A 129,886-nucleotide genomic window follows, 5' to 3' on the forward strand; every position below is an offset into this window, starting at 1 on the left:
GGCCTCCTGTCCTCGTCCTCCCACTCCAAGGCAGTGCCCGCTGGCCCCTCCGAGTCCCACGCCACTGGGTAATTTATGGGCGAGCAGCTCACCGTCGTCGCTTTGTTTGCAGCTTGCCTCTAAATATAGCCCTGCTCCGGGGGATGCAGGAGAGCGCCCGCCCGACTGTCTGCCCGCGGCTCCGGCTGGCCAGAGAGGGGTCTGTCCTGTGAGGAGTGGGGCCGGCGGACAGAAGGGGCCATGCGGGGTTTCACGTGCTAAAAAGAAGTGCCCTTGTCCTCGGCCCCTGCTGCAGATGCCCTTGGGTCGGGTGTCGCCGGCTGTGACTTTGGCCGGGGCTAACACACCACACGTGGAGCCCAGCTTGGGCGCTGAAGTGCTGACGGGGCAGTATAATAAGTAGCGAGCAGAAATAAGAAGCTACTTATGTTTTAAACATAACATTAATTAATAAAGAAAAGGGTACGGTGTAGATACTAAAAGCCCTCAGACACCGAGGAGAAAAATCTCTTTCTCTTATAATTTAGAAGCTGCCAGAGCGTGGTTCCCCGGCCCCGAATGACAGCATCCCTATGTTGGATTTGGGGAGAAGACTGCTCTGCAGTCATGCAGAGACCAGCCCTGCCCCACTGCAGGAGGAGAGCTCTCAGAAAATAGATAGTGTAAGGATAAAAGGAAAAGGTCATTTTCAGACCACACCACTCCATCACATCAACGTTAATTCATGCTAGTCTGTTACTTTGGATGTAACTGAATGCCATGAAAAATGACTGAGATTCCCTGGCCCAACCTGGCAGTGCACTTCAGCAAAGCTATCTAATAGGTTTATTATAGTTTATTGAGCAGCCGTTAGCAAGGAGTAGATCAGAACAACTGCCCAGATGCTAAATGGCCTTAGGAGTGATGGCATTTTTGGAAGAATTATTGTGGCAGGATGGGTAACTCGGTGTCTAGGGCCCCATGCTACCTCCATCCCTGTCAGAAGAAATAATGGCCAAATTTCCTTCTGAGCCTCATGGCCCATTGGACTAATGCGTAGGGGCCAGTCTGTATGGCACATAGAGTACCTTCAGCTCCCCCTGTGTGGACAATCCCTTGCAGTTACTTTTTATGAGCAAGGCATTCTCAGCACCAGAAGCCACGCTCCCGCCTCTCCTGCTGCACCCCAAAGGAAACTCCCTCCTCCCCAGGTAGCTGCTGGGCACCAGCCCCTGTAGGGATATGCAAAGTTGTGTCCTGGCTCTCAGGAATGCCACAATTAGCACTCGTGGGGAGAGACTTGGAAAACATTTTGCTTTCCCTGAAGAATGACCTCTGTTTCCTGCAACAGAAAAAGTGACTTACAAATCTGTTTTGCAGAGCGACCACACTTTATTACCAGGCAGAGTTAATAGCAAGGTTATTTTACTATTAAAAAAAAAAAAAAAAAAAAAAAGTTAAGCATCAGATTGCAATGTTTGGAAACAAGGTTAAGGAAAGAGAAGACAGCAGAAGGCTCCATCAACATCTGCCTGCAAGCTTAACTCCATCCTGCCCGCCAAATCCAGCTTTCATCTATTCACCACACAAACTGGGGGTGGATTCTAGCAAACCCTCTCCCTGAGAGAGCGAGGTTTCAAGTACCTGCCCCTCCTTTCCTTACAGTCCATTATTTATGTTCCTATCATTTCAGGAGAGCTGTAGAGTGAAGGGTATCGCTGGGGATTTTACAGGTACTCATTTATTTTATGCTAATTTAGGGGCTCTCCTTACAGAGTGGTGTTGCTTTCAGCCACCCAGCATTTGTGAGACTACTCATGGAGTACTTTCAAGCTTACTTGAAAATAGACAGCTCTGATGAGAAGGGGCACTGTGCACTGCTGTTCTCCAGCCTTTGCTTCCATCCTTCTTCAAAGTCAGTCAGGTGAATGGCACTTAGAAGCTTCCATTGCATCATTTTCCACATTACTCAGTGTGCGAGTTCTTCAGCATCCTACAGCTGTCTTTCTGTTGGATTCGCTATTCCTCAGCAGAATTACTTGCAATGTGTTCTCTTACCTGATTTTGTGCACAAAGACCCCATACTTTTTTCTCATTACAGCCCCACCTCCCACCCCCCCATAATTTATGCACTACTGCTGACACCCACAACTCGAGTTACCCTACAGAGCTCCCACAGAGACTGCACAGGACATACTAATGATGCCTCTGGCTGACTCAGCCCCTGGCACAGGACCACTTTCCCCTCTTGTCAGGTTATAAGAAACAGAGATTTCCCTCACCTTGCAGTGATGGTCCCCTTCTGCGGCTGCCTCCACCGCTCTCTCTAGCATTGTCCCTCCTTTCCCTCCCCTCTCAGGTCCCATTTGTCTCCCAGCCTTTGTATAATTCACAGCCCACACACCACAGCTCCCAGACACCCCACATTGCATCCGATATATATATATCAGATATAAAGATGGCCCCTAACAATGTGCAATGCCACCGTGATATTCAATAGGACCACATAATGTTCAGCTTCAATGGGAGAGAGATGCACGTCGATTCACAGGGAGGAAACAATGTTGGCAAACACCGACCTGGATCATTCACCAGCTGAACACTTGTGTGATGGGAAATTGCTCCCTGCCTCTCCCAGCAGCAGGGATGCAGCGTGCATATGCTATGCAGGAGGCTTCCCCTCTGCCTCAAAAAATTTCCACTTGAAAAACTCCAAGATGTGCACTAGGACAAACTCAGAGGCCAGCAGCAGCATATACAGAGCTGTATAAAAATCCCAGGTAATGAACTGGCAGCACAAACTCAAATGAGATTTGTGCTCAGTGATGTTTCTAGGGAGTGCTGCTTCTGCTCTTTGCAGAACTAGGGGTGCCAGTGAGGGGTGTGACTGGAGTAGAAATTGTTTTGTGGGCTCAGTCTTTGTGAATTATTTTGGGGAAGAGAAGGAATCAAATATGATCATACTCTTTCCTTATATGAGTATAATAGTTAACGTCACTTGAATGATCTGTTGATAGCACAGGGCCTGATGACTTCTAGTGCAACTCCGTGGTAACAATTAAATTCAAGGCCTTCCAGCCCTCATGTTTGCAGCAAATGGCCTCTTTTCCCTCATTCCATTCCTTTTTTTAAAGTTTTTTTTCCTCTTGGTAAGCAGAGGAATCCCCTTTTCACCCTGTTTTAATTACAGGAGCCACGTGACCCTTCCTGGAACAGCTGCCATACAACCGAAATACTAGGCCAGCGGGCTCACAGAAAATATGTAAGTAGGTTACACAGGGGCGGGGGAGACCATTAAACACAGCAGGACCCACTTAACTGAGTACCTGTTAGAGGAGCAGAAAGTGGTGGAGGATGAATGATGGGGCGGCTCTCCTCCCTCCAGCAAACCCAGTGAGACTCAAGCCGGGTGGAGAGGGAGGCTGGGAGAGGAGCAGAGGGGTTTGATGTGTGTTGAGGCTGGTGCTGCTAATGATTGCTTCCCAAATAAATAAATCAGAGAGCTCAAATGTACCCCTGCAGCTATTGCTCTGGGCTGGCAGCTGGAGGGCTCGTGCAGCTAATGTGTTCTCCACTGCTGGTGGAAAGCCTTTGCTCTGCTCTGGGAGAGCGCACAGCAGCTCAACCCTGACCGCATCCCTTCTGCCCACAGAGGGATGCCAGGCCTGGCTGGCTCCCTCGGCCCTCAAAATGATGGGAGAGGACCCACACATGCTGCTCCTGCAGGAGTGTCCCCAGGGCAGAGGACAGCAGCAGCAAGGTAGGAACGATGCAGGAGTTTGGGATCTACTCTCCTTTGTGAAGGTTTCTAGGGTGTGCAGGCAGATTGAGTCTCTCCTCCCAAAATACGTTTAAATTCTAAGTTATTAAGGTGGTTTGACATGGCCCTAGATAAATTAAGGATTGCCTGATCTTTTGGAGAGAAGTCCCTCTAGCCACCTGGAGAACACCCCAGGCATTTGATTAGCCAGGGAGTTATTTCTTGCCTCAACCAGGGGTAAAAACTGCATTTGGTTATGGTGCAGTGTGAGGGTTTTTCATCAGCCCCTGTATTTATATAATCTTTCTACTGACAAATACACCCAAATCAAACATCTAAATAGGATTAAAGTAGGCAGCTTATTACTGGCTCTTGAGGAGGAGCAGGAATTATGGTAATCAGCCATAACAGTGAAGTTGGGGTGTCTGACCCCTACAACTTATCCTTGAAAAATACTGTACAAATAGCTTCTGAATCAGTAAAGAGTAATTTCATATTCACTGAATAATAGAGAAAAGCGCAAACGAAAATAGCCAGATCTGAATATCAATGTATTTTGGGTTCTTTCTTGGTGAGAGGAAGACGAGCATAATCACAAGTGAAATAAGTGCCAGGCCACATTTAACCCTCTCAGCAGTCCAGCAAGTGGAAACATAATTTGTTCAAGTCTTCCAAAAATAGAAAATCATCTTGCCACAGTAAACAATGCCTGCTGTTCAGTTTGGGGTCCACCTCCTCTATTGCAAGAGAAATATTCGGTGATGTTTCCTGCCCTTTGATGGGATTTAGCTGCAAATCCCTGTTAACCCTGTGTAGAAGCTGCCTACACTGCTCCTGATTTCCAGAGAGGAAAGTCGGACGATGCATACCCCACACCTGAGTCATGTCTGAATGTGATGGTCCTGCACAATGTTGTTCTGGAGAATGCAGTGCACAAGGGCATGGTAACAGGCATAATTTTTCCTCTCCATGTGGCTAATTTAAATTAATCCTATGAAGTTAGTGACTAAAAACAGTCCTTACCTCCTGATGGCTACCAGCAACCTGTTTGAAAAGGGTTGATGAGTCCCAGTGGTATTCTTGATGGGCAGTGTCTCCATCTTTTAAAATCATCCTTACAGACAGGTGATTACTTCCCTTATTGGCACTTTCACCTATGGAAATGAGAACTGAACAGGCTGGTTGATCATTTTGCACAGTAATTTACGTGTGTAGTCCAACATAGTTCATATTGAGGATCTATTCCTCTTTTATAACTGGGGCAAATTCCACCTCTAGAAGCTCTTCTTCCAAGAGAGGATGAATAATCTAAGCCATCACCTGTCTGGCACCATTCAGCTGCTATTTATTTCTGACATGTTCATGTCAGTAGAAGGCTTTCCAACCTCACAGAGATACTGGGAGATTTCATTTATACAATACTGTGAGATTGTCTGATCAAAGGCATACAAGTGGAAATCATTACTGTTATTTTCAGGCGTGTCTTTAATCATAGATTCTCCCTATTCATCGCAATCATTGCAATTGTAACTGAGAAGTAGGTTCCCTCACCACCTGGCCACTTGGTGCTGTTCTAATCTCTGACTCTTGCCTATACAGTGAGATTCCTCCTGCATCCCTCCTCCACCTCTCCGCAATGCAAATGTGTTCACTAAAATTTGCTACGATAGCTTCACCTTACACGGATTTGTTTCTGCAAACCAACATGATATTGAACTTTCTGCATCCTGAATCTCTCCCGCTAGGAAATGTGCAGGGACCATTCATGGTGCTTGACAACCTCGCTGAAATGACTGAATTACATTCCTATCAGCAGAAAATCTGAAATGAGTTACAGCTATTTATGAAAGGAAAGGGAGGAATTTGCACATCTTATTACAGAAAGGAATAAGCTTATTAATTCCTCGTCTTTTTGACAATTTACATCTCTTTTGTCTAATCACACACTGAATCCCAGTGCTGTGGAAGCCTCAGGCCAGAAAAATTGAGGTGTCTGCTTTCTGTTGTTTCTATGGGACTTGGGCTCCTAACATTGTGATAGAGCTGGCCTGTAGCATCTCCCCAAACCTATGCACATGAACATTTTTCCTCCTGTCTGTCTTTTACCTGTAAAGACTTTGGGAAGTGTGGTGGGAAGAAAGGTAGAACACCTCCAGAAAGGCCTATGTGATGGAGGACATCTAATCATCTAATCTACTCTGTAAGATTTCTTCTGAGGGTCCTAGATCCATTAGGGCCAAGGAAGTTCATCTTCTGCACTCCTGGGTTGTGTTTCAGAGGCTGGGTCTTTCATTGCCAGAAGGTTACAAGCTGGATGGAGTGGTTTTGCTCAGTAACTCAGGTCAATCCAGCTTGAAGATGGCAGTGGAAATCTGGTTTGGTTTTGACCATAGTGATCTGAGGTGCTGGAAATCATGAGAGTGCCAAAAAACTTTGGTATTAGAGACTTCCTCTAGTGACAGGAAACCTCATGCAGGCATTGACTCTGTTTTTGTGTGTTTGTCCCTTCTCTTAATCATCCTGTGTAGTAGCTGTTGCTACTTTTATAAAGGCTGAGGTGTTTCTCAAGTCCCATGCCAGGGAATAAACGTCTTGGAAGGACAGGAATGGGATGTGGAGCCTTCCCATCTTAAATCACTAATTCTAGTCTGGACCCAGGTCATCTGAAAGTTGTCATCACCTAGAATTTCAATCTGCTTATATTTGCCCTGCATGATTAAATATTCATGCCAGGATATTCTGCCATGCATGATGAGAATATGCAATGTAACCTCACTGGAAGGACTATGCTGCAGATGTACCAATGTGCTGCTGCGTGCTTAAATGAACTCTGCTTTTGTCAGTTCTCTAGCTTCACCTTGATGGACTTCAGTCTTGTCTTGGATCATCCCATTCCAGAGACTGATTTTTATTTTATTTTTTCATATACAGACACAGAAAACCGTCCTCATCTTGCACGTTGAAGCCAAGAGCACAACAGACTATGGCAAATGGCCTCCACACTCCTAGAGAGATGTGTGATCTATCTGAGCACCAAGAGATTCCTGGGCAGCAAGCCCTTTGCTACAGATCATAGTAGAGCAACAACTAGCTGATGGCTAATTTCCTTGGGGCTGGCAGCCTGGTGCTTTGAACAGCCTGAACTTCACTTAAAAAAAAATTATAGTGATTAAGTAAACACAGCTATAATGGAAATCTTTACTCTGCATATTACAAACCAAAATGGCCATGAAGGGAGCAATTATGAAATCTCAGGACTGTGGTGAGGGGAGGAATCATTTGAGCCATGCTGTTGTTTGTTTTTGTTCATCATTTATTTCCCCTGGGAAACTTGACTCTGAAGCAGTCTCTGCTGCATTGAAAGTTTCTTTACGTTGTCGTTAACCCAGTTTTCCATTCAGTCTTGAGCAAGATGGGAGGAAAGATAAGGGTTTTACATGAAGTCACAAGGCATGATAGGCTACCTTGGGGAAGGATTCCTAGATCCAGTTTCCAATTCCCATTACAAGCCCACAACACGAGTTGTGCATCGATTGCGCTCTCTCTCTGTTAGTCTTCAGCGACATGACTGATTTTACAAAGATTTGAGAGAGTGGTGAAGATAAGGCAGGAGTGGCAATGTTGAAGCTGCACTAATGGGAACTATAAATGGCTCAGAGGCAGTGGACTTCTTCCCTTTCTGGAGATATATGATTGTTCCTAGTGGGTCTCTGGGACTTGCTCGATTCAGGAAAATGATAGTGTAAAGCAGCACCAGGCTTTCAGCTTCAGCTGATTTTTGCTGATATTTGCTCAGGACCAGAGGGAAATTAGCTGGTAGACTGGCTCTTAGTAGAAAATTGGCTGAGAAATGGAGAACACAGTGGAGAAGCAGTTGGTGAATGATGGGATGAATGGTAATTCCCAGGTAGTCATAGCAAAAAGATTGATGCGGTCCAAAAACCTAATATACTTCCTAAATGTATATAATAATGCAAGTTCAGGAGCTGCTTGGAGGGCAGGAGCCAACTTGGAGGCCTTTTCCTTGACTGAACAGGCTTAACTAAAGAAAGAGGAACTAGCATTTCCTTGTGAGCCCTGCTAAAGCTACAGAGCTTGGTGCTAGAACTAAGTGGTGTGCAGACGTGACAGCAAAACAAAGCAACAGGCCAACAAGTCGTGATTGTTCAAGACCTTCAGATGAGGACAAACATTTCTGCTACTGGCTTAGCGTGTTTCAGGGGTGGAGAGCAACCCAGAGAGACTTGAAAGAAGGGAACAGAAATGTTAGCAGTTCCTATTACATGGCTATGAATTAGGTAAGGAAGAAAACTGTCCTGTTAACCACCAAAATGTTCCCCCAGCTCCATGGTGAGCCAGTCCCAGAGAGATGTGTGAAAGAGAGGGCAGATTTTCTCCTCCCCAGGTTGAAACACAGTCACTTTGGGTACAAGGTGTCAGAGCTGAGCTACTGGACGCCAAGGTGGTCTGAATCAACGTCAGAGCAGGCGGTGTATGGGGAAGAAGGGACCTAATTTGGAGGAAAAGGGACTGAGGGCTGAAGGAAGGAACTGAGTTTGGAGGGATAGGAATAACTATGGCAGGGATTTGACAATGGGCTGTTGCTATTGCCAGGGCAAACCAAGCCAATGCAGGGGACCCTCAGCACATCCACACAAAAGGAATTGTTATTCCTCCTGTTCCAGGGTGATTATCAAACACATACCCGCAGGTTGGTCTGAAACCACCTTCCTTGTTCATCCTCACTTCTTCCAGAAGCCAATTAAGTCCTTCCCAAAGAGATACTCCATGAAAGAGAGGCTTTTCTGAGACTGTTAGTGGTTGTCACCCCAGCGCTAATCATAATGAATCACGCTCGGGCTCCTGTTGTGCTCATATTTTCAAAGAGATATTGGTTCTTGATCCATTCATTAATATTAATTAGCAAGGAGTCACGTTTCATTTCCCATTTATGTGTCCAAGCTGCATCATCCTTGTGTACCCTGTGCTAAAGGACCAGATGCCATTTATGGCTGGCACAAAATAATTAGCTAATAGTTAAAGAATACGTATCTCAAGTTAGTTAAATATTTATGCCAGACTTTTTCCATTTTGGCTTCCAGCCCTCATCTGGGGGTTGCAATGCAATTTAGGGAGGATATGAGAAAGTTTTCACAGTTGTATGCAGCAAGCTTTAATTATACATTCTCCATATGGATGCAAATGTTTGATGTTATACAGATGTTGGCAACGAATTGACCACCAGGTACCAGAGTAGAAATAGCAGACTTCAGCAAGCATATCAAAATCTAATTCCCTTGTTGTCACTGGATGCTGCATAATGCATCACTCTTTTGCTTCTGATCCAGCCTCTTTTGCTCAGTCAGAGATCACTGCTGCGAAATATTTTTAGGCAAATTAATAAAAAAAAAAAAGTGGTCAGGGCTGGAGAGAGGGCACGTGTGGCTTGGGTGTACCTGGAAGTCACATCCTGCATCTTCCCTGGAGCTGATTTCTGGCAGCGGGAGAGGTGTCTGCCTTTATGAGTCCTCAGATTTTGCTTGTAACAGCCATGCAGGGGGCCCTAGATCATTTGCTTTACCTCCTGGGAGCCCTCTCATGCAGCCCTGTGCTGTACTGTGCAGGAGCTGGGGCTGTGAGCCTCCAGCACGCAGTACCATGAAGATGCTGCCAGGAGGAGCAAGGACGTCCAGTGCTCCTCTGAGCTGCACAGGAGCTGGGGCTCCCTGCCCTGTGCCAAGCAGGGGAGAGTATTTCCCCTCCTGATGCTCAGCATCACGTGGAGATGTGCCTGTGTGCGCAGCTCCCGGCACGCATCCTGCCCAAGGGGCACAAAAGGAAGATGGGGCAGGGGTGGTGGAGGGCTGTCAGCTGGATTTCTGCTCGAGGGTACGCACAGAATGTCTACTCTATTTAATACCTTATAGGTGAACTGTAATCCTTAAGGGGTCCTGCTAAAGGCTGACTTTTGCTGACCTTCCACTCCTGCCTGTGTCGAGAGGGTTTGCTTTCACCTGCTCAGAAGCTCAGAACACCCAAATTATCCACAACATCTTGAGCAGATAATTACACTGAGCCAATCAGTGTGATAACCTGAGTGCTTTCACCTTACTGTGCTCTTTGATAGTCCCTCATCCAGCCTCGTTGGGACACAGTTCTGCTGAGCCTTCATTTTCTGGAGCAGGTTTGGGCAGGGAAACAGTGGTGGTGGTGGGGAGAAGGGGTAGCGTTGGCTAATGCTTACGTTAGAAATAATACCAGGTGGAAAAGTGCTTGTGATCAGCTCTCACGGGAGTATCACACCCTCTAAGCAGGTAAGATGGGATGGCTGTCTTGTGAGCTGCATCTGGGGCATGGGAAGGAGCAGCGACCCACACCTTTCCTAGTTAACCTGCAAGCCTCACGCTCCTGCCTTCAAGCTTGCCCAGTTTCACAAGTAAGCAGAAATGGGCTTACTCACTTGGGAGATGAAAAAACTTCTAAGAAATATGTGGGTGCTCTAGTAGATAGTGTTATGCCTCACCAAACAGAGCCCTTCCCTTTGAGTCAGCCTGTGCTTTGGCGATCCAGCCTTTACAGGCAGATTTTTTTCTTTGGACTAAATTATGAAAACCGTGAAGGATTTCTCAAGGTTCCAGTTAAATTGCAGTTTTTGCCATTCCAATCTGCCGTTCCATCTCTGCAGGCAAAAACAACTGCATTTTCCCTGCCACCCCTTCTGTGCTGTGAAATAGCTGTCATGCTCTACCCCAGAGTTAGCTGCATTGTTGCGGGGGAAGAAATGTTTTTTCTGTCCATGCACGAAAGTGAATAGATAAATCTCTTGAGATGAAGAGGCAGTTATTTTGTCCTGAAGAGTGGGAAGTGGATGGAGGAAACAGAGAGAAGCCTACAGTGAGCTACAGCTCAAGAATCAGTGTAAGATATTTATTCCTTGCAGAGGCAAAGGAGAGCAGTCCCACCGTTTTTCTTCTCCTAGGTTGGGAGCACAGGAGTGACACTGGAGTAACACGGTTCTTCCCTCCTGAGAGATGGCTGTAATGACAGAGGTTTTAACTTATTGCATTTAATAAGGAGGGGAGAGACAATAAAGCAACAAAATGAAACTTCTGCCCACAACATAGCAGGAAGGGGAAAGAGGTTAAAGTCCAAGTGCCAAGTCTGAAAAGTGGAAATCAGGAGTGCACTGGTTACAAAGCACTTCTGCACGGGGCTGGCTCTGAACATGGAGGATGCTTTCTTTCTGTAGTTACCTATACTTAGTCCTGTTAAAGGTTTTGTTTGTTTGTTTTTTCCTTTTTTTTTTTTTTTTTTTTTTTTCTAAAGAGCTCTGCCCTCCATATTGCAATGCAGAACTGCTGGCACTAGGACGGATGACACTGAAGTAATCATGGGCTCAGGAGCTGAACACCCCACAGGGCTGAGTTCTTCAGGGCCTGGTTTGTGCACTTGAATATGTCCAAGAAAGGGTTTTTGTGCACTCAGCGGGGTTAGCCACACTGCCCATGGCCCAGGGGGCCTGGTTCTCACCTTGCTGGAGGTCTGTGCAAGTTTCTGCTTTCTGTGATCTGTGCTCAAGGGCAGAAGTGTTGGCTTGCAGCCCTGGGAGAATAATGGAAAGTTAGGAGGAGGTTTTCATGAGGGTTCGTGCTTTCCCTTCTCTTCTAGGAAGTGTCTTCTCCTTTCTTTGTTAAGCTGGAAAGAAGAAAGCATGGAGGGCCAAAGAAAAGGAGGTAATCGAGCAGCTCCGTAGGAAAAGTTCCTCAGTAAAGGAAAAATCCTTTCTCTGGTGAGAATAACACACAGTGCTCCAGTTACGGGGGGCACGGGTGAAGGGAGCTAGTGAGGATGCCAGAAAAAGAGTGCAGCAGGCGTCATTGCATGGTGGTGATCTACTTCTAAGTGATACCAGAAAAACCTATTAAATATATAACCTCAGCGCCCAGAAAAATGTGTTAAGAGGTTTATTCGTGTAGGAAAAGCTTCATCTTATAAATATAGATAAGGGCTTCTTTTTTTCCTCCTTCTTCTTTTGGATTTCCTATACAGAAAATGCATTTGGACTGTAATTTCCCTTCTGGGAAGCTCTACCTAGTTATGCTGCTTGCTGTCTGGCAGGACTGCTAGGTCTGTGCTGCAAATGGGATAGCTTGGCGTGATGAGTCCTTCTAAAGGCTGATCCCACTGTGCCCTGCTCCAAGCCCCATCCTGCAAAACCTTGTGTTTGTGCTGCCTTGTGAGAGGGCTGGTGGTTTCCCTAAGCAGTTTAGGACCATTGTGTGCTGAAGGTGAGGCACCGCTGCTGATCCTTTCAGGCCATACCTCCCGTGGGGCTGCTGCTGACCGACCTGTGAGGGAGGAGAAGATGCAGAAAATAGAGAGGTTGGTCCTGATTTTTTTTTTTTTTTTTCCTTCTCTCTCTCAGGACAGATGCTTTCTTTTCAGGCCCTGCAGGGCACTTTAGGTGGAAATGCTGCCATGGAGATTAAATAAACCTGCGGTCCTTCAGGTTACCACCTTCCTTGCTCAACAGCTGTCTTGTTCTGAGTGGCTAGAACAGGAGCTGTCTCCACTCCCCAGCCTCATCTACCAACAAAAGTCCAACCACTGTCTTTATGCTGATCACAAATCAGACTCATCTTCGCATCCATCCTCTTCAGTCCGTACTAAAACATAATTCTGTTTCTCTGTTGTTTCGTTACAGATGGCTGTCAGAAGCTCACACTCAGCAGTGCTAACACCAGCCTGTTCTTGCTCCCAGTCATCCCTGCCAGTGCCTCTCATGGTGTCTATCCCTGCACCACATCACTTGGCCTGCACTCAGGGCCACCGTGCACCTGGTCCTTCCACCCAGGCTGCATTGCTGTCTTCCTATCTGCACCATCTTGTCCTGTGTCACGCTGCTGATGTGCAGTCTTCCCTAGCCTTCCACACAGTCATCCAGATGCTAGACCATCTCATAACAGCCAGTACCCTATCCGTGGGCCTCAACAGGGAATTAATGCACTCTTCGTAATGATGCTGGGCTGGGTTATCCCGCTCTGCTTGGCTTTTTGGCTCCTCCTTTGCTTCTCCCTTGTTTGCCTTGTCTTTTCACACCCTCACAGCTCTTCAGCTGATCTTGTGCTGGCCTTTCCCAAACAGCTAAGAAGGCATGGAGGCCTGTGCTGACCTTCCCTTCCTAGTTCTTCACACAAACATTGCTGGTTTGTACTTGCACAACCATTCCTGCCAGTGAGGAGACTTCTGTGGACACCCACGGTACTCTGTTGTCATCCCTTTTCACATTTCTCCGAAGTTCTTGTCATGTGTGGCCACGAGTAAGTAAACAAAATAACTGCAAACGTAGACACTCCAGTGGCTTAATCACAGTGACTAACATTGCCTCGCGGCTTCTTTACGCTCCTCTACATGTATCTGCTGCTGCTCTCCTTACCACTCAGTAACTGTGAATCAGGGCACTTCCTCTTCCCTTCTCCACCCCACCTACATGGGGGCCCTGGTCCATGCTTGTTGCTCCTGGGGACTATGACAGCTTCCAAAACCACCCCACTGCCCAGCGACAGGGTGACTCACGCCCTGCTGGCATGGGTAGGCTCCCTACGATGAATGTGAAGGACCGTCCCATCTGTGTGAGTTGTGAAATAGCCCGGTTATGGCATGTTTGCGTTATAACACCGTTGTGTTTGACTGCTGAAGTGGAAATGGAGCTATCTTCTGATTGCATTGCAAAACTCCTGCCTTGCTCCTTCCCAGGCTCTGTTTCTGGTCTGTGACACGTTTGCAAATGTCCCATTTTGGTGTATTTCTTTCAGAGTGCTTTGAGTATTTTTTCCTGATTGCCTTGTGCCTCAGAAGTAAAATGATGATACCAGACCTGACCTCCGACGTGAGGTCTGTCGCTGCGCTCCTGCAGCCCGGTCCACGTGCTAGCGCAGTGACTGGCAGCTCCTCCGCTGTTGGCAGGGGCACTTGCCAAAAAGCTGTGAGATGCTCCAGTGAGCACTACTTCTTCCTGGTGGGGTTGAAACCAAGGCAAAGAGGGGGGTGCTAGTTAACTTTTTATCCTAAGACAAGTCTGCAGGAAAGACATTTGCTGTGGACAGCAAATCCACCTGGCAGTAGGCATCCTGTAGACCTATTGCCACTTCTCCCAGCTTCACTGGGACAGGTGGTGACAGTAAAGAGGGGGAGGGACATATTGCTGGCTCTTCAGAAAGGGCTCTTGGCTCCATTTGGTTCTGGGGGTGTAGGCTTGTTTTTTTACCCACAGGCCTGCCCGCTGAGGGAGAAGGATTGAACCACAAAGCTTTGTGACGCCGAGGTAAGCTGAGACCAAAACTAAAGCAGGGCTCCTCACCACCTGAGTCCAAAACCCATCACTGACCTGTGAGCCTACGTACCTCCTGTTTGATCTCCACAGCCACTACACCCAGAGCACATTGCTCAGGCCCATGTCCTGGTGGCCTGTGAAGGTCTTGAAGGAGGGTGACCCCACAACCTCTCTGGGCAGCCTGTGCCAGTGCTGTTACCTGCACGGTAAGGAGGTGCTTCTGATGTTCAGCTGGCTCCTCACGTGTTCCAGTTTGGAACTGGACCCAGAACTGCAGGCATGGCCTCACCAGTGCTGAGGGGAGGGGAAGCTTCACCTCCCTCCACCTGCTGGCAGTGCTGCTCCTAATGCAGCCAGGATGCCATTAGAGCCTCCCTGCAGCAAGGGCACGCTGCTGGCTCCTGTTCACCTCGGTGCCTGCCAGGACACCCAGGGCCTTTTCTTTTTAAAGAGAACAGTGGTGGAGGGGATGAAAGGGGAAGCAAGTCTTGAAATTTAACATTCAGGGTCCAGGCAGAAGGTGAGACTTCTGGGTTTTCATTCCTGCTGTCATGAATATTTTAGGTTTTAAATAGTGGTTCTTATATGTAAAGTGCAAAACAATCCTGTGAGTAAGGGAATGGTGTCCTGGACTTCTCCCTCCTAGATGATTCCCAAATCATTTGGTTATGACATAAAGGTGACCAACGCCCACAGCAAAATGCAAACAGAGTTGCTGCTATCTTCCAAAATCTGCTGTCAGGCCAATATTGAGAGAGGTATGAATTATGTATTGGCCTCAGTCACAGCAATGAAGGTGTGGACTCTGAAGTCTAATGATTACATACTTCATCCAGAGTAACAATCAAAGTGCTTATCATAGCTAACTGGATGAAAGAAATGTTTCAGGATAAATGACAGTAGCAGAGAGACTGCTTTTTTTTTTCTGTACAGTTGCCCAGGACCGTTTAGAAAGAATTCAGACACACCCAAAGAGTCCCACGGTGTTAGATCCAGCCAGGAAATTGATTTTCTTTCTTCAAAATGATTCTGTGGAAAAACGTGAAGTGCAACCAGGAGTTCAAAGTCTTGTGGGATGAGAGGCTAAAAGTCTGTTTGGCAAAGGTGATTTTTTTTTCTTTTTACTAATGAAAAATCCATTTTTTTCTTGTTGCTGCAGAAAAAAAGTTGATGATGGAAATGCCTATTTGCCCATTTCTCTGTGTTGCTTTTCTTCCCAGTGAAAACAAGAAAACAAAGAGGAACTGCTGCTCCCCCAGTTATCACGAGGCTTGAATCCAACCTTTTACTCACCTGTCTCATTGTGGCACACACGCAAATCACGGGGAAATCTGAATTAACCAGCAGAACATCACAAACCTGGGACTCCAGCTTGGCTTTAGGAGGTAGGATTAGAAAGCAGTTGGGTGGCCACCTTGCCTGCGGACTTCATCTTCAGCAAACGTCTTTTGCTCTGCAAATGTTCTAAGCCACTAGTGTCACATTTTTCCTCGCGGACAGATCATAACCTCAGGCAGAGCACAACTTCATACACGGGGACATTTAGGAAAAAATTGGCATACTCTTCCGTCAAGCAACAGTTAAAATCTGCAAAGGGATTAGCTGCCATACACTCTGGTGCTTGCTGACAGATGTCCTGAAAATCTGGAAACACGTTGATCTATCTTTGCATAGTTTTTTGGTTTTATTTTAATTTTTTTGCTTCCCCCTCTTTCTTTCCTCATCCCTCTGCCCAGGGTACAAACGGGAATTCCTTTCACCAGCAGCCTGGGAACTGCCTCAGTGCCATCCACGGAGCAGCGTGCTGGTCCCAGGGGGCAATCTCAGCTGCGCTAGACCCAGATATTCAGCCTGGCTGCAGCTGCCAGCTTTCCTGCGATGGCAGCACCGCTGCTTTCTACCAGGGCAGTTAGGGTTTTATCTCTGTTCCAACTGCAACCTCTCAGATCGTTTTAAAGGAGCTTAAATGTTGGCCATTAAATATAAATATCTTCTTTTTCCTCTGAGTGAAACCGGTATTCAAAACTTTGCAGTGTAAATAAGGGCTGGAGAAAATGTTTTCAGTAACGTTTCGGCTCAGCTAAATGGCTGTGGCCATTCGTCCCCTCCATGCCCCTGAGCTGTAGGTGTGTCTCCTCTCCCCTTCAGCAATGTGGCAGAGGAGGTTTGACTGGATCATGACATCCCCCATGCACATCTTCAGGCCAGAGGACCCTGATTTCTGTGGATTTGCTTGCATGGTTTTAGACAGATAACATAGGACATTGTTAAAAAGTGTTTGTTTGTTTGCTTTCCTCTGGATGGTTTGATTTCTGATTGCTCGATCTGCAGCTCTGAGGTGGCCTCTAAGAGGAGACAGATGTGTGTGCAGGCACAACCTTCTCGGAGTGATGCTCTTTTAAACCAGCCGTCTCTGCTCAGAGGCAGTCCCTCACAGCAGGTCAGTCCTGCAGCTGTAGTTTAACCTCCCCTTCCTCTCTTTCCCCATATCTGTTTTTTCTTCTGTGCAGGCAGGAGATCACTCCTCCTGACTTGAGGAGGAGTCGAGGAGTGGGGAGCCTCCTGCCTCACCAAAAACAAGTCTGGGGCCTGGCTTGAGCCCAGTCCCCTGAGTGCTGTGCCCTGTTGCCACTACCCATGAGGGCTGCTGCACACTGGGTGAGCAGAGCACGTGGAGTTCAGGGTGTGGATGTCCCTTTGCTTCCCTGGGGCAAAAGATACAACTCCCTGTCACAGCTGCTGCATTACGACAGCTCCTGGCAGTTCAGGAGAAATCCACCCTCATTTCCCCGTCCGCACAGCAGCCGCCCATCTCGCTAGGGCCGCAGACACCCGCTGCTGGTGCTAGAAGAGGCAGGGTGGGTGAGAGCACTGACTCTGCTCGCCCTGCCCAGGCGAGTGAAGGGGAAGCAGGCCCCAGCAGCCGGCCGGCAGTGCTGAGTAAGAAGAAAGCCGCTGGTGCGGGTAGCGGTCTAACGCTATGGGTCGCGGCCTAACGCCTGCATCAGCAGCAGTGCCCCCGGCTATCGCAGCACCCCGCTGCCAGCGAGCGAACACGTGGCGAGGCCTCAACGCCCGGCCGCTTCGGGGGAAGGCGCTCCTCAATGGCCCGATTGTGCTGGGAGCACGAGGCAGCCCGGGCCTGCCTTCCTGAGAGCTTCCTCGTGGCCACCATGTGCTTGAACGGCGCGTCTGTCAGACGACCATCTCGCCATCTCGTTCCTCCTCCCTCAGGCACAGGAACAAACCCAGGGACAGACGGACGGATGTCCCCAGGGATGGGGAGCCCCACCGGCAGCCTGGCTGAACCCGAGCGCTGACTCGGTTTCCCCGCTGACACAGGCTTGGGGAGGATGTTTTCCTCCAAAGTTGGGGAGCGTTTGCAAAGTCCTCTGAGGAGCAGCGCCCTGGCGAACGCTAAGCTATTTTTATTATTGGGGTCAGGCGGGAGAACAAGCACAAAGGTGATGAGGCTTTTGAAACACAGGTTCCCATTAATAGTCTTTAGCACACGCAGTTCTTGTTATAATCTAATTTGACTGGAATTGGATTAATCTTATAATGCTATAATGTCATTTCCATGGTCTTTTTATATTTTTATTGTTACTGTGCATTAATGCAATACTCTGCAAGAGCTCTTTGAAGAGGATGTGAATGTTTAGTGAATTTCCGATAACATTTTTGCAGGGCATTTCTGTGCTCCTGTTAGGCTCGTACGTTGTACAGTCACACGTACTGTAAAAAGTAAGAATGCACCCAAATTCACCTCAAATTGTCTTGCAACAGGCTGTGCCAGTGAAAGCAATGTATTCAGAGCCAGGAAAGCAGGGCTCTGCTCCCAGCTTTTCCCTGAACTGCTCTGGGAGCTCACCTGAATCGTGCTAGTGTTTCCAGCCTGAGATGGAAATAATTTGTCCAGAGAGGAACAGAGCAGGTCCCTGGTCTATATCCCTTGCCATCTAGAAAACCCTTCTGGTATCATCAAGCTTTAATGTTTCCTTTTCATTCAGTGTATCCTGAGCAAATGTTTTTTTTTCCCATCCTGTGCCTTGTATTTCTTAGTTCACTTTTTTTTTTCCCCTGTTGCTATTATTTATTTCCCTAGTTATACATTGTTTGAAGCATTACAGATCTTTATCTTGCATCCATTTAGAAATGCTGAAGGTTTTCTTCAAATTAGCCCCCCAGTGCTTGCTCTAAATACTCGTAGGCTTGTTCATGAGGCCTTATAATAGGAGACTGCACGCCAACAATACTAAGCAAGCTCAGTGATACCACACTGCGTGACGTTTCAGCCCCAAAATCACCTAAGAGAGAAGGCAAATAGACTGGTGTTTTCCATCAACTCTTATCATCACCTCTGTTCTTTTTCCAAGTCTCTCTTGAAGGCAGTCTAGATGTAATTAAAGCTTAAGGGCCAAAGCGTGAGCTTCATTTTCAGCGCAAAGACATGGCTAACCCTTTCTCTTCCACTCTTCCCCAGTCATGCTGCTCTCCGTTTCCTCTGTTCTCAGAGCATGACAAAGCTGCAAATTAAACCTCCCACTCTGAAAATGTCACAGCTTAACATTATTAGCCTGCAGAAACAGAATTTGCTGGGTCACTAGGTGCTAGCTACCACTGGATCTGCCACAGCCACCACACTGGGAAACGACTCCATATGGCAGTACTGACAGCTCCTGAGTCCTGCGTGTGCAGCTTCTGGGGACTTGGCCGGTCTTACCAGGAGGTTTGGGACTGCTTTGGCATGGAACAGGCGGGTTGGGTCCTTGCATTTGCAGCACCCAGGCCTGATCTGGGGTTCTGAGCATAGGCAGAAGGGTCTCCTGCACAGGGTCCATGCGGGATCAGAGTGCCAAGAGAGTACCTGCTGTGCTATTGCTGTCACTCTTGATATCTCTTTCTTACTTTTATGAGCAGCCGAGCAAACAGGGGCTTCACTCACAAGGATGTTCTAGCATCTGTGCCCTTGGGAAGGGCGCCCTTCATCTCCAGTTCACAAACAAGACCCCCAGTCAGTCCCTCGTGTTGCCGTGGTGAGCATTTCAGCGCTCCCTGGCTGCACTGACCGTGCTCTCCCAGCGCTGACGCCCGGCGGCAGCATCCCACCGCCGGCGGGGGCAGCCCTCCCGGAGCGCCGGCACCAGGGGGGGCGTTGGGGACCCTTCCCAGCTCGCAGCCCCCGAGGGCCCCCCTTTCCCTAAAAACAAAGAAACCCGCTTTACCCTTTATCAACCTCGGCTTCACCCCCGCCCCACACCGGGGCGGCTTAACCCTTCCCGCGTTCCTACCCCGACCCCGGGTGCCCCCTGCCCGCCCCTCGGGGGGCTGCCCCGGCTCGGGGGGGGGTCCCGCAGCCCTCGCCCACCGCCGGGGGGGAGCGGGGCGGGCCGGGGCGGGCCGGGGGAGGAGTTTGGCGGCGGGGAGGAAGCGCCGGGCACCCCGCGGCGGCGGCAGCGCCGGGCGGGCGGGCAGGTGAGGGCGGCCCCGCTGGTTTTTGGAAGTTTGCGGCCGCGGGGCTGTTCGTTTCACCCCCTCCTCTCCCGGTATTATTGTTATTATTTTTAGAGAGAGAGATTTTTTTTTTGAAGTGCTGCGCTACCGAGGCGATCTCCCCCCATCCTCCTGCCTCCTTCCCCGGGGAGAGGAGGGGAGAAAAAGAAGGAGGAGGAGGAGGAGGAGGAGAGGGGGGAGGCTCGGCGGCCGCCCCGCTGCGGGGGCGATGCCCCCGCCCGCCTTGGCGCCTCCCCGTGCCGGCCCCGCCGCCTTCCCTTTGTGCCGCCGGGCCCGGCCCGACGCCCGCCCCGGCAGCGGCGGGACCTAGAGGCACCCGGAGCCCCGCAGCCATGCCGACCCCGCCGCCGCACCTGGCCCCGCCGCTGCTGCTGCTCCTCTGCCTCGGTGAGTGCCGGCGGGACCCCCGGGGGTCCCCCCTTACCCCGCCCCAGGGCTGGGGACGCGGCTCCGGCGAGGCGGAGGGGGGGGGGGAGGGAGGGGGCGGCGGGGGGGGGGGGGGGGCGAGGGTTTCGCCTCCCCTGGCAGCACCAGGGGACGGCCGGAGCTGGGTGCCCCCTTTTGGGGCGAGGGGCAGGGCAGGGGGACACGGGGGGCAGCAGCATGGGGCGCAGGAGCCGAGCCCTCCTCCCGGCCCTGGTGGGGTAAGGGGGAGACCCTTGGAGAAGACAGACCCCGCGGTCTGAAACGCGGCTGGGCTGCTCTGTGCCGTCTCTCCAAACTCCTCCGGTAGTTCCGCCGTCCCTGCCTGCCCGCATCGGGTGCCCTGTGTCCTGTACATCTTGTGCCCGAAGCCCGTAAGCGCCGGGGTTTGTCCCATCCCGCGAGTGCCTGCCCGCCGCTCTGCGAAGTCCTTTGGGATCCCGCTGCTGGAGGAGAGCTGCCGTAGCGGTGCGAGGTCCCCTCCCGCAAATTTGGGAACGGCAGGACAGGAGACAATTAAAAGGCTGCTTTTTTTTTTTTTTTTTTTTTTTTTTTTTTTTTTTTTGCGGCAGCCTGCGAGCCTGGCTTAGCCCCGATGAGTCAATAGGAGCGGTTGTAGAAAATACAGCACAGCACCCTCGCGCTGTTGTTGCCTGTGTATATACGGAGCCACCTTGGAGTTGTTGTGTTTTGCCTTTTTGTTGGTGAGATTTTCTGCTCGCACTAATGCTGTGGAAGCAGTGGCGAGGCTGGCGGTCTTCCTGCCGTAGGAATTGTCACGTACCTGCTCTGCCGATTTGGAAACTACATCTTAAGTCACAGCCGTGCTCCCGTGTCTCTAATTTGCATTTGTGCACGCTTGCATGTGGTTTTTCATGCCGCCTGCCCTTCTTTAGGAAAGAGAAAGAGAGACAACTCTTTGAAATGGTTTTGGAGAGGGCTCAAACTTCCCCTAACCAGTAGCTTTCTCCTTCGGGTTCCCTGACAGAAACCATCTTACAGCTAAGTTTATCCAGGGAGCCTCTGCCTCGCTGCTACGGGCAGCCTGCCATAGCCCACAAGATGGGTGTAGATGAGCAGCGTTCGCTTGCTGCCTTGCCTTTGCACACTCAATCTCGCCGGCTGAGGAGCAATAACACCCTTCTTCTGGGTTAAGTGCTCCTAATATGGAGCGAGCAGCCCATCGCCCCGAAGCGCGCCCGGCCGATGCGGCCGCGTAGCAGCAGAGGGCATCGCCTTGCCGAAGGCTTCCCGAGGAGGTGCACGAGTGGGACCCGGGGGCCTGTGCTGGGCACCCTGCAGTGGTGCTGAGCTGCCTCTGTACGCTTTTCAGTGGTTTTAACAAGGCCAGGGATGCGTGACTCAAAGCCTTGAGTTGCACTGAAGTGGTTTTAGGTTGCTGTGTGTGTGAAGCTGAGACATCGTTGACTTACTGGGGGAGAGCCTTGCTTCGTAGCATAAATCTCGGGCTGTGTAGGAAAGCACCAGCTTTCCAAACAAGTACTGTTAATGCTAGAATGTAGGGATAAGATACTGTGGGCTGAGCGTACAGGAGAAGAAATACAACTCGATTTTTCCTTACCGTTTTGCAAACTCATCAGAATTACTGAAGGAGGAGTCGCGGTTATGCAAAGAGCCGGCGGATGATTTAATGCAATGTATCAAGCATTAACTAGCTAACGGAATCCAAGTAACTGGAAACCCGGGGTTTGAAAACCCACATCTGGCACGTGGGTGTAACATTTGTAGATCTGTGCTGTTTTTTCCCCCCTCTCGCTGCAGTGTTTGTTACAGGGTTCTTTAAACAAGTGGCACTTCATCACAGCAAGTACAAAATGGGAAAATAGAGCAAGTGCTGTAAATAATCCTCATGCAGCGAGGACACCATTAATACTTGTGCCAGCCAGCGCTAATCCTATGTGTAGTTGCAAGATTTACCTTCTTTTTTTTTTTTTGCGGGGATGCGAAGTCTGATACTACTCATATTTATGGTGTAATATATAGGAAACACAATAGGCTTCTGGGGAATGCTGAATTCATTCACGTTGGTGACTGGTTTATGAATAGTTCTGTCTTTTGAGTCTCCTGCAGTATCCAGAATGCCACCTGTGAATGCAATTTACAGCTCTTTGTGTTCAAACATTGCATATGTATATATGTACATAGACTCATTACCCTCTTCCTCTCTCTATTCATGCATAGTAATTGGTGATTTATTTGCGATTCCTGGAGGGGAGTACAGCCTGCGGAAGGTCTTGAAACTGCAGATCACTTGTAAATGGCATGTTGGAGTGAAATAATGATGCAGGGGTAACTCCCGGGGAGACGGGATGATCTTACCGGCCTGGCTGCCGGTGGAGCTCGCCTGGTGGGGAAAGGCTTCTGGCTGGGGAGCTGCTGAGCGCTGCCAAAGCGCTCTGCTATTGCTCCCTCCTGCTTCGCTGCTGCTGACGGAGAAAACGGCGGAGTGGGTGTTTGCACATGCAGGCTTTGGGGTTGTTTGTTTACCAAAGCTAGCGGCCCAGGAGCATCGCGGGCGCCTCATCTGCTCCGAGATGCATTGTTAGCATCGGTGGCCAAGATCGTGCTTGTTCCATCTGCGTCTGCCTGAAGTGCTCCGTTGTGAGCTTCCTCTTGCAAGCCCATTGCGCTGCTGTCACCCCGTGTTCGCTGCCCCTAGGTCCCCCGGGTGCGTGCTGCAGGACCCGGACCGTGTTTTTCTGGGGATGAGCCTTGGGATGTCACGCAGTCAGGCTGAGGCTGTGCGGCGGAGGCTGCCTCGCCATGCCCGCCCCAGCCGTCTCTGCTGGGCTGGCAGGCTCCGCTTGTGCACGTCCCCAAGTGTAATTCTTCCTGTCCCCAAATGGGATTCCTCGGGGGGGGAGGCTCCTTCCCTTCACTCTTGGCCAGGCTGCGTGTCATCCTGAGGCTCCAGCAAATCCTGTTTATTTACACAGGAGGTTTTGGTTTATGCGAATTGTTGTCTTCTAGTTGACCTTCCGTCAAGTTAGATTACTTTATTAAAGTGGTTTTTATTGCAAATCGAATGTGTACTTGGAACCAGACCCATTATGTAAAGTGAAGGCAGAATAAACAGACACACAGACTTTGCAGGGGAAGAGGTCGCATGGGGTTTGGGAAAGAGAGTGCTTCAGTGTTGGGAGACTTACCAAATTTTTAGGACCAGGAAAGTGACTTTTCTTTTTTTCTTTCTTTCTTCCATCCTTCCTCCTGTCTTAGTCTTCTTCTGTACCCCTACAAAGTCAATCACACTGCAGCTGTTGTCACAAAGGTTATACAGACTAGTATGAAGCCAGAGGTGTTTTCAGTGGTTTAACTCAGATGAATCAGAGTGCTATAAGCTGGAAGCATGCTCCTCACTGTGTGACAGATAGCAATCTTCAGACCCTGCCCAGGAACTTACTAGGCTGGGAAAACTGCCTGAAAGAAAGGGGAAAGCTTTTAAAGCACAAGTGAGTTTTCTTCTTGTTGCTAGGGTTCTTCTGCTTGTGATGCAACTTGTCTGCTTGTACCAAGGATGTTCAGGCCCTCCAGCCAGTGTCTGGAAAACTGCAGCATTATGATTTGCCTCTGGCTTTTGAGTTACTAAATACTCCTTAATGATAACCTGCTAAATTTGTCTCGACACCATTTTTGTATTGGCATCTATTTTCTATTCCCATGACATACTCCTAAGGAATGGTTCTCTGGTTAAATGTCTGGTGACATTCCGCATCTGTTTCCTATCAGCTATGCAGGGGCTCAAGTCGATGCCTCTCTAGACAATGTGGGGTTTGAGTAAATCGCAGGGCAAAGAAGTTGAGTCTGCAGCTGCCTGCCATGGGCCTAGGGCAGCTGCCCTGCGTTTATGTCATTGCTAGCTCTGACCTGTTGCTCACCCTGTCCCCATCAGTGTATTGAGAGCATGTTTCCAGTGATGCACGTTAGCAGGTTTTTTGTCGTTAGGAGTTTTTAGTAGAAAATGGCAAGGAGACAAGAGGAAATCTTGCCTTTCTAGCTGCTGCTAAAGTCGCATTTCAATAATCTGAGAGTAATTGAACACAAGTACAAAACCAAACCATCTCAGTGAAATGATGGGAAGCTTTCCTTGAAAAGGAAGAGGCTTTGCCACTCAGGACTTCTGTTTCTGCTGCACAGCGCTTGCACAAGTGCTTAAAAGCAGCACTGCTCCTGTGGCTCCGTCTTTCTGATTTCTATCTGTTGCTGGTGCCTGCTTGGTGTTTGCAGGTCCAGCTCCTGCTCTTGCTGGGTGGCAGGTCTGCAGGGAAGGAGAAGGCAGCTCTCAGTTCTGCGCAGGAGTGGGGAAAAGATGGGCAGTGGGAAAGCACTGGGAGGGGAAGTGAGGTGATGAACCCAGCTGCTTAGGTAGATGAGGGCAGGCTCTGGAGGCAGGATCTTGCTGAGTGCTGGGCCTTTAACCACACCCATAGCTTTCAAAGCCTGGAAGACTCCTGAGTGCAAGAGAACTCTATGTAGATAGGGAGGTCTGTCTTCACCCTCTTGTCCCAGAGCAGTACTTAACTCCGCCCTCAGCCAACTTCTCTCCTGCCAAGCTATTGCTTCCATTTGGGACTTGAAAGACTTCATAGCACTTCACCTCTCTTTCCTGCTCCTGGCAGCAGCTGGACTTTACTGGTCAGGAAGCACTGTGGCTGCTGCTCAGGAGATTCCTGTGCAGCTTCTGGTCACGAAGCTTGCCCCCTCAGGATAGCAGAAACTGGCCAGATCTGGAGTGTGTGTTGCAGAGCACCATGTGGGGCAGCTGTGCAACCATGAGCAACATCAGCATTACTCTAATGCCGCCTGTTCGGTCGGTTTGGCGCTCTGGGTTTTGTTTTTCTGGCCCTTGCAAAACAGCTTGTCAGGGGCTGACGTGGTTGGAGGTGATTTTGATGCATGGCTGTGGAAGCGCTGCCAAGTGGTGTATTCTGTGGTTTGTTTGGTTTTTGTTTTTGACTAGTTCAAAGGCGGAGATACACAGATAGCTTCGCTTCCCAGCAAATTCCTTCTCTTCTGGAGTCTTTGTGATTACAGGGGAGTAGCGGGGAGTGGGTGCTGCATCTGGCCCTTCTGGGGAGTGAGTTTGTTTGTTTCCTTGTTGGTTGGTTCAACCCCACCTGCGTCCCTGATCTCTCTGCCTACGGCACACTGTCACTTTTATGGGTTTTGGCCTTTGAATGGAGGCTGATAAGCTCATTAGAGGCAGCAGGAGCAGAGGTGAGGTAGACAACGTTGCTCTGTGGACTCTGTGGAGCTGCATGTCTGGTGTGTGCGTGTGTGAGGAGCTCAGCTTTGAGGAGGGTGCTGAGCGAAATGGGTGGTTTTTGAGGCCTGTAGAGAAATGGAGATTGCGATGTGTTGCTGAGACAGCTCTCTCCCCCCCACCCCTCAAAAAAAAAAGGGGCAAAAGGTTTTCTGTTTGCCTCTCAGGGAAAGAAGGGCCCTGATCTCTCATGAGCATGTGGGTATGGACATTTGGCTGCTTGGGTAAACTGAGGCCTTACTTCTTGAATAACTCCTGTTGCCTCCATTCAGCATCGTCACCAGTGACGCAGGAACCTGCCCAGGCCGCTCCAAATTTCTCTAAGGTGGAGCTGGACTATGAGTAAGAGCCACGGGAGAAGGCAGAAGGCTGTTGCCAGAAGTCATCCAGAAGCTCTTTACTTGAGAAAGCTGTGCTGCTGGAGTCTGGCACTTATTAACTCAAGTTACCCAGTACCTACGATCTTGCCAACGGGCTGTGGCTGGCTGCCAGCCCGAAATTACCAACCCGGGTGTCAGGCCTTGTTGGTTCTTTCTTGCGAGCTTGAAATAGGAGCTCCCAACAAGCCTGTGTGCCAGCCCTTCTCCTAGTCATGTTTCTTCGTATGGCTTTGTAAAGTGTTCGTGGTAATTATAGTACTTACTAATATTTATTCCCTTCTAAGCAATTATCTGAATGCGTTTATCTCCGGTGTGCTTTCAGAGTGCTCTGCCTCCTCTTGCCGTATCATTTCATCTCCCCGGCTCAGCGCGTGCTGCTCCCTCCCTTCTCCTCCTGTCAGGTCCTCAGCCCCCTCTGTCTCCTGAGCTTTTGCCTTGGCTGCTGCCAGCCTCCCTCCTCTGCTGTCTGATCCTGCTGCAAAGGAGGGACAGAGATCGCTGCTGAGCCACCCGCTCGGGTGATAAAGCTCTTTGTGATGAGGGCACGGGCACTGCGAGGCACCGGCCGGCGCCGTGCTGTGCCGCCGCCCGGCTTTCTGCTGGCTGCTTGTGGCCTGCAGACGCTGCCTGGAGGGTTTCACCCTTACGGTGCCGGGCTGCTTCTGATCTGTGATGCCTCCAGAGGAAAGGTGCTCTGCCTCTGTGCCCCACTCATTGAAATAGAGAGGGTGACTGAAAAGGTGTCCTGGGGGTTGTGGGGGGGAAAGCACAGTGTGAGGGCCAAGGCCTTGCTTGCTGCTGTTAACCAAGCAGGCCACCTTTCCCTTGCACGCATTGGGAGCATAGCGTGGAAGAGATTGTTATTCCCTGATGGGTTTTGCCTTCAGTATTAGGGGCAAAGGAAAATGGATGTTTACCCTGAGCTCTACACTCGCCTTGCACAGAGGGGACTGGTGTACCCCAGGTGTACCCTGCATCCGCACCAGCTGTCACCGCACTGTGGTTGATCTGTGGGTCACCAGCACGTGTAGAGCTGCTATGTCTAATCAGTCCCATGCCATGAGCTAGTCAGCATTTAAATCTAATCCAGAGTGCGTAGCTGTCAAATGCTTTAAGTCAACTAGCCCTCGCTCCTCTCTGCTGTGAGGCCAAGGGTTTGCTTTGGCTTGGGTGCTCTCAGGGAGCTTGGTAGGGGACCTTGCTGCGCTGTACTCACGCAAGAAGGACAGGGCTTTCAGGAGCAATTATTCAGATTTGTGCCTGTCTGAAAGCAGAGGTGTGGTGAGGGAGGTTGCTTTCCTCCTGGGGGAAGGTAATGTGCGGCCATGCCATCTGAGGCCACACTGAGCTATGACAGGCAAGGGCTGGGGGAGCCGTGCCTTGGAGAGGTGTGTGGCCTCTCAGAGGCCTGCCCGTACCATCCCGCGTCTCCTGGCTCTCATCTGGATGGAGAAAAACAGGTGGTCCAGGCTGTCCCTGTCGTTTGGATGGCTTGTTTTGAGGGAGGTCGTAGGGATGAGGGGGGTGAGTGTGAGGGAAGATTCACTGTGCCTCAAACACCTAATAGCTGCGCTAGCAGGCCCACTGGGATATGTCACTAAAAGCATCCTAATTATCTCGGTGTAATGGCTTGGAGCCTTGGAAACCCGCATGCTGGGAAGGACAGCCCAGGGTTTGGCGTGTGGCTGCTGGAGGAGGAGAGCTGGGTTCCCAGCAGGCTCTTCAGAGCACCAGGAGGTACTCGTCCATGAGAAGGGGCTGGAGGAGAGCGATGTACAGGGCTTTGCCATGACATGGGGACAACCTGGAAGACACAGCCCAGCACCAGCTACCCCTGTTACCTCAGAGGTGCTGAGTACGGGTGACTGTAGCTGTGTGGAGGCCAGCGAAGTCGCTGAAGAGATTTAATCTGAGGAAAGGGTAATTGGCTTTAGGGAAAGATCTGGGTGCTGGTGGAAGAGAGGGGCAGAGGAGCGCTGCCTGGGAGCTTGGATGCTGCAGGGCTGGGAGCACCCCAGCAGCAGGAGCTCTGCTGCTCATGCTTCCTCCAACCATGGCTGTTCCTCAGGTGGCAAAATCTCATCTCCTGCTCTGAGCACTGGCCCGGAAAAGAGCTAGATTGTTTCTTGACTCTAAGAATGCTGGAATTGAGAATTCTCTTAGGAAAAGTGTCTATCCGTCCTGGAAGCCATCAGCAGAGCCATGAAGGCCTACTGGATCTGCAGGGATGGTGAGGAAGGGGTAGAAGCGAAGCTGAGAGACAGCAGGACTCAAGTTTTTCTGATGGATGGTCTTATTTAAAATAAATGCATGTATGTGATTATAGAAGTGCTGTGTTAGGTGCTCTATAGTTAAAGGAGTGACGAGCACCAGTTTCTACATTGTTCTCAGTATGTGGATGTGAGTCTTGAGTGTGGGTAGGGTGCAGAGAGGCTTCTGGGGAAGTATGCTAGCATGTTAAACAGTGAAAGGCCAAAAATAAATTATCAAAAGAAAGAATTGAGAAATTAACAAACCTAAACGGATGTCTGCAGCTCTAAGAAAAGGGTGTCATATTTGAAAGTATATTTTTGAAAATCCATTTGCTTAGTCATCTTACAGATAACTTTGCTATTTTTACCTTCTTTGCTTTGATGACACTTCACTGTCTATATAATGTATTTAGCATCTGCATTCTCTTCTCCTTTACAGGCAAAATTATTTGCTAATTTTGAGTTGGCTTTGTACAATTGCTGTACCTCTTGGCTGTGAAATAAGTGAAAAAATGTTCCTAAAACTATTTTAAAGGAGCATCATTGGTATTATTTGTAGAATTATAGTACCATAGAATGGTTTGGGTAGGAAGGGACCTTAAAGACCATCTAATTCCATCCCTACTGCCATGGGCAACGATGCCTCCCATTAGACCAGGCTGCTCAAAGCCCCATCCAACCTGGCTTTAAACATTCCCAGGGATGGGGCATCCACAATTTCTCTGGGCAAACCCTTTATTTAACCCATCTCCTTTGTCTGCAATCAGATTTGAATAGAGTGTATATTTCCATGCCATGTTAAGTGTAATAAAAACAGTGCACTCGGCTCCCCCAACATAAAAATAGGGATGTTTGGGTTAAGCACAGTAATCTACCGGGGAATGAATGCAAGATCAAGGGCATTTGCAGATTTTTATTTCTGTCTTTTGCAGGGGCTGTGGCATTGCTAGCAGGTTGCTCACAAATGGTGGCTTAGATTACTGCTCTTGCAGGCAGCAACGTTTGCATCTTGCCATTCCTATTTGATCTGCAAGGAATGATGAGAGCTGTATACTTGAATTCAGATTTTCAGAGTAGCAGTCTGCAGTCATTAGGGCAGTGCTTAGACCCCAGAGGCTCGTTCTGTGTTTTCATCCTGTTTCAGTAACTGTGTCTCTTGTTATCTTGTTCCTGAATATTTTCACTTGTAAGAGAAGACTGTTTGTTGCAGCTGTTAAACCTCAAATGTCTTGAATTTCCCTTAGGGAAGAGGAGGAAGAGTTCCTGAGGTTTCTGCATAAGAAGACTGCAGAAACACCTACGTGTGTTATCCTAAGTATACAGCCGGGAGGTGTTATTGGTGCTGTCCTAAGCAACGGATGAATTCTGGCTAGTTCAGCCTGTGATTCCTCTCTCTCACTGCGTTGAAGAGGTTTAGGGAGGTAGTTGAAGTTTCTTTTTCTCTTTGGCATGTAGTAGCACTGGATGCCTCTGGTTGCTGTTGTCAGAGCAGTGCAGCTAGGAGGTGTCAAAGGAAATTATGGATGTTTGTTTGGTCTCCTGGCTGGATATAATAATGAGTGTTTTAGTGAAATGTGCATTGAATAAACATTGGGTAAATCTCCTAGGACAAGCGCTGCTGGTGTCTGGAACTGTGCTTGTCTCTTATGGCAGAATTTTAAGAAAAATAATCTGATAAGAAGAACTTTGTGCCATGCATTTGGTTTCCATTGATTCAGTGATTTGTAATGTTCCTTCTTATGTTTCCTCTTAAACCAACCAACTTTAGTAGAGGATTATATGGGTAAAAATTTTGCATGCCTATATGCTGTCCGTGTTGGTTCTTTCTCCCCCATCCATGGTGCCGGCAGTTGATTTGGGCTCAGGCATGACCCATTGCTGTACTAATGTGCTCGGGTCATCCTGCTGGCCTGATGGAGCCTGTCAGCCCAGCCTTTTGTGGCTGGGGGTGGTTTGGGTATCGTTTACACCGCTTTGCTAGGCAGAAGCATGGGAGCGGGTCCTTCCTCAGCAGAGGGGGTCAGCAGACCTGGAGCAGGTGGAAATCTCCATTCATGTGATCACTTCTTTGTGCAGTCACTGATATTTTTTAACTTCTTGCAGTCCTTTTTGCCTTTTCAGTGCTTCCCTTCATGCTTGGATGTGCTCAGTAGCACTGCATAACTGGTGGCGTTGTCTTTGCTGCACTGCACAGCTTTCTCCAGCTTCCCTCCTGCCTGCTCTGTTGGCTTCTGGTATTCCCCCAGATGGGAAGGAAGGAGCATTTTAATGGTATGTTAAAAGTGTATTAAAACAAACAAAAACACCATAAACCAAGCTCCCACCACTCCATCTCCATGGTAGCGGAGGCCTCTGTGGCACCTTCTCCCCACCTTTGTGCTGGTGTCCACCAGGTTCGTCAGTCCCTGACTGGTCTGGAGTGTGTGGCATTCTGGTGCCGTCGCTGTGTCTCATCAGCTGGTTTCACTGATTTGCTGTTAGGGCCCATAATCAGGGTAAAATCTCTGGGGTGTAGCTATTTACAGGAGGGAGAAAAAAAAAAAAAAAAAAAAAACACCCTTCCTGACTTGCATCAAACAAGAGTTTTATTCTCATTAATTGAATTCCTCTAGAGTCAGATAACTTGGGCATGTTGAAATCAGATAAATAAAAAGCCTCTCTCCCTGGTAGCTATGTAAGCCTTTCCTTAACTCCCTGATCAGAAGGGACCAGGCTCTGCTAAATACGTAGCTGAAGATCAAAACTTCCGCGTGCATCTGCTCTTCGGGGGTTCAGGCGGGAGGATGATCAGTGCTGCCTATCAGCAGAGGGAGGGTTTGCCTCTCCCCTCACCATTCCTTATCAGGAAAGATTTTGTGTTTGAAGTGACACATGCTCTTCAGTCACCCTGAGACATGTGTTCTGTGCCCAGAGAGTGGGGCTGTGCTCCCTTACAGACCTGCAGACGTGGGAAGGGGCAAGCCTGCTCTTGCTGCGCTGGGGTGTGCTGCCTTTGGAGCATCTCTTGGCCATGCTGGCCTCTCCTCACCACATGGGTGCCGAGAAGCATTGTGGCAGGAGGACCTCTGGACTTGTGCCCAAGCTGTGGTGTGGCTGAGCTGATGCTGTCACCCTGAAAAAATCTGGCTTGCAGCTTTTTCCAGACTCCATCCATCAAGTCAGGCTGCGGTGCCCGTGGTCACAAAGGGCATGCCCCTTTCTTCATTGTGTCTGTGCTGGCTCTTGGCCTGGTGCTGGGGCCCCTCTTGCACAGCAGGGGCTGTTGCTTAGTCTGGGGACCTTCCTCCCTGTGCCTTGGTCCCACATGCAGCAGTGGGGTACCTGGCTTCTCAGTGCTCCCCGTCTGCCAGCACGGCTTCTGCTTGTCTTGGTTTTCAGCCAACACTCTTTGGGGTCTTTCTGCTTTCCCCCTCCTGTGCCTGGACTTAGACATTTCCCCCCCTTTCTTTCGTTGGTATTTGTCCCATAGCTGTTCACAGCACCAAGGCAGTGGCATGTGCCCCCATCCTCAGGACACTTTCCGCCTTCTCTCCTGTGCACACCATCTGCTGCCTCTGCTGTCGCGCAGCGGCATGCTGCTGGCACGAGCCTCCTGAGTGCACCAACCTCCCCGTCACAGCGTTCCTCCTAAACGCTTTTACTTCTGCCTTACAGGGTGACACTAGCGGCGCTTCTCCTGGATAGCCCCTTTTTTCCACCTCCAGCTTGTTCCCCAAACCTTACCAACCTGTACAAAGAAGACTGGCACACGGATAAAAACCTGCCTTGTCCGTGGTGATTCTCCCTGTGCTTCCCCACCGCTACCACAAATGTAGATTTTCTAACCCTTTTGGTTTCCTTGAGGGTCTCAGCTTGTTTTCCCTTGTCTTCGCTGTTCACTGCTCATAGCTTCTCTCTCTCTCTCTCTTTCTCTGTCTCAATGCAAAGCTGCTTTATCCCCTCCTCCTCCAGCAGCTGCAAGCCCCAAGGGGTGCTCTGGCTGGAGCTGTACCTCCCAGCCCAGACCTCTGCTGGTTTACTCTGTCTCCACGACTTACTTTCCAAGGGTTTTCTTGATGCTCGCTGCTGCTGTATGTCTCGGTGGTGCTCCAGCACTGCCTTCCTTGACTCAGCAATGGCTCTTGTGGTAACCACTTCTGTTCTTTCTGGAGTTTCTTTCTGCACATCCTGTTGTCTTTGCCTCCTCCTGCCTCTGTAGTAGAGCCTTTTTTAGGTCCTCATGAGTATCCTCTACCCAGCTTCAGGACTTCTGTTTAAATTATTTTTGAAGGCTTTTAGGGGCTCTTTCTGTGGCTCTTTCCACCTCTTCCTGTAGTCCCTGCCTCAGGGTAATGTTGCCCATTAATAAAATTGGACTGGCCTGTCTCTGCTGATGTTACAAGTTTACACTTCCATTTAAGTCAAAATCTTGGCCTCTGCCTCCAGCACTTAAATGTGTGCGCGTGCCCACCCGAGTCTTTCTGCTCAAGCTGCAGCACTTCCTATCTGACTGAAATTTGTTCGGCTTTTTGTGCTTTCTGCTCATTCCCGTGAACTTAAATTAGTTCCTCCTCTCCTGCCTTGCCAGATGGAGAATGCTTGTCTTCCCTTTAAAAGCCCTTCCTCACCTCATTCCACTTTTGTCTTTTTCCAGTGCCGAAGCCTTGGCTCTCCCCTCTGCGTGGTTTGTGATTCCCTGCCTCTGGTTTGGTTTCCTCAGGCTGGTTTCTCAGAGAAACATGGTTTATCTGATCGTGCTGCCTCTGTCTGCCTCCCCTTCCCGGGTAACCTGGGAGCCCTTTGGCCAATTTCACGCAAATCTGACAGGAGCAGAGAGCTCGCAGATAAGCGAGTTCCTACAAGTTTTGTGAAGAGGAGGTAGCTGAGAGCGAGGGGGTGGTGGGGACTGCAGAGACCCTTTTCTTCGAGGGCTCTTGCTGTGTCTCCAAATTACTGCCAGCCACAGGAAAAGCTTCAGCTGAAGCTTCCAGTCAAATCATTAGCCGTGGAGACAGCCTCTCTCCTGATGGCGGAGGAAGCTAGGCTTCATTAAGTCCCTCGCTCTTAGGGCTGTTTGCTGAAAGTGGTGGCTCGGAGCCCTTCTATTTTCTCCCGTGTGCTCGGGAGCAGCTCGCGGCAAGCAGCTGCAGCACTGCTTCACCTGGTGCTTGGCCACGAGGCCTGCCAGAAACACACCGTGGTGGCCTCCAGCAGGCTGCCGGCATGGCCTTGTGTGGCTTCCTGCTCCCTGGAGGTGCTCCTCGGCAGCACGGCTGAGCTGGTCAAGTCCCCTGGCTGCTGATGAGATGCATTGTTGGCCCCCGTCCCTTAACCCCAAAGGAAAAAAAGTGTTCTTGCTGTCTTTCTCAGTGGGTTACTTTTTGCTTTTGGCTTGCTATGGGGATCAAGCACAGGGAGAGAGGAGTGCGTGTGCTGTTAACAAAGTAAAGTAGGAAAGTAAGATGGCTTTTTTCTATGGCAGCTGCATCCTGCATCAGGTTAACTGCATAGTGAAACCACATTTCTAGCTTGAACTTCTCAGGGTGAGTGTGTTTCAGCTGCTGTTTGCTCTGTAGAGGAGCTGGCACAGCCAGGTTGATCTGAGTAGGTGCTTGGTGCTGAGGTAAGGTAATGAAGAGCCCACAGCAGCAGTGAACGTAACCCCATCTGAGTGCCTGTCACACCGACTGAGGTTGGCAGGGACCTCTGGAGCACACCTGGTCCAACCCCCTGTTCAAGCAGGGCCACCCCACAGCACATTGCCCAGGCCCATGTCCTGGTGGCCTGTGAAGATCTCCAAGGAGGGAGACCCCACAGCCTCTCTGGGCAGCCTGTACCAGTGCTCAGCTACCCACATGGTAAGGAGGTGCTGCTGATGTTCAGCTGGCACCTCACGTGTTCCAGTTTGTGCCCAGTGCCTCTTGTCCTGGCACCACTCAAAGGAGCCTGGTGCCATCCTCATTGCCCTGTCCCTTCAGGTGTTTATCCACACTGACAAGATCCCCCTGAATCTCCTCCAGGCTGAGTGGTCCCAGCTCTCCCAGCCTCTCCTCACAGGAGAGGTGCTCCAGTCCCTTCACCATCGGTGTGGCCTGGTGACTCTCTCCAGTCCGTCCCTTTCTCTCCTGTGCCGGGAGGCCCAGAACTGGCCCCAGCACCCCAGGCGTGGCCTCACCAGTTCGGAGCAGAGGGGAAGCTTCACCTCCCTCCACCTGCTGGCAGCGCTGCTCCTAATGCAGCCAGGATGCCATTAGAGCCTCCCTGCAGCAAGGGCACGCTGCTGGCTCCTGTTCACCTCGGTGCCTGCCAGGACCCCTGGGGCCTCTTCTGCAGAGCTGCTTTCCAGCTGGGTGGCCCCCATAATGTGCTGGTGCCCGGGGTGGTTCCTCACAGGGAGGAGAATCCCATCTGACTCTCCTTCTTGTTCGGTGATAGTATCATGTTATGAATGGTTGTTGGGGGAAGGAGTGTGCCTTTCTCCCAGACGGGAAACAATAGTAACGTGAATACTTCTACTTTTTTTTCCCCTGATTTCCCAAATACCAGAAAGCACCTGTCCTCCCTTTTGAAATGGGAGCCTCGGTAATTTGGTGACAACTGCTGAAAGTCTCTGTAGCATGTCAAACTAATAAATTACAGTGTAAGGAGCTGAAGAGTTCTGACATCTTAATTAGCAATAAGAGGCAGTAGGTAGCTGAAGAATCTCCCCGGATCTGTATCTGTCTTTCAGGGATGGTCTCTAACCGAATCACGGAGATTTTGAGAGGCAGCATCTTGCCGACAGTGAGTGCGCCGGGAGGATCTGGGGGAAAATGGGAACTGCTGTTGTGCAGCCACGTTTTTGCATTCTTGTGATTCTTTATGGTGGGGTGGGAAAACCATTTTAAAGAAATGGATGCTTTTAGGCAGTACACTTGACGCTGGAGGTAACTTAATTTACTGTTTACCTGAAAGCTGTTTCTGCTGAAGAAGAGGTACATGGTGGCAGCTTTGCCTTGCAAATTGGATGTTCTCTCATGATAATGGCCATGGCTGAGGGGCACAAATGCTTCTTCAGTGTGCCAGGAGGAAACGGGAGAGATTGCTCATGGCTGCATTCATTTCTAGTTATTACACTTTATAACTTTTTGCTGTGCTGCTTCTACAGAACTATGTGCTCAAAAGGAGGTGGGGACCAGGTGCAGAGCCCATGCTGAAGGACACAGCTGAAGAAGGACACTGCAGGAGAAGGAAGTGTGCTTTGGAAGGTGGTGGGAGGAATGGAGGGGTGTGCAGCCATGCAGCTTGCCATTAGTGCTTCCAGACTTTGATATCTAAGAGATTACATCGCTCTTCTTAGACAACAAATGATTTGGGGATGAGCAACTGATAGATGGCTGTTTTTTTAGTGTGAAGAGGCTCCAGCCCTAGCCCAGAAGAAGCATGCAAGTGAAGGTCCTGGAGAGAGAGAGAGAGTCAGAGAACTGACCTCCTAGATGTCATCCTTACCAAAATAAGAGGAAACATGGAGTCAGAGCAAGAAGTGGGGAAAGAAGCCAAATTCCACAGAAAGATGGGCCAGAACCACTGGAGTTCCTCTTGGAAACCTCTTTTACCTCTTGGAGGTAAAAGGAGAGTGCTGCACTTGTGTGTGCTCCCTCCCTCCACTTACTTCAAATGAAAAGAGCAAGGAGCTTTCTTTTTCTTCAGGAAAAAGAAGTTCAAAGGAAGATAAGGAACCAAGCTCTTTGTGGATCAGAAGTATTTTGGGAGACTTCTTCATGAAAGAGAGGGAATTCTCTTAATGAAAGGCTGGGTAGTACATAACATTTCCTTTTGGCAAGGATATTGTGAAGGTGAGATTTGGGACTACACACTTTCTCTCCTGAGCGAGTATTTTAAACATTTGGGATGTTATGAGCTGAATTATAGCAATAATAGGGGCATTCTGTTGTTTAATATTGGGAAGGATTGCAGAGCGTGCAGGAAAATGAAAAAAGAAGTGATACTAAAACATTATTGACTGTGAAACAAAATGAGGTTTCTTATTGTCTGAGAGTGAATGATCACGCAGGGAACAGTGTTTGACAATCCCAGGACTGACCCCGGCTGTTGAACATGTAGGACCTGAAGACTAAGGAAGGATAATAAAAAGAAATTCAGAGGCTGCAGGGCATAATGAACTATGTCAGAAATTTCCTGCCTCGCTTTGTCGTTCTAACAATGTCATTTCTCCCTCCCCTCCGGATAGGTTGGGAACACAGGCCATCTAAGAGTTCAGCAGCCTGAGACGTGTGTTGATACTGCATAGCTTTGATATTGGCATGACAATGCTGAATCTATTAGAGGTCTGGGACCACTACAAGAGATGCCAGAGTAAATGGTGTGTCCTTACGTGTATTTTAAGAGCTAAAGGAACAGAAGAAAAACCACATGCAACAGTTGTGGGAGATTGCACTTTTTGTGTGGGTCTATACTAAATCTTACAGCGCGTACCTGTGGCTGTGGCTTCAAAGCTTAGGCTGGGAAGGCAGTAATGAAACCATCACTACTTTTCACTGGAAAATACAAAAGTAGGCAATACCTTGGATGTTCCAGCCAGGACTCTGGAAATGCGGCTGTGTCAGTGCAGTAGTGCTTAACCAGACCTGGAAGAAGTGGTAGTGATAAAAGTCAGCAGGGTGTGTGTTCAGTGTGCTGTTGGAAAGAAGAAGCTCCTAAGAATAAGACACAAGGAGCTGTGCAAGTTTTAAGTAATGCGTGGGCAAATCAACACTTCCTGCCTGCATATTCCCAATATAAATATAATCTGCCAGGGAGCTTCTGCTTGCGTATTTTTCCCATAATGATAAGGGTAGTGATGGAATGGTATATGAAGAACATGCTGATCCAAGAGCTGGGAAAGTCCTGTTCTGACCTTGGAGGAAGAGAAATGCTTGATTAAGTAGGTTCTATGCTTAGGGTAGAGCCCATCCTGCGAAACAAGCCTATAGAGCTGATTGAGCACTCTGCCGTCCTCCAGGGTTAGTCAAAACTGGAAGGAAACAAAATTCCTTTGGGTAACATGAGGATTTCAGATTACAAGGGACTATTCTCTGCAGCTTTGTGGGGAAAACAGTTAAACTATAGTAAGTAGTGGGTATGTTGCACAAGGATATTTTAGCCCCCAACACTTGCTTACCATTACAAATGCTAGCCAGCAGGACAAGTCGGCTCAGTCTTTCCCTCATACCTCACCATGTAATGTTATCATCCACCTTTTACATCAGGTACACCTTGATCCACCAACTTCCTCAAAGCCCATGTGAAGTAAGGAGGCTGAGCACCACGGGCTGTTGGGCTTGGGGACCGATACACAGAGTGGATGTCCTGCCATCCTCTGCCTTCTTGTTAAAATGGGGTGTCACCCTGTTCTCCTTATGCAGGCCTGTTTGGCTGGCTTCTGGATGTTTGGGTCCCCGTTTTGTCAAGTTGTAGTGGATTAAAGAATAGTTTCAGAATTTAGCATAGCCAAGTAGGTTTAAATCTACTTTCTGACGGGATGGTTGAGAACCACTGAACTGTAGAAGCCAGGAGATCGTGTCTTGTGCATTCCCCAGGACAGGCTCATCTCCACCTGTGGTATTCCTGAAGAAGTTAGATATCTGTTAGAAGAAGCCCTGTTGTGAGACACTTCATGGTTTCAGAGCAATCTCTCTGGTGCCTTGGTTTCCTTGGTGCTGGGAAGTTAGAAATATACCTAGCCCCAATGTCTGGAGTCTCTCCTCTTCAAGTCCAATTTTGTTTCCTGTCTTTTCCGTGTCCTATACTGTGAATTACTCCTTCTTCCTTCTAGCATTTGTAGAAGTTGCAAAGTTGTAGCAATAGAAATGATCTGTGGTTCAAGAATAAGCCATTCTAAGGCAGTGTTTAAAACTAGCGTATTTTAATGTGCCTAATTATAGACACAGAGAAAAAACAGAGGAATGTGACATTCATATAATATGAGGTTTGCTTTAAAAAAAAAAATCACAAGGGCAGATCACATTTAACACTGTGCAGCTGTAGAATACCAATGCTGTGCTGTGGAAAGTAAGGAAGTCATCTGTCAATATAAGGACCAGATCTGAGAAGAACCAAAGGATGAAAAATGGCTCTGATCTTGGCAAGGGGGTTGGATGTCTGACTGGCTGCATAATTATACCAGAGGTACAAGACCTCTTTCGCAGTCAGAACTTGGAAAGCTAGTCACAGGCCAGAGCAATCTATGGTGATTAAAAGAAATGTCACCTCTTTCATATTTATTGAAAGCATTTTTCTTAAAAGACGGTAAACATCTGCTGTGGAAGTGAGTGGATGTGAAACAGAGCAGCAAGCAGAGATGAGTGAAAGCAGTTGTGTTGGAAGAACAAAGCTTCGTTGGCTGCTCCTGTCTCGTTTGCCTGTGCTTTGATATTTCCCTGCTGATTGTGATATTTCCATACCAATTATTGTATAAATTGTTCCTGGCTGACCTCTCCACTTAGCCATCCTTAGTTGGCTCAGCAGTGGGAGGAATTTGAATGAGGAACGAATAGCTGCTCGGCTCGGTTCAGGAAGGACAGTCCGCGTGGTGGGATGGTGGCAGGAGTGGAGGAGGAGGGTACGGGATCAGGCACCCTTGGTAGCACAATTTAAACATCAAAGCAAGAGGGTGGAGGGTAGGGAAAGGGTTGTTCTGCAGGTGGCTCCAGCCAGCCTTTCAGTACAGTCAACCGTCTTGGCATGACAAGAAATACATCAAGCAAAATGCTGAATTTTCCCAGAATGAGGGTTCGCAGTAATAATGGTGTGTTGGGGGGGGGAGGGCAGAGGGGCTTACCACATGCTTTCTTCTGATAGCATTGTTTTTTCCATCTGGCAGCAGGTTGCGGCGCACAGAGATTGTCCCCGCTGTGACTCATTTATGCAAAAATTGAGCCTGAACCTAATTTTTATTTGTGCACGTTAAGAGGAGACTTCACAGAATAGCAGGTGCACGTTGCTAGAAGATGGCCTGGTTTTGGCGTCACCTGTAGTAGCGGGGTCTCCTGTAGAGACCACAACAGTCTTCATCCGATGTAAATTAAGATGCCCGCTTGGAGATGTGTTATCAGTGGCTGGACAACTGCGAGCTTGGAAGAGCCTTCTTGAAAAGAAACAGGGTTTTGTGAGTTTGGGTCTTGCAGGGTTTGGGTCAGGGTTTGTGAGAACAGCCAACGCATGGACTGCTGCAGCTTGAGGATGCTCCTGCCCACCCCACCGTTCCCATCATGTCCTGCCCAGGAGGTGCTGGTGTGGCCTCACCAGTGGTGCTGCCTGCCTTCTTCGTGGTGCAAGGCAATTGCACAGGAGGCGGGGGGGAAGTGACGAATTAAAACTACCATTAATAAAGTGATGTTTTTGAACAGTTTGAAAACACTGCTTGGTGTTTCCCTGCTGTTGGCATGGCACCCTTTCTCCTCTGGCATCGGAGCAGGACACGGGTACATCCACTGTGTTCTGCAGTGCTGGGATGGGGCTGGTGGTGCTGAGCACAGACAGAGGAGCTGTCTGCTGGCACCAGCCTCGAGCTGAGCCCTGTGTCCTGCAGCGAGGGTCAGCTGCTCCCCCCCCCAAGCAAGCCCCTAACCCGCAGGAGGCAGTGGTGTGTTTGGCGCTCGCACCTGCTCGTGGGTGCATGCCCAGAGCCTCTCTCAGGCTAGGAAGGAGACATTTTAGCATAACTGCTCTTTAGCACTTGTGTCTGAATTGTCTTCATTGCTGGGGACTTCCTGCCAGCTCCCATGGTCTAGTGCAGATGCTCATTTGTCATAGCCAAGCAGGGTTTGTGCTCGCTCCCCTTCCCTGCCCTCTGCATGGGCAGAGGTTCCTGCTGCGGTTCAGGGGGTGTCCGGGGGGAGCCAGTTCAGTTGGCTGTGCTTCTAGAGGAAAAGCTGAAGGAGCGCGTTACTTGCTCCTGTTGTCGTATAGCCGGTGCGGTCTGCAGACCAGGTGTGGCTGTACTGCTGACGGGCTCTCTTGCTGATGTATAGCTTGCGATGACACAGGTTGTGAAGGGGCACGAGGGCAGCTCTGCCAGGTCAGACTAAGGAGCCACCTAGCTCGGTATCACATCTCAAAAAGCGTCTGTAGGCCTTTTGCAGCTATGCAGTCGTACCTCATTTTGGGAGCCTGATGTGACCTACCCATGTAGAAGTCCTTTTTCAAGTACTTGCTCCATCCCTGTTTGAAGCTGTGCAGGCTTTCCACGTGCACAGCACACCTTGGTGAGGAGGTCCGCAGGTCAGCTGTGAGTTGCAAGAATGTCTCCTCTGGTATGAAGCTGGATCTGACTGATCTTGGTTGGCAGGCCTTGGTTTTTAAACAGGAAGACAGGGTAAATGGTCCCTTCTTGACCACTGTCTCCATGGCATCTGCAATTGTATGGACTTCTACCAGATCCTCTCAAAGGCATCTTTCTTTCCCAGACTAGAGTCTTTTCCTGCCCCATCATTTCTTATGTAGAAGCTGTTTCCCACCCTTTATCGTCCTCGTGGCTCTTTTTTGAAACCCTTCCTGTAAAACCTATAAATTGAACAAATGATAGCAGCAACAAAAGAAACCACAAATGCGCTCCGTGTGTTTGTGCAGGGGAGGGACAGTGAGAGGAGAAGGAGGAATCTTGTTGGAAATGCTTTTTGTCTAGTGACTGTAGTCTACGGCACAAAGTAATTCTTGAGGAGAGTTTCAGATTAGCATGCAGTTCAGTTATTGACAAATACTGCATTAGAGCCTCTGAGCAAAGGAAAACTGCTGTGAAGCTGCAGGAGTAGAAAAAGCCCCTCAAGCTATAGCATCCATTTGGTGTTCAGAGCTGTCAGCCCTCTACTTCTGGAAGATATGGAAAACATAAAGACTTTTTTTAAATTCTTCTCTAATGATTAGGGACCTCGGATAATACTCCTAAGAGCACGAGTTTCTCTTCTAGATTAAAAGTATGCTGGCAGTGACTATTGCTGTCTAAGATAGCTTGATGCAGCGTGGTGTGGTGCAGGCGTGGCCCACACTTTCAGCGACGGGGAGAGTGTTTGTGCAAGAGGTTCCTGGTCACGCGGTCCCTAATTTTTATTTATGTTGGTGTGTCGGTGCTGTGGTAGAGTTTCTGTGTGCATAGCCGCCTGCTCTCTCGTTGTACCCACTAATCCATTGTAGTAAGTCTTGGATCAGTGTTCTCAGATAGAGTTTTGCATGCCTGTTCTTCCAAAAGGGACCTGAAAGCCCACCTTCTTCCCAAAGAATAAACATTTGGCCTTTCCTAAAATGGGGCATCTTCAGGGTATTTCAGTCTGGGCACCCGACGCGACAAGTTGTCTGAAAAACCCGAGCTCTGAGCTCTTTGTGTCTCCACGTGGAGAAGTTAGCTCTTGCTGTAGTCAGTTGACATTACTGGGAGGGTGTTGGTTTTGAAAAGACAAAATAAGCGCTGAGTTACAGCGCTGCTGGGTGAAGTGCCTCGCTGACAGGGATGCTCAGCGCGCCTTTCTTGTCCGTGGGTTCAACAGAGAGGTGTTGAAGCTTCGGCCGTGAGTCGGCACATGAACATGGGTGACTCAGGCACTGTGCTTGTTCCCTGTCCTGCTGCTGAAGCTGTCCCTTTTCACCCGCCTTTCCAAAATGCTCAAGGTGAAACCTTTGAGCGGGCTGTGCTGGGAGCGGGCATCTCCTGGTGCCTCAGTCCCAGCCGCTCTGCTCGTAGCATCGCCTGGTGCCCCGTAGCCACGTGTCCCTGCCTGCCGCCTCCTCCTTGCCCCACGCACCTCCTTCCTCCACGTCGGGGAGTGGGAATGCCAGCAGAGCTGTGCAGAGCTGCCTGGCTGTTGTTTCACTTGTGCTTAGCTCAAAAGGCCCGGACAACAGCCCTCATCTGGAGGGGATGAGGATGAGGGAGCGCTTCCTCTGGAGCGCGCGGGATTTGCTGCCTTTTGGAAAAAAAGCAGATGCAAAAAAACATCATTTCTTATTAATTTTAAAGTAGCTCTTGGCTCGCTACCTCCTCCATATCAGCCCTCGCATTGTCAGTAAATTATATTGGATTTGCAATTAAAAGCCAGCTGTGCCAGTGAAGTACCAGCCAAATGCCAAACTTAACCGTCTCCTAGGCTTCCTAAGGGAGGTGCGGAGCACAAAACTCTTCCTTCAGTGGGCTCTTCTCTCGCTTCAAGAGGACAAGATAAGAGTTTAAAATGGGATCTCAGGCATATTATTTTTGCTAATCAAAACGCTTGCTCACTAAGAAATGCAATTTGATATTGTATGTGCCTGGATAGAGCAATTCCCAGAGCTCGAGAACTGCCAAACGTGCTTTACCATGCAAGAAGTTAACCCTTTGGGGAGAGACCTTCTAGTGCTGCACGTCTGTCTCAGGCTGACTGTTTTTCTCCTTCCCTTTCTCAGTTGCGTTCTCTATTTATTTGAGAAGTGCTTTTTCTTTCTGTGGTGTGTGCGTTTTCTAAGCATTGGAAAGCTCTCGTGCCCCTCTGTGCTGGAGCAGGGACTTGCAGCTCGGCCCGGGGAAGGGCATTGTAGATGTGCCGCACCATGACCCTCTGCAGATCCACCCGGTTCAACCCAGTGCTGAGCCTGTGCCTCTTGATCCGAGAGGCTGAACAGAAACTTGCTGCAAGTTGCAGCAAAACACTGGCTCTTTTGTCTCCCTTCCAGGCTGAAGCTCTCCTTCCAGGCAGGGCTTTTCCCACACCAGCTTCTTCTGTCCTTCAGTTTTGCAGGTTTCTAGAGCCAGGATGGGAAGCAGGATGCCTACCGCCTCTTACATCTCTCCCTTTCCTCAGATCCACCGAGTGGGGCGGGGAGGTGTGGTATTGTGTGCGGGTGTGAGAGGGAATGGAAGAGGAGGAATGTAAAAAGCGGGTTTCATCCAAACCTGGAGCAGCATGGCAGGTAGTAGGGTGACCGTCAGCTTCCCAAAAGCCACTGGCAATGGAAGGAGGAGGGCCACCTTTGTGCTGGCCGTGAGGCTGGTGGGATCCTACCTGTGTGCCTCGAGGTGCGGAGATCTGTGCTGTGGATCCCTGAGGTCATGATCTTGCCAGTGAGCTTTGGAAGGGCTGCTGCATGTTCCTGATAAAGCGTTTTTCAGTGGGATGGTTGGGGAACTCCACAAAGCATTTCTACGTAAAAACAACAGTAGTGCATTAAAAGCCCACAAAACAAGGTCATGCACTTGATAAGATATACCCAAATGAGTGTTGTTTTGGCAACTTTCAGCTCCTGCCGCTGCTTGTTTGCATGGTGGTGCAATTTTAATTGTTGCAGTGTACAGATACCCTGCTTGCAGCAAGGCTCCATGTGCATACAGAAATTGTATTACGAGCTGTCTTTGTGTGTGCAGTAAAGATCTTGTCCTTCCTGCTTTAAAAACAGTTCTTCACTTCAAAGGCTGTAGTGTTTGCTTTGTCCTTTGGCCTTTATGGGGAGAGAAGAGGCTGTCTGCACCGTGGATATTAGTCGTCTCTAGCAGTATCTATCCCCAGGATAAAGAGATTGTCTGAAGAGCAAACAGTGTGGGAGCATTTGCCTCTGCTGTTCATCTCCCTGTTTGTTTCAGATGTGCTAGCTTTCCCCGTCCGTCTCTTAAATCACGTTATTTCATAAAGAGTAAAAAAGAAACATAATTCGGACCAGCAGCAAGCTGAGCCCGAGTTAATAGTTTGAATTGCACTCCATCTGTTCAGCCGCACGGCCTGACGGACGTGCTGAACCCTTTTTTCACCATTTGCTTTAAGCTGGTAAGAACTGTCTCTCCTGGCTCCTATCCAAGGTGTCTGTCGAGAAAAACTTTGTCTGGACACCGATGTCCAGAGGGCGGGATGGAGCCAGTAATCCTCCCGATGCCTTTGCTTGCAAGTTGCTGGCTTTTGAAGGACAAAATTCTTCTCTGGACTTGAGCATTGTTGTCAAAAATTAGAGAGGGGAAAAAAAAAAAAAGCCCCGATGTGTGCACGCACAAACACAGGGAGGATGAAATTTGCAAACGTGATTATGCAGGACCTGCTTTAAATCGGCTTATTGCTGTTTTATGATGGCAAGCAAGCAGTCGCAGAAGCCAGGGTGATTGGCCTCACCATGTGCACATGCTGCTGGTAACTCAATAACCGATGAACACCCACCGTGGTCTCCAGACCTCCAGCCTTTGATGTAGCAACAAACAAGATAGATTGCTGTAATTTATCCTGCCCCTGGAGGGCTGTGCTGGTAATGTGCCATGAGCCCAAGGGCCAGCCATCCATAATCTGTGTAAAAATACAGCAGATTGCAGCCGCCCCGTCTTTGTTCGGAGCTGCAAGAGTTTGCCTGCGCACAGCGCACGATGCTGGGTCTCGATTTCCAGCAGCCAGGGGCGGTGAGCCTGAGAGTGTGATGTGCCCACTCCCTCCATTAGCTTTAATTGTTTTTGTTGTGTACTAAATATACTCCTCGCGAATAGACTTGGAAAGGCAGCGCTGGAAACGCGGTATTCCCCGCTACGCCTTCACAAGCGTGACTGAGAGGCTGGAGAAGGAAGGCACGCTGGGTTTCAGGGGAGAACAATGGGGTTTTGTACCAGCTGGAGGTCGTGCCGAGGGAGGAGGGGTGCTTGTGGCGTTGCTTCGCGTGGTCTGAAACCCAAGGAGGGTGAGAGCGGGGTAAAACTAACCGGGAGCTGTATGGCGGAGGGGCAGAGCGGCGCATGGGGGTGGCTGCTGGGGTGCGTGGCCCTGCTCGGGGCAGGGTCCCCCCTATGAAGCCCTCTCCTGTGGGCCCACCGTGCCAGCTTGGTGCCTTGCTGGCCAAACGCCGGCTCTGTGGTGGCCTGCTGGTGCCTGTCCCTTATGTATCTGGGGGGAGGCGTGTGGGCCACCTGCCCAGGCGTAATGCTGGTCTCTCTCCTCTTCTCTCTCCTCTCCTCCTGCAGGCCTGGTTTCGGCCCAGCGGCACGTGGCGGTGCAGGAGGGGCCCCTGTACCGCACGGAGGGGTCCCACGTCACGCTGTGGTGCAAGGTGAGCGGCTACCAGGGCCCGGCCGAGCAGAACTTCCAGTGGTCCATCTACCTGCCCTCGGCCCCCGAGCGCGAGGTGCAGATCGTCAGCACGGCCGACCCCTCCTTCCCCTACGCCATCTACACGCAGCGGGTGCACAGCCGGGAGATCTACGTGGAGCGGGTGCAGGGGGACGCCGTCCTGCTGCACATCAAGGAGCTGCAGGACCGGGACGCCGGCGAGTACGAGTGCCACACGCCCAACACCGACGAGAGGTACTTCGGGAGCTACAGCGCCAAGATGAACCTCGTGGGTAAGCTCTCCTGGTAGCGGCGTGGCCGAGGGCAGCGGCGTGTTTTACCCAGCCGGGGTGCAGCAGACCCCGTGGGTGAGGTAGGCCACGCAAGCTGTTGGAAAACGTATCAGTGAAGGAGAACGGGAGCAGAGAGCAGGCAGCATGGTGGTGTAAATTACAGGAAGTCATTGTACATGGGAGAATTCAGGACTTCTCTAACAAGGCATCTACAAAGCAGAGAAACCAGGCAGTGTAGCCAGGGGAGAGGAAGGCATAAAGCCATGGCTGAAAGCAGGAGGGGCGAGGGCTGATTGATGCAGAGAGAGAGGCTGCTCCAGATGGCACAGGAGAGAGCTTTGTGACAAAGGTGGCAAAATAGCAGGGCAGGGAAGAGAGGAGCGGGAATGAGCGGCGTATAAAGGGAGCAGCAGAGACCGTCGCGTTCGAGCTCTTTGATGGGGCTCTGCTGAACGAGTCCTGAAGCCAGCACACCAATCAAATTGAGCTGTCTGCAGATGAATGTGGGGGAGTTGGGTGGCTTTTTTGTGTGTGTGTGTGTGTTAGAAAAATCGAAAACAGGTTCTATAAGATCTGGAGTAATTCCATAGCACCTCTCTGACTAGCTTCTTTGACCTTTTCAAGCTGCAGCTTGCTTTTTGTGTCTCAAGATGGAATTGGATTTGAAGTCTCTATTTCAGCTAACAGCGGTCAAACAGCTTCCATCAGACTTCTTGGCTGAAGGACTCCTTGAGGAGTTGCACTGTAAGAGATGATGAATTCAAACACACAGACAGCAGGCTTGCTTTCTTTAGGAGACGTTCGCGAGTCTCCAGGTGTCCGCAGGCCGCCCATTTAGAAACCAGGTTGGCATTATCCAGACTGATCTGGGTGTTGCCGATGAAGACAACAGTGTTGACACAGGAAAATCCTTGTGAAAGGAGCTGAGGTGTGGGTTTAAATCCCAGTAGCCCTTCTTTGGGTTGTGCTGTTGTCTGCAGCTCAGCACCTTGCATGCCTTGGCTGCTTCCTTTCTGAGATGCCAGCAAAATCACTCTCCCACCTTGTGTCCCAAAGTAGAGAAGCCCCAGGGGATGGGGTTATTTTGGTGCCTGCCTTCCCACTTACTGTCAGCAAGCAGTTCCTTAAGTCAGGAGGCCAACGCCTAAATACTCTTTTACAGTAGTTAGGTGACTTGCTTTCGGTGTCTGCATTCGTGGTTCCCCGTTCAAATAAATCTGAGTCAGTGACAGCCCATGAGAGATGGCTGAGTGGTCTGGGAGCAGTTGGTCTGGCCCAAACAGGGCTGTCCCTCAGCCTGCAGAGCTTTTCGCCACCCAGGTGAGCAGGCACCTTGTCCATCCCAGTACCAGATGCCTGCCCACCGGTCAGCGCATCTCTGTGGGGCCAGGCAGAGCATACTCCAGCTGTTCCTGGTGGTTTGGCTCTCAGCTACAGGTCATGGGTTTTCGGGACGGCTTCACGGCTGCAGACAGTATTCAAGAAGAGCTACATGAGTACTAGATGAGAGTTATTGTTCTCATTTTCTCAGAAACAGAACCAAACTTTTTTTTTCTTTCATCCAGTTATGAATTTTTAATTGACTCATTAGATTGAGTGCCTCTTTTTTGGCAGCAGAAAAGCCTGGAGGGAGACAGGTTTGTTAGCATCTTTATTCTCTCCGTTTATGTGTGAAATGGATGGCTTTGGAGCAGTGTTGATTTTAGGCTTGCTGCTCTGGGAGCTTTGAGCTGCGGTGCCCTGTGGTTTGAGGGAAGATCTGAAGGAGGAGTTTTCCTTCTTTTCACCCAGGCAATACAGCCCTGTGGTGGGGGAGGTTTGTGGGGGCTGTATGGGGCACCGGTGCAGATTTACATGTGTGGCTGCTCTCAGCACCAGGATTGGTGCTTGCAGAGAGTGGCTGGGATGTGTCTCTGCTCTTCCCATCTGAGCAGCGACAAGGGCTCTGCAGTTGCTAAAAAATAAAATTAAAAAAAAATAGACTTGGTAGGTGGTTGAGTTTGAAAATATGCTTCTGCCCACTTTAAGAACAGCAAGCATGGCTGGTTGTCCCTCTCCCATTTTTGGTGTGTCCTCATGAGGTTCCTTTTTGTTCGCTGGGAATCTTGTCCGGAATCTAATGCTGCTCTGAGACCCTGATGTTCCTGACGGTCTGGAGTGAGAAGGGCTCCCCAGGCACTTTGTGGGACTCTAATCTGCACTGCTCTGAATTGAGGCATGCAGCACAGGCACTAATCTCAGCTAAGGTAGGAATGAGGACAGTAATGTGGCTCAAGGGACGTCTGTCATAGGGGAGTATATACCAATGCTTAATGCTTCTTGCCAGTCTTCAGTTCATTTCTGTTGCTTCAAAAACAAGTTTCTGCCTCTGTCTTCCTACCCCTCTTATCATCTCCTCCTGGCTGGTGTCACTGGGAAGAAGGGGTTTATGCCCAGGCTGTGAGATGTGCTGGAAGGAGGAATTTAGGACATCTCAGATGAATTGCAGGTGCTGAGGGAGGCAGCAAAAAAAAACAGGTGCAGCTCTGCAGGACGTGGAACCGAGGCCTTGTGATTGATTTATGAGAAAGGGTTAGCCCATGTACAAAGTCTGCAGCTCCATTGTTTGCTTCTGAGCAGAGCTGATAGACTTCAGTTCCCCAGGGCTGATACAAAATTGCTGAAGCTAGTTCATGCTTTTTGACTTGGGGTGAGGGGAAAAGGCTTTTAGAAGATCAGATGAATGTTGTCCCACTCATCTGACCTAAACACGTTGCCTAAGCAAGATGTTGAGGCAATATCTGCTGTCAGAGGACAGAGGGACAAATCTGGAGAGCAAACCATCTTTTTGTAGGTTAGGAGCATCTTTCTCTGGGTTGACTAAATAGAGAGCCTAGATGTTTACCTTGGGGTAGGCAGCTAGCGTTGAGTGAAGTGAATTCTTCTTGTAGGGGCTGAAGACCTGGCTGCTTTTGGAAACTTCACCGGTGAGGCTCCCACATAACTGATGGAAATTCTGGCTTTGCAGTTGATTGTGGAAGACACTTTGGCATGTTGAAGAGCGGTCTTACAGAACTGCATCTATTAAATAGAAGAATATAAGGACCTGACTGGCAATTACATGATGGTCCTGGCCTGCTGCTTGTGCTGGCTGTGAGAAGTACTTGGACTACTTCTTCACTCTTTGCAGAAGTTGAGGCTGACAAGGAATTTGCAGGTGAAGGAAAGAAACGTCCCAGTAACATAGCATCATCACTGACAGGACAGAAGTATTTTCCAGATTGACGTGACCATATCCTTGTCTTAATACCTCCTGAAATGTGGGCAGAAGAAGAGGTTTCTGTGCAGTAACTTAGGTGGTGAAGCCACAGGGGTGCTGTGCAATCTGAGATTCTGGTCCCTGCTTCTCATCTTTTGTTGATGGGTAAATAAACTTGCATTTTGCTGTGGGGCAGAAGTGAGCACATGGCAGTTACTTCAGAGTGCGTGAGTCACTGCAAATTTGTACTCCACTCTGTATCTGCAACGAGTTGTTTGTGTGCCTGTACGCTTACTTAGATAACAGCACAGAGGCCCAGGTCTAACCTCTTCAGAAGTTTCAGACTTTTATCTCGGTGTGTTTTTTATCTGTGCTCCAAAAAACATTGAGCTCTTTTTCAGAAAGTAAGTGATTTGAGGGAAGAAATCAAGCTTTGAGGTTTTTTCTTAAGCAGGTAGTAGCAGAGCGGGAGAAAAGCTTTCAAAGCACTTGTGGAGGTGGCAGCTCTTGTACTCCTCATTTCTGGGGAAGCAGCCATGCGGCATCAATCTTAAACAAGGTAAAGTAAAAAAAATGAAAGGACTTGGGACGGGGAGAGACAGAGCAACTTCCAAGGTACTGCAGAGTGAGGAGGAGCAATCTTGGTGCAGACCTGAGAGCCAAGCAGCACTTGGTCTCAGAGGTGGGCAGGAGCTGCTGTGCAGCTGTCTGGTGCCTGCAGGGTTGGTCACTGGTGTCCCTTTCCTGCCAGGCTTGGGTGAAATGGGGCAGAGAGGGTTAGCACTAGCCAGGAGCTGAAGATGGCTCCTCCATCCAGCCTCAGTCGGGACACGCTTCTGCTATGTGCCGTTTCTCTCTAGGCCCACCCAGCCCGAGGAGGCTGGTGTGCTGGTCTCAGCACTGTTCCTCATGGCCCTGCCTGGCTGTGGCCACCCTGAGGGGCTGGGTGTGTGTTTCTGGCAGTCACTCTTGGTCAGGTCTCATCTCCAAATGTGGAGCTGCCTGCGTTACTCGCAGCTCTCCACAGACCAGAGCTGAGTCTGTGGGCACTCGGTGCCCTTAGGAGTGTCATGTAGGGTTCTTCACCGCACTTGAGCTGTGGCATATGGCTGTGAGCCCAGCTCCAAGTCCATGCCTACAGTGGGAAAGGGTGTGTATCTGAGAGGCTTTCCTAGACTCACAGCGTGTTTGGGGGTGGCAGGGACTGCTGGAGCACATCTGGTCCAGCCCCGGCTCAAGCAGGGCCACCTGAAGCACGTTGCATGGGCCTGTGTCCAGGTGGCTTGTGATGATCTCCAAGGAGGGAGACCCCACAACCTCTCTGGGCAGCCTGTACCAGTGCTCAGCTACCCACACGGTAAGGAGGTGCTGCTGATGTTCAGCTGGCACCTCACGTGTTCCAGTTTGTGCCCAGTGCCTCTTGTCCTGGCACTGGGTGCAACAAGCTTTGATGGAGCTGGAGGTACAAGAAAGATTTATACAGGCCTGACACTTTGTGTTGGAAGGGAAGGAGCTGAGTGTGTCTCGGATCTGCTTTTCAGAGAGAAGAAGGCTGCTCTCTTTGTTGAACTTGCGACCAAAACTCTCCAGAACTTATCTGTAGAGAGCCAAAGGGGATGGATGTAACAGGCAAGAAGAAAAAAATGAAGTTTTATTGCCCGTAACAGCTGCGGCTGCTGGTTGCCAGCAGCTTCCCCTCTTCGTTGTGAAGTGCTGCCATACGTGATGTGTCTGCGCACAGAGCAGAGGAAGGGTGTCATCTCACGGCTTGGCTGCGCTGGGGAGAGCAGCAGCTGCTCCTGGGGACCCAGGGGGCTCACCGTGAGAGCAGTTACTGCTGCTCACGGGGAGCTTGCGGACCTTGCTGGCTGTGAGTTTATTCCAGTTGTCAACTTGGCTGAAGGTGGCTTTCCCTGAGGGAAGTATTGAAGAGAAAGAAGGCAATCATGCAGACAAGGATCTACTGGTTTTGGTGGAAGCGTTCGCAGCCTCTTCCTTCTATAATGCCTTTTTTTTTAACCTCTTCTGAGAGACAGGGGAAAGTGTTTGTCACACATGCTAGCAGCTTGTGCCCTGGGGAGGACAGAGAGCAGGCTCTTTGCAGCAGTGCATAGCAGGACAAGCAACAAGAGACAAAAATGGAAACGAGAGGTTCAGACAGCCCTGAGAAGTTGCATGGCCCCCACGTCTAGGAGTTTTCAAGCCCTGACAGGATCAGGCCCAGAGCAACCTGGTGTGACCTTATAGCTGACCCTGCCCAAGCACGAGGTTTGGACTACAGACCTCAAAAGTCCCTTCCACCCTGCACTGTCCCATGGTCCCGTGGAGCTTCACTTGGCTGTGGGGTAGTAGAAACCAGTGTTAGGCAGCGGTTTGGATGGAAAGGTGAAGAATGGAATATAGTGGTGATGTCAGTGCTAAAAAATGGCATAATGTGGGCAATCACAGAACAGCAAAGACCTATTGTATAAACACACAGATTATTTTTTTCCAAGATAGTTCTTGTATTTCATTTCTTATTTCTTTTGAGAGGTTGCAAGAGTTTATTGCTCCACTTTGGTGTATGAAGGTAGCATTTGGGGACTCTAAGCTCAGGTTTCCCAGTTTCTCTCAGGCCATCTTGATGGCTTTGCTACCTCCACAAAGTGTGTGTATGTTTTATTTGGCCAAGCAGTCAGTTAAGTAAAGTAAGTTCGAGGATTGGTTATCGTTGAAATTCCTGCTTTGTGAGTTATATTCATCTTTGCCTGTTCGGGCTTTGCTTGTTGCAGTAATTAGTTCCCCAGAGGAGTAAAATGTCCTTTGCTTTCAAATTCCCCTTTAGCTGACATAAAAAAAAATTCAAATACCTTCTCCTAGGTGGTCCTTTGCAGCCAGACACAGCGTATTTTATTCTTACCATCCTCCTCCACATGACTAAATCTCTCTGTAGAAGTCCTGGAAAAAAAAAAAAAAAAAAAAAAAAAGACCTATACTGCTCTGCTTTTTTTTTTTCTCCTATTCTTGCTATGTATGGAGATGGAGTGTTTGTTAACGGGGGAGGGACTGAGGATGGGTAAACAGATTCACCCCTAGCGATTCCTATGGGCACAGCCTGGGCAAAGGCAGCAGCAAACCAGAGCACCCAATTTCTGATGCTGGGGGGCCGGAGGGCTCCAGGTTTTGGGCCCTGTCCTGCACCATGCTGTCAGCTCGCTGCATCTTCCTGAGTATGCCCCCCATCTCCCTCACCACTTCCCAGCTGGTAAAATTAGGGATAATAGCGTACAAGCCTTTCACAAAGTCTAAGCTAAATAATTGTAAAGTGCTTTGAGCTCCTCAGATAACGGGAGTTAGAAACAAAGGCTTATATTCCTGCTCTGCCTGGTAATGATCCCGAACAGGATTCATTTCCAGCCCTGCTTAGTCGTTCCTGACGCCCTGGAAGCATAGCTGTGCTCCAGCTCACACGGTTTTGCCCCTGGGGATGCTGTGGGGGTAGCAGGAGCTGCCGTGCCAGGGGGCAACGTGTCCCTGCCAGCTGTAAAACTGCTGGTGGGAGGAGGGCACTAAGACCCATTTCCATTTCCAGGCTCTCTCTCTCTTTTAATCTTGGCTTTAGCTGTAGACAATCTGGCAATGAATTGCATGGGCCAGTTCTTCCTTTTGCTTTTTAAAACACCTTTCTGTAGATACCTTCCAGGCTATAACTGAAATCTTATGACAATATCTTTAAGTGTCCTTGCATTGCTAGAGAAGGTTCGCTTATTATGGTGTGTATCTTTATCTTGTCCCCTATTGTTATTTTTTTCCTGCTAAACACTTCCAATTACTCCTGTTTTGTTGCAGCATGAGGTCTCCTATTCTTTCACATTGGAATTGCTTGCCTGATTTTTACTTCTTTATTATCGTATTACGTGGTATTCCTTCTCTACTTCTATACGTGCAGGCAAAATAGAACAAATTTTAGGTGGACCATACCTGAAAAAAATGGATAACCCACTGTATCTGCTCTCCGCCTTCTTTGTGTTCTCCCCCCTTCCTTATCTTCCTGCCCTCTCCCTCAAAACCACAGCCAACTCGGTGACATGACATGTTGAGCTTTCAGCTGTGGAACTAATTTTCTTTGTTTTCTCATCCACCTACCCATTTCTGGGAAACCTGGCGTTAGACACATTTGGGGCACATCACTGCATTCCATATGTTTCTCCTACACTGTCCCTTTCGAGGTAGGGGCACATCCTAAAATGTAGCTAGGGAAAGGTTTACAGTCAGAACGTGTGTCCTTTTTTATCCGTTTCCGTACGCTTGTGCATAGGCATTGTAAGAGAAAATGTATTTTAAAATGCATTTCTAAAAATGGAAATGAACACAGACTCAGGCAATTGCACAGCCCTCTGCTCTCAAATCTAGCCTGGTCTTTAAAATGCGCCCTCTCACTTTGAGACTTATGATGTCTTTTACTTGTCATAAAGGGAAGCGCAGAAGCCCAAATGCTAACGTGCCTTCAGACTGTAAAGAATTGCAGCGTTTTGCTCGGGTAGGTTTCTGTGCGGTGCTGAGCCTGAATAGTAAAGTCGAATCAGTCGGTTAAAATGATCTTTGAAAGCTAAAAGAGCCTGTAGAAGCCTGTTTCCAGGAGGCTCGGGGCTTTCACCTCCAGCCTGGTCTCTCACTGTCTCCGGTTGTGCATCACTTGATGGGACCATGGATCTCACCCTTCCTCTGAATGTCCTGGCTATCAGCTGCCATAGGATGAGCTGCTGCTAAAGCAACGCTCATTGTTAGCCCATGTGCCTGTATCACTTGTCCTGCCAGCTCTTCTCCCGCATGCTTTGCCAGTTCCCAGTAAAATGGGGTGTTTGGTAGTCGTGAATGTCCTGCTTTATTTATAGGATGCCTCTCAGTCCCTTGTGAGAGGAGCAGTGGGTGGTATAGGCTGCTTTTGTAGATTGCCGTAATGTCCAGGTGTTAAGTGCTGATAGGAGGTAAAGAATGGTTTTAAGGTGTGATAGAAGAATCTTTAGCCAGGGATCTTGTTGCATTTGAAGGCCATCACCAGCACAGCTGGATTACTTGGGATTTTAGGCATTCTTTCGAAGCGGGTGAACTCAGTGTGCGAGGGAGCTCCTTCGGGTCAGCATCTGCTTGCTAATCACGGGAAGCAAAAGGCCGTCTGGTGTCAGAAGCAGTCTGATGCCACCTCCCGTCCTGAAATTAGTTTACCTTCTGCGTGCTCTGGGCTGCCCCCAGTCTCCTTTCCCCAAATGAGGGACGGCACTGGAGGCTCTCGCGCTTCCCCTGGCCGTAACAACAGCCTGGATGGAGGGCAGCTAAGGGGCACCATTTCTTCCGCTTGTGCACCCCTGTGTGTGACAGGTACGGGGCCATCCTGGCAGCTCTCTGCCCTGGGGACCCTCGCTGATGGACCCTGCTGGCAGCTCTGCCGGCTTGACGTGTGCAGGATGCTCTGCTCCTGCGCCTCTGGTCGGGCTCTTGGCGCTACACAGGGAACGCGGTAATGGCGAGCACAGCTGGCAGCATATGGCAGCCGTCCCCGCTCATAGCAATTGCTCGGTGAACTCTGAAAGTGGAGGATGGAGCCTGCAGCTCCAGCCAGCTGCAGCGCTGAGAAATCCCTTAACAGACCCGGCCGCTCTTCTGTTACCAGCAAGAATTTTACATTCCACTTTGCCTGATTTTTTTTTTTCCTCGCTGCCTCCCTGGGGAGGTTTAGCTGTGCTTGCTCCTTCCTCCCACTCCTCCTTTTTCATCCGTTTTCCCTCAGGGATTGCTTTGTTTGCTCTCTGGTGCCAGTCCCCCCGACTGGGTTGCTCTGCGTTTCTGCCCGTCTGCTGCCCCGAGGGGTGAGGGCAGCTGCTCCTGCTGTCAGTGCCGATGGTTTTCTCAGGTGGTGGTGAAGGTAGGTCTGGTGGTGAACGGCAAAGCCCCAGGTGCACTTGGGCACTTGCAGGGCTGTGCAGAGGCCTAAATATCCTTTAAAATCTCAGGCCAGTGTGACTAGCAGAAGGTGCTGTGTGCTTGTTTGCTTTCAGCCCCCAAACCCATTTAAGAAACACCCAACCTCTGCCTGCCTCCACGCTTCCAGCTTCGGTCTGAACAGGAGAGCAATGCTCCGGAGGGAGGCTGTGAGTCCCAGGGCTCCCTGCCTTTTCCTCCAGCCCCTCCAAAGCCTGGCAGGACCAGCCATTCCCCCTCCTCTGCCTCCTTCCATGCGGCATGGATCCGATGCTCCTGCACAGGAGAAAATTTTTGGGGTGCTGAGAAGGACGCCTGACCTGAATTGGGATGGGGCTGCCTCTCGGTACGGAGGAGCCGGGAGGAGACATTTTCCATCTTGACTCTGTGGCTGCCCTGCCAGTTTAGCCCTATAACAGTTTTACAATCTTTATCTGATATAGGTTTAAGAGGATTTCCCTGGGCGCAGTGGGATTATTATAAGTCAGAGAGCAGTCTCCAGCTGATATTCCTTCAGCAAGTATTTATTTTAAGTGGGTTTAACTGTATTTAATTTTTTTTTGCATGGGTTATAAGTAAATTGTTTACATTATTAGAAAAGTAGAGCCTGGATAAAGCGAAGGAATGTATTATTGCTTTCCAGTCTGGGGGTGGTGGAAGGAAAGCAGCAGCTGGAGGTGGGGAAAGAAAGAAGATAACAGAGTAGTGCTGGGGGAAATGTAACATTATTCCACACGGCACTGATTAGTAATGCTGCCAAACAGCTGCTTGTAAGTAGGAGATGTAATGGGGAGGAGAGCTGCAGGCTACGCACATCCCTTCAGGAGGGGGTGGCATCTCCCCACCTCCGACCCCAGAGCCAGCCACGTGTCTGGGGTTTGGTGCAGCTGGCTGCCTGCCTCGGCCCCACGTCACGGTTACATGGACATGCTCCCCCCACTTTGGGGTTTCCCTGACACCTTCAGAAGAGAAGAGCAATGGGGAACTGTGGTGTACACGTGGGCAGCATCCCTAGCCCTTGGAGTGCTCCAGAGGATGCTGATGGGGGGGGAGGGACCAGCCACCCCACTTGCCATCAGCAAGAGATGTTTCTAGAGACCCCGTAAAGGGCAGCAGAGCCCAAGCTAGAGGGCTGAGCCTGAACAAAGGTGCTTTTGAGTGCTGAGAGGATGGTGGTTTTGCCTGCCCTTTACTCTCCTCCCTGTCTGAGCACTGAGCGAGCCTCTGCCGCAAGCGATGGATGTCGGCTGAGCTGGCGCTAATGGGACAGATGCCTTTCAGTGTCTGCTCTATCCCGCTCCGGTTCCTTGACTCTTTCAACAGCTTGAGCCCTGTAGGGCTTTATTCCTTACTGCTTAAAATGATAACTCAGGGCTCCGCAAAGAGATGTAGTAGGGATCGCTGCCTAGGGGAGGTGCGGCACAGTGGGCAGGATTTTCTGATCGGAGGTGCCTCTGTCCTGGGTATGGTGTGAGAAAAGCACTCCCTTTCTCAGACCTTGTCATTCTTCATTTCTACCTGCCTCTTTGAGAGAGCGAGCTGTTTATAAAACTGTTCCTACCAAACACGTGTCACGATTGTAACTTGTAATGCCAAACGTCTTCCCCCTGAAGGTCAGAAGGTGTGGAGTCCGGGTTGCGTACTGCTTCATGTGCTGCGTGGAAACCCAGCGCGGGTCCCAAAGCAGCAGGCTACTGTGCTTTAGAGGTTTAATTAAGAGGGTTAATGTGAGGCTCTCATTAAATTAGAGGGTTAATATGAGGCGCTTGAGCCTTGTTATCCACTGAAGAATTGCATCAGCGTGCTGCAGATGACCACAGACCCTCTGGCACTGCGTTGTCACCTTTCGAGCTCCCTCAGGTGTACAAATGCCACCTGTCCTCTGATACAACTCCTTGCAGAATGGCAGGTGACATTTGTGTGTTACGGATGGCCCACCTGGCAGTGCTACGCTTGAATACAAGGAGGAGAAAGCTGGAACAGGGCTCAAACCTGTGCGGAGCTCAGCTATCGAGTAAGCAGTCAGGAAAAATGCCAGCCACCCAAAAAGCCCTGCTTGAGCTGTTTGGCAGCCGAAGCCATGTGAGCACTGAGTAGCTGTGGCCCTGGGGGATGAGGGGATGTCCCTGTGCGTGAGGGACTTCTGCCTCCAGACTGGTTCCTGGGGTGCAGGGTGAGCTGCCCCAGAGACGGAGCTCTGGCTGCGGCGTGGCTGGGGCAAATCGAGGAGATTCTGCCCCTGCTGGGATGGGGAAGGGATGACTGCTGAGGGACCATGGCTAGGGTGGGGTGGAAGGAGCGTGCTTGCTCCTTCCCACAGCGGGAGGAGGGCCCAGGCCTGCTGGAGACAAGGCACCAACATCTCCAGCTGGTCTCTTGCTGCAGGGACCACGTGGGGGCTCTTTCCCCACCCTTTTGATGTGTCCTTTAGCGGTGCCCTAGTGGCTGATTCAGGCTCTTGACCCCAGAGTAGGCAAGCAGGGTTTCAGTGCTGTCTTCCATCAGGGCCATCGGGAAGCGGTAATTACCTTTGCACTGCCGCCCACCCTTTCTTCCTCTCCCCTTGCGACTGGGAAGTAGGAGGCAGCGCCGGCACGCTTTGAGGAGCTCCTTTTGAAGTGACTTTATGAGTAACGCGGGTTGGCGAGCGGTGGGTAATGAGATGCCGGCACTCTTTGCTCTCAGATCATTTCCACTCCCCTCTATCTGTGGCCAGAGCGGCGTCTGCTGCCTGCCCGTCCTCAGAGACATGGGGCTCGTCAGATCTCATCTGCTTCAAGAGCAAGAGGCATCTGACGGGGGCCTGATGTCTACAGAAGGGGAGAGGAGGAACTGGGAGACTAGACACGGTGGGTTGGGCAGCTTGAGTTCATGTCTGTGGGGTCCTGCTCAGCCCAGGCCGGTTGCTTTAGAGAAGTGTTGTACTGGCTCGGGGTGCTGAGCTGCCCCGTGCACCCGTAGCAGGGCTGCAGTGAGTTTCTGTAGGTTTTGCAGACTGTGCAGGAAGATGGACTTGTCCCCTCCTGTGGCGTGCTGAGGCTCTGACAGGGCTAAGTCAAGCTGGGCAGTAGCCACCAGTTTGTGCTACCAAGATGTTTTTGATGACTTGTGCCCTAGGCCACACCAGAATCCTCCACTTGTCTCGGTCCCCTCCCCGAGTGTCCAGAAGGCATTTTCCATCTCTGCCCAAGTGCAATGGGTCCAAACCAGCCGCCACAAGGTCCCTGTGGGCCCAGCCCATCCCTTGTTATCTGCCGGTTGAAGTTGTCAGGAGGGACATGCAGATCCTCTTGGTGACGACCAGGACACAGCACTGCTGCTTGGGGTGGCCTCCTGGAGCAGCAGGACAGCCAGCCTGCAGGTGGACGCCATCGGGAGCCCGGCCTGGTTGAGCTCAGGAGATGTGACAGGATCACAGCCCAGGGTGGTATTGCTGCAGGCCTCTTGACTGGCAACCACGCTCCCATGACAGGGACATGTCACTCGAAGCCTGTCATGACACACCTGCCTGTCAAGGAGGCAGCACACGGACATCTCCCAAGGTCATTATCTGTCAGCCTGTGGGGAGAGCCTCTTCCCAAAATGTGCAGCGGCCAAATCTGCCTGTGTGCGAGGGGCAGCCTCTGGTGCTGCTCACAGTTGTGTCCTGTCACAGCTTCGGGCGGGCAACCAGCACTGGCTCACCACCACAATAGCTGTCACAAACATCTTTGTGTTGCTTGCTGTGGATCCACGTAAAATCGGAGGCTTGTATTTATTTGGCTGCAGTCAGCATTTCGCGTGCAGGTGCTACCTTCGTCCCAGCTAGTGAGATTTGTGTTCGTCTGGGAGAAGAAGCAGCAGCTTCGTAAGCAGGCCGGCTCCTGTGCTTTTGTTTCCTTTGGTCCACAGGGTTAATCTCCTCCTTGGCACCCGATTATTTGCCGCTGTGGGGAATGCACATGGGTTTGCCCCATGCGTGCTTGAAATTCTCATCTGCCTGGCTTTAATCCCCGTCTGTGAGCGGTGCCCGGGGCCGGGGTAGCTCAGACAGGAGCCCCTCAGGGACGTGCTCCTGCTGACTCTGCCCAGCCCAAGGCGCATGGCTCTCAGCTATCTCAGAGGGAGGTGTTGCACTGAGCAGAGGACACCTTCCCCCAAAGTGTTACCAAGTGTTACATGTCCCCATGAAGTAGCTGAGTATCGGCATTGCCAGCTTTGGGGTGCCCCTTGTCCCTCAGTGTGCTTGCAACTCGGCAGGGCAGGGGACGATGTGCTGGTTTAGGGCGTGCTCCTTGCATCCCGCGTGTCACCCCTTCTCCCGGCCCTGTGGGAAGCAAGTCTGGGCTCCCTGCTCCCATCTCCAGTCCGTTTTCTGCTCTTTGGGATGCTCGGTTTCCTTTCTTTCTCATTTCCCCCCTCCCGGGTGCTTTTGTCAGTGTGTAATTAGCTGGCGCTGCACCGAAGCGTTGCTCCCAGGAGTGCTCTCTCGCTGACATTAGCTGCAGACAGTGACTAAAACAAAGAGACAGCTCTGTACGCGCGATGTGTTCGCTTTGTGCGTCTCATGCTCCTCACTGCTGTTGGGAGCTCAGAAGAGATCGCAGATGTGGAATAAACGGGAGCGCTTTGAACAAGTGGCACCGTAATCCCTCCCTCCCCCCCGCCCCGCTATCCCCCCCCTTTTTGCAGACATTAGTTTGATTAAAATTGCATGAGCCCACACACGGGCGTGTTTTATTTCATTTATTTATTTCCTCCTGGCAAGAGACCGTTCTGAGGTCCCAGCAAACAGCTCTGCCCTCTGGGAAAGCATCTGGGGAGCACCGGGAGGGGGGTGTAGGGGCTTGGGGGCATTTTTTTGCAAAACTTTCTCTCATCAGCGCTCGCAGCCTGCTGCTGTGAGGCTCGTTGCACTGGTGGGACCTGCTTTTCCTGTGCAATGCCAAAAACGAGCATGTGCTCCCTTGTGGGTTAGAGGATGGGAGCCGGAGATGGGGCTGGAGGGGCACAGCGGGTACGGGGCTAGCTCTGGACCAGAACAGCAAGTCTTTGATGGAGGCTTTCCAGGTGACCCATGGCATATCTGTGGTGGGGGCAGGCGTAAGCAGCTAGCTTAAAGCCCAGGAGGCTGTACAGAAATTTAAGACAAACCACTGAAAACAAAACAAATATCCTTTTTGAGCCAGGTTTGGGCACCTGGTTGGCAAGGAGGGAAGTTTTTGCTACCATTTATTTGGAGCAGCCTTCTGTCTCCTCCAGGAACAGGATACCACAAGAGAGGACTTTGTGCTCTGGTCCTAATGCACCCCTTGCAAACACAGTACTTTGAGGATGCCGTGGCAGTGCTGTGTAAAACCTGCCGTGTTCCTTGATGGGCATTCACAGGACAGTGACCTCACCTGATGTCCTCTGGCACTGACGCTGGCATTGCGTGACACCCCCGTACGTACCTGCCCTGAGGAAGGGTGGCTGCAAGCTGCTGGCCGTGGCATGGATATGCCCTATAAGAGGCCGTGCTGGGCTGCATCCAGCAAGCCTGGACCTTGCAAGGTGACGTTCCCCAGGTTTGGTGACAGCATGGACAGGAACTTTTCGGCCAGCCAGGAGAGGTTAGCATAACAAAGCAGCAAGTGAGAGAAAGGCATTGAATTTCAATCAAGCAGCAGTGGGGGAATGAAATCTCCTTGCTTATAATTCAAGCTCCTGGCTCAGGCATCCCTCTCTTTTACCTTGGAGCAAATCTCCTGTAATGCATAGAAACAGCTCTGCAACTGCAGTGCTAGCTGCCATTGAGGCAGAAGCTGGGGTTTATTAAAGACCTGTACAGCTCTGTAAAAAAATATTTATGATCTTCTTGCACTTAATCATTATAAGTCAAATATTTGAATAGGTAAGGGCAAGCGTTTTGCTAGAATTTGATGATCCCTTTCATATTTATGCTTGGTTACACTTGCTCCACGTGTATTTGGATGCTTGGCTGAGGGCAAGAGGGAGGTGAGGGATGAAAAGGACTTACTTCAGAAGGGGAAGATGGGAGCAAGGAGAGATTAGAGGGGAGAAGAAAGCAAAGGAAGGTTAGAAATGATAACAATTAGGCTGGGGGGACCAACAAGAGGCAGAAAAATAAAGCTGGGCCTTTGAAGAGACAGGGGATAGACAGTAAAGCCTCTTATTAAAAATTAAATGGCTGTGTCTGAAGGTAAATGAGGAGCCTGTAAAGAAACAATAAATAAAAAAGTGGAAGACAGGAAGGAGAGAAATACTTAAAAGGGAAATAAGAGGTTTTCATAGGTGTGTGCCGTTGAGCCTGTCAGCAGAGAAGCTCCATAATCACCTCTAATACGTGACGGGTACCAGGGGCTTTGTAAAAACAAACGAAGCCCAAACCGTGCAGTTACTTGCTCCTGAGGGCTGTTTGCTGTGCTGTGGTCTGTTGGGCTGTGTCCCAGTGGGATGTCTGGGGGCTCTCCAGGAAGGAGGCAGTGTGCACAGTTTGTTGGGAAGTCCTGTCCTAAAATCTATATGAACGGTGGGGTAACCAAAGCCCAGTGTCAGCGGCTGTGAACTGTAGGGGTGGAAAGCAGATAACTGACTCTGTTCCTTCAAGGAACAAGGTGGAGTCACGAGGACCTGACTGGTCATAGCTTAAAATAAAAGAAGGAAGAAGAAGACTGGTGAAGGAGACTGGGCTTAGGTTGTTCATGCTCCCCATGAGCATGCGTCACATCTAGCTGAAGTCACTGCAGGGCCATGCTCAGCGTGGTGTTGGGCACCTTGGCAGCTCTTACAGGAAAAGCATGAGATTCTGTAGCGACAGGACAAAGCGTGATGGTTTTAAACTAAAAGAAGGTGGGTTTAGATAGTATGTAAGGAAGAAATTCTTCACTCAGAGGGTGGTGAGGCACTGGCACAGGCTGCCCAGAGAAGCTGTGGATGCCCCATCCCTGGAGGTGCTCAAGGCCAGGCTGGATGGGGCTTTGGGCAACCTGGTCTGGTGGGAGGTGTCCCTGCCCATGGCAGGGGGTTGGAACTTGGGTGGTCTTTAAGGTCCCTTCCAACCCAAACCAGTCTGTGATTGTCAGCCTGCTAGGAATTTTATCTTCCAATTCTTTTTGTATTGTTTTGGGGCACTCTCAGCAACTGGATTTGCATTGGTGACATGAAAGGAACTGGCGTTTCTCTCGCACCATGTGAGGCAGTGAGGTTTGGATTTGGCCTGTGTATCCTTTCCACAGCCCTAATACCTCCTCCCCCACGTGGGCACCTTTAAACTCCTTAAGTTCTCAAAGTAAACTGCATGGATTGGAGTCTGCAGTAAAAACTATTTTAACATGCAAGTATAAGAGGCTGCATTAGTTTAACTGAAATCACTTTGCATGGATTTTTCTGGCATAAACCAGTCCTTAATAGATCCAGGATGTCTGGGGATGATCGAGTACTCAAATAAACTTGCAATGAATTCTAAGGGGAAATGACTTTCTGTCTCTTTTATGTTGTGTTTTGTTTTTTAGTGGTGGTTAGAAGAATGAACATTTTTCTTAAGCAAGGGTCATTTTTTGTCTTTTCTGATCATTTCCCAGCTTGTTTATTTTAGGGGAAGTAGGACGCAGCAGTGCTGTGTGATTCATTGTGCTGTAGGATGGTGGCATTTGGAAGCACCAGCCTGGCCGAGCTGCCTGCAGTCTCAGGTGTGAGCCCTTTTCCCACCTATGCAAACTGGCTGCAGATGGAAAGTATTTCCCAAGGAATTCTTCTCCCAGTTGTGTTGTAAATAGGAAAAAGGCAGGATTTGGGAGCTTTGAGAGTCCAACAGAAACTTCCTTCCCTCATTGATTTCCCCACTCTTCCTGCTGCGCTGTTGTGGTACCACAAACTCTTTGGTCACCCTGGAGTCTGCCAGGGCACAGGAGACCTGAATGCCTAATGTGCTCAGGCAAGGGTTCTGGAAAAAGATAGAATAATTAAGAAAAAATAAATCTTTCCCATCATTTTAACGTAGCAGAGAAGGGAACAGGCAAAAGCTATTTTCTTCTTCCTTTCTGAAGGTCGTGTTTACAGGAATTTAGCCATGATTTGAAATATGATAGCCTTTAAAACTACCCCACTTTATAAGTCTGCCTTACAGGGAACAAAACTTCCATAGGCAAGGTGGGAGGACGTGTCCTAGCTGTGCCAAAAACAATGCTCTTGAGATTACCTTTGGTGTAGGGTGTTGTGGTTTTGTTTTTTTTAAGTGGATTAATGGTTCCCCCAGCTTTAGACAGGAAAGTGGGCTGAGTTTTGGTAAGAGTTATTTTATAAAAGAAAGAAGAAAAGTGTGAGCAGAGGAACTAGTAAAGCTTGATTTCCTGTGGTTGGTTTATTTATTTGTTTATTTGGCTTCATGGTTGAATTCCTAAGTACCGATAAAGTGCAATCGTTGCTATTCCTTGATTGGGATGTTCCCGTGCTTGTCTTCCAGGTTACTTCTTTGGTATCTGAGGTTTGAACAACCACTGCCACCTTCTCCTCAGAGAAACAGTTCTATATGGGGGGTATCTCCTATGCTTCTCCAGCTATTTCATGAAACCTGTGAGAATTCATTCTGAGACTGCTCTCCACCTCTCAGTGTTTGAGAGCTTTAGCCACTCTCGAAGCAGTTGCCACTTTCCAAGGTTAGGTGGGAGGCAGGCAGGCGTGCTCACACTGTCATTTCATGCTTTCATCTTGTTGGTGAGGACGCACACGGTGTCCTGCTCTTCCTCCATCCGGGGCAGAATGGCAATGCTCCTGTAGAGCACGCACTGCGAGCATCAAACCTCACTGCCCAGATACCAAGCTCTGCTCAGGGACTGTGCTCTAGCTGGCTCCTGTGCCTCCGGGTGGTACTAATTGCGAGATCAGCCAAGCTCCCATTGTGTGGCCGGAGAAATCCTATTAAATGGGTTGTGGGTCTGTGCACCTGCCACGAGTTAAATAATTAATCTGCTCTGACCATTTGCCATTGGTGTCCTCTGCTTTCAGCAATGAGATGATCGCTCTCATCGACTAATCAATCATAATTCTCCAGATCGACCTGTGTTGATTTCCAGTTCTACTTGCTTGCAAAAGGCCACTTGGATCAGGTAGCTGTGAGAAGTTCTTCCCCCCCAGACAGTACAGAGCAAGGGTGATGCAAGACTGTGTATCGTATCAGGCTCCTAATATTTTCTTTATTTGCATGCCATAGCTCATCTGCACGAGAGATCTTGGGCTTTCAAACTTTGCAGGTGCTTGCGAGACAAGCCGCTACCTCGGAGCTGGAGAGGGTGAACAGGCACTGAGCAGGCTCAGCTTCAGGCAGAGAGCCGGCAGCGCTGGTGGCATTTTTGGATGGAAACATCAGTGGCTGAAGCTTTACAGGAAAATCTTTCCTGTTCCTGTCTCCTTGAAGCGTGCACATCTGTAGGAAGATGTTAACCTGAGGATATCTACCAGCAAGAGAAAGTTATAAAAGTAGTGATACAAGAAGACACTGTCCAAGGGCGCTGCTGCGGTGAGAAGTCTGCAGTCTCCTTTCTTTCCCCTATGCCTGTTCTAGAGTCTCTTCAGGCTGATGTGAGCTGGCGACATTTCCCTTGCGCTGTGCCTTCCCCAGCCCGCTGAGCACACAGCAGCCAGCGGAGCATCTGCTGCTCTTCCTGGGCTGGTGTCTCAGCTGGTGAAACTCCACAGCCTGCCTCCGCTGAGGGTACGCACGGAAGCAGCCACGCAAGTGCAATGCTTCGTGCTGGTCATTTTGCCGTTTACCTACAGGGTAGTGAGCAGCAGCTGGGAAGCTGACAGCTTTCAGCGCCTTTTGCGCTCTGATGCGGTGGTGAAACAGGCACTGATGGGGAAAAATGGAGCTGTCTGGAGACCTGGGGACAGCAGTGTGTCAGCTGTGTTTGGCTCTTGCTCAGTAGCTTCACCAGCGGAAGGCTGGAAACACTATAAATAAAATCCTGGATTCTGCCGGAGTCAGTGGTATTGATCCTGCGCTGGAGACATCGTGGAAACTTCCTATTTACTAGTTTATTCTTGACTTATTTTCATTGCTGCTTTTTTCGTTTGTTTGCTTGCTGTAATGCAGTCTGTGCCTTTGGATTAATAATAGGTGCACCAAAAACGTATTTTCTTTATTTTGATGCACAGTTTATTGCCTGAATGCTTATTTTAAAACGCCTCCTGGCTCTGTACTGCAAAGGATTTGGGATATCCTAGAAAATCTGGGGTGCTGACCTCTAGAAGACCTACACGTCCAAACTTTTGCCTTCTGTCCATAACCATCAGTTGTGTGTCTGTGCTGGTGGCTCTGAGCAAGCCATCTTTCTGTGGGGCTCCTCACCCCTTGGGGATCTCCTGACGAGCAGGGCTCTGTGATTGGCATGGGTTGAGAAGCAAACAGTGACCGTAAAGCCGGAGGAAGGGTCCGGCTCTTTCTGCAATGGGTGCTGCACGTCAGCGTTTAGCATTTGTTGTGGGAGACCACCCGGTGGCTGCTCCGTGGCTAAGTCTGCTGTCGGTGCGAGTTCGTTGGGCTTGCACAAAGCTTTTACTCTTCTTCAGCAGTGGAATTTCCCCCAGACAGTCGTCCACATAATGGTGGTGCAAGGGCCATGGCAGGATGCAGCTGCAAGGAGGGCTTTGCTGCTGGCTTGTGCCTCAAGCTGGGTCCTCCACTGAGGACAGAATTCAGGACCTTCGATCTCTGTGAAATGAGACACCAACAAGCCACAAAAATAGTTAGAATATATAATTCGTACTGCAGGAACTATTGAGTTTCTGCCTGCCTGGTTTAGGAGCCGCTGCCTGAGACGTGGCGAGCAAAAGGATCTCCTTGCATGCCTTGCCAGGGCAATGCAGAACTTCCTGACAGAGAGCCTTCGTTGTTCCTGTCAACTGATTCTTGCTCGCAGCTTTCCCACCGCCTGTCATCTTCATCTCCTCCAAGCACAGCACAGGTTGTAGGGAAGAGTGGTGTCCCCTTCCGTAGCTGTGAGGGGTGCTGCTCAAATCTTGTAGTCAGTGCTCCTCTACAGAGAGCAACTCGGTGGTGGCCAGCTGTCGTTGAGGTGATAACCAGAGAGGTCAACAGAAGTCTGGGAGAAGGGAAGGGCACTGGGTGCTTTGAAATGCCCGGATCAATGAATATAAAAACGAATACATTTTAAAAAATTTTCAATATGAAGATGCCAAGCATGCTCATGAATAAAATCAACTGGCTGTGTGTGCCAGAGTAGCTTCTCCGGAGTAGCTGATTGCTATGCTGGAGGAGGAGAACGCTTTGCACTGTCTGAAAATGCACTTCCAAGCACAGCACTTTGGGTCCTGTCTTCCTGTCCTTATCCCCTGTTCCCCAGATCACCGCTGCCTGAACTAGAAGAAGCTGGGAGCATGGAGAGCTTAAGAGGAAGAGCTTGCTGTTGCCACCTGTGTAAGAGGCAAAATTAGAGAATTACAGTAGAAAGAAAGTCGTTGGGAAAAGGGATTTGCAGTAGTGGACATTACCTGGATTTATCTATGCAACCTGTTATTGATGGCAGAAGTCTGACTCTGTTTGGCTGAATTTGCATTGCTCGTCTCAGTTCTGTTTCCTGCAGACTTTAGTGCAGGAAGAGAGCAGGTGTTCCTCGTGGCTGGAGAGCTTGGACGCCATCCTGCAAGAGCCAGACCGTGCCTTTCATTCATCACGGGGGTGCTAGCTTCAAAATAACACTTCTGGGCTGCCAAAAACTCGTTGGAAGAAGGTGGCTTGGAAATACCCAGAAGAACCAACGTCCTTCATTCCAGCTCCCAGAAATCCCCCATCTCACGCTGACCTGGGGCTCGGTGGATGGCTTGCTGTCTGGTGAAGATGTATGTTTGTGTGAAGTGTTATAAACAATTCCCATACTTGGAGCAGGACCGTTAGAAAAGAGTCCTGCCGTTAGTTTGTGCAGGGGATTTTTTGCTCCTGGATTTCCAAACTTTCTCTGTTCTATTTATGCGCTACCCTGTGTCTCTCGGCAATCTGCTTGGAGACGAGCATGAAGAAGACGCGAGTCTGCTCTCTCCTTCCCCGTCCATGCGGCAGAAAGCCAGCAGTTTTCCTTCATCTTCCCATGGGAACTTACGACCCAGACCAGAGCTGAACGGAAATGAGGGCTGTAAAATAGACTAAAACCTAATTCCATCCTTCCTTTGGTGCTTTGTTTGTGGGGACTGAAATGCGCTGCTTGTGTGCTCCGTGGGAAGGCTGTTCTAGAGGGGGTGGACAGGTCAGGGCAGGAGATGCAGGGCCAGCGTTTTGGAGGCACGCGCTGCTTGCCCACCGTGTTGCTGACTTGGGCATGATGCAAAGTGCTCTCCTCGACTGGTCAGTGCTGCCTTGATGGCTAGCCTGTTGGATTGATAGTCAGGCAGGTCTGCACTAGATACATGGCACAGGGAGCCGTGTTCTCAGTTTGGAGCCTCGAGAGTCCTTCATCTAAAAAATGCTCGCAGGAATCCTCTCCCAAGTACATCTTGGCCGGCATTATCTTCTGCCAAAGGGAAAAATAAATCGCTGCTGCCCACCTCAGAGAGGGTCCCAGGGGGCCGGCGGGAGAAAGGAACCTGGCAGGGCTGAGACCCTTCGTGATCGCCTAAGTGAAGGAACCGCAGCTCTTAACAAGCTCCCCTTGACCTTCTGTGTGATCTCTGCCGCGCTGCTGAAAGGCAGACACTAATCTCTGCAAGCAGCTCCGCGCTCTTATCTCCAGTGCTGCTCCTTCTCTTACGTGCGTAGTCGGAGGGGAGAGAGAGGAGAATCCTCCTCGAAAATTGGTTGTGGGGAGGGACGGCCCACCTGCCTGAAACACCGCAAACATGATTACGGCCCCCGGGGAATATGGCCTGAGATGGGCTGTGATTGTTTTGAAATGATACCGCGCGGCTCCCTCCCTGCGCAGCTGTTTGTATCGCCTGCCCGCCCGCCCCGAGTACGCTGGGCTGAACAAAATAAGGCTTTTTAAAAAAAAAAAATGCTGAAAAGAGGATTTTCTAAGCTTTCCACTTGTATCATTTCTTACCTGCGGCTTCTGAGGTGTAAAACGTTGAGACAGCAATGCCTACACAGCTTCAGAGGAGCCCAGGCTGCGTCAGCTCCTCGGCTCCATGCGTGCTGGCTATCTTTTTGTTCTCCCTGGCTGCTCTGCGGGTCGGGGAGGCTGGGGCTTAGCAGGTTACCCTGTGCCAGCTGAGCCACAGAAAATTCCCACGTCCCTGCTCTTAGCTCTCAAGTGTTAAGTAAAACACATCAGCTTAACCCTGGGTGAAAGAGGTACGTGCTGATGTGCTCTGCCCTTGTATTTGCGGTGGCTTAGGCTTGCGTTAAGCTGCGGGAGCTAACCGGTGGCTCTCGGGCTTGGGATCAGAGGGAGTACTAAACCCTCCAAAAGGTGAGTTTCTAAAAGAAGGAGGGAGAGGGGGAGGGAGGGATTTGGGAGCTGATTCACCTTGACTCACTGCCACCCAGCTGCCTGCAGGGCTGGGTCTCGCAGGGGGACAGGGGCACAGGCAAAGCCACGGAGCAAGACTGCAAAAAATAAAAAATAAAAATAAGTGTGCATGTGCAAAGGATTAGAGGTTTCCCTCACTGCTGTGTCTGGGAAGTGAAGGCAGGCCTGGGAAGAGCTGGTGCTCTCTGTACCCCCCACATGCCCAGCTCTCGAGATCTTTGGTTTGTGTGTATTTTTTTTTTTTCTTTTAATGAGGCCACTTGAACATCTCCACTTAAATTAGCTGTCCTGATAACCAGATGCTCCTCGGAGTATTTTGGGACTGGGTGGACATAGAAAGGCAAAGCAGCTCCCTGACAGGAGCCTCCCCTGCTCCCCACCTCAGCTTCAGCAGGAGCAGGGGGGCTGCGTGGCACGTGGGGCGTGCGGATGGGGTGGCGCGGGCACGGAGGCGCGTCCTGGAGCGGGACCAGGTTGTGCAACGGGTCCTGCTCCGCGGCACAGGAGGGCAAGGGATGGATAGCATGGACGGCGCGTGGGGCAGGGCGGGTGTGACTAACGGGCCCGGCAGCAACAAAGGAGAAGTTCAGGCGCTGAGAGGGGAAGCTGACCTAATTTTGAGTTTACATGTCCTCTATCTGATTCTCTCTCCCCCTTTCTTCTCCTTCGTGTTGTTTCTTTTTGTTTTTCTCTGCCCTTTCCCACTGGCTGCCTGAACTCGTCCAGTTGCTTTGAGAGATGCATTTCTGTCGGTGTAATCACTCCAGCCAGTCATTAACGTACAAACAAGGCTACTATTGTAATCTGAGGATTTATTGCTGCTGCTGTGAAACAACTGCCATGCCATCTTACTTAACTCTTCAGCTCCCCCGCTGCCTGCTGGCAGCAGCCGGGTCGGTACTTCTCAGCCACCTTCCCTTTAAAGCCGTCCTTAACAATCCCTGTGTCTCAGACAAGACAGTGCAGGTTGGCTCTACCGAAGGCAAGTAATCCCCTACCCAAGCAGGTTATTAACACTTGTTGTGCGTTTTCCCCGTGGTACCAGAAACCCGTCGTTACGCGCAGGTCGGTGAGGAAGAGAAATTTGGAGAGAGTTTCCCTCCCTGAGCTGCGGGATCCGGAGCAGTTACTGGGAGATCTTGCTGCTTTCTCTCTGCTGGCCTTTTGGGTTGGCTGTTGGAGGAGCTCTGTTCTCCGAATCGCGGGGCATTGCCTTGTCCCCATGCCGCTCTCCGGCGTGATGCAGGAGTTGAGGTACGCCCCGGGCCCCTGCCCGTTTCTCTTTGGGACTTAAAACTCAGGCAGGTCAGGGACATTACCAGCGGCATGATCTGCTCGGTTTCTTCCCCTTGTGGAGGTGACATTTGAGGGTCTTTGTTGCTTTTGCAGCACAGCCCAGCACATGTTTTCCTCCGTGCTGAAGGCAGTACAGGTGGGAGGTGCCCGGAGTGCTGCGGCAGGTATGGATCAGCATGTGCAGCTAATTGCCAGGAGCGAGGGCTGGAGAGGATTCCGCTGCTCATCTAGATAGCTTTTCAGCCTGATCACTGCCTCCTGCTGCACGCGTACACACGTATTTGGATCCCGTAAGGAATGACAATCAGCAGCAGCACGGCAGAGGGGTGAGGATGGGGGCTCCCCGGGCGCTTACCGCAGCTGGGTGAGGGCAGGTCCCTTCCAGCTGCCCCTCTTGCCTCGAGGCAGCTCTGGTGGCGTACCCCCATCCTTCCTTACACTGCTGGCAGCAGCAGCATCGTGCCTGATGCGGGGATGATAACAAAGCACCGAGTCCCTGTGCCGTGCGCTGCTGCCCGCCCTCCCGTTAGTGTTGTCATTTGATGCCCGCCAGTGCTCTCCTCCAAAGTGGTGGCGCTGGCACCGCGCTTCGTCTTGAGCAGCTTGCTTCCGTCTTGCAAGCACAACCAGAGGCATCGGGGAAGGAGGCTGGTGGCACTGAGCTGGGATCCCTGCGGGGCAGCAAGATGTCACGGGGCAGATGGAAACATAACTCCTGCACTAATTCCTTTCAAAATCCAGAGCAGTATTTCTCAGCCAAAAGCAGCTCCCTAGGAGTAGGGAGTGCGTGCATTTGTTCTTCCTAAATAGTTCGCACTTGACACTTGGCAAGCATAGCTCTGTCCAGACGGCAGGAAGTGGGCAGCTGGGGACACAACACGCAGGTGGATCTTGCACCACGCAGTGCCTCCAAAGCTTATCGGAGGGTAAGAGCAAAAATGAATCCCAAGGGAAGAAGAGGCTGGGGGTTTTTGCTTGGCCCTCGAGATGGCTGTGCGTGGCTGTGCTGACTACCCTGTGTAAGTTGTTTTTCTCCTGAAGGGCCTGCAGGGTAAGGCTGCTGTGGTGGTAAGTGATTTTTAGCAGCTCGGGCCTCTGGCTCCCAGCCTGTTTTTCCTCGTGCATCACCTAAGAAGGAAATGGTATCCCAGGCAGGTTTGGTGCCTTGCCTGGGAGTACACAAAACGTTGGTAGCTCTCTGATTTGTGTCCTGCTTGTAACGGCTTCGCAGTCCTACTCCTTGGGGGTGACTGGGGTTTTGGATGCCTAAGAACAAACCAGAGACGGCCCGGGGAAAGGGGAGACACCTGGGTCACCTTTGTCCATGTGAGGTAGAGTTCGTCTGGAAACGGCGCTGGGCCTGGGGGCTTGGAGGAGAGTGTGCTGGAGAGCTTGAGCAGCGTACCAGGTCCAGGCCAGGGAACTCCAGTCTCTGCCCCTGGAGAATGTAAGCCTGTTCTTACCCTTACGTTAACACCTCAGTTCCCGATCTGTAAATACTTCTGCGTAGCTCACCGGGTGCTCCTTGCTTGCACATTACTGAGGTGTCTGTATCTGAGGGGGGGTTGGCTGGAGCTGTGCACTAGGGGAGAGGGGAGCACCTCCTGCTCCTTCCTCCTCCTCCTCCTCCTCGTGGCAGCAGGACACTCGGACTGTCCCTGGCTGGGCCCCTGACACCCTCTAGTGGCAATATCGACGTTTAATATTTCAGAAGCTCTTAAAACTTGGGGGCTGCGAGGACCCCCTCTGCAGCACCCAGCGGCTCAGGGGCTAGTAGGAGATGCTGCCTTTCTCCCTCCGTCGACTCCTGCCAGCTGGGAGCAAGGGGGGGGCAGGCTGGGTTTGGGGGGAAGCATGCTACGGGCTCCTGGGTGGCATGCTGAAGAGAGGGGAGAAGGGAGCTTGGCGAGACAGAGAGGGCAAGGGTGGGAGCCGGCCCTTGTGGCTGTGAAGGCAGCCTGCCGAGAGCATCCCCACGCCAGGCTGGTTCAAGATTACAGCCTCAAGGCAGCATGAACCCCAAAGGCTGTACCGATTCATCTAACGGGGAGGATATGTTTGGATATGTTTTTTTTTTTAACCAAAGGAGCACAAGGAGTGCAACACAGTGTGTTGGGCATTATCACAGTCAAATTACAGCCTTCAGCACGGCACCGCCTCCGGATTTTTCTCCAGGAATGCATTTTGCAATAGCTGCGGTGTAGAAGATGCTAACCCTCCCTCCAGGTTATGACCTGCAAATATGAAGTCCAGCTGGCGAAACGGTGCCTGTGTCAGCCTGTAAGCAGCTCGGGGAATGGGGTGGCAAGCGAGACACGGCCGTGGTCCTCCCCTCTTCCCTTCCCACCGTGGGAGCTGTGCTTCCCTAGGCAGCCGCTGCCGCGGGCTGTGCATGGGGCCCGTGCTGAGACAGGCTTCCTCTTGTCGTCCCGGGAGCAGGCGGCTCTGTGCCTTGCAGGGCTCTCAGGCTGGCAGCAGGAAGGAGGATGGGCAGGCTTTCTTTGCAGGGTGCTGCCTTCACCCTACATACCAGCACCGGGAGGCTGGTGTAGCAGGGAGCTCTGCCTTTGAAGCAGCTCAGTGGGAAAGTAACTCCAGCAAGATGGTGATGGGGTTTAATTTACCTAACTGATGTGAAAATAAAGAGCCCATGACTGGAGGGCAAAGAGCAAGGAGCTGCACCGCTCTGGAAATCATTCGGGAAGGTTTGAAATGAGAAATGTAAATCTCCTCGTGCAGGCGTGGTGAGCTGGGGAGTTTGGCTGCCGGCTGTGATCACCAAGGCTTGCTTGGAATCAGAGGGAAGAGGGGAGAGGAGAAGCGAGGCAGCTCCTGGCTGGCATGGGACAGCGTGGCCAGAGGCTATTGCTGCCCATGGGCAGGGGATGGGGAGCTTGGGCGAGGAAGATGAGGGGATGGGAGGCAGGAGCTGACGTGGCTGCGGGGATGGGGGCAATGGCTGTAAATGAGTCTTATCAGGTATTTTCCCTGCTGGGACAGTAAATTCCCTGAGTAGCGCATGCTTGGTCAAAGCAAATGCTCTGGGCTGAGCTGGATGAGAAAAAAATCCCTTTCATTTACTCCTTCCTGTGGCTTTTTTCTTCCTCTCTCCTGCTTTGAATTTTCTGCCATAAATAATGCCAGCGGTTGTCCTCAGGGCAACTGATTGCTTTCCGTAGCAGTGCCTGAATGAAACAGATGCAGCTTTTGGCAACATAACCAATTTTGTCAGATCCTCCAGTGTTGTCAATGAAACTGAGCTGAGATGTGTTAATTATATTCCGCTGGTGCATGGTGAAACCGTGGGCATTAACAGGTTCACTGGCGCTGCCTTGTCTGCAGACTTGGAAAGGAGGCTTGCCGTATCCTCTCCATGTGATGTTTCTTGAGACAGCAAAATTTATAAATAGCTCTTTTTAAGAAAGCCTGCCTTCTAGTAGCGGGACCTCCTGCTACAATCGAGATGCTTGCTAAAATTAAGCAAATCTGCGGTGATGCAGGGGTTTCTTTCATCCTAATTTTAGTGGCTGTTCACTGTAAATCCAGCTGTGTGATCTTTTCCGCTGTCACTCATGGACTGCAGGTATCCGGGGGTGATAGTCTTTTTATTTGGGGCTAGGTGTGAGCTGGCAGGCCTTTGCTAATCCTCGTGATTAATTACAACCATAACAAGAGACCTTTCCCCCAGCTCTCCTTTAACGTGTGCAGGCTGTGGCCCCTTTCCTGGGTCAGCGTTTCGGCGTTCCTAACCCTAACGCTGTGTTTTTCCGTCCCCCTTCGCTGCAGTGATCCCCGACTCGCTGCGAGTGACCGCAGTCCCGCAGACGCTGCACAAGGTGGAGCGCGACTCCCTGGAGCTGAAGTGCGAGGTGTCCAAGAGCACGGCCCAGCACAGCCACGTCTCCATCGCCTGGTACCGGCAGCGAGGCGGCGAGGCGCCCGTGGAGGTCATCTCCCTCAGCCGCGATTTCGTCCTGCGGGCTGGGGGCGCCTACGCCCAGCGGCAGGCCACAGGGGACGTTCGCTTGGACAAGGTGGGTGAGACCACCTCGAAGCTCACCATCTACAACCTCCACCCGTCAGATCAAGGCGAGTTCTACTGCGAGGCGGCTGAGTGGATCCAGGACCCGGACAAGTCGTGGTATGCCATGACCCGCAAGCGCTCTCAGGGCACCATTGTCAACGTGCAAGCCACCGGTCAGTGTCTCCTCTCTTTCCTTGCTTGTCTGGGTGGTGGGAAGAAGCAGAGGAGGTGGAAAACGGGGCTGTGTGTTGTTAGGTGGCTTGGGTGCTGACCCAAGCAGGGAGTGATGCACAACGCAGCTTTCATCATCTAAACAAATGAGTCTGCAAGGCCAGCTGCAGAGCTCCCCTAGGTCCCATCACACCTAACGCCGGAGCAAGGCCTGCAAAGCCATGCCTGGGCTGGGACTTGACTGTGGTTCTCTCTTGACTCCGCGGTGGGGTTTGTGGTCTCCTCAGATAAGCCCAGTTGCCTCTCGGAGTGAACCCACGGAAAACAGCTGTTCCTGGGAGGGCTGCGGAGGTCTCTCGCTGCTGGTTACCCAGGTGGGGCCAGGCTAGGTCCTCTTCACTTGGCACTGCTGAGACCTGGACCGGTGGTATCTTCTTCCACACCCCACCAAGGGGGCTTGGTGGCAGCCCCTGCTGTCTGGCACAGCCAGTGATCTGGGCTAAAATGGGAGCTAAGGCACACACCTTATGCACTTGATGTTAGCACAGGCAATGAGAATTCGGGGAAGTCAGGAGATAAGAGTGACACATCAGAAATTTAAAACTCTGAGCAAACACTTCTGTATTGCCTGAGGCCCATTTGCAAGTCAAAATCCTTCTCGCAGCCAGCAGCACAGGTTCCTGCTAAGGATCTAAAAACCCAGATGAGCTCTTTTGTCCCCTCTGATATCCCTAAAAGCCCTGCCTTTCGGCCCCAGCAATCTGGGATGAGTAGCACTGGGCTCCAGCTCACATGCCGTGGTGCCACTGGATCCCGGTGTCACAGCAGAGCTGCTCCCAGGAGGAAAGGCTGGGGAAAAGGCGACTTTGCTGGGGAGGCCTTGCAGTTTTTGCCTCTTACAGCCAAAGCAAGCCGCCCGCCCCTCCACCTGGAGGTGCACGTGTACAAGGGGTGGTGACCACGCAGTCTGGCCCATTGCAGCCACCTTGCATGAGGTGTGCTGCTCTCCAGGTGGGCTTTGCCACGCCGACGTGAGCTGGTCTGTCTCTCCCCAGATAAGGAGTTCAGTGTCCGGCTGGAGACGGAGAAGCGGACGTACATCGTGGGCGAGCCAGTGGAGTTCCGGTGCATCCTGGAGGCACAGAATGTCCCTGACCGCTACTTCTCCATCTCCTGGGCCTTCAACAGCTCCCTCATCGCCAGCCTGGGGCCCAACGCCGTGCCGGTGCTCAACAACGAGTTTGCCCAGCGCGAGGCCCTGGGCCAGCTCAAGGTAGCCAAAGAAAGCGACAACGTTTTTGTGCTGAAGATCTACCGCCTCCGCCTCGAGGACAGTGGCAAGTACAACTGCCGGGTGACCGAGCGGGAGAAGACTGTGACGGGGGACTTCATCGACAAGGAGAGCAAGCGGCCCAAGAACATCCCCATCACCGTCCTGCCGCTCAGTAAGTAGAGACCTGCCCACTCCGTCCTGGGGCACTGCTCTGCTGGGCAGCTAGCTGGTGAGGCTGTGGTGTGTCCAGCCCACATCAGACTTCGGAAGGGGAATGGGGAAGATAAGAGTTTGTGTGCTGTGGAGGCTTGAAATGCCAAGCGGCAAGGCTTTTGGAGGGGAAGGGGGACAGTAGAGCAAGGGGGATTGTGCTGCTCGGGTTCGTGACTGGGGAAATGTGTCCCCACCTTGTGGTCTTGAGGCGAAGGTTTGTGTGACAGCCTCTCGCTTGCTCCTCACACCTCTACCCTCTGCACGAAGCTGGGCAACCTGAAGTATTCAGCAGGCATAACGGGGAGACTGGCTTGTCCCTGCTTTATCCAAAGAGCTGCTCTGGGTTCCTGCAGATTGTGGCTCTTGTTCAGCTGTCGTGCAAGGCACTGGGGTTGCTCCCTGCGCTGGGAGAAACCAAGGTTCACCTGCTCCTCAAGCCCCAGTTTGCTCTTCAGCATGGAGCCCTGTTGTGGTCACTGTGTGTCTGCCAACCCTGGTGAAAACAGCCCTGCCAGAGGCTCGCCTGAGTGCCTTTTGTGTTTATCAGACTAATGTGATAAATACATGAAAAGCAGGGTGAGAGAAGAGGGTCAACATTCCTCCTTTGTTTTGCTCTCTCAAACTCAGGTAGCCGCAGCATGGTGAACCAGGCAAGTGTTGCCCAGGTTACCCTAGCTGCAGGGTTTGACCAAGCAGATGGGAAGCTGACAGAGGATTTTGTGCAGCGTTTGTCTCCTGTCTCTTAGGCTTGTAGGGAAATACAGCCCTTTCCTCAAGCTTTTTTTTTCCTCCTCATTTCTCCAAAAGCAATTCTAATTCTGTCCTCTCTTACCAATATTTGGTCTCACTTGTTTGGCATTGAAAATTAGCTAGAAATCTTGCACTGGACAATTGTCTAAAATGCAATACTTCTAGGCAACGCCACCTTTCAGGCAGATTTCATTCCTGAGGTTTCATAAATCACCAGCTCTAGGAACAAGCGTGATTTTTCAAGGGTGCTAAGTGTCCATAACTCCGACGGAAGGCGGCAGGAGTAACCAGCACTCAGTATCTCTGAAAAATGAGCCGTAACATCTCTGGGAAGCTCAGGATAACTATTTTGTTTTGGTGTTGCCAAACACTGGTAGCTACCTCTAGTGTTGAGAGCGATGGGAGTTTGCGAAAGCTTCTCCCAAAAGGTGTTGCAGAAATGGACGTGGCAAGATGGTAATCAGATTGACACGAATTGAAAAGCCCAGGGAGCTGGAAGCTTTTTTTTTTTCTGGCAGAGCCGGTTGCATGTGGTGCATATTGTAGCAACACAAATTCCCTCAAGCTTTGCTGAGACCCCAGCCTGGACCTGCGAACAGAAGACGCGGCAATGCCTCCTGAGCCATAGGCAGAGATTTTTCCCAGCTTTGGCCGACACCTGCTTTGAGTGTGCAAGGCACCAGGAGCAGCTCGCTGCCCACAGACTGTTTTTGGATGTGGTCACGCGTGAAATTAAGACGTGCCTGGACCCAAATGCGTGGGCAGTTTCCTGCACCTGGTAAAACACCTCTCTGGCCAGCAGCGTCCTTGCAGACTGAGAAGTGCCGAGTGTGTATCATCTCCCCTGTGTGTGTGCGTTTCTCTCCTTAGAGACCAGCATCTCCTTGGAGATTATCAACAACGCCAGCAGTGTCTTGGAGGGGGAGAGCCTGCGCTTTGGCTGCAATGTGCGCTCAGGCGTGGGGCCCCAAAGCCGCCTCTCTGTCGCCTGGCAGCTGGTGGACAAGCAGAACCGGCGCAGCGAAATCGTGCGTCTGGATCGGGATGGCACCCTGCAGCCCGGCCCGTCGTACGCCGAGCGCAGCAGCTACGGGGGCATCCAGATGGAGCAGGTCCGGCCCGGCTCCTTCACCCTGGAGATCTTCAACAGCATCAGGGCAGACGAGGGCCACTACGAGTGCCGGGTGGCCGAGTGGACGCGGACACTGGATGGGGAGTGGCAGATGGTTGGGGAGCGGCATGCTGGTACCCCAGTGTCCATCACTCCTCTGGGTGAGTACTCAAGCTATGCGCCCCACGAGCCTGGGTCAATCCAGGAGGTCACCTGCAAATACCTGGGGCTGCTCTCAGCACTCTGTGCTTGCCAGTGAAATGGAGGCATCAGCAGCCCGCCTGCAGCTCCTGCGAAGGTTGGTGCAAAATGTCTGCGTGCCCAGTTGCATTTGAGGGCAAAATCTGAGGGGTGGCTGTGGCAGGAGCAAAGCAGGGGATGGTTGATGAGAGCCAAGGAGAGAGACTGCCAGTGTCGTGATGCCCACTGAAAGAGGGCATCATGTCCCAACAGCCTGGGCTGTGGGAAGCGAGGTGGTGGTGCTCCATCAATGGCCAGTGGGAGTCAAAGCCTCCTTGCATGCTCTGGGCAAACCTCGTCTCAGCTCACCAGACTGGGAGAGTGAAACACAGGGCATCTATTGGCTCAGCCACCAGAAATCATGAGCACCTCCAACAGCATCAGAAGTCCTCAGGAGCTGTGGATCAGGACTGGTCCTCACTGCCTCTGCTGAGAGGCCCTGAACAGCTGACCCGGGACTGAGCCAAACTAGAGGCCGTGATTGTTGCGGCTGGTACTCTGCTCTGCCAAATAGCTCCTCTGGTTCAAACACAGCAAAATGACATGAATTTAGGAGAGGGCAGGTAGGGCATTAGAGATTTTGCATAGATCGTGAATTACTTGGGTCTCACTCAGGCCTTGCTATATTAAGCCCTGGACAGGTTCCCAAAGTTTTCTGCAGGAGACCGAAGAACTGATGAATATTCCTGCAAGGTCCCTGATTTGCAGAATGCTAGAGCTATAAACAATTAGTGCATGCTATTCAAAAGTCAAGATAGATTTTTTTTTTTGGGTTCTCCATAGTATTAATCTTAAGATTTGGCAAGATGTTTGAGAGACCAGACTTTAAAGTCATATCGTATTCTGATTAAAATCTTGCTTTTTTTTCCCTTTCCTCCCCTTCACTTTTGACCTTCTTTCAGAGGCTGTTCTGTCTAGAGCTAGAAACCATTGCTCTATATGTTTCAAAAGCAGGTAGGGTCGTTAGTTTGTAAATAACTCAAGGCAGATTGTCGGCTGGTTTCAACAGCGTCTTTGTCTTAAGGTCAGTGGCATTTGGACTCTTGTAAGTCCATGTGTTGGCCATTCTCTTTACTTTGCAACTTGTGGAAGTTTGTTGGGATGGAACAGGGAGTACAGTGGTAGATGAAGTGATGAGATTTTAAAATGCATCGCTTTTACTCTTGCTGAAATTTAAGATACTGGAAATTGATCAGCAGTTCCAGAAGATGGGATCTGAAGGTAATTGTCCCCCCACCTCTGTCCCTTGTCCCAGAGAAATTTCTGACTGTCATATTCTGTCAAGTCCTAAGAAGTTCCAAAGTCCTCTTTCTGTAACTAACAAAGCTGCAGTAGCTCAGTAATATTTAGTGATGAAAATATCAAATATTGTTTTCTTGCTGCTGAATCTGATATTTTTTGTTCAGATTAATGCTTTTGAAATGTCTTGAGAAACTAGAATTGGAAGGTGCTAAGAAAGAGCAAGAGAGGTTTATTGCTACAGAAAGTGCTAGTAAAAAAATAGCAGTAAATTTAGTGACACTCACATTTCAAGTTAAGGTCTAATCGTTTGCCAGTCTGGCAGGGTAAAAAACTCTTTAGCTGAACCAGCACAGATAATGTTCAAACCCATAAATCTATCGACACTGTGGTTGTGAAGCAACAGCCAGAAGAGAGATGTGCTGTCAGATGAGACCAGATGTCCCTGAACTTCTGAGGATCTCAAGTGCCCAGCAGGGATTTTAATCCCTGGCAGATGGGAGGGAAGGGGCAGGCACTCTGAAATCTGTGGGTAGAGGAGGGCAGGCTGGGTGAGGGGGTTCTGCTATGTGGGGAAGGTTCTGCTACGTGGGGAGGTCTTGCACAAAATGTGCCCACTCACATGTGTTGACGCTCTCCTTTTGTATGAATTCCCTGGTAAAATTATGGAGAAGATTATTCTGGGAATTACAGAAAAGCACCTGAAAGACAATGCAGTCATTGGTCACAGCCAGCTTGGCTTCATTACGGGAAAGTTCTGTTTAATGAACTTAATTTCCTTTTATGACAAGGTTACCCACCTAGCTGACTGAGGGAAGCCAGTTGATGTCATCTTTTTGGATTTCAGCAAAGCTTTCCATGCTGTTTCTCACAGTATCCTTCTGGACAAAATATCCAGCATACAGCTAGACAAATACATAATGTGATGGGTGAACGGTTGGCTGATGGGTTGAGCTCAAAGGCTTATAGTAAATGGGGTTACAGCAGGCTGGCGGCCAGTCACTAGTGGGGTTCACCAGAGCTCCATTTGAGGGCCAGTTCTCTTCAATGTTTTCATAAATGACTTGGATGTAGGACTTAAAGGTATACTAAGTAAGTTTGTGGCCATCACTAAACTGGGAGAAGCTGTTGACTCCCTTGAGGGTAGAGAGGCCTTGCAGAGAGATCTTAACAAATTAGAGGGCTGGGCAACCACCAAGTGCATGAAGTTTAACAAGAGAAAGTGCCAGATCCTGCACCTGGGAAGGGGCAATCCTAAATATATGTACAGACTGGGGGACAAGGGGCTGGAGAGCAGCCCTGTGGAAAGGGATCTGGGCGTTCTTGTTGACAACAAGTTGAATAGGAGTCAGAAGTGTGCCCTGGCAGCCAGGAGAGTCAGCCATACCTTGGGGTGCATCAGGCACGACATTGCTAGCTGGTCGAGGGAAGGGATTGTCCCTCTCTGCTCTGTTCTGGCGTGGCCTCACCTTGAGTGAAGCGTGCAGTTTTGGGTGCCACAATGTAATAAAGGCATAAAACTATTAGAGTGTCCAAAGGAGGGCTACAAAGATGGTGAAGGGCCTAGAGGACAAGGCATATGAGGAGCGGCTGAGGTCCCTCGCATTGCTCAGCCCAGAGCAGAGCAGGCTGAGGGGAGGCCTCATGGCGGCCTGCAGCTCCCTCACGAGGGGAGCGGAGGGGCAGGTGCTGAGCTCTGCTCTCTGGGGACAGCGACAGGACCCGAGGGCACGGCATGGAGCTGGGACAGGGGAGGGTCAGGCTGGGGGTTAGGGAAAGGTTCTGCACCCAGAGGGTGGTCGGGCACTGGGACAGGCTCCTCAGGGAAGCAGCTATGGCACCAAGCCTGCCGGAGTTCAAGAAGGGTTTAGACAATGCTCTCAGACACAGGGTTTCATTTTTGCGTGGTCCTGTGTGGAGCCAGGAGTTGGACTCATTGATCCTTGTGGCTCCCTTCTAACTCATGATATTCTGTGATTCTAAGAGGGGATTTTGTATGTTAACCTTAATGTCATGAGCATGTTTGCTGAGGACCTGAGAAACAGATTTGATTTTTACATGGCAGTCAAGAGGAGAGAACTTTAAGTTTCCTTGCCTAGCAAAACTGGAGATTAAACTGTACAGAGTCAGCTGATCTTGGTAAAGTTAAGGTGGCTTTCTAAGGCCAGAGCTGCTGCGGTGTCTGAAGGTAATGGCTTACATGGGGATGAGACATGGCAGTTCTGCCTTCTCAGCCTCTCTCTCCTCTCTGGTGTAACCACTGAACATGTTGCAAGGGGCTTTAATCCCAAAGACTGACCTCTTTTCTCAGTAATTACACATCCAAGAGCAACGCCATGAGTGATTGGGGCTGTGAAGGCACTTACTAGAGGTGTGCAGATATGGTGATGTCCACATTGTTGCTGGTCTGGCCCACGGCAGCAGCTCTGTGGGTTGCAGTAAGCTCTCAGCTCATCCCCCAAGCTGTAATTTCAACCCTGTGGCAGATCCATGCTGATCAAGAAGACATTCCTGTTTCTGGTGGGGTCTCCACCCATGGGGCTTCAGCAAAAGCCCTACAGCAGCGGGAAGAAGGAGAGCACCAAGCCCACCTGGACACCCAGCAGAGACCTCCAGAAAGTAAATGTTTCTTGGAGGTGTTGATGGTGGAAAACAAGGTCCCTGCTATATCTACAGGCTTCACTGAAGTAATCATAACAGTTAAAAAAAAAAAAAAAATCTCTCTAGCTCAGAACAAATGAGCAATGGAAATTCCTTGACCCAGAATGTAAACCAGTCAACTGGGAATACGTTATCTTTGTTATCTTTAAACTGTTAATAGTTTGCTGGTTTTAAACTCCCCTAAACCTACAAAGTATTGGGGTTAGAAAAGTAAAGATGTGTTGACTAGCTTGTGGAGTTGTGCAGATGTGAGGCTAATTGTATATAGCTATGATCTGTAAGAGAACAAGAGATGCTGTGTGAAGAATAGAAGCAACCACCTTCTCTCTGTTATAAATTGCTTCTATTCTTGGATTACATAACTTCTGCCAACTCTCCAAAGCACGGAAGAAAACTTTTTCTTCTCATTTTCCCCATCTTTCCCTCACCTGCCGTGACCAGCTACAGACTTAGATGGGAGAACAGGGAGGAAGGATCCCTTGGCCAAGAGGTGGTTGTGAATCATGGCATCTACAAGTGGTCATGCTTGTTCATGCAGAATCAAGCCATACTCTTTAAAACTCTCTCTCTCTTTTTTGTAGAGGCTGGTTTTGCTGTCACAGCTATTTCCCGCACCCCTGGGGTGACCTACAATGAGTCTTTCGACCTCCAATGCATCATCAAGCCACACTACCCATCCTGGGTCCCAGTGTCAGTGACATGGCGTTTCCAGCCGGCGGGCAGCACCGAGTTTCACGACCTGGTCACCTTCACGCGTGACGGCGGGGTCCAGTGGGGTGACAGGTATATGGGCTTCCGGACCCGCACTGCCATCGAGAAGGCTGAGTCCAGCAACAACGTGCGCCTGAGCATCAGCCGAGCAAGTGACACGGAGGCCGGAAAGTACCAGTGTGTGGCTGAGCTCTGGAGGAAGAACTACAATAGCAGCTGGACACGGCTGGCAGACAGGATATCCAACCTGCTGGAGATCAGGGTCCTGCGGCCGGGTAAGTGTGGAGTCTTAAGTAAGTGTGTACCAGGGTCTGGGAGGTGTGTCATGGGGATGGTCTGCGTGTCAATGTTGTGGTGGTCTCTCCAGAGGAAGGACTGCTCTTGTGGCTGCAACTGACGTCTCACACTTGTGAATGTCTTGGGTGGGACTTGAAACTGTTCACAGGGTTTTCTTCTGGGAGGTGAGGTGACTGAGGCTTGGTCCGGTTTCTGGGCTGTTCCTGTGAAATGGAAATGGCTTTCAGGATGCTGCCTCCATTCATCAGAGCGGACTCTCTCTGAGAGTCTCTCTGAGAGTCTGCTCTAAGAGAGGAGAGGGGCAAGATCAAAGAGAAGAGTGGTGCTTCCGCCAATGCCTCTACGTGCATACCCACCACAGGTGTTGTGCTACAGCTCTTATCGAGTGACTGGCTGCATCTCTTGCTCGGTTGGAGACATCTTCAAAAGCAGCTAGTGATTAAAGAGCCTGATTTTCATCCCCACTAGAAACTGAGCACTTTCCAGCTGGAAGTCCCCACTTGGTGCCCATGGGTGCCCACTCACAGTGTGCAACATCTAGGCAACAGAGAGCTGGTTTGGCGGGGAGAGTCAGAAAACCTATGAAGTGCTTATGTTCCCTGTAACAGCCAGTGGAGAGAGTTGGGCACCTTCTGTAGGTTTTGTTGATGATGACTTTTTGCTGGTGCCTCCTGTTCTTCATGAAGGCTGCTAAGATGTGTGGTCAAGGCAGCTGCTGGCCGCCACTGAGCTGAATGGTTTATTGCTATCTCAGCCTCAGGGCTAGAGTTCGTGTTTGAAGTGGGGCTTTTAGCACCTTCAGGGCTCTTGGCTCACAGCACTGTCAGTCCTGCCCTCCTGTTTCTGTGCAGAGGGATGCCTCCCTAGGGTCTCCCTTCTTGCTTAGGGATTGTATTTTTCCCCCCTGTGGCCCTTTCCATACTCTCCTCCACCTTCTTCAACCCTTTGGAAAAGTCAGGGGATGCTGTTAGCTCCCTCGTGAGCTTTCTTGCCCTCTTTCTTCCCTCCCTTCCTCCTTCCTTGCCATCATCTCCAGGTTAATCTTCTCCATTTGTCTTGATTACCCTGCCTTGTAATACATGTTTTACTGCTTGCAAGGTCACGTTGGTGATGTTCATCATTTTAGCTTATTTCCCTAGGAAACAGCAGTGACTGGAGATGGTCCCTGGAGTAATATGCTTCTTCATGGCATATTTCTGTGCATGCGTTTGTGTGTGAGACAGAGAGAAAGAGAAATCCTTGGTAGTACCTTCCAGAAGAGAGCCTCTGAGTCACAGTTCAGTGTGGCCAGGAGGACATTTAAGCCATGTTCTGGCAGCCGGTTCTTCTTTAGTGGAGCAGTAACCATCAAGTGATGCCTTAACAGAACAAGTGATCTAGGTCTCTGTGTTTTTTACCTCTCCCTATCTCCCTGCTGCTCAGCAAACTACTTGCTACACAAATCTTAGCTGTCAGTCCAATGAGCCTTGCGTAATGTTTGTGGTTTTATGGCCCACAAGGGGATGGAAGAGAAGAGGGGGGCTCCTTTCTGACCCTCCCCCTCAGAGCGTCCCCAGCATTGCTGTTGCACTCAGTGTTTGGTTTCCATGCCCCAGGCAGCCTCTAAGAGCTGGTGGTTTAAGTTCTCCATGAACGTGGTGCTGGCAGTCGTGCCAGCGTCTGCTGCGGTTCTCGCTGGTTTTGCAAGCTGCAGAGGGTTGTGTCATCACCGGGTCCTTGGCTGGATCGTCTCCAAACAAGGCCCAGGATGATGTGGGAAACACCTTCCTCGGTCACCTCCAAATGGATGTCCTAACGTCCCCACGGGCAGACCTGTGCTGACAAAGCAGATGCTGGTTTTCAGATTACTACCCAGGGCTTCTTCGAAAGGGGTCGTTTGGGACCTGTGAATAATTGAGCACCTGAGAGTGCTGTCACAGTCCGGGTCTGTGGCTCCATAAGTCACCTTAACCTGACCTAACTTGAGGCTGCTACAGGATGCCGTCCGTATTCCTGGGGTCTGTTTTCCTTTGTCACTCGCCCCAGGTGCGTGCCTTACCCCATACACCAGTGGGTTTGGGGTGAGTGGTCTCCCCTCCAGATCCACTAAGGGCTGTGCAATGAAGAAGGCAAGTCTGGAAGTCTTTTGGCAAACTGAGCTAGCATGTTTTCCCAAACTGTGAGTTAAGGTTGGGATTCTAGTTTTCCCTTAAGACCCCCGCTCCCTATTTGTCAGAGTGACCTTTCTGTTTGACAGATTCCAGGTGCAGAAGTGGCAATCGATATATGTCAGCCTTTAAAGTGTGTTAAGGTGAGAAAGGTAAAGCACCGGCTGCCTGATTGCTTCATTAATCTCTTCGCTTCGTGAAATCCCGCATCCTCGAGGGACTAGGTGCCAGAGCTTCTCTTGGTGTGTCAGTTTGCTGTTTCAACACTTCGGCTGTCTCTTCTTGGCACTCGTGTGGTGGGAAGGGTTTGCAGTTGTCATGCATGCCGGGTGGTAGCTGCAGAAGTGGCAGCGTTGGTTCTGAATCACGTGTTAACATGGAGGCAACATAATTTTGTGTGCTGCTTTTCAGTTGGCCAACAGGTAATGCTGAGGAAACGCCAGCAGCTTAAAACACTTCAGTCCTTTCTTATTCCCAGGAAGAAACTAGCAGGATTTGAGAAATATATCTCGGAAGGAGGAAGTGAATGGGGCAGGTAGTTGCAGCACGAACCCAGCTCAGAACTGAAGGTCTGGAGGTGGGATGGCAGGAGTGTCCTGCATGACATCTGGAGCTAGATTTGACCTTTGAATGTGAAGTTCCTAGTCCCTTGGGCATGAAGCTGTTATACGGACCGGCAGCATGAGGAAAAGCCCTATAAAGGATGCGGTCTGTACATGGGAGAGCTTGCAGAGAAATGAGGCATCAGGAGGGCTTGGGGTCATCCCTTGGTGATGCATGAAAAGCCTTGAGCAGCAGCAGCGGTACCTGGCACGCCGGTGTTTCTCCCTCTTAATTCCTGCTCCTAGGTGTCAAGCAGCCTGGCGCACGGCGGGTTGCAGAGCAGAGGGAGGGCTGTGCACAAGCACGATGCCCCAGGCACCTCGTGTGTGCTTCGGAGGGGCAGAGACCTGCACTGCTCGAGGGTGAGTGCTGGGTTTGAGCTTCTTCACACTGGAGTAGGCAGCCAGCTCTGGGGATCTGTCGGGCAGCATCAGGGACCAGGCTGGCGACTGGCTAGATTGCCTGTGGCTGTTTCGTGTCCTTCCAAGGCAGTGCTCTCCTTCCAGCTCTCGAGCTGCCTGTTGTTCCTTTCTCGGTGAGCTCATGTTGCAGCAGAGGGGAGGAACAATAAAAGTAGGCTGAATTCGTGCCAGCTGCTTCCCTGAAGCCAAAACTGGCAGGAGACCACACATGGGAGCACGGGCCGAGCTTGGAGCGAGCCCCAAGTGCAGGGGTGAAGCCTGCATCCCACCTGCATCCTTCAGCCCCCAAAGCTGGGGCTTCCCCTGGGGTTCACCATCCCTTTCCTCTTGGAGGGGACAGGCACGGTGCCTCCCTGGCACTCTCCCACCCCTCTGGTGTTAGGGGAGGACGAGGTGCAGGCGGTTCCCTTTGAACCCCGGTGAGCCTGAAGGTGTTGAGATTTGTGTCCTGTGGAGGTCAGGAGAGGCCAGTGGTAGGTGTGCAGGGGACAAGGGGGACCCGAGGGCTGGCAGGCTGGCCTTGTTCGTGGCTGCTCCGTGGGTCTCGGTTCTCCCTGCCGAGTTTCCAGGGACGGAGCAGCTGAGACGGGGCGGGCTGTTTGCGAGCAGCACGCGTCCCCGCGGTCTGCGGGACCCAGACAAGGGCAGCAGACAGTCTCTGGCGGCACAGTACGTGGCGGGGGGGCTGTGCTGCGGTCTGGGCAGGCTAGGACATCGGAATATGTCTCTTTTGGCAAGAAGGCTCGAGCAGATTTGTGCTGCTGTAGCAAATTGACATTGTCCTCGTGTGCATTCCTGCACTCGGCTCTCCCCTGCAGCGTGAGCACGGGGCGATTTCGGCAGAGCTTTGAGGGGTCCGAGCGCTGCACCTTCGCGGGGAGCTGGCTCCGGGGCGGCATCAGATCTGGGATTGCTCACGTCCCCCGTCCCCATTAGAGAGCCCAACACGGCCCTTTCCACCCCCAAACTGCAAGCTGCCCGCAGACCATCAGCCTCTGATAAATGCGCTGCCACCCCTGTGCCCGCAAGTTGATGTCTTCTTCCCATCTTCTCCCGCCCTTCCCCTCCCTCCCTCCTGGCGTCAGCCCTCCGCCGGCCCTGTCGTGACTAATCCTGAAGCGGGCACACGGGGAGAGGCTGCAATCACCTCCATAAATCTGCCCTCCTGCTCCTGGGTTTCTGACAGTAATGAACATGGGAGGAGGGACGGGGAGGGGTGGAGGGGGATGATAACCAAGCAGACGCCAGGGGTGCCAGGCTCCTCGCTGCTTTTTCACAAGCCGGGCTACAGCAGATTGATTGACCTGGGAACCGTCAAGCAAACAAGACCGTCAGGCTCTTCATTAGAGCATTAATTAGCTTCCAGGGGCTCTCCAGGGGCTGCTCCGTAAAGTTTGGTTTATTAGGAGCTGTCAAGTTGAAACTGTCGTGGAGGGGGAGGGTGCAAGCTCCTTGGCTGGCCTCGGAGAAGGGGGATGCTTGTGCCTGAACTTTGAGAGCGGGGTGAGCCAGAGCTTTGCTGCCCCAGAAATCCTGCGCTCAGGTGGGTGCAGGGCTGTCTCTCTCCTGGTCCCCTTGAGAAATCACCCTGGCCACCGACAGCAGCCTGGAAAACCTAAGGATGGGAGAGAAGAGGTGGAGGACCTTCACCTCATGGTCCGAGCTGTCACCAGCAGTTGTAGAAAGACTGCTCGGTGTCCTGCTCCTCCTTCCCTCCGAAGATGTGGTGAGCAGCCAAGCAAGTGATGGTTGTGACTGCGCTTACTGGGATGCTGGGAGGACGAGGAGAGGAAGAGGCAGGGGAGAATTGGAAAAATGGGCTGCCTTATGGCTCGCTCCGTGCTGGGAGAGGACTGATTTTCAAGCAATTGCCAAGACAATTGCTTGTGGAGGAGTTTAAGGGGAGGCTTTCCCTAACAAATGAAAATCAGATAATGCTGTTACTGCCTTTCTCCCTTCTCATTTCTTACTAATGTCATCTGTGTGTGAGGAATCCCCTTCTGGTTGGGTGTGGAAGATGCCCTACGTACCATGGGTGGCCAGCGTGGTACCGACCTCTCCCAGACTCTTCAGTGGAGGCTCAAATGAGCCTCTGCAAGGGCTGCGAGGTGCATTCTTCAAAACCCGACACTTCTAGCTGCTGGGAGCAACTAACAATATAGTTAAACAAGGAAAGGTAATGAGCTGGAAACTTCCTTACACAAGTGAAGTCTGGAAACTTATCTCAAGTTTGCTGCTTGTGTGATCTCAGGGTGGCTTTGCTCTGCAGAACAGCACTGCTTCCCTGCTTTAAAGCCTTCTGCTCCATCTGGCATATAGCTGTGCTCTTGCTTGAGTGATGAAGGAGTTCAAGAAGCGCTCAGCAGGGACAGGAGGCTGCTCATCACCAGCCGCGACTGCTGCACAGAGCAGCCTCCTCTCCCCTGGGTGCTCAGAGACTCGCTCCTTCCCCTCCATCACCCACGGGTGAGACCTGCTGTTCTGCCCCAGAGCTGCTGCTCTTCCCTGTCTGCTTCCAGCACGCTGAGCAGGCAGAAGGAGGGGGCTTCAGTGGTGCGTGACCCGGCGCTGTGCCTTTGCACAGACCTGCAGTAGCGACCCACCTGGTCCCCTTTTTCTTCCCCGCTTGGCACATGTGGGTTTGCTTCCTCCACCTCTGCCCCTAACCCCGCTCAGCCTGCTGTGTGTGCACCCGTTGGTCTTACTGCAGGGAATTTTGCTTCTCAGCCCCCACACGATGTCAGGAGACCCGGGCTGTATGCAGAATGTGCAGTCTCTGTTTCTCTCCTCGATACCTTGTGAGTGGTCTGCTGCTCCCACTTGCAGCATGCGTATCCAGAAGCAGAATATCAGCCTGTTCGCACTCACAGCTCCTTCGATGTTGTTTCAAACGTTTTCTCCCCACACTCTTTAGCTTCTCCTTGGTTCCCTCTTCGCTCTCCTTGGACTAAAATAGTCTGCAGTGAGCAGTACTTGGACGTTGCCTGCCTCTAAAGCTGAGAAGGGCGTTGCTGAGCAGCCAGAGGTGGCCCAGCCCCAGTTACTATAAATCCCCTGCCTTTGGGCTTTGTGAGTGTTGGTTCAGCTGTTGGGCCGGGGGTGTCTTCTGCTGGTGGTACACAGCCGGAGGCTTCCCGGCAGCTTTTCTCTTTGACATGGCAGCTGCCTGCATAGCCAAGTGGTGCAGCAATCCCCGTGTAAAGGAAGCAACTTCAGTAAAACAATGCTATCCGTTTATTCCACTGGCAGTTTTACCTTGTGGAGCTAATGCCAGCAGAACATTTATGGGCAATTTCTTTACAGGTGTTTTTCCAGAATTTCCCCTGATGGGAAGATGGGTTCTCCGGTTAGCTCACGGAGGCAGCAGCGTCATGAACCCATGAACCATGAGTTTGGGTCTCAGAAGGCAGGTGGAGCTGATCTAGCACTTGGTTGTGCAGGGGGAGGTGATCCTCAGCCCCGGCTGTTACTGCTGGCTGCATGGTCCTGTCCTGTTCCTTGTGCTAGCATCAGCCTTGCTGCGATCCCCCCACAGAAAATGAACGCGGTGAAAAGAAATAGTTAAAGGTGAGGGAGCTCTTGGATGGGTTCAGCTGGGCCCTCCCCAGGGGACTGTATATTTGCAGAGGGCAGCACTGACAGCTTGGGGCTAGCAGCGCTGGCGCAGGCAGTGTCCAAAAGACCTCACGATCCCAGGGGAGGTCTGCCTGGGGGGCTTGATGTCTGGTTGGCACGAAAACAGCATTTCATACCACCCTCGGCACCTCGTCTCGCTGTGCATGGCAGCCAGCTTTTCAGCGGTGGCCTCTCAATCTACACGGGTAAATATAGTGAGCACCAAAAAGACAAACCCTGATCACGGTGACGGGGAGCAGCTCTACACTTAGCATGCACCTCTGCAAACTTCTCAAGCATCTTTCTGACACCCTGTGAGGAGGTTTTGCCTTTAACAGCCAGACTCCAGAATGACAGGGGAATTTGTGTGGTGCTGCCATGTGTGTTGTAGCTTGCTCTTTGGGTACATTTAATTACTTTTTTTCCTAATTGACGTAGCACTCTTTTGTTTGAAATCTTTCTGATGAAGGATTGATTAAATATCTCCATGTGTTATTTTCTTCTTTCCTTATCCTCGGCGGCTGTGGCTTGGTACTGAATTTATCTTCCAGTGATCCTATCTCCATATTTTAATTTACAAGTGATCAGTGAGCCGTATATTGTTCTCTGACAGCAGGCACAACTCATGCTGGGAGTTTTTACTCCCTCCCCCTGCTTCTCCTGCAGAACTTTTACATTTATTTCAGGGTTTGACAGGAAGGTTTCTGATTCTAGGGTTGCGGGGCGTTTTCGTTTGAGGCATCTTTGTGTTTGTTTCTATTTCTTCAAGGTAAGTTGTCCCCGAGTCCCTGCTGTCCTTCAGGGAGCCTTGGTTTCTCGGGGAAGCTGTTGGGTCGGGGTCTTGCCCCAGGCTCAGGCAGGCCAGCGGCCGTGTCCCAGCTGGTGGTCCCTGGGTTAGCCATGGCCACACCTCGGAGCTGCTGGCTTCCCAGCCTTCTCCATCCCTCCATGGCCTGCTCCATTTATGCTTGCAGGGCTACGGCTCCTGGGTTTTAAAGAGACTTTCTAGGTCACGTATGCATGCTCCATCAAGGCACCGATCGCTTTGTTACCTGGTAGTTTGTTAGCTGCTCCGCAAGCGTGACACGGCACAGCCACCTCCAGATGCGAAGGTAGGTGAGCTCCAGCTGTGGCTCTCCCTCTCCGTTGCAGACACACACATTTCTGCTTTGGTTTCTATGTGCGTCCCAGAGCACCTGAATCCAGAACCTGGGCCACTCGGGGACTGCAGAAACTTCTGGCATTGCTCTGAAACTAGCAGAGCGCAAGAGGAAAATGGCAGTGTGGTGTTCGAAGTCCCAGCCTTGGCTTTTGTATCTGCCTGCCTGGGAGGGGGCAGCACCCAAACGTTCCTCCAGAAAGGGTTAACGTTGTCTCTCCTTTCCATAGAGCTGCTCTCCCAGTAATTCGATCATGTCAGCCTGTTTGCAGGCAATAATTCATTGTTATAGGAACACTACAGTAAAGTGACAAGTTAATAATGGCAGTAATAATGGCAGGCAAAGTCTAATGCTATTTCCCATTCTCCTGCTCCTGTTGCACCAGCAGCGGCCCATGTTGGCTAATGCAATTTGCAACCTCGCTAATCCAGTTTCAGTAGGGATTGTGTTCTATTAAAAGAGAATAACAGGAGTCGGGAGCTGTGCTGCCATGTTCCTGGCCTCCCTGGGGAGGCCGTGCTGGCGCTCCAAGTCTTTTGTCTTCACTTTGCGGTGATTTCTGCGCGACGCTTAAGGCCGTTGAGCAAGCTCCTCCTCGGAGCCTCTCATCCTCCTCCCTCCTGTGAACGCCTTGCGGAGAAGAGAGGGACCAGAGGAAAGGGCCACCCCTTCCAGTTCCCACGTCTCTCTCTTATGTATGCTCCTTTTCCAGGGAAATTCAAGGCATCCGTCCCTCATCGCGCTGAGTCAGGAGGCCGGTTTGTGCTTGCTCTGCTCCCGACCGTCATTAGCGCGCGTGTCCTTGCAACACTTGCGGAGGAGGCTCTTGATCCACGTTGTATGGAGGAGGCAGCAGAGGTGCTGAGCGTTCACACATGTCTCAGCCTGCGGCAGAGCAGTGACCTGCATACACGTCTCTTGAAGCCGAGGCAAACAGGAATTAGGTCACTGGGTGCTTTCGGGGAAATGACGAGGCACCTGAGGGTGCGCGGCCGTTGTGGCTGCAGGGCTGGGGCGTCAGCTGAGCTGTGCCAAAAGCCCGGACGGTGCCCTCACAGCTGAGGGGTGTCTGAAGCCGAGGGTGTCGGGCAGAGATGCAGGTCCTGTGCGTAAGCATCGTCTCGGGTCGTGGAAATGGGTCTCTCCTCATGGACCTGTTAGGCACCATCCCTGGTGTCAAACCGTGCGTGGGCTCGCGCTGCGGTGTCCCCGTTTCTCCTGTCCCCACCTCCCTCACCTCGAGATAGCGAGATCCCAGCGGAGGCTTTGACAAGTAGGGCAGTCCCTGGGAAAGCTGTGTAATACTTCACCGGGTCTCTCCAGGAGAGCACGTCTTCTGGAGGAGCGCTCCCCAGGGGGTGTCGGTCTCCAAAGTGGGACACGGCAGCAGCCCACGCCACCTCCCTGTACCCGTGACGGGGCTCCCCAGGGGCTCCGTGGTCTGCTTCTGGCTGTCTTTGTGCCCACCCCTTCTGCCCCATGGCAGCTTCCTAGGGGCGTGCAGAGTTCAGTCGTCCCCTAGCTGGCAGCCCCCTCCTCCTACACAACAGGGGGGCACGTTGGGCTTTGGGGGGGGTTTATTGGGAGGCCATCTTCAGCTACAACTGAGTACTGCCGTTCCCATAACTTGGTAATCGCGGTTCCATGTGGGAAGTGAACCCTTACCGAAGGGCTGCTCTTACATTTTCTTGACACCAAGGGAAGATGATGTAAGAAGTCTGAGAGCACCTTTTTATCAGAGCATCTTAAGGCACAGATTGCAAAGTGCTTTAATAAAGGTGAGTGTTGTAACCCCAGCCTGATGATCAGGGAGCAGAGACAAGGGAGCCAAGCGGCTTTACTGCTGCAGGGAGTCAGCAGAAGAGCTGCAAATCGAGCCGCTGCTTCTGCCCTCCTTTGCTGCTGACTCGTGTCCCTTCCCCCCTAACATTTGTGTAACCGTGCTTATCAAATACCTGGCCTGAGGAGACTGCCTGTCTGCTTCGTGGTGTGTAAAAGACCCCGTCCATACATACCGGCCTGCGGAGTACCTGGCCATGTCGTAGCCTGCAGTGGTTCTCAGGTGGGCCAGGTCGGCCCCCCCCAGCCCACAGGTGTAAGCTTTCAGGACCAGGTATCCCGAGGCAATGCCTGTCCCTGCAAATTAATAGGGAGTTAGTGCAGGGAGACTGTGATGCCGGAGGACACTGCGTGAAGTGAGACGTCTAGTGAGTGTACGGATGTGCTGCGGACACCTCATGCCTTTGCCAGCCTCTCCACACAAGCAGGGAAGTGATGTCCCTGCAACTGGCTGGGCTCCAGCGTGAGGCATCACCCGTTTAGCCTCCCGTTGTTCGTCCAGCAGACACAGTGGGATGCCTGCACTGGTGCCGGAGAACGTTTATTTCGCCATGCCATCGGAGAGCTGATGTCTTCAGCACCAGCAAGGTTGCAGAAATCAGTACGTGCGTGTTCTTCAGCCAGGTCGTATGGCTGGGCGAGGAGACGGGGCTGGTTTAAGAAAAATAGGAGGGTTGTAACCATGACCTGTTGCCAGTGTAAATTGGGAGCCTTACCAGCAGGGCCAATTACAGCACGTCACGGTAGGATATCCTCTTTACTGGCACCCTCCGGGGAGCCGGGAGACATCGTGGCAAAGGATTATGGCTTGCAGACGATAGGCACGGTAACTTCACCTCGACGCATGCACCTGTTTTCCTCTCCACGCAGATGTTTGGGAAGCTGTTAAGAGAACATCAGCCTCCTGCCAGTGCAGCAGAAGCCGCCGTGTAACCCTGCCTGCTCCTGTGGCTGCACCCACCGCCTCTGCTGCTCGGCAGCGCTGGAGCAGCCCTGCCCTGGCGCACCACAGCCATGGGGCAGGCTGCATCAGCTCCGCAGGTGGAGGCCCAGACACGTCCCCGAGCCAGGAAAGGGAGTTTCCCTGTGTCAGGAGGGCAAGTTTTGGCTGGCTGAGTGCCTGGGATGTCAGTCTTCTTGCAGTCCCGCTCATGCACCAGCAACTGCAGTAATTTCCGTGTCATGCAGGCGTCTTTAAACATGACCTGGCAAGTCACACGGAGCGTGGTGAGACGCGCCTTACGTCGGAGAGGTCTTAACCATCAGGGTGAAAGAAAGAGCTGGGTTTTGTGGTGTTGCATTGTACCATCGCCCTGGCCCACTAACTTCAGAATCATCTTTTTCTTTTGAATCCATTCCTGAGTGCCAGTCGAGCATACCTGTGAATGGTGGCTGGTGGTGCCCCCTCCTCCGCTCCCATGGGATAGCAGAAGTGTCAGCAGCCCCGCGGAGCTTCCTGCAACCCGTGTGCCGCGGCGGTTCTGAGCCAGCGGTTTGCAGCCTGTGGCCTGCGAAAGCAGTGAGCTGCTCCTAAAGGATCTGCGGAAGGGAACGAGGAAGAGGCAGGCAGGCACTGGCAGGTGCACGCTCGCTGTGTGGGATGTGGCACCTGGCTGGGAAATCATTTGGCGTTCGCAGATAGGAAAAGGCTGGGGAGGTCCTGCGTGGTGCCGTGGGGGTACCGAACCTGCACTTGCATCTCCTGTGGAATGTCTCAGTTAGGAAAATGAGTCACGTTAGATGAGAGGCACGTTGGCAGGGGTGTCATTATGCACAACTGATAACTCGAATCTAGGCAAAGCTCCACGCGGTGTCATGGATCTGTGCAAGCACGTGCAGTCTGGTAAAAGGAGGACCTGTAGTTCCCCGCGGGGCCTGCTGACCCGGCGGGAGCAGCTGCAGCAGCGATCATCTCGTCGGGGTGTGGGGGACCCTGGGCGTGCGGGGACGTGGTGGTACCGCACGTTCCCAGACGCTGCCTGCAGGAAGACTTTGGGGGCTGGGGCGCGAGCGCGGAATTTAGGATCTCGTCTTTGACAGAGTTGGGAAGAGTTCTTCCCCATCGCCCTCACCCCCATATAAAAACATCCTTGTTTCCCTCTCCCGGTGGTGCTGCGAGGTGGGAAGAGCGCGGTCCCCGCAGCTCCCTCCCGTCCGTGCACGCCCCGACCGCGCGCGTGTGGGTGCGGAGCGACCCCGGCGCACGCAGCGTGTGTGTACGCTGCATTCCAATAGTACAGGGCCACCGGCCCAACCTACACCGTTGCTATAGTAACAGAGGTTTCCTTAGGAACGGTTGCAGAAAATAATCCAGTACCAATTAAAAATAAACTGTTTGGAAAAGGGGCTGGGGGGAGGAAGGAAACTGCTGAGAATCACCTTCCCCTTTATTGGCTCATCTCTCGGGGACTCAGAAGATTGATTAATGCTTGAAATAACCTTTCCTAGCCAGGGAGGTGGGATGAGCGTGCGTGCAGCAGCAGAGGCTGCTGTCCTGGGGTGAAACAAAGGGGATGGAGTGTGTCTGGGGGGCAGGGGTGCAGCAGAAATACAACAGCATGATGCTAAATCTCCCCATTAAGTTGAGGTCCCCCAGAGAGGAAGAACAAGGGACTGTTTCCCTCCTTCCCTCACTCCGCTGTCTGTGCCGTACCCGTAACGCAGCCATCCAGGCTTTATTAGCATACTGATTAAAGCCACGGGCAACGGGGGCTCCAGGGGAACTTCTAATGCATTACCAGGATGCCTACCTCTGATGCTGTGCTGGAGCAGAAAGTGTCACTGTCGGGGGAGTTTCTCCCTTCCATTTGATGTTGTTTGCCTGCGCCCATTAGCTCCCTCACGCATCGCTGGTGCCGGCAGGCATCCGAGACCCTGGCGCCCAAGGGACACTGGAAGTAAGGCGCAACACAAAGCGAGGAGCCCTCGCCGTGCTGGAGAGAGGAGGCAGCGCCGCTTCCTCGCGAGCAGAGGATGCGTGGGCTGGGTTTCCAGGGTGCGGATCTGCACGGCTCCCCTGGCAGGTTTCAGTCTTTCATGCCTGTAGCACCACGCTTCTGTCGTGCCTCTGGTGCCCAGGGCGCTCGGTAGGTTCCGTTAGGAGGTTTGCAAATTGTACACAGAAGATCTTCGCCCAGAAGCTCCCTTTCAGGGGGAAGCAGACATGTGAGGTGGCAGGGGAGCTTGGAGAGGTTGGGACAGGAGGGTCTGGAGCCTCCAGCGCAAGTGTCACACGAGGGCGCTTCACATCCTCTGCAAGTGTCAGTGCCGTGGGTCAGGGCTCGCCGCATCAGGCACAGCCTGAGCACGTAGGGGAGGGCTCTACCTCCTGCTCCTGCGGAGAAGGAGAAATTGGGGACCAGTGTCTGCCTCTCCCCGCAGGAACAAGAGCTAATGTCATCCTCAACACTGCGTGACCGCTCAGCTGCCCATGCAGGAGCTGCAGTCACGCTTGGGAAGCCGAGAGCAGTGGCGTGGCCGTGGCTTCTCCCAGGTGCTGCAGTCCTCGGTGGCCCTGGAGCCAGAGCACCTGGCTGCTGGAGCGGAGCTTGTTTCCTGCTGGTCCTCTCCAGCGGGATTCTTCTTTTCCAGCCATGCCCTTGACTGCTCCCCTAACTATTGCATGTCTGTGGGTTGCGTGTTACACCGGGGTGTGACAGCAGTAGGGTCTCATTTAATTCACTCTGTCTGGAAATGGTTTTCTGTGGAACTGGTCGAAAGCCCATTGGTACACGCTGCAAGCTGTGTGATTTCACTAAGGAAAAAGCACTCGTGTCTAAAGGGCGGTTGCAGCTGAAGTGACAGGGAAACTGAATTTGTAGACTTCTGAAACTGAGGTATAGCCTTCACGCTAGGTTTGGTGCTCTAGACCACAGCGAAATTAAGAAATGGAAAAAGCAGGTGCCTCGCTGAGGGACCAGGAGGGAAGATTCAGGAGAAGAGGGGAGGTGAAAAAGGAGAGAAGGTTTAGTAGGAGATCATCTAAATGCTTTTGTCCTGAAGGTTCATTGTAAGGCAAGAGCAGCCGTGTGGGCAGCAGAGGGAGAGCTCTCTGGTCCTCCCCCAAACAGGTGAGTTTCTTTTCCATGTCTGTGACCCACCTCTTCTCACCTTCCTCCGTTCCTCCCTGGCAGTGACCAAGCTGCAGGTGAGCAAGTCGAAGCGGAGCATCACCCTGGTGGAGAACCGCCCCATCCCGCTCAACTGCTCTGTGAAATCCCAGACCAGCCCCGACTCGCACTTCGCCGTGCTGTGGTACGTCCACAAGCCCTCGGACGCGGACGGCAAGCTCATCCTGAAGACCACCCACAGCTCGGCCTTCGAGTACGGCACCTACGCGGAGGAGGAGGGGCTGCGGGGCCGGCTGCAGTTCGAGCGCTCGGCGTCGGGCGGGCTCTTCAGCCTGACGGTCCAGCGGGCTGAGGTCCGCGACAGCGGCAGCTACTACTGCCACGTGGAGGAGTGGCTGCTCAGCCCCAACCACGCCTGGTACAAGCTGGCAGAGGAGGTGTCGGGGAGGACCGAGGTCACCGTCAAGCAGCCAGGTAGCGTCTGCCGTGCTGGTGGGGTCCTCTGGGGCCTTTTAGTGCAGGCTCTTGTGCACATCTCCTGCTGGCGCAGCAGGGATCCTCTGCTCTTCTTTCTACTACAGCCTTGTTGCCCCCTCCTTGCATCCTCGTTCCTGCACGTCCCTGCACAGGGGGAGGTTTCCCCTCCTTCAGTGTGACCCTCCTCTACCTACCCTGGTTGGTGTCCATCTGAGGCTCCCTGCCTGTGCCCCTCTGTCTGGAGGGCCGCTGTAATGAGCCAGGTTTCTTTATCCTCAAGAGCATCACGTAGAAAGTGTGTCAACTAGCAACCTAATGAGGGAGAGCTGGTGTATGCCTGCCTGGGAGAGCATTTTTATGTTTTGCACATGGTTTAATTTTACTCTGCATCTGTATCCTGGCAGGCGTGGGGAGCCTTGTCTCTTTTCCCTTTGCGCTGTGCACATGAGATGTGAGTAATCAGTGTAATGAGGTGGGGAGCTGGCTGCCAGGAAAGGAGAAATCTGCTCTGCTGGTGGATTCCGTGGCAGAGGACATCTCTGGTAAAGACGGGCTGCTGGAGAAGCTGAAGGTGGCCACCAGAAGCTGGGGAGCAGCCCACCGTCCCTGAGAGCAGCCTGCACCCCGTGCATGCTGCTGCTGCAGAACATCAGTACTTCACAAGGAAGCCCCTGCTTGCTCCCGGTGCCTAATTCTGGCGAATAAATTCACCTGGTTGTGCAGGGAGTGCAGCAGGCCAGAGCGCACAGCTCACAGCCAGTCCCAGCTGCTTGTTTCCGCCTGCAGATCCCCAAGCTGGCTGTGGGGCAGTCAGGGAGGGGGGAGCTGCGATTTGCCCCCTCCTTCACATCACCCACCTCTCACCGGGAAGTACGGTGCCTGTCGTTTACTCGTGTGGCCATACCAGGGAAGTCCACGCTGTGCCCCTAGAAAGAGGTTGTGAAGGAATTAGGAGTGTACCACACGTCATTTCACTTAAAAGAGCTGATTGCAATCACCCCCTGAGTATCAATGAAATTATTGAGCAAAAACCAGGGGCATTCCCAACGCAGCAAAACACCGTGTGTGACTTTGCCCTTGTGCCACTTCTCGTTTTGCAGTAGTGGTTCCCTATAACCAGCTGTCCCTTCTCTGCCTTGTTTTTTTTTTCCCCTTTTTCCACTGCAGGAGAGCTTACGGGTTGGGGTGTGACCAGGCTGGTGCCCTGCCCCAAGGGGAGAATGAGAAAAGCTTCACGTGTGACTTCCCTTCACGATGTGTTTGTGCACTTAGGATCCCCCTGGTCCTATGAGGAGACATGGGGTTCCCAGTTCCCTGTGCCAAATGCAGCCTTGTCGGTTGCTAGCCTGAGATTTTCAGAAGGCCCTCAAAACCGCCAGTCCCATTTTCTTTTCCTCGCTTTTTTTTTTTTGTCTTCCTCCCCTTCCTCTTCTCTTTCATCACACCCCAGGACAGTATGTAGGAGGGAGGTGCACGTGGGGAGGCACGGCCCCTGGCATCCCTCAGTCACCCTGCGTTTCTCCCGGCCTTCCCCCGCAGATAACCGCCTGCAGGTGAACCAGACCCACAGGAACATCACAGTGCTGGAGAACCAGTGGGTGACCCTGGAGTGCCAGGTGAGCAGCCGGAGCAGCCCCTCGTCGCAGCTCTCGGTGGAGTGGTACGTCTGGCGGCCGGGACACCCGGAGAAGGAGGCCGTGGCACGGCTGAGCCGGCAGAGCACGCTGCGCTACGGGGACCTGGCGGCGCTGGGGGACCTGCGGGGCCGCATCCACATGGAGAGCCCGTCCCTGGGCCTCTACCTGCTCTCCATCCAGAACGCCACCGTGCGGGACAGCGGGGTGTACGACTGCCGCGTGGAGGAGTGGCTCCTCGACCCCAGCGACCGCTGGTACAAGCGGGCGGAGGACCTCTCCGGGCTCACCACCCTCACCGTGAAGCAGCCAGGTGAGGAGGACCTCGTGCCACTGCCTTGGAGCAGCTCTCTGCCCTCCTGGCTCACCGTCCATCTGTCACCGATGGAGGGTCCGGGCAGAGGGCGTGGCTGTTGCTCTACGGGCCATGCCGATGCCTTCTTGGGTGTCGTTGTCGGCCCCTTGCTTTTCTGGAAGGAGCATGCAGCAAGCCCTGCAAGCACAGCTAGACGGGCTTGGGATTTTGTCACCACTGCATCTGCAAATTTATTTTTTTACAGCAGTTTTGGCAGATTCAGTATAGCAGGCTTCAGATTTTATTCACGTTTGGACTGAGAAGGAAATGGCAGAAGCTCTGTGCTTTCCAGGTGGGGTCTTTGCATGGGAAGAGGGCAGCAGAGGGGTTGAGACCCTCACTGGGGTCCAGGCAGTTTTACACGACGCTGCTCCCTGCTCCACAGGTAAAGAAGATGTGGGGCACACCAGTTCCAAGCCTTCGTCTGTGGATTAGGACCAGGGCAGGGGCTTCTCCATGGGGCAGGAGCTGGCTAGGAAAAGCCTGCCTCTATATGGACAAGGAGTTACTCAGGGGCCTCCCATGCCTTCTGGCTACCTTCTTCCCCATGATAGTGGTGCAGGTGGCTCCCACTGTGTAGCACCACTGTTTTGGCTATGCCCAGACGCAGGGAGATGGGGATCGGGATGCTTCTCGCTCTTTCCAAGATCTAGGGGGGTGAAAAATTCTGAAGAAGTTCAAAGCAGGGAGGCAACGCCAGTTCGGTGAGTTGTACCAATAGATGACAATCTGCAAGGACAATTTGCCTTGGGAAATATGGATTCTCTAGTTTTTGAGCCAAGTGACTCCAGATTAAATGCCTGTCTTCAAGGAAGGCTGTAGGTCAAACAAAAGTTATGGTCTTCACTTGCTGGATACCTTCCAGCTTTTTTAAAAAAACACACTCTGCAAGTATTTTTTGGTGCTTTATGCCTGCCCATTTCAGCAAGGTGTCAGCCTTGTAACTCTGCGATGGAGCTGGCAAAATTATAAGATCCTGGGAAGGTTTTATTGGTAATTCCTTGCAGAGAAAGATTTGTGCTGCAAAAAGCAGGAGCTGTCTCAGGGGACAGCCCAGCTCTTGTCCGTGAAGTCCTTGCTTGGGAAGCTTCTCTGGCTGAGGTAGCTTCAGCAGCAGTCCCCCAGAGCCCCCAAGCAGTCCCTGCACCCTGTGTGTCTGCACAGCTCTACGTGCAGCTCCTCATTCAGGATGGAAATTGCCAGCCCTGAAGGACAGGGGACTGAGGGGAAATCCTCCAGGCTCCCTTCGAATTGTGGAAGATGTGGAGTGGGAAGAAGAGGGGGAGTTGGGAGTGCAACAATTCAATATATATATATATATATTGTTACAAGTGCTTTGTTGGTGTTTGGTTTTCTTTCATGACAGCAGTACCTAACAAAGTGACTGAATTTAAAAATAGCATGGCTTGTGACTCACGTCTCATTAGTGAGGATCTCCATACTCATCTTCCAGTACCGTAATCATGAACAAAGAAAAAAAAAACACAACCCTCAGTGTCTTCAGACTTTAGTTCTCTTTCTGCTTAACCTGCTGAGGTGGGGGAGGCTCTGTTTATTTTGACAAGCCATTTCCTTCCCTTCCTCCTTTTTACCTCAGAAGTCCCCAAAATCTCAGGGCTTACCTCATTCCTGCAGGAATCCCTGTGGGGAAGATGAGAACTGAAAACGCTCGTGTTGCCTCCAGCCTGAGCAGCTCCAGCCTTAATGAAGGTTTTCCACAGGGGACCATTTAAGAATTGTAGGACGGGTGCTGTAATGTGGAGCCCAGCCGCCTCCCATCTGGGGAAGGGACCTGCAGCCCGCGGTGAGGTCTGGGGGACAGCAGCACCCTGTGCCCTCTCCTGCAGGGCCACCCCAGTATCCGCGAGGGGCAGGGCTTGCCCAGCTGCTGCTGCGGGAGGAGGAAGGGCCCCTCTCTTCAAGCTGCTGGCTCGCCCTTCGTGCTGAACTCCTGCATTAGGAAGGGCTTTTTAATCTTTAAATGAAAGCTTAGATCTGGGCTGATTGTGATCCCCAGAGTATGTGTTCCCTGGCAGGATGACTAAATCAAATGTTAATTGCTCTTGAAGTCAGCCTTTAATCAACTCATCTGAGGTTCTGGCCACTGTGTATCAGTTAGCTAAAAACATCTCTGTAGCCTTGCAACAAGTAATAGAGAAGAAAAGAGAGAGAGACTCTGGGAAGCGTCCTTGCTGTTTCTGTACTGCGGTCATCTCCGTGGAGGAGTCTGTTACCTAATTAACTTCCCAAATTGCTGGAAAAAAATCTGTCCTCTTGTGCCTCAGACATCGCTGATTTTCAAGTCCTTTGAGCACTCTCAGGCAGGCTAAAAATAAAAAAATAAGCGCGGAGTGAAATGCTCTTTGCACAAGCAGCTGGGCAGTAGTGCATCACTCCTCAGTGCGCACCGGTACGTCCTGACACGTTCTTTAACGTGTCTGCATGGGCTGCAGCAACTTCCTCTTCTCCCAGGCAAGCCCAGCAGTCGGCCAGCTCCTGTGTGGCTCTGGGCCAGGCAGAGTACGGCAAGGTGAGGATGCTGCCCCTGTGGGGCTGACCACACAGGTACCTGTGGGGCTTGGCAGGCCACCAGTGTAGCAGCCGTGAAGGCATTCTGCTCTGCGCTCACCTCTCCCATTTTGTTCTCCCAGACCCCACCTTGCAGGTGGACACGGCCACCGCCAACCTCACGGTGCAGGAGAAGGAGTCCTTCCCGCTGGACTGCAGCATCCTGTCCCGCTCCAGCCCGGAGTCCCACTTTGCGGTGACGTGGTACAACCTGCGGGCCAAGGAGGCGGGTGGCCGTGTGGAGGAAGAAGAGGAAGAGGAGAGGGAAGCGGTGCTGAGCGTGGGCCCCGATGCTGTCTTCAGCCCCGAGACGGGTCGCTGGGAGGGCCGCCTGCGCTTCCAGCGGCTGTCGGCGGTGCTCTTCCGCCTGACGGTGCTGCAGGCTGGCGGTGCTGACAGTGGCAACTACTCGTGCCGCGTGGAGGAGTGGCTGGCGGACCCCAACGGCGTGTGGTACCGGCTGGCGGAGGAGGAGTCGGGCACGGTCGCCGTTCACGTGCAGGATGCAGGTGAGAAGAACCGAGGACCTCAATCAAGCATCTCGTGCGTCTCGGTTCATGCGGGCATGAACCCCTGCCCTGTCCTTCTGCACCTGGGGACTTGGAGCCTGGATCTGGTCTGCAACGGGGCATGTCTGTGGTACTGCTGTTGCTCCAGTCGAGCTGCAGGCTCGTAGCCCAGCTCTGAAGGCTGGGTTGTCCTCATGCTCGCCATACAGTCACTCGTGTGTGAGCCCAGTGGTGTGGCACCAGGGTCTCCTCCCCGTAACTCTCAAAGCCATTGGGTGGTTTAGAGGCCTCAGAGATAACTGAGGTCATGAGAGTTTTGTGGTCCATGAAGGGAGATACACTAAGATGCTGGCTCTGTACAACCATTGAGGGAAACAACACTTTGTGATAAGGCTCCCTGCTTTATAAGATATCAGAAAATCTGCACCAGGGAGAAGGATCTCTAGCACTCATGAAACTCTTAGGGGGAGATAAAGCCAAATCATGCCTTATAATAGCTTTTTTCTGCTGCTCTGTTTTCCAGTATCAGTGGTTTTTCTCAGAGCCCGACCTCCTGTGCTGATACAGATTAATGAGCATCTGTTTTTTGTTTCTGAAGAATGTAAGCTATGTGTTGCATGGAAGCTGTAAAATGTGACTGTCCTGTGTCTCTTTTAGGCTCCACCCTGCAGTCTGTCATCTGCTCCAATGACGCCCTCTTCTACTTCGTGTTCTTCTACCCCTTCCCCATCTTCGGCATCCTGATCATCACCATCCTCCTGGTGCGGTTCAAGAGCCGAAACTCCAGCAAGAACTCGGAGGGCAAGAACGGGGTCCCCTTGCTGTGGATCAAAGAGCCGCACCTGAACTACTCGCCCACTTGCCTAGAGCCACCAGTCCTCAGCATCCACCCGGGAACCATAGACTAAAGAGGCAGAGAGGTGCCCAGGAGGACGCGCAGAGAGAGAGAAGCAGAGACACACCAGGAACCCTAAGGAACAGAGTGGTTTTCGTTGTTCTTGTTTCATTTGTTTCAGTGTCTGTGCTCCGACGCGGCGGCTGAGCTCTGCGGAGCGCCCAGCCGGTGGGGACGGGAAGGTCCGAGGCTTCTTCCAGCACCTGTGGGAACGCACCCAGCCACCGAGACAGCACCAAGCCTGTGCGTTTGCTGTACATAGCGGATATTCCTCTCATTAATTTTGATCCCATCCGTTGTTGTCCGTTGGGCCGTTACTTTTTCGTCATCGTTTCTTTTCAGTCTCCCAAAGAACTGTAGGCTTACCCCTCTCTCCACCAGCGAGGAGTTCCCAGGGGGCTTTTGGTCCTGGGGCGATCTCTGGAGATAAATGTGTACGTGTACCGAAACAGACTTTGTTTTTCCTCCTGAGATTCTGTGCCACGGTGAAGAAGGTCTTTTCCCAAGGTGTGCTGAGCTAGCTGCTCCCTCTTCCAAAGCAGGCAAAGCCAGGACCACCTCTGAGGGTTTAGGTGGGGTACTGGGAGGTCCATCACAAAAACTGGCTGTAGCCTCAGGATCTTCTTGCCTCCGTCTTACTGTTCTCTCAGGAGGAGGCAATTCACCTTTTGGGAGCGTTCCCCGGTCTTGGAGAAAGCGAATGTTCAATGCGCTTTGCAATCAGGACAAAAGCAATTTAGCTCGTCTCCAGGAGCTGAGTGGGGGAACAGAAGGAAGGTACCTGAAAGCCCTGACTTTGTTTTAATCAAAGAAGGTCCTCATGCGGTCCAGCATGCCAGAGAGATGCTGCCACCACTGATGAGGCAGCTCCGCTCTGAGCCCCACTTGCCTGGGGATGGGTGGCTGGATCCAGTCTCTGAAGGCTTCAACTTGACCAAAGTAATGACTCTAGAAAGGGGGAAAGAGAAAGCTCCATTGGTTGGATTCACAGTCCCTGGATGGTTCAGCTGAGGAGCCCCATCACAGCCACGCCACACAGCAGGGACGTGCCCTTAACCACCTCGTGTCACCAGGGTTCCCAGCAGCTTGCACGGCTTCCCAGCACGAGCTTGGACAGGGCAAGGAGCCTGCATCACACCTGCGCCCTGGGGGCTTCCACGTCCCTTTGGGCTGAGAGAAATCTTCCCATACGTGTGTGTGCGTGTGCCGTTTTCCATCTCTGGGGCTTTAGGAGGAGAAACCTTTTCGCCATAAGCCCTCTCTCCTGGCAAAGTCACCTGCTCTTGTTGTACGCAACAGCCGTGACAGGAAATGCTGTTCTTTCTGTGAAAGATATGGCTCTCACGAAGCAAACCAGGGCTCTCTCCATGTGGGGCACCTACGCTCGAGTACCCCGTACTGCCAAGTACCCCTGCTGTGTCCTGTGGAGGAAACCGCCTCCTCCCCAATACACCCTAAGCGTTTTGTCTGGCGGAAGAAAATGTTTGCCAAAAACGGCCTTTTGTCGTCTTCCTTGATGTCTTCCTGGCAAATCTGGCCATTTGTTTTTTGCAGCATGGCTGAAGCCAACGGGGGTGGATGTGTGCAGCCGCAAGACCCCCCCACCTCGCATGAGAGAGGTGCCATACCTACAGCTGCCAACCTCTTTGGGAGGGTCGGACCCCTCTTTGCAAAGAGAAGGGGACCTCAGCAGATGCTCTGTAGCACTAGTAGGTTAAACCCTGATGCCTTGATGTTTCAGAGGTGGTGAAGCCTCAGGTGGGAGATCTGCGTGGCACATCCTCTCTCCTGGCTAGAAGAGGAGCTTGCATCGTACCTGCGTGGATGCAGATGGTCCCACTCCAGTGGCAGGAGAGTCCGCTGCCACCTCTACTCCTCCACCAGAATGTTACTTGTTTCTTCTGCTGAGAAGCCCAAATTGCACTCATCCCTCTGCAAAGTCTCCCTCCTTGAGACGTAATTGCTTACTGGCCCCAGCATACGCATAGTATCACACTCCTATATATATATATATATATATATCTCACACGCCCACACACTTGTCTTCCCTTTCTGGATAAGGAGTCTGCAAAGAGAGGAGTGGGATGAAAAGTGAATGGAACTGAAGAGCCAAGACATGAACAACAGCAGCTGCAGCCAGTGGGTATTGTTTCATAAATGTAGTATCTCTTGTACATACTGCTTCAGGGCAGGAACTGCAATTCATTTCAGCTTTAAAGGAAAAAGAGAAAGTCAGCAGGAGCTGTTCTTCCTTGGAGAGCATGCGCTGCATCTGAACCAGGCTCCTCCTCTCCAGCCTGCCTGCCCCAGCAGCGCTGCCCCGGATCAGGGCTCTTGTGGAGGGCTTACCCACAGCCACCTCCCCCTGGCCCAAACTGGTCCCTGCCCAGTTCTTGCACCGAGCCCAGGCTTTCCCAGGAAGCGGCTCCTGTGATGGTCCCAGAATGTACCTTGCCGCTGACATTTCTCCGTTGTTCTGGCAGTCTGTTGCCCAGTCTCAAGTTCTCTTTGTTTTTATATGGCAGACTCTCCCTGTAATGAGTTTCGACATGAAGCTTTTCAAACCACTCTCTCTGCTGTAACTTTCTGTACTGAACCTGAGGTGAAAGAGAGATAGCCTATCCATGCATGATGTGGAAAAATGTTTGGGATTTTTTAAAAAACAAAAAACAAAAACAAAAACTTTGTACTATGTTGCACTAAAACATGTTTTATACAACACACCTGAGAGCTGTAGTAAACTGTGTTGAAATTGTGATTCATACTGCTGCTGGTTTTTGTCTGATTTGGGCTTTTGTTGTACCTTTATGCACAATCCCTACATAAAGTTGTGCTGAACTCCCAAGCCAGCTCCCCCTTTTAGGCAGCCTCTCCTTCCACCCATGCTTCCTGATGCACCAGCTCTCCTCCCTCCCCAGCAGTACATCTCCACGCATCCACGCTGGAGCTTGCAGCCACCTTGCACCCTCTGGCTCTTCAGACATACTGTCTCTTCCCATCCGTTCATTCATCCCGCAGTAGCATACAGTATTTAACAGAGATGTGCCAGGGCTATTTACTGAACACTGGTTTTGAAAATGCTCTTAAAATAGTAAGCGCTTTGCAGTGAAGCAGTCTGGATTTGAAGAAGAGTTTTTTGATAGAGTAATCCATGGTAAATAGTAAGCAGAATCTACTTAAGTTGATGTAAAATGCAACATCTTAATTCTCTCTTTACCCACCTTTACCTTCCACAAGGGTTTAGTCAGTAGGGTTGAACTCCCCAGTTAACTGAAATAGGGAATCGTGATATATTCTTACACATAGAGCAAAATCACTGTAAGATTGTGCAAAATGCATTTGCGATGCAGAAGCCAGTTGCTTTTTTTTTATTTTTTTTTCCAATATTTGTATAGTGATAGAATATCCCGAGTTGGAAGGGACCCTCAAGGATCATTGAGTTCAACTCCTCACAGGTCTACCCAAAAATTCAGACCATATGACTATAAGCACAGTCCAAACGCTTCTTAAACTCCCACAGGCTTGGTGCTGTGACTGCGTCCCTGGGGAGCCTGTTCCAGTGCATGACAACCCTCTCAGTGAAGAACCTCTTCCTGATATCCAGCCTGAACCTCCCCTGTCACAGCTTGACACCATTCCCTCAGGTCCTGTCACCGGTCACTGAAGAGAACAGATCGGCGCCTGTCCCTCCACTCCCCCTCGTGAGGAAGCTGTAGGCCGCGATGAGGTCCCCCGTCAGCCTCCTCTTTTCCAGGCTGAACAGGCCCAGTGACCTCAGCCACTCCTCGTACGTCTTCCCCTCTGGGCCCTTCACCATCTTTGTAGCCCCGCTCTGGACACTCTCCAACAGTTTCAAGTCCTTTTTGTACTGCGGTGCCCAGGACTGCACACAGTACTCCAGGTGAGGCCGCACCAGGGCAGAGCAGAGTGGGACAATCCCTTCCCTTGACCGACTAGCAATGCCGTGCTTGATGCACCCCAGAATACGGTTGGCCCTCCTGGCTGCCAGGGAACACTGCTGGCTCATACTCAGCTTGCTATCAACCAAAAACCCCCACATCCCTCTCTGAGTATTTATTTAGAACAAAAAAATAACCGTCCACTAAAATAATCACGAGAAAACTCTCTTGTCCCTGAGGCAGCTGGCTGTTTGCTCCCTCCCTCTCTCCTAGCAGGTTGTCTTGGGCTGCATCTGCTATAATCACTGTGCAAAGGAGAGCTTTTAATGCTACAGATGCTCCCCCCACAACACTCCCAAACCCCACGGTGGCCTCCCTGCCACACGCCAGCACACCCAAGCAGAAAACGCGAGCCTCACACAGGTTTACGTTCACGTACGTTAAGCAAAAGGCAGCAGGTGGCGTAAGCATGCTTCCCGGGGGGGTGGTCCTGCCACCCCCACCTAGGTGAGGTGGTACAACTCCTTGCCCACCTTCTCCAGGCGTTCCCTGTACTCCAGAGGGGCATAGAGGGAGGCGGCGACCCCCCGAAAGCCGTGCATGGCCCCCCACCAGCAGGCCGCAATGGCGGCAGTGGAGTCGCTGTCTCCCGCGTGGAAGAAGGCCCGGTGGGCCAGCTCTGTCCAGGAGTCCCCCGCACCCAGCAGCGCGTCGTAGGCGATCATGGGGGCGTCGTGCCCGCTGCTGCCCGCCCAGCCGTCGTAGCTGAGGGAGGTGTAGAAGGAGTCCCTCTCTTCCACGCCGTACTTGGAGGGGAAGGTGGGCGGCGAGACCCCATCCAAGATGCCTCTCTCCGCCAGGTATTTTTTCCATTGCTCTTCGAAGTAATACCTGCAGAACAGGGCACGGGACAGAGGGGGTGTGAGAGAAGTGCTCCTGCAGGAGCATACAGCCAGCCACCTGAAAACATGCCGCGGAGAGCCCGGAGCAGCAGCTCAGCAAAACGGTAGGCGTCCCCCGTTTGTCAAACAAGGGACAGGATTTACAGTAAGAGGCACAAGGACATGTTTCAGTGAGTTAGATTTCCCCTTCCTCCAGCCACATGGGAGAAGGCAGCCCACCACCTGCCGCTGTTGCGCTGCAAAGGATTCGAAGGCTCAGACCGAGAACTGAGTCATCCTCACAAACTCAGCGTACCTCTGCCCGTGTCTGTGCACAGAGCCACGCTGAATACACATCCAGATTTGGTTATGACTTTCAGACTGAGCTCAGCCCTAAACCTGGTGCTCTTCCCCAGCCCTGGTTCCCATCTTTCATCAGGTCATGGTTGAGATGGCAAGTCTAGCTGCCTCATACTGGATCCAAAAACTGCCAAAGCTACATGACACTAAAACAACCTGCCAATTTTTTTATGTTAGGTGTATTTTTCTCCTGGGGGACATCAGAGACTTTCTGAACCAACTGGATCCCATGGCAGGCATGCACTGCTCTCGGAGTTTATCATAATGATTACTCAAGCTTAGGTATAAGCAGCGCTCACCCTCCTGTACGTGAGGTTTATTCCAATTTTAACAAAGCCTGGTGCCAGCACTGCAGCTCACCATTGCCCCATGTTCTCCTCCACAAAGAAGCCGGCGTCCCGCACGTAGGCCTTGGCGTGCGGCAGCACCTCCAGCAGCCTCTTGCCCCAGGCCGGGGGGGGCACGCCGTTCACCGCGAAAGCCGTGAAGAGGGCCGAGGCCAGGGACCCCAGGTAGCCGGTGGGATGGTGGTGGGTCATCCGGCCGCTCTCGATGCTGACTTGCACCAGGGTGTCCAGCTCGTCGCTGCGGTGGAAGCGCAGGCCGATGCACATGGAGCGCATGGCAGCCCCGCAGCCTCCGCCTTTGGGGCTGAAGGGGATCCTCCAGCCATCCGGCTTCCCCGGCTCCAGCTTCAGAGCATTTTTCTGACACATGGCACCTGGGCAGGGAGGAAGAACCACACGTCACACGGAGATAGCATCCTGTAACACGGGAACCCAGCGCAGGGTAGGCAGGAAGGAAGCATTGCCCTGTGGAAGGGATTCAGGCTTCCCTATAAATACAGAAGCTGTCTGCTCACTCATGGCTCTTGCCCTAAATTGGCACTGCACCCTGCGTATTCCCAAGCAGACCCGATAATTCCAGTTTGCGAAAATAATTATAAAGCCCAGGGGGGTAAAAAACACTCCACTGCTGATTTTTTATTTATGCAATTTATATTGTCACTATTTACATTTCATGTTGCTTGCTTAATGGCATCTTTAAAACATTTATACTATATAAACAAGGTATATTATGCACAACTTTATCTAGATACCTAGATACCCATAAATAGAAGGGAGATTTGGAGGGCCATCAGATCACGTTGATCCAGACCCAAAGCAAGACTAAGTGCCTCTGCTGTTTTCCTGGCAGACGTTTGACCTCTCTGCCTCACTGCTAGGAAATATTCCCTGCAATAAAACCAGATCTCCCTTGCTGCAGTTTAAGTTTGTCAGAAAGTGAGGAACGCAGTATTTTACTCACTGCAACAGGGTTTTGCATGAGTAGCTTTGCTGTATTTCTCCTAAATAAGCTGAAGAATAACTGTATTATGCCAATTTAAAGGTTTGCCCAGCCCACTAGCTGCTCTCCGAACATAGCCACTAGCAGGTATCTATGGAAAGACTATAAAAAATGTGGCAACTGCAATGTTTTCCCGAGAACACCTGCATGGCTTTCAGCAGACAGAGGAGTTGTCCTGAATCTCAGTTTGGGTCCAAAGGGTAACAACGTTCAGTAACACCCAGTGGACCTAGCTGCCCTGAACTGCCCTCGTTTATCTTGAACCCACACATGATTTCAGCCTCCTCTAACATCCTATGGTAATCTGAGCCACAATTTTGTTATGCAAAGTGTTTCTTTTTATTTTAAACTGCCATTTGACAATTTCCTTAAATTCCCTTCTGATTTTTTAATTGCAAGAAATAATAGCTATCCATTTACCAGGATTTTCAAGTCTGTATATATTTCACCTCTCCTCTTCAGTCTTCTGCTCTAAGTGAACACCCCAATCCAATTTTCCCCTCTTCAGGTGGGAAGCCACACATTAACTCCTCGCTGCCCACTTCTGTCCCTTTCCTAGTTCTGCTATTTATTTTTCAAAGTGACTCTGCTTCTTCCAGCGCTGCTGCTTTGATAATACTCATGTTAGTGCAGCCCTTTCCTGGGTTAAAGTCACCTGCACAAATGCATCCAAATTTCAGAGCCCAGCAACCTTCCCTGGCAAAGACCAAGAAAAAAATTTAAGTGCTAAGCCTGAATGCTTGTGTGCAAGAAGAGGAAATAGGTTTCAAATATTACATTATCTTTGATTCTCCTCTACCTTGCTTGGCAGTAGGATGTGGTGTACGTCAGTCTATTTTACGAGCACATGGCATTTACAGCACCCTTGTAACCAAAGTACCTCCAAATCCAAGCACAGTTTTAAGATTGGCTCCTGGCCACATACAGGCAGTGCTAGCACTGGTTGGCTGCTGTCAGTAATAATGTCACATGGGGCCTTTCACAGTTCTGGTCTACGTTTCTTTTGCATCCTTCTCTTCTGACAGTGTCGGTACATTACATGCATATTAAATCAGCACAGGGTACAGCCCTCTGTGCTCTGGTGGACCAGCTCACTGTGTCTCAAACTGAAAAAGCAGCTCCGTCCTGTTGCTCTCACACTATTTGTGCAGCCAGCCTGTCATCGGAAATAAATTTTGAGAATGGGAACAGCATATGCAAGGCTTCCCCACAGGAAAAAAAAATAAAAAATGGGTTGCCGATCAGCCCACACTGTCAGGCTACTTTCATTCTCGTGAATTCCCAGCAGCGTGACCCTGGCACAAAGCAGAGCTGCCATCTCACCAGCCTCAGCCCTGCCTGGCGTGCCTGCGTGCCGGCCTCTGCTATGATGCTGGCATCACACTGGTAGACGAGGCCTTCTGGTTTTGCTGTCCCACACAGCCAGCCAGCCCCTGCATCAGTCCAGACATTCTTTATACATCCTTCCTCCAGGTGAGTGAAAACTGCAGGGCCGTGTCTCTCCGCTGGAAGCAGCAGCAGGCACAGCGTTTGTTATGGGTGGCACTGGCCTCGCTGATCGTCACCAACCTCAGGCTGAACTGCCAAGCAGGTTATTTCTGTGGTGCCTCAAAGTGGGCGTGCACTCAAGCCTCTAAATATGCTTTCTGTGTAGTTTATTAATTCAGTGCTGGCTGCTATGTATCAAAATCATTGAGTGCTATCAGTATAATTTCTAACTTTGTTATCATTAACAGAAAATTGAAGCAGATTACAAATCAAAATATACGAAGCATTGCGCTTATGACCTATATAGGACCTAAAAAGATCCCGTCAAACAAAACCACGTTTTTCAAAAGCTGTGCTGATTATCATATTCGTATGTCCTTGGTAAGACAGACTTTCTGGCAGAAAGAGAAGGGGAAAGGAAAAGAGCAAAGGGACTGGGATAGCTCAAAATCAAAATATGCACAACAAACAGAAAATGAACTCTGTAATCTTTTTGGAACTGCAGGAAGGCCATTTCATCAGAACATGTTTTGACAAGTTGGGACCAGGAAACTCAGTGCTTGATAAGCAGCAGGATTGTTCATTAACCATTACCAAAGAAAAATGAGGAGACAACAAGGATTAAAGTGTAAAGAAAGACTCGTTATTTTGCAATAGCAAGCAGACATTAGATTGCAGCTTTTAGCCTGTACATATTACTTTAGGAGATTACTACTCATAACATGCAAGTGAAAAAAAAATTGTAAATCAAACCAGTGTACAACAGGTAGGGCTCTTGTGATTTATAAAGTGATGTATTACAAGTATTATCCTCATGCTTTTAAACAATTAAAATATTAAATCATTCAAAATCTGATTAAGGAAGACTAAGTTGAAAACATGATGTTAGGCCTTTTTTAAAACTGGATTAAAAAAAAAAAAAAAAAAAAAAAAAACCTCCTGTGGGAGTTTCTGAATCCAGAAATTCTGTCTTGGACACTTACCAAATCCTAGTTAGGAACTCCATGCAAACTAAACTAAATGTAATACTGCTTTAAGGAAAAAAGAAATGCAAGCAAAAAGCACTGTGAAAAAAGCCAATCTGGAAAAGTTTCGTGTACAACTGGATGCTATTTCTGGAGTAGGCTTCCATGCCATTTATTTCGACTTTTCATGAGCACAGACGTGCTGGTAACAGTGACAGCAGAGGAACAGCTGGTTAGGATCTGTCAGGGCGCATAATAAAGGCAGGTTCAAACAATCACATGTTCACAAATAATTCCATAGGTAGAGGACTTAGACCAAAAGGAACAGAGCAACAGGCAACAGCTTTGAAGCAGAAGGTTTCCTGGAGAGCTTTGCAGGCAAGCGTAACATCGTGGAAGAAGAAATATGGCTATTCTCGTGTCACTTAATGCATTGGCTTTGCTATCTGCAAAGAACAATGAATTAGGGCCTGTGGCACATCACAAAGAGCAGTAGTGGATGTAGGGATTAACTTGCCATAAAGACAGTGAGTTAGACTACCCTTCTCTCGTGGGGCTGCTTATTCGAGGGACCCTACTGTGGCCTTCTGGTGACTAATAAAGGTGTGGGAATCCCTTTGTTACTGTGGGTTTTGGTTTTCAGGTCTGGCTTTCCTTGTGTGGGTGAACAATGTGACTTTCCCCCACTATTCTAGGGGAATCTCCTCTCTATTGGGTGAAAGTTGCAGCAGCAACTTTCCATTCTCAGCCTTAAAGGCTGCAATTCCCCAGTGAGTATTTAATTTGTCCAGAAGAGCATCATCTCAGGTTATGTTTTCAGTTATCATCTATTTACTCTGAACTGCCTTAAGAAGTTACTGACATGCAACTTCTACCATTACTATTTACAAATACAACATGGAGACCCTGGAACGCAGACAGCTTCTGAGGATATGGATTATGTGTTCCCTTTTGTAGCAAGGCAGTGAACATTAGACAGCTCAGTGTCAAATTTAAGCTCTCAGAGGCTAAGACCTGTTCAACTCCTTTCCTGTGGTTGCAGCAGGAGAACTGCTGAATGCTGTTGCAAGAGCATTTTCAGCAGACTTCCAGTTTTTCCACACTACCTTCTCTGCATTACAGGATTTTATGAGGCAAGCATTTGTGGGACCACTGCTCACAGAAGAATTTGCATCTCTGTTTAGCCAGATAACCTGACCTTTCCTTGTCACTCCAATTAGTCACCATAGCAAATTTACTTTCAGATCCCTTACTTCCAAATGGGAACTGCTTGTGGGCATGCTGCAGCCCAGTTACTCACATATGGACCACAGCAGGTGTGCTATTATACTTAGCTATTAATTACTAACTTTCCAATTTTAGGCTCTTTTCCTTTTCATCTCAGATTGTAGTCACCAAGCTTAGACAGCAGAGACAAAAATAGCTTCCAGGTGCTGTCTCACTGACAGCTGTGGTTGGTCCACCTTGGCAGACCCCATCAGCTAGGGGACCTACAAGTTGCTCCTTTGCCAAACCAGCAATAATTCTGTCAAAATTTTAACCGGCTGGCTGCTGCTATCCTGGCAAGCATCATTACCTCCTCTTAAAAATTTTATTAATTAATCTACTCTGACAACTGAAATTATCTGTCTTACTGAATGCTGATATTTCAGTCCCTGACGTGAGGGTAAGCAGTGGCAGTGGAAAGGTACGCAGAATTCCTGCTCACGTTTCTTATCTGTTTTACCTTTTAAACGCACAGCTCTGTCACACTATGCTCAGTGACTGTGAGAGAACAATGCAGGAAAACGTCTTTTAATGTCAAGCCAGAACATTAAAGATATATTTTGGCCAATCCAGATAGGCATGAGTCCAGCCAAACTTTTTCCGTATTTTAAACTTTGTATGGCATTGCAGCATTTGAGTGTTTCCTGACACTTACCCTGCCTGCACTAGCCAAATTAGAGGCCCAGCCTCCAAAGCTCCTATTTAAGTTTATTTTAAGCATCCACAGGAGGCTGGGCCATCTGCAGAGAGAGAGATGGGGGCCTCAGAGAAGTGCTGGGTAAACAGGCCTGGGTGAACCAGGATCTGTAGGAATATACTGCATGCTGCTTGGATATCGCAGCCTGTCAATGTATCCTTCCCAAACGCTGCCATGCACTGCCAGTCCCTGCAGCTTGTGCCCCAAATTTGGCAGCACTGTGGTCATGCCGAGAAATGAGAGAGGCTGGGCCTGCAAGGTTCAGAGATCTTAATTGTGGCCCGACTGTCCAGTTGCAGAAAGTAGCCATTCACAGCTAGCCAAAGGTAGAATCTGGGTTTAATGAACTTAATTTTTCCTAGCAGGGATTTCCCTGCCTTTAAATATTTTTATGTGTAATTTATTGCATTTGTGAAAATAAGTTCTCTATTAATGCTCTGTTTAGAGGTGTTAACACAGCAATTCAAGATGCACATTAGCACATTATACATGGCTGAACTTGTGTTTCTCCTCCAAGGGTGTAGGAAAAGTTAAAAAATATATATATATTCACCAGTGGAAAACCCTCTCATTCCTCTCATGAGCTCTCTCATGAGTTCAAGGCCAGGCCTCAAACACGCCTGTAAGAATGTCTTCTAAATGTGGGCAAAACACTATCTTTTCTCATCTAGTTCTGAGACGGCCCAAACACTTCAGCCTGCCTTTTTCTATTCTCAATTCATCCTGAAAGAGTTACTGAGTGTAGAAAACTTTTGGCTGTACAAGAGATACAATTAATGCTATAAACAGCCAAAAGCAGAGCCTTAAGGAGAGAAGCTGGGCAGAAGCAGGGCCAGCCTTGGCTCCAAGCTGCATGAAAGCGAGAGTCAGTAGCCACAAGGAGAGAGGGGCAGAGGAGAGCTCTGCCAAGGCAACATAGCGGGGAGGTTACCTGGAGCTCGGCCTTTCATGTCATTCATGCACTCCTTGTAGTTCTTTGCAATCAGGGAATAGAGATGCTCTAAACGTGGATTTTTCCCAGCAGCTACCAGCGCTTCGGCTGTGGCCAGGTGCATCACTGTGTCATCGCTGACTTTCCAGCCTTTGATGCTGATGTTGCTGAGTCCCCCCATCTCCGCCAGCTCCTTGTGGATGGTTGGGCCATGCTGCAGGAACTCCCATTTCCCATTGTAATAGCCCAGCGTGTCTCCAAGTGCACTCAGCACCATAGATGCCACGTAGTTTTCCATCTCCTTAGGACACAATTTTTGCCCCAGTATTGCTTCAATGCAGAAAGTACTATGAAGAAAAGGAAAAAAAAAAAAAAAAAAAGAGAGAGAGAGAGAAAGGAGGATAGTAAAGAAAATCTTTCTCAGTTCAGTACAAGCCTCTACTGCTAACCTCCAGTAGCCTGGATACGTGGCATAGCACCTGCATCTCCCTCCAAGATGATATGCCTTCAAAGCACACGCATCCCCCTGGCCCTTCGGTAGGTAGCAGGGGTGCTGCCTCACCCGGGCAGCCCAGCCCTGAGGCAGGGAGAGCAGGGCACGTCCTGCCAGGGCAGCAGCTGGCGGGGATGATGCTGCGTGTTCAGAGACCAAAACACAATGGCAGTACTGCAGAAATGTGTAGGGAAGTAAAGGAAACCCACATTTTCACCAGACAGCCCACGGGAGTAAGGGGATTGGATCCGGCTCCCAGTGATTTTCATATCATGGGGATAACTTGAGAGTGAAGCCCGCTTTTACACACTCGGTGCCAGACCATTCACTCTTAAGCAACATAAGGCAGAGCCTGGTGAAAGTGGCAGAGAGGGGCTCTGACCAATGGCTGGCCCATCTCCAGAGGCTGGCTACAGAAATGTGTGCTCTTAAAGGCAAAACCAGGTACTCCGGTGGGTATTTTAAGCTACACTTCCCCCAGGCAGCCAAAGCACTCCAGGGTCCACTGCTTTTTGCTTCCGTGCCTTGATATGCGCTAAGGAGCCTGTAAGTCTCCCTTCGTCACATGACCCAGGAAAAATGCAGAAAGAAACCCAGAGGCGCAGCGAAGAAATTAAGCTAGTAAAGAACTACTTTGAGGTTAAGCATGTGATTTGCCTGGCCGGGGGGAGAGGAGGCTGCTTCCCGCTGCACAGCGCCGTTGCAGCCCGCCGCGACTTACACAACCAGGATGCCAAAGGCAGGGTGCCGGCTCCTCACACCCCCTCGCCCAACCATCGACAGGACACCGCGCCGAGCCAAGGACACCGGGCCCTGGCGAGGACCTGCCACCAGTGCCTCTCCCAAGGCTACCCCGCTGAGGCCTCCAGGACGGCGGCGGTGGCGGCGCAGCACGTCCTCTTTGCGTCACCACCGCCGCGACAGGCCCGGCCCGGGAAGAGGGGGAGGAAGGCGGAAGGCTTGCTTTGTCAGCACAGCCCTGAGATCCCTCTCCAGACACAGAGCAGCTGCCGCAGGGCCACCCAGCAAGCCCCGCAGCTGCCCTCCAGCACAAGCCACCACAGCGGCCATGTCCCCGGCCACTGCTTGGGGTGGGAGGAAGGCCAAGGCCACCCGCCAGCGGAGGGGAGCCCCAGCCCTTGCCAACCCCGCTGCCCCAGCACTGCCGGGCTTTGCTCCCAGCGTGTCCCCTGCCTTGTGGTTTTGCTGCCCAGCCCCCTGGTGTGCTCCTCCGCCAGCCCCTGCTTTCCCTCCCATGCCTCCCCCCTTTCGTTTTCGGAAATGAAGTCACCATGTGCAAATGATTATTTTCTTAATATAAAATAAAGTAGTAAAAATTACAGATTTTTTTGCACCCCCCTTACTTTTCTATTGAAGCTATGCACTGTTTTCCTGAGCACACACATACCCCTTTTAGCCAGACCACCAGTCTCCTCCTGGGTGCCAGCACAAGTTATCCTCTGGGCCCTGCAAGCCTCCAGCATTTACCTGGGGCTCTGTATGGGGCAGCACGAGCCCCTTGTGGACCCAGGCCTCCTCTGGGCTGATCCCTGCTTTGTCTTGTGTTGGTGGTCCCGCTTCTTTGCATCTCAAAGTGCTTGATGACACCATTGCCTCCTACAAGTTTTACACTTCTTTTTTTTTTATGCTGGTGGTGGATATGTAGCTGAGGGTGTCTACTGAATGGGCAAGGAAAGAAAAGAAAAAGGAAGCAGGAGCAAGGAATAAAAATTAGCATGGCTTGGGCCACGGTTTGCAGAGGTTGAACCTTCTCACCGACTCATAGTCCCTTGACAGGCGCACACCACATCTCCAGAGCCCTGATTCATGCAAGGACGTACCAACAGCTCTTAGATATGGAAAAAAAAAAATCAAAATAAAAAATCCCCCCATGCCTGTGAGAGAAAGCAGTGGTAGTTTTAGAGCTGCAGCCCTGGGGGATTTCAGGGCAATCAAGACTGCAGTGATGGGCCAGAGCAGAGTCCCTGGGGAATTTGGGGGCAAGTAAGAGAGCAGGCTGGAGCTGGGCCCTGGGGGATTTCAGGTAGCTGAGAACGCTGAGCTGCGCTGGAGCATCCACCCCGGTGGCCTCGGCTGTTTGGTATTCAGTGTCCATTCAGACATTTACTGCTTCTCTGCCACCCTGCTGTAGATGTGGAGTTTGAGAAGCATCTGGTGCAGAAAATAGTAACAGAAAAGAAAGTGGGAAAATAATTTTCTCGTGTATCAGCAGAGCCAGCGGTGCCTGCTGACCTTTTCTGCTTGGGTCTGTTTTATACAGAGCGGCTCAGAATTTACTCAGGTTGCTCCTATGCTTAAAAGCAAAACGGGGTTTTTGTCTCCTAAGGTTTGGGCCTGCAAGAGGGAAAACCCCTCCTGCTTTGGCTGGTTCTCTGTGAGGAAGGGCTTCTGCTGCAGCAGTAAGGGCAGAAGAAAAGAAAGTCGCAGGGTTCCCCAAATGGCCGGGAAAATGAGAGAACATTAGCACAAAATGCCTGTGGCACTGAAATCTTTGGATCGTGCCACTGTTTTCTGGTTCCTGATCTCCTTCAGCTTCCTAAAAAATGAAACCAAAACATGCCTTGGAGCTAAGCAACATCTCAGATGTGTCACCAAAAAACAGTGAGACCTACTCAGTGACAGGCAGCAGCCAGCCAGCCACCAGCCGGAGCCATCGTCAGGAGCCCACAAGCATGGGGTGAGGAGAAGGGCAATTCTCAGGCTTGAATGAATGTGTTAATCCCAAAGGGACCCTGTGGGATGCATGAAGAGAGTGCTGTCTATCAGGCACACCACCAGCATGGGGTCGGTGCAGGGCAGCATTGCCCTGACTCATCCAACAGCATGGGAAGGTGGGGACCCATTTGGCAAGGGTGACCTTCTGTTTAGAAGCCATGCAAAAAGTTAAAGGCTCATGATATTGCACCTTTCTGGGGTTTTTGTCTTTTTTTTTTTTTTTTTTTTACTGAAAATTTAGGTTGCAGTGGACCTACGGCCAGGATATGCCTTCTGGAAAGTACCACCTTGGAGAAGCTCACTGACATGCCCCTGCCATGTGTTGGACACTGTGGTTAGTACTTGCTTAGGCTCAGAATTTTCCTTCATGTTCATCTGGAAAAAAAAAGGGTAATTCTCTCTGACTAAAAAAAAAAATGTGCCTTTCTAGATGAGCCCAGGGTTAAGAGCCTGATTCTGGGGGGCTGTGAAGGGCAGACTGCAGTGTGGGGACCATGGGCAGGTTTAGACCCTGTGGGACATTTCCACAGAACTACTTGAGGCCTTCAGGCCAAGATCTAGAATAATGTGCAAATTAAAAACACATGATGGCAGCTCAAACTTGTGCTCTCTTGAACCTGGCAGTGCCTCTATTCTAAACCCCACAGCTGTCCTTGAAATGGGGCTGCAAGGGGACATCTGGGATTTTCATTCTTCACCTCTAGTGTGAACTTTTCCCTTGCCACTTATATTAAAAGTTGACTTTCCAAAGAGTCTTTTGGGCCCTCACACATGTTCATTTTGGACCAGGGCCAATCTCTAGCAGTCTCTCCTTCTTTTAATAGCACTTTTTTCTCTGTAATGACAGCTGGCATTTTTTTCTGAGTGGGGAATACTTCTGGGCTTACCCTAGCTCTCAGTCCCCAGGTGTGCGTCTTTCTTTGTCACTGGCCAGTAAATAACAACACACTATAACGTGGTGACCGACATTCAAAGCAGGAGCCGCCAGGGCCACGTGAGGGCTGCTGGGGACCTGGGGAGCTCGCTGCAGCCCTCCACGGGGCTGAGCGGAGGTGAGGTGGCGGTGCGTGACCCCGTGCACGATGCTCGCCGTCGCGGGGCAGCCGGGGCTGCTGCACTCACTCTGGCTCGGAGGCTGCAGCCAGCATCAGCAGGTGCTTCTGGCCCTGCGCTTCCTTCACCTGAGGCATGGCAACGAGCTTTCTGCCTCGGCTTCTCCATCTGGTGGGGCAAAGACCCTTGCTTGCTGCCTGCCTTCCTGTGGTCATGACAGTGGGGGGCTCCCACCTCCCTTGCTGCTGTCCAGGGAAGCACGACTGAGAAAGCGGGCAAGCGCCTCGACTCCAAACACAGCCTGTGTCTGAGGGGAAGCCAGCGCAGAGGTGTTTTTGCCTGGAAATGGGATCCTGCGTGGGTGTTTTGGGGGAGTGACAAGAGAAATTTTGAAGGACTAGGCTGAAGCTGCTTTTAGAGAGCGCAGCAGAGGAAGTCCCTCTGTGTGACCGACTTGGCTTCAGGGAATACTGCTCTTCAGCCTCTCATTCAGGAAACCAAATTTCATTGCAGAAGTATCTGCCTCTTTCTTTCCAGGCTCCTTCCACAAACTGAGAGAGCTTCTGGCCAGGGCAAAGAGGAAACTGAAAAATTAGTGTGATCTGTGCATTGCGTTACCTGCACCTCTCTTCAGGGTGCTTCCAAAAGCCCTCTTAACATGCATTTAAAAAATTAAGGAAAAAAGTCGGTTTTAAGTAACCACAGTTCTGCAGGGTAGAAGATAAACGGGGAAAAAAAATAAATTTCTTCACCAGGGAGAGAGGCGTTGTGATGGCCACCAGGGATATCCAGCAATGTCAGTCCCAGGGAACAGCTCCTGGATGAGCTGAGGGCTGCGATCACCTCTCCCTCATCCACATCTGGTAAAAGGAACTGAAAATTCATCTTTACCACCTCTCCACTGGGTTTATAGCTGTCTTTTTTGTAAATTGGAGTGTGTGGGGACAGGGAGCAGACGGCAGGTCCTGCTTATGAGCCCAGGGAAGTCAGTGAAGCAATCCTGGTCAACCACTTCAGATGTGGCATTTGGCTCAGGCGGCAGATATGATGCTCCGGGGCTGGCAGGCTAGTTGCTCCTTGATGTAAATAAAGTGACATTTTCATTTTCAGTCGTGTGCCAGTGCTGGCGCTGTGCTCCCCACCTGCAGTACGAAGGCGTTTGTGGGCTGCTTTCTTTCCATGAACTGCTGACAGTTGCACCTGTGTCCTTTTGGAGCATGTAGGGGCTGGGGGACATGTTGGAGGGGTGTCGTGCCTGCGAGCAGAGGGGCCCACCAAGCCTGCCTTATGGCCAACTCAATCCATGGCCACCGGCAGGATAATTTGAAGGCTCTTGGTGAGGGTCATCTGCCTGCAGTGAAAGACCCTTTGGTCTCCATCCTACCAAAACAGAGTCAGCTGAAGGTTAGACGTACTGTGAAAATAAGGACGGGAAAGGAGCTAGACTGGGCAGTAGGGTCTCCCCTTTCTTCTACCCACGAGCTGCAAATGTGTTCAAGCCATCAAAGGAAATGATAGGCTGTGTACAGGCTTGAGAGCTAACTTGGGGGTGACGGGGGAGTAAGGGATGGGGACACTGGCTGAGGTCCGGGGGAGCAGACATGGGAATGGTGTTGAGAAATTCCCGTTAGCTTATCAGGGAGCACTTACAGCACCAGGACCTGCTGAGCTGAAGGATGACTTTCCTCAGCTTGAATGACTTAAACTGAGAGTAGGCAAAATCCTAGATATGATAGGTTAGGAAAAGCCCTGTGGTGTCTTTGAGTTATTTGATTGGGTGGTTATTTTCCACTGCTGGGATTTCTCCTGTGCTGGGCTGTGACCTGAACCTCTTCTCTTGTCTTTCTCTTCTGACTGTTTCTTCACCAGCGCCCTCTAAAACTCTGCCATTCCTTGGAAAGACTCCCATTTGGGGCGGTATACCAAATAACAAAGGGGCATAGAATTACTGGGAAAATGCTTAGTAGAAAGGAGGGCAAGGCACGACATTTTAACATTTACTTCTGCATTTGATTCTTCATGAATTGGATTTCAGAGAATTGGGAAGTGCTGGTGTGTGACAGAAGAGGAACGCATGAACAAGACCACTGAACACTGTTGTATCCTTTGGTCTGACGAGGCTTAAAATATCTGCCTGCTTCCTTTCTCTACTTACGCACTTTCTGTGATGCAATTCAATGGTGGCACTGCCTTGATGTGTGGAGAAGTCCTGCTGGAAGGAGGGGCGGGGAGGTGGTGTAAGTTGCCCTCCCCCATTCCAAACTCACACGCACCCCGTGCACATACCCACGCTCTCAGGGGAGCAACGCCTTTGGAGGAGGCCACAAAAGACACCTCTGTGCTGCCCCCACGATGGCCCTGGTCTGGCAGAAAGGGTGGGCGAGCTCTTGACAGCCATCACTAGGCAGAGGCTGCCACTAACTACAAAACCTCTTGCTTTTGAAACTGATAGCATTTGAGATCTGGGAGGAGATGACCTCTCACTGATCTGCCAAGTAGATGGCTGCACAGACCTGCAAGATAGCGAAAGAGGATCTGGCTTGGGAAGAAAAACAAACATATTTGACTGGTGATGCCTGTTAGACCACACGTTGTCAAAAGTCAGTTGAAAGTTAAGAAAATCACAACCCTAGCAGAAACGGGGAGGTGTGGAAACGAAGATGCTGCTCCTTTTGTACATCCAATATTCCTGGGGTTCATACACTACAAGGACAGTGGCTCTGCACCACCTCTGCGAAGTTCATTTTCTCCTACGAAGACAGGCTGAGGGAGCAGGGGTTGGTCAGCCTGGAGAAGGCTCCGGGGAGACCTTACAGTGGCCTGCCAGTGCCTAAAGGGGCCTGCAGGAAAGCTGGGGAGGGACTCTTTGTCAGAGAGGGTAGTGATAGGACAAGGAGTAACAGCTTTATTTTTAAAAAAACAAAAACAAAAACAAAAAAAAAAAAAAAAAAAAAAAAAAAAAACAAGGTAGATTTTGATTAGATATTAGGAAAAAATTCTCCACTCTGGGGGTGGTGAGGCCCTGGCCCAGGCTGCCCGGAGAAGCTGTGGCTGCCCCATCCCTGGAGGTCAAGGCAGGGGGTTGGAGCTGGATGAACGTTAAGGTCCCTTCCAACCCAATTTATGGCTCTGTGATTCTGATTCCTTCAGTGTGGAGCAGACAGGAGAAAATACTCTTTATAGAAGATCGTTCCCTCATGCTGCTGCCCAAGCCCTCAGTGGTGAGAACACCAGACAGCTTCTCGTTTGACACGGATGTGACAAGAGCATGAGCTCAGGGATCAGGCTTTGTGTCAGGACAGGCGATTGCTGGATGTGGGAAATGCATTGGTCTCTGCTCTGTCAAAGCAGCCACTCTTTGGGTAGCTGGGGGGTGTAAGAGGTGGCACAGGGTGAGATTTTTTGCATGCTGTTCAGTCATCTGCATGCACTGGGACCCGTGTGCTGCAAATGAAACATTGCTTATCCCATCCCAGCCTCCAGAGCCTTCTCAGTTTTTCCACGGAATATCCCTGACATGCCAGCCGCTTTGATGTAACCCAGCCATGCATGGCTTGTTTTGGCTGCGATAGAGAAACCTGGGAGTCCGTGCTTGGCCTGACACAAATGTGTCTAGCCATAAATGAGGCAGGATGAGGAACCCGTAGTGCCTCATGCCTTGGCCAGGAGGCAGCAAGCCAGAAGAACGGATTGCACACCAGCTGGAAGCAGGCAGTTGTACGTGTGCGTGGTGGTAGGGGGAAATGAGGGGCTACATTGCCCCCAAGTTCAGGTGACGGCATGCAAAAACACAGCCCAGTGGTAAGGATTTCTGCCACTGAGAGGAGCATAGCAAAGGTCGTTCCTATCATTACACAATCAAGGCTGGCGAGGTACGTGAGCCGGGGCCTCCAAACAGCCAACTAGCCTGACCTCAGTACATGGCAAAAGAGTTAAAGTGCAAAACAAGTTTACCAAGGCTATCAATCTCATGCCAGGCTATCCTGGTAGGTTGGTGGGGTTGTTTGTTGCTGTTTTTTTTTTGATAAGATAATTGATTATGTAGACAGAGGACTTCGGAAAAGCAGCCCTTACAGGCAAAACCACTAAGCTGGAGAAACAGAGGATTGATGTGAGTGTCGTAAGTATTTACCTAAAGAAAGGATGTCAGGAGGCTCTGTCGTAAGGGAAGCAAGCAGGGTGGAAAGAGATTATTAACTGGGCTCCTCGAAGGGCTGATCTTGTTTACCCAGAAAGAAAACAGGCATCAATCAGATTCGGTCAGATCTGAAGGGCTGGTCACTGCAGAGATCACTCAGCCTGCAGCAAGGAGAGCTGACGGCACCAAGGGCTGGAATAAGGGCAGCAGGATGAAAGTCGGCAGCAAAAAGTCACAGCTTGTGCGTGCAGAGCCTGGCTGTAGGACATCGTGCTCCCAGCTTGTCCCTGCCATCTGGAAAGTATAGGGGAAGGGCAGTTCTGTTAGATCATAAGATGTTGATGAATCCTCACCATTGTGCAGCCAAGAAGAAAACTGAGCAGAGATGAGATCTCCTCGGGTTGAAGACACTTTTGGGTGTTCGTGAAGTCTCTTCTTATTTCTGAAAATGATTCTGGGGTTGCCAGTGATACCTGCTAGTAGTTCAGTAAATAAGAGTTCAGCTCTGCAATGCCAGAGAGGGAATCCCTGTGTATATATGTGCCTTAGCATGCCTTGCGAATGGGCCAAGCACAGCACCTGTGCCATGAAATTCCCTTGTCTCCTCTCATGGCATTTCATGAGCATGCTGAGGTCTCAGTCGTCACCTCAGCCTGTGCCCTCTCCCTGTGCCATAAGCAGAAGACAAGATGTATTGGTGGAGGAGCTGAATTCAACAGGCAGGCTCACCTGAACCTCACGGCGAGTGGATGGTGTCCCTGAAGTCACCGGGAAGACACAAACAAGTACCCATGCCCCTGAGGTCTGAGGGTTTTGTCCAAAAAAAAGTGTGATACCCATGTAAAGGGGGAAGTCCCGTGGCTTGCACTTACAGAAAATCACTCTTTTTTAGGTTCGAAGGGAAAAGAAACAAACCAACACTGGACACCACATTTAGGTTTGAGGTTCAAATGTTTTCAGGTTTGGTTCTTGTTTTAGGTTGTGGGGGCTTTTGCTTTTGTTTGTTGTCTCCTGAACTCCCCCTCCCACCTTCAAATGTCAACCTGGCAGGTTTCTGGAATTGAGTCCTTTAGAGCTTTGCTTCCTGAAAACCCATGAGTCTGCACTTCCCATGTTGGTGCCTGATTTGTGTGCCCATTAGCACGATCTATGTCTGCGGACACATCGGCAAGGACAGATACATAGCTGTCTCTAAATAAGTAAATCTGCCAAAAAATGTTGTTTTTGGCAAGAAAACTACTCTAACGTGAGGAGTAGCCATCCCACAGGGTGTCAGCATGACTTTACTGCAGAGGGAGGTTTTGGAGGCTGTTTGCATTAATCCCTCTAACGAGCACATACAGTTCTGCTCTTGGGGTCTGACTCCCACTGAAATCAGTGTTTCTGACACAGATCTGTGTCTGAACAGCATTCACACTGTTGTATAGGACTTTTGGCGCTGATGTGATGCCCTCTGTTTGCAGCCAGGAGCCATCCCTTCTCTCTGCCCGCAACTCACCAGGTTCTGCTGCTGATGCTGGTTCTAGGGCTCGTCTGATAAGCCAGGAAATTGATGCATCTCACAGAGATGGCACAGAAAAGCAAGTGTATTTTATTTAGTTAGTTTTTCACTGGGTTAGCACATTGAACCAGATGCCAAGGGAGCACTGAGGGGTGAATGTGCCAGGGTGAGGTTTGTCCCTCTCTCTGACCGATCATATTGAAATAATTCTCAGGATTCTTGCAAGTGTGCAGCATAGAAGCCAAGTACAACATGAATTAACTGGGGGTTACTAAAATCAAAACAAGATTTTGACAAGCAAAACTCACTTATAGGTAGTCAGCCCTTAGTCATACTTATCAATTCTCCAAGTTGGCAGGACAAACACTCAGCAGACCTCATGTAGAAGGCAGACCCAAAAAACTATTTCTCAAATGCTATTTTATACCTCAGCTCCTTCATTTTACACGTGCATTTTCATATCTGTGCATTGTTGTGTTGACACACATGCTTAAAGGCTTACTTTGCAGTGTTTTAGTTTCTCATCGTCACTGTGGTTTTATGATTAGGACAGCTTGAACTTCCGTGGACCTCTCCAGAATATCTAGGACCAAAGCCCTCAGATGCAGCAGAATCAGAGCCTTGCACTTTTTTTTGCCTACTGAACACAAGGGCTGTCTCAGTTCCCCTCGTAGCACAGAGCAATCCTGTCCTGTCGGGATAAGAACCAGACTGAAAATCACATTCCCCATGACCCAGTCACTCGTGCCAAGTAGTACAACGCCCGATTAGGCAGGCTTTCCAGGGAGCCGGCTGTCCTCAGCTGCTCTCTGGCACTGCTCGCACCCATGGCAGAGAGGGCAGGGCTCCAGCAGCCCCCTGAGGTCAGGCAGGTCCTTTCTTCATGCCTGAGCACTTCTGCATTCAAATCTTGGCTGTGTAATAACGCAAAAATGGAACATACAGCCCAGCGTGCATCACCAGGTGCTGCATTTCAGCAGCAGCATCTCCCTGATCACTGGGCCGGTGCTGCTGCACGCAGTGCTGCCTTGTGCCTGCTCTCTGTGCCTGGGCCAGCATGAGTGCCGTCGGGATGAGGCCACCTCAGCCGCAGCCGTGCTTACCAACCATAATTCCTGTGCCCTGGGAGCCTAAGCTGCTTGTGGAAATGGGACTGAGGCTCCCAGCCCTTTATGAGCCAGCAGAAGCCCAGGAAGCAACCAACACAAAGCATAACTTACGCACAGTACAGCCAGACACCAAGCTTAAGCCACCCCTCTGCTGAAATAGATGTTGAAAACATTAAACAAAAAATCAATCCATGTCTTCTTTACAGCCTGCTGCTGCTGAGGGCTGCGGCTGCCTGGCATAGCTGTTGCAGCCAGTACAGCCTGCTTTATGAAGGAGAAATAGGGTGTTTTCTGCTCTCTCTTCACACACTGGGATGGAAACCACAGGAGATTGGATCCTCTGTTACAAGCCAATGAACCACTCCTGCTGCAAAGGAAGAGCCTGCAGGAACTAGATAGGGGGGGCTGCGAGGGCGGCTGTGGGTGTTAGCTTGCTTGCATGCTGCGGGGCAGAAACCCACTCTCTCTTTCCTAGGTGAGCCACACGAGCATGCCGGGCTCTTCTGCAAGGTGGTTACACACAGTGATGCCTCGTAACAGCAGAGCACAGTGACAGAGCCCACAGTTTGCTGTGCGGGTGACTGAAGAAGGTTAATCCCAGATTATTAAGACAACTGTGTTTTTGGCAAGAAGCCCTGGTGCTTTCTGAGCAGTAAGCATCTGATATCCATGCGGTATCAGGTATACTCAAGGTATATGTTCACGGAAGCACCAAATGGTTGAGGTTGGAAGGGAGCGCTGGAGACCATGGTCACTGATGAGCAAGCTGAACAGGACCGGACCCAGTACTGACCCCCGGGAGCATCGCTAGCTACAGGCCTCCAGCTAGACCCTGTGCCACTGATCACAACTCTAAACAAAATTACACTGTACCAAATAGGGTGGGTGCATTTTGCATTTGTCTAACTTTAATTGATTTCCCTGCTTCTGAGTCATAAGATTTTGTTTAAAATTTATTCACCACTTCTGACTTAGCACGGCCCAGCAGACATACTACCCATGCTTTCTGATGCCTGTCACTGAAGCATGCTACCCGTCTGTGCATGGCCAAGCTGGTGCCAAGCACTACTGCATGCCCTGGGCATTTCCACAGCTGGTTATTGCATATGCTGGACTCTGGTGAGGGCCAGGCGCTGTACTTCTGGTAATTCCCCTGTTCCCAGCACACTTGGATAGCCGCAGCTCTCTGTCTTACTAGGGCACAGTTGGGACCTTCAAATTACTGGGCTAAGCAATCTGTTTCTTCAGCCCAGGTCCCTTGAGATCTTGGGTCCAGGGCAGTGGAAAAGCACAGTATCTAAGGGATGATGTTAGGGAAGGGATCCCCAGCAAATGTGTGCAACTTTTGCTAAGCAATTTTAATTTTTTTATACAATTTTTCCTCCTTCAGTTGGCCTGAGTGCCAGTGCACATCAAATGCCAACCCCCTCGAAGTGGGCCATAACCCAGCGGCACCTTTGGATGAGATGAGTTTGGAGAGGTCTCAGCAAAGGGTCTAGGGCACGAGAGGTGTGGTTCCTTCCCATGCTCTGAGGGGCCAGGGCCATCCGTCCTGCCTTGCAGAAAGTGGGTTGTGTAAGTGAAGCCTGCCATTGTTTCCTGAAAGTTCTATTATTTATTTATTTATTTATTTATTTTTCTGTAAAGAGGGCCATGCTTAGCCTGTAATCTGCACTGAGTTGAAGCATTTAACTTCTTCAAATCTTGGCAGCTTTATAGTCTGAAGGCTGGGGGCGGCTAGGGGGAGAAACAAGAGCACGGAATCTCTTGAGCTGTGGGTTTTTTGTTATTGTTATTTTCCTTTGTCAGACGAAAGTGATTTTCTGTAACCCGAAACTGCTGGATTTTCCTCTTTCCCCACAAAGTGTTTCCCTTTGTTATTGCCATTGCGTAGGAGACAGCCTACCTTTGTCCGAACAGTTTAATTTCTCAAGACATTAGGACTTGTTTAGTAAGGCTGCCTTCTGTCTTTCTCTTACAGGAAAAAAAAAAAAAAAAAAAAAAAAAAAAGTCATTTACTTCCACTAATGAACGGATGTGTGTTATCAGCTGAATTCAGTTCATTACTCCATGTACCTTTTATTTCACATGATAATATTGGAGCTATCGAATGCTGAGAAAAAATACTTTCTGGAAATGTTAATCTGCTTTGAAATGCGGTCATTTCTCAGACAAAAATGTTTTTAGGGCACTTGCACAATGATTTTTTGGTGATGTACATCTCTGTAAACACATCTTGGAAACTTCCCATTCAGCCTGGATGTCCTTGTACTAAAAGCACGCAGGCGTGCTTTTAATTCAGATTAACAAAGGCGGGAATGTCCATTCTTCCTGTTAACACCAACCAAAGGGATCCCAGTGCTGTAGCAGGGCATGTGGTTTTGTATCCTCACTGGAGAGCAGGTGCTGTGCGTTGTTTCTCACTATTTACCCAATTCTGCTCTTTCTGATATATTTCTGCTGTGAGATGTTGACTGAGAAATAGGAGGAGGTGGTGGTTTGGTTGTTCTCAGTAATCACTAAATGATGAAAATAGAAAAAGTCTGATTGTGCTGTTTCTGCAATGGAGGCCCTGCCATTCGGAAAAATCCTCAGTGGGTCAAAATGAGAAATCTAGCAGTGATGTAACTGAACAGTCTTCCCCTCGAGTGTCAGTGATTTCTACCAAAAGTGCTGATTAGTGAAGCTAATTTCTTCCACACAGCACATACGCTGCAAAATTTCACTTGTCTTTTCTGCCTTTTTCCTCAACGTTTTGTGTGAAAGCAAAGGAAAAATGTGGTATGTATGATGTTCTCACATCTTCCTCTTTTCCACAGCAATTGTTTTTAGCAGAATTTAAAGTCCGTTTTCTTATTAAATACAAGCTTCCCTTTTCAGGCTGCCATGCTTCTTACACGTCTAAACCTGACCCTGGAGCACATATAGTTAAAGTGCTGAAGGCTTATTAAAGTGCATGAGAAAGCTTACTCCTACGGGACTTTCGCTGTAAATTACTGGGCTTATAGTACCTGCTATCGTGCTCACATAAAGGAGCCTCTTTTGAACTGGGACTTCAATACGAGTCCTTCAACTTTGTTAGCATTCCTGACTAAGACTGCCTAATACCCCTTCCTTGAAGGGCTGGCTTCTGAGAATCAAGGACACGTGCTTAGGGGAGCTTTAAGTGATGGACACATTATGACTTCTGCCTCTGATCAGAGCAGAACAAAGCACTTGACTGCTGTGCTGTTTCTGTTGCTGCAATCGCCTTGCAATCAGGGAGCTTTCTATACGACAAGATACCAACAGCCATGATACCTAGAAAAGCATAAGGAGATCTGGCCAAGAATAACATCCTCGAGTTTGTGTTTCTGTATCAAATCCAGACAGCTGTAACGAGGCAACGAGCTGCTCTGGATTGCTCGGTGGGTAAGAAGGGGCATGAGGCCTTTTTGCTACAGGCTGGCAGTTGGCGAGGGGGACCCAGCAGAAAAGGCAGGGTGGCCAGGAGCGAGGCCTTTCAGGGTTGGGAAGCTCAGCCACTTTCCCTGGGACTGCTCATCTAAGAGCAGAGCCAAACCCCAAGCAAGAAATGCAGATGTGGATGTAGCAGGCTGGGGTTTCTTTTTAGTTGTGATATGCTAATGGAAAAAAAAAAAAAAATGAAAGCTTGGATTTAAAATGAAAGTGAGATGGTAAACTGCACAGCTACAGCAGGGCTGCCCGTAACTGTATAATGATGCAGGATACGTGATTAGACTAGGAGCAGAAAGTTGTGGGGACCCATCTGACTTGCAGAGAAGCTCAGTCCCTATTTGCCTAAGATGCTGCACTGCCGAATGGGAGCGGTGGGGAGGGGAGGTGGGCTGGTGAAGGGAGAGCCGTGACTGTGACTGAGGAAAACAGCCTGTGCACAGCTGAGTTCATGTTTTTCCTTCTCTGTCTACCAAGAAAACACTTGTCTGTAAGCCTTCGTGTGGTCGTAGTGTCATCTGCATTTTCAAACTGTGCTGATGCCCCCATTAGAATATGCACGGGTAGAGTGCAAATGTGCAGGATTGAATTCAGAGCCCAAATCACAGAACACGTGTTCAAGAAACCCCACAGTGGACAGGCACAAAGTCCCACTCTGACTCACCATCGTGCTCCTCTGTGCTATTGCATACAGAATATTTTTTTCTTCCCTGTGAAAAAGGTGTAACCTGTTCTTGGTCTGGTCTTTGATCTCTCTGTAGAAATACCACCTGTTTACTTATGTCAAAATAAAACTCTGATTTGTATTATGGTCCTACAAGCCCAGTTCCCTTCTACATCTGTCCCTCTAATCCACCTGATTCAAGACAGCTATACTGGAGAAAAACGGGAGCAACACAGTGGCAAATCATCTCTGATAAAAAGAATGCATTTCCTTTAAATCAAAGTAATTTGAATCAGCAAGCCAGAAATCTTCATTTAAATAATTGCTTTTAATTGCTTTGTGTATGCACATTATTTTTTTCCCTGAAGAAAGGCAGGTTTCCATCAGTGTCTAAGCCTTTCACTGTGATTATTAGCTCTAAATAGAACTCCTGATGCTATATCTGGGTTCATTTTATTTTCCCATAGGCAGGTGCACTATATCTGTACAAACCTACATCGCTCAGCACACGTTTACTCACTTGGGCTTTTACGTACTAAGCCATCTGTTTTGATGCTTAGGATTTGCTTCCCGAGTGCTCGGAAACCAGAGCTGAGCTAAGGTGTACATCAAAAACATCTTCAGTGAAACAACACCTCTCGCCCCTGCAGAGGGTTTGGGCACAAGGAGGGACATTTATCGAAAACGTGCTTTGCATCAGAAAGTGATAGAAGCAGAGCGAGGAAAGAGATAGCTGACCCCGACTCGGGACGGC

General features: G+C 50.8%; 2 protein-coding genes and 1 long non-coding RNA gene across 6 annotated transcripts; 2 read left to right on the top strand and 1 right to left on the bottom strand.

Moving 5' to 3' along the window:
- Window positions 1-19,489: 19,489 nt before the first annotated feature.
- On the top strand, window positions 19,490-104,910 carry IGSF3 (immunoglobulin superfamily member 3). Of its 3 annotated transcripts, XM_035315279.1 has the most exons (10): window positions 19,491-19,973; window positions 44,835-45,212; window positions 72,951-73,361; window positions 74,415-74,804; window positions 76,466-76,867; window positions 81,428-81,832; window positions 95,774-96,184; window positions 97,727-98,134; window positions 100,828-101,253; window positions 101,911-104,910. In XM_035315279.1, exons 1-10 carry the CDS (start codon window positions 19,919-19,921, stop codon window positions 102,159-102,161), a joined length of 3,537 nt encoding a protein of 1,178 aa, XP_035171170.1. In that variant the 5' UTR covers window positions 19,491-19,918; the 3' UTR covers window positions 102,162-104,910. The 3 variants fall into 3 exon arrangements, with proteins under 3 accessions (XP_035171172.1, XP_035171170.1, XP_035171171.1); XM_035315281.1 differs by lacking the exons at window positions 100,828-101,253; window positions 101,911-104,910 and adding an exon at window positions 98,390-98,451 and having other exon boundaries at window positions 19,490-19,973; window positions 97,727-98,164; XM_035315280.1 differs by lacking the exon at window positions 76,466-76,867.
- A 1,297-nt stretch (window positions 104,911-106,207) lies between these two features.
- Window positions 106,208-115,552, bottom strand: ADPRH (ADP-ribosylarginine hydrolase). Of its 2 annotated transcripts, XM_035315283.1 has the most exons (4): window positions 115,197-115,552; window positions 113,983-114,329; window positions 107,649-108,009; window positions 106,208-106,938 (listed from the first exon to the last, which is right to left on the bottom strand). In XM_035315283.1, the coding sequence occupies exons 1-4, from the start codon at window positions 115,250-115,252 to the stop codon at window positions 106,551-106,553; spliced, it is 1,152 nt and encodes a 383-aa protein (XP_035171174.1). In that variant the 5' UTR covers window positions 115,253-115,552; the 3' UTR covers window positions 106,208-106,550. The 2 variants fall into 2 exon arrangements, with proteins under 2 accessions (XP_035171174.1, XP_035171175.1); XM_035315284.1 differs by lacking the exons at window positions 113,983-114,329; window positions 115,197-115,552 and adding an exon at window positions 109,056-109,226.
- A 1,482-nt stretch (window positions 115,553-117,034) lies between these two features.
- On the top strand, window positions 117,035-119,121 carry LOC118160514. Its single transcript, XR_004747542.1, has 4 exons — window positions 117,035-117,173; window positions 117,453-117,545; window positions 118,118-118,263; window positions 119,020-119,121. It is a non-coding gene; the product is annotated as an uncharacterized LOC118160514 (long non-coding RNA).
- Window positions 119,122-129,886: the final 10,765 nt, after the last annotated feature.

Source organism: Oxyura jamaicensis, chromosome 1 (genome assembly GCF_011077185.1).
Source record: "Oxyura jamaicensis isolate SHBP4307 breed ruddy duck chromosome 1, BPBGC_Ojam_1.0, whole genome shotgun sequence".
Lineage (NCBI taxonomy): Eukaryota > Metazoa > Chordata > Aves > Anseriformes > Anatidae > Oxyura > Oxyura jamaicensis.

What these genes read in the sequence shown, in the direction of transcription:
- ADPRH (XM_035315283.1), bottom strand. Translation starts at nt 115,252, where the DNA reads ATGGTTGGGCGAGGGGGTGTGAGGAGCCGGCACCCTGCCTTTGGCATC. An exon ending in GCCTTTGGCATCCTGGTTGT is followed by an intron (nt 114,330 to 115,196) that starts GTAAGTCGCGGC and finishes TTTTCTTCATAG; the next exon opens with TACTTTCTGCATTGAAGCAA. An exon ending in CATGAAAGGCCGAGCTCCAG is followed by an intron (nt 108,010 to 113,982) that starts GTAACCTCCCCG and finishes CTCCCTGCCCAG; the next exon opens with GTGCCATGTGTCAGAAAAAT.
- IGSF3 (XM_035315279.1), top strand. Translation starts at nt 19,919, where the DNA reads ATGCCGACCCCGCCGCCGCACCTGGCCCCGCCGCTGCTGCTGCTCCTC. An exon ending in GCTGCTGCTCCTCTGCCTCG is followed by an intron (nt 19,974 to 44,834) that starts GTGAGTGCCGGC and finishes CTCCTCCTGCAG; the next exon opens with GCCTGGTTTCGGCCCAGCGG. An exon ending in GATCAGGGTCCTGCGGCCGG is followed by an intron (nt 81,833 to 95,773) that starts GTAAGTGTGGAG and finishes CCTCCCTGGCAG; the next exon opens with TGACCAAGCTGCAGGTGAGC.